The sequence below is a fragment of the Heterodontus francisci genome, chromosome 1 (genome assembly GCF_036365525.1).
Source record: "Heterodontus francisci isolate sHetFra1 chromosome 1, sHetFra1.hap1, whole genome shotgun sequence".
NCBI classification, from domain to species: domain Eukaryota; kingdom Metazoa; phylum Chordata; class Chondrichthyes; order Heterodontiformes; family Heterodontidae; genus Heterodontus; species Heterodontus francisci.
Window position 1 is genome coordinate 176,203,008 of NC_090371.1, and position 124,700 is coordinate 176,327,707.

General features: G+C 43.5%; 1 protein-coding gene across 2 annotated transcripts; it reads left to right on the top strand.

Annotated features, from left to right (window-relative positions):
* Window positions 1-14,710: 14,710 nt before the first annotated feature.
* Window positions 14,711-121,092, top strand: rasgef1ba (RasGEF domain family, member 1Ba). Of its 2 annotated transcripts, XM_068015051.1 has the most exons (14): window positions 14,711-14,907; window positions 42,960-43,142; window positions 47,259-47,381; window positions 48,537-48,674; window positions 64,272-64,484; window positions 69,038-69,112; window positions 81,231-81,326; window positions 81,479-81,581; window positions 91,128-91,207; window positions 92,886-92,981; window positions 99,204-99,299; window positions 106,185-106,308; window positions 117,940-118,012; window positions 119,726-121,092. In XM_068015051.1, exons 2-14 carry the CDS (start codon window positions 42,966-42,968, stop codon window positions 119,748-119,750), a joined length of 1,419 nt encoding a protein of 472 aa, XP_067871152.1. In that variant the 5' UTR covers window positions 14,711-14,907; window positions 42,960-42,965; the 3' UTR covers window positions 119,751-121,092. The 2 variants fall into 2 exon arrangements, with proteins under 2 accessions (XP_067871152.1, XP_067871144.1); XM_068015043.1 differs by lacking the exon at window positions 14,711-14,907 and having other exon boundaries at window positions 42,954-43,142.
* Window positions 121,093-124,700: the final 3,608 nt, after the last annotated feature.

Here is a 124,700-nt window from a genome sequence, read left to right on the forward strand (position 1 = left end):
AAAAATAAAACCCTGTTACGGTTCGACCAGGTTGAGACTGCAACGGAATCCTACACCCATTTCTCACTGGGTTGTAACAACAGTTACAGGAAGAAGGCACCCCAATGACCCACTCAGCACTTGGCACGATGTGCTGGCCTCCGCACTTGGCCATTTTTACACTGTGCTTCCCTGGCCTCTGCCTGTGGCTGAGATGCATGTGCCATTCGTCTATGCCATGGAGGTGCTCTTGTGGACATCTCCAAAGGCTGCTGCATCTTAATCATTGCTGGGGCAGCCTCCATCATTGGACCCTGCTGCACAGATGCTCCTTCTGTCAGTGGGACCAAGGAGGCTGAAAATGATGATGGCATCCTGTGAAGATCAGCACCCTTATCCACTTTGGTGACATCCTCAGTCCTTGAATGGCACTCTGGATTGCTGGAGCGCAGCACAAGCTGGGACGCAACTGGTATCCCATACACACATCCCTGCGACATCAGTGTCACTGACTGGTCCATGCTCGATAGTGTGGCATGCATCCTGTGTACATCAGTGCATAGTTGCTGCACGCACTCCAGGTGCAAGCCCGACTTCTGTTTCCTGCCCTTGTAGTGAATATCCTGCCTGGGTGGCCTTTGGGCCTCTCTCTGATAGTCAGGTAAGTCACAGGGTGGATTGTTCCAGTAGCGATATGCAGGTGGGAAGTAAGGAGTGGGGATGGGTGGGTGTGAGGAGTGAGGAGCATGCCTCTTCCTCCCAGCTGTATAAAGATAAGTTTGAACTTTATCTTTTAAGGTCTCTGCTTCCTCTCTCACAGGTTTTAATGAGTCTGATGGCTGTGGTGGGTGCACTGTACAGTTGGCATTTAAAATGCCACCAGATTCTAATGCCACCATACAACTCCGATTTGCATGTAATAATAAAGCTCCCCCTGAGTCAGAGAAGTGCCTGACTTCAATGGAATGAAAATCATGCTAGATGTATAAAGGGCAGTAAGCCAGTATCACTGGTTATACGTTATTGTCCAAAGTCAAAATTACCCCGTGATTTTGATTTAGTAAGTCATTGGCCCTGGATTTGTGCATATTAGCAGTGGTATGTAGGAATAAATGTTACTTCTTGCAGTATACAATGAATATCTTCATGTAAAATGACAAATCAATGGTATTTCCTTTTTTGGAAATATTTGTGTGGCCTAAATTTTATTTCACATAGATTTGACATATTATAGTGACATGTCTTAACATTACACTGATGCTTCTCCTTTAATATGTGGATTATTAACAGACTATTAATGCATAATCATGTAGCCTTTTATCGTGTAAAAGAATTTAATTTAATTAATTTTCATTAAGCAAATCATGCGATCAAAGGATCTCATATCTATATTGACAAGTGATTAATACAAGTACAAAAGACCCAGTACTTCATATTCTGCAGCATACAGACTTTCGGAATTAATTAATGATAATCCCCAACACTCAATTTAGTGATATGTTATATTGAAATAATCATTTTAATTACTAGTTTGAAGGGTTTAAATATGATTTTTCATCCTGGGATGATTAAAATCCAGTATTTTCATCTTTCAGCTTGTGGTCCCAAGGGTAACTTACTTTTCAAATTGATCACAAGCTTAGGCGGTATTTTACATTTTATCAGTTTGTAAGTGCTCTGCACAGCGTGCTTTGTCCTTGACCTGTCCAGCGAAGGAGACTTTTTGATTTGCAGTCCGACAGCAATTGAGGTTAGTCAGTTTCAAAAATGGATTTTAGTGAATTATTGGGCACGTGAACCATTAAACCAAACTCAACCTCATATTTGTCGCAGATCAATGTACAACTTTAGATGATAAAATCTCTTTTTATGTGTTTTGCGAGTGACTTGAACAATTCCCACTTCTACTCTCATAAAAGATATTTACAACAGAAAGTAAAATGTTTGAAAATTAAGCTGCATCTCAGAATAAAACATCCTTCACAAATTGCAATACATTTCGGGATGTTTTGTCATTAAATTGTGAAAACATCCAAAAAAAAGTGAGGTTCATTAACACTGAGTGAGAATTCCCATATCTACTGCATTCTGATGTAATTGTTATTTTACAGGAGGATATAGGGGTTCTGATTTTAGGACAATGCTTGACTGCTAGTTTATAGTAAGCAGTAGAATGTCTCCAAGAATTAAAGGTTAAAAATCTGCACACTGCTGTGAGCAACCCAGGAGAACCATCACAGGGACATTAAATTAATATTGTGTTTTAAATTTTTTTGAATACTTTTTCTTATTAATTATGAAAGTATTGGAAATGGGAAAAAACTGTTTGATTGGAGGTGAGGTGTCATGTGATGAAGCCTCCAGGAATACTTCCACCCAGAGTTGGCAGCCCTTGCTTGGGCTTGATCCATTATCCAAATTAGCTAGCACAGGGTAAGACCATTTAGCATTATAAAGTAGATTTATTTATATTAAGACAGCATGTTCTTTGGAAGTCTAAAGCATAATTCTTACTCATGCTCATTAGGTGAAACTGCCTTTAGACTTTCATGACCATGTGTCTGAGTACAGCTCCTAATGCATACAGAGGACATGTTCATGCTAATATGATTCGGCAGCTATATGTGTTGGATGGTAAAAGCAATGCAACAGAATAGTACCCAAAGCTGCCCGAAGTCTCCACTTTCTGACTACCTCCTGTAATTGCTAACAATGTAAATAGCTGATTGAAACGGCCTGAAGACCTGACTATGGCTGAAATCAGGGGAGCTTCTAAATCTGTAAATACAGAGTAGTTATTCATTGAACTGCAAGAAATAGCCAGTGTGTTTAATACATTTTAAGTGGCACCTTTCTAATTGAGTCATGTGACAATGACACATGATTAGGACCATTTTTACGATATAACATCTGCGGGATAACCATGGCTCGTGTAAAGGGTGAGGACTATGCCAGATCCTGTTAAGACAAGGAAAGTTATTTCTTGAAGTGTAAGCCCTCTCTTAATCTAGAGCCGTACAAATTTACTGCACAGAAAGAGGCCATTTGGCACATCAGGTCCATGCTGGTTCTTAGCTAATGCATTCCAAAATGAATCCCACTGCTGTGCTTTCTCCCAATAACCTTGTATCATTCTCTGCTTTAAATATTTATCGACTCTTCCCTTAAAAAAATTCAGTGTTCTCTACCTCATTTACTTGTGTGGCAAAATATTCTGGGCTTCAATAACAGTGTAGAGATACCTTTCTGAAATTCTTTCCTTATGCTCTTAATAGCTATTTTAAATTGATGTTCCTTTGTTACTAATATCCCAGTTGAAATAAATGGAGGAGGATATTTTAATTGGGAGCGTGTTTTGAGTGGGCGAGGGGTGGGGTGAGCATCAAACACCTCCTCACACCTCCCCACAACCCTGCAATGGCATCAATTTGAGCCCTGAGCTATTTTAACTCCCAGGCCACATACTCATCTCGCAGATCAACTGCCACCCGAAACAGGCTGAAAAAGGCATTGATGGCATCTGGCTAGAAAAAGTCACACCCGCCGACAGGGAGATAAGTGGTGGGGAAGGGCTTTCAGTAGGATCTCCTGTGTGGGAATGGGAATGGGACTAAGACCATCACTCTTCAGTCTTCCTAGAAATTTCCACCATGTGGGGAGGCCGCAGTGAGCACCTCGCTCAGACTGTGGTTAAAAATCCATCGGCTCCTATTGATACAATAAAACCCCAATTTACATACATGTATTCGAGTCCCACCTGATTTAGGTGGCTGCCTCATACATGGCCAAAAAGAGCGGCGCTAAAATCCCCACAGAACGGGTAATTGACCTGCTCCTTTTTAACTTCCCTGGGCTGAGCACGGAAACTAAAATTCCCCCCTTTGATTTTCTTTATTCACTGAATGAAAGCCCCTCATAATTTTAAAGCCTACTTTTAAATTTGCTCTTGAACTTCTCCGGGATGAGGTTGGCCTAAAACTGAAAATAATATTCCGAACCATTACTTTGTAAAAATGTTATAATTTCCTCTTTGCTCCTTCACTGTTTTGAATTGGCCATTTATATGGCTTTATTTGCTGCACTTGCAACGTCATGGAAGATTGTAATTCATCTACTAGGTCTCTGTGCTCCTCCATAACCCTCAGCATCTTTACACCAAACTTTAGATTAAGAGGATCTTGATTTGGGACTTCACATCTGAATTTGAATTCCAATTTCATCTGCATGCTCACCTTTTGTACTGAAAGGGTTAATCCTTTAATGAACCAGTGTGGTTATTAGATATGCTTAACTGGATAAGTGACGCTGTTTAAACTGAGTGACATATAGCCACTTAGAAGATGAAATGCTTAGTGGAACGGCAGGCAACTTCCCTTTTGCTTTTAAGTACCTTCCATGCTAAATTAGGGCACTTCATTCCAACAGATTATACATTTTGGGAACTAAGCTGTCCTGTGAAATCTTTGCTGTGCAGGATAAGTTTATGATTCAGTGGAATCCTTTCCATAGGAATCCATGGATGTCTTTCAATATTGGTCTGAAGTAAAATCATTTGACCAGAGAATTGCGGATTGAATTGAAAATAATATGAAACAAATGTTTTCTTTAATTTTGCTTCTTGCTTTGCCATTTACACTGTTTGAATAAATAAAAATAAGCTTCTCAGACAGCTCAGCAATGACTAGCTTTGATATACAGATGAGGAAAGTCCCAGGCTTGTTTCCCAGTCTGTGCTGGGTTCGCTAATCTCAGCTGGGCTGCAGTTTGGGCTGTATAATTGTCCTTAGTGCCCCTGGATTAAAAAAAGGAAATATTAATCAGTGGAGGCCTGAGAGAAGTGGTGGAGAGGGAGAGCCAGATGTCATCAGCATAAGTGCAGTGGTTGACCCCATATCTGGGAATGATGTTGTCAAATAGATGAGGAAAAGGAGAGGGCCAAGGATTGATCCTTGGAGAACTCAGAAGGTATGGGTGCAAGGGAAAGAAAAGAGGCCATTGCTGGAGATGTTTTTCTATGATTAGATAACAAAGAATAGAATCATGTGAGGGCGGCTCCATTGAGCTGGACAGTGGAGAAAGGCATTGGAGGAGAATGGGGTGGTTGAAAATGTGCCACAATCACAATGACTTTGTTTAGGGACATTATGGGGGAGAAATTCATTCGTGTAGCAGGCTGCGTCAACTCTCCAGGGGCAGGCAGCACTGTGGACTGCCACCTGCACGGCACACAGCACTGCATCTCCCCAGGAAATCGATGTAAGTCTGCATAGCGCCGCTAGTGCTACGCAAACAAATTTCTCCCCCTATGATTCTGTGGTAGGGGTGGGAATCAGACTAGAAAGATTCAGACAGGGAGCTGCAGGAGAAGTGGTCACAGATCTGGGAGACAATAAAATTTTCAAGAACTCCATTGACGAAAAGGATTTTTGAGATGGTACAGTAGTTTTTAAGGATAGAGTGGTTGAAGGTGATTTTTTTTTAGAATAGTAGTGTGGTTTTGAAAGGGAGAGGGGCAGTCCTTGAGGATGGGAACCATTTACAATGTCAACAGCGGGGAATGGAGAGCAGGAAGGGAAGTTGGATGGTCAGCAGTTAATGGACATGGGGTCAATGCAGCAGAAGGTGGCTCTTGTGGACAAGATGTGTTTGAAAAGGACATGGGGCAAATGGGAGAGAAACAAAATAGAGATAGGTGTTCAGAGCAGGTCAGAGGGGGTCTGGGTAGAAATTGGCCCTGATGTACAAGCAAAAGATGGAGGAAGTATTAGAGGCAGCTGTACAGCTGGTCTTTATCATGGTGACAAAGATGTTCTGAGCTCTTCACACTTGTTGGAGGTGAGGTTGTAGGAGGCAGCTATGTGGGGATTAAGGAGTTTTAAGGGGTTTAAGAAAAGTGTTGAGAAAAGAAGTTGTAGACTGTCTCTGCTCTCCAGGTCAATCTGACCCATCAGGGAGCTAATTCAGTTGAAAGAGTAATGCAGTATATTCAACACCCAAAGCAATGACAAAGGGCAGTCCCAACTTCTACTCATTTTTCACTTCCTGTTCTTTCCCAGATTGTCTGTTTATGATCAATGTTTAGAATTTTCGACCGCTGGTCGCACAATTGTGGCGTTATTTTGCATATGTTAAGTAGTTGATAAGTACAAATGCCAATTTATGTGCCTTTGTCCTTGTCTAACATATTCCCCACCATTTTATAATGTGGCCTAACTCAAACAGTAAAATATTTCATTTATTTTACAAAGTTTACCATGACATTGTGCCCTAATTGATTTTGCTGTCTTCATTATCACTTTGGATATTCTGTATTTCTTAATGTTTCTGATATGCTGTGCTGTTACTAGGATATAAATCTTTATGTGAATTTGCTTCGATCAGTTAATTATGTTAAACTGCCTACAGGCATGTTTCTATCAGTCTCCATCTGAAAACAGTCCAGAGTGAATTCGGACTATCGGTACTAATTTAGTTTGATTATTATTCCATTGTAAGCAGTCACAGTCAAATTAAATTAATATTCCTGGATATGACTCTACAAAGGTCTTGCTCTCCAGAATTTGTCTGATTATATACATTGGTGCATAATTTAAAACAAAAATATATTTCCTCATACATTCTTTTGTTTATAAAGCAAAATACTGCATATGCTGGAAATCGGAAATAAAAACAGAAAATGCTGGAAATACTTAGCAAGGCACACAGCATCCGTGGAAAGAGATAAAAAGTTAACATTTCAGGTCAATAACCTTTCACCAGAAGTTCTGATGAAAAGTCAGCGACCTGAAACATGAACTAAAATTCTTTTTAAACCCTGGCTAGCCTTGTGATTCATCTGCCCTCCTTGTTGAACTTCCAAAGATGAGAATAGAAATATGTTTCTATGCTCTGGCTGTGCTCTCAATACCCCTTACCCCTCCTAGTAATGTTTAACAGCTGATAGAAATTGACTAATTTAATGGTTGTGCACCCAGTCTTGCAAATGTGGCAATGATGACAGGACCACTCAGGTTTGCCTGCCACCTTGCAGCACGTTTTTAAAATGTAATTTTACTTATGCATGCATATGTGTTTAAGTTTCTTCCAAAAGACATTTCTCAATGTCAGCCTGAGCAAATGTCCAGGGCCTCTCTTCCTTGCCAGTTGCATTCAAGTCAAGGCCGTTGTCAGTAAAAGTGATATAATACAAAGATGCTCCAAGGCAACCAAGAAAATTAGTAAAAGCTAATCAACAGCTTCATAAGAGCTGACACTGAGCCCAAAACACTGACAACTCAAGAACCACCCTGATTATAACCTTTGACAGTAAAAGCAAACATTTTACATGGCTTTTGCTGTGGATATATCAAAATTCCAACACCTGAATGGAAGGAAAAATACAAAAAATACAAACCTCAAAGGCATAAAATTAGTGGTGCTTTCGGGAGGGTTGAAGGCAGATCTATCATAACTGATAGAGTTTTCATTTCACAAAAGGGAGAAAAAATGACATTGCATTTTCAACAGACCAACTAAATTATCATTTCCCAAAATTTACCTCAACAGTTACTCCCCCACATCCAGTTCACAAAAACTATCTGCAGACTATCATCTGCAGACCCAATTCAAAGATATAACTGTACCTCATCCAACTTCCCACCCTTTTACAGAGACATTTTATGCTGCTCCACCCCTCCCTGTTTATCCTACATTGCTTCGCCTTTTCCCTCTTCAATTCAAACTTTCTTTCTTCTCCCCTTCCAATCCAAGTCATAGAGTCAGTTAAGTGTGCAGCACAGGATTCCCTTCAGCCCATTGTGCCTTGCTCTTTCCCCTTAGCTCTGCAAATGTTTCCTTCTCAATGTTATATCCAATTCTCTTTTGAAAGTTGCTATTGAATCTGCTTTCACCACCCTATCACGTACTGCATTCCAGATCACAACAACTTACCACGTAAAAGTCTCATCTCCTAATTCCCTTAAGTCTGTGTCCTTTGGTTACCAACCCTCCTGCCAGTGGAAACAATTTCTCCTGATTTTCTCTGTCAAACCCTTCATAAATTTGAGCATCTCTATTCAATCTCCCCTTAACATTCTCTGCTCTAAGAACTCTCTGATTTTCCAAGGTGACACTCTTTCACCCAACCCTACATTTCCAGCTGGCATTTCCTGATTATTTCCTGTAAGTAAATGCCGGTACTCTTATTTTTCTGCATATCAAAGCGCCATTCTCAGTTTTAGCTTCCCTCATTTTCACTTTTCCCTCTTCTGTTCCATCCATTTCCCTCCCTTCTTGACCCCTTAATTTCTCCCTTCCCCTCACCTTCACTATATTCATTTGCCTCTATTCATTGCCATTCATCTTCCCCTTTCCTGCTATTTTCAGTGCTGCTCCCATCTGATTGTTGTTGCAAGTATATGTGTTTCTAGTTGCTGCACATCTTGGATGCCATTTCCTGTTCTCAAGAATTCCTGCCTACAGCATACCACAGTTAAAATAATTTCATTTAGTACAGGACTCAGCTAGGAGTGATGGTGCAGAGAGAGTGGACTGATCTGGAATAATGTTTGCCACTAAATATTGGCGCACAGACAGAACCATCAGACCATTCCCTCTGATTGTTAAATGCTGATGGTTGGCATATATGGACAATAAACTACCATTTGATTATGAACTTACATAGAATGTATTTGCGGATTCATGAAGGAAAGCAGAGTTCCATTTTTCAAAAATGAATTCAAGTGCAATATCCATAATACGAGGAGCCAGAAGGTTATGGATTCATGCTGCACTCCTGGGCTTGAACACATAATCCAGGCTGACATTGCAGGACTGAGGGAGTGCCAATTTCATGGCACTATTTGAAGAAGAGCAGGAAGTTCTTCCGGTGTCCTGATCAATATTTCTCCCTCAACCAATGCCAACAAAGAACAGATTTCTGGCCATTTATCTCAGTGTCCGATTGTGGAACCTTGCTATGTGCAAATTAACTGCTGCAGTTCCATACAAAACTACAGCAACTACATTTCAAATTCAAGCCCGTCCATTCATTTGGTCGCGGTTATTTCTTCCTTTCTTATTTTAATTGGGACGCTCTCCCATGCATCCATCAAAACTGTTTTTAATAGGAATTTCACGGTTCTTCTGCCCAAATCGCAGAGAATGAGTGGGAAAAACTCTTCAGAATCTCACTCACTATATACTTACTCCTGCATGTTTAATTTTGAGAACAAGTCTGTTTTGCAACACCGGCCAGAATTTACGTCCCCCCAATCGAGCCGGCTGGTGTTGGTGGGTTGGGGGGGGGGGGAGTGTAAAATTGGATGGGAGGTGGGGAAGGCCACTCCCAATCCTCTCCTGCCTCCACTGCAATTTTGCATGGGGCAGTGGTGGTGAGAAACAGCCCGCCAGCCCCAGACTAATCAAGGCCCTTAATTGGTCAATTAACTGGCAATTAAGGGCCTTCGCCTGTCGCCACGGGTATTTTACGCTTGGCTGGCAGGCAGCTGAGGCCTCAGAAAGCCCGCCTGGTGAAACCCTCTTGATAGGATACCCTGTGCTCCACGGAGGGTCGCCCTCGAAGCCCCAACCATCCCCAACGTATAACACTCCCCCCCCCGTCCCCCTAACTGACCCCCCATTGCCTTACTGGAGCCTGACCAATTGTCCCCAGCGAGGCCCTGAAAACTTATCTGAATTCCGGGGCTGTCTTTCATCTTCCTTCTGATGTCTGGGTGTAGTCCCAGCAGTGGCCACCACTCCCAATGGCGCTGCTGGGACTAAGAGCTACCGGCCCGCTGATTGGCTGGCAGCTCCATTAGGCGGGACTTCCTACCTCAAGGAGGTGGAAGTGCCGCCCAAGACCAATTAAGGGACTGGAGAGCAAAAAATCCTGGTCTAGCTCCCCAGGCCTGGCGGAGGCGACCTCACCTCCAACTTTTCCGCCAGTGGACGGGGCCTCCCCACCCACTCCCTCCACCCGATGAAAAAACGGCCACCATAAAAGTAATAGAAGAGATGAGTAAAGTCTGAAGTTAAGTGGCATTTGATCTTCCTGCAAGCTCTGAAATCTCTTTCAATGCTTTGCCTTTGGACTTTCGTGGAAGCTTCAAGTTACCTAGCAAAGCTTGTATTGGTGTACTAAAATGTTGACATAAATCAGTTATGAACTGATTCCTTCTGAAGTGCTAGGTATCAAACCCATGCTGAGAAGGTCAGCAAGGTACAAGGTCAACCTTCGACTTCTGCACCTGAAATATGAGGAAGAATTTCTCTCACATAGAACTCTGGACCTCTCTAGGTTGTGGGGGTGGGGAAGTAATGGGTAATGTAATACATGCAATTGAACTACTGAAACATAAGAGAAACATAAAGTAATATCTATCTTCATGCAACCATAAATTTTCTTGAAACCATGGTGAATCTAATACTCAGTAAACTGAGATCAGGGCTCCCAGGGTATTATATTGAGGTACCATGTCTTGTCTGAAAGGCCCCATAATCAGTCTTTGTTTAATGCTATTTTTTGAATGAAATGTCCAAAGACGCATTTAAAAGCCTTTTACAAGACACTTCCTCCTTTAAGATCCTTTTAGGTCTTTAATAGTCAACAGTCATTATTAACCTAGAGGTAATTTTGGAACTTTCACTAAGCAAAAAAATCACCCACTTAAACTTTTATTCACCCCAGCTTTCCTTAAAACTCTTTTGCACTTTTTCTGCTTGTCCCATCAAAATGCCAACACCCACCTGCCAGGTTAATAATGATTGGCTGGTCCCTTATGTCTTGAATAGAATCCTACAGGAATGGCCCAAAATCCTATGCAGTTGCTTTGTGAGAGAACAGTGCTTTAAAATCCCATATTTGCATATCTTTTGTTACAACCATGCTGAAACCCTGAGATCTCAGCTGTTTATTTGAAAGAAGAATTTTTAATGGCCTGAAATAGTTTTGAGCTTTGTTACAAACAATCAAATAATTTCTGGAGACTTCAGAAACAATATGTGTTGGGGGAAAAAGGGTGCATTTGCTGCCGATGCTAGTAAAACATAGTTTATGGATTGAACTTTGAAGATTTGTCAAGAAAAGTCACTGTCTAACTTTAAAGTGAGCATGTGTACGTGCAGCTTAATGTCTTAATGCTTATTCAAGTATTGAAGAGAACTGGCAGATGTCAGAGTAAATGGGGGTCTGTCAATAGTTAAATTACTGCCTTTCACAGGGTGATTTTCACGGTCTGTCAGGTGGGATTTGTACGCATGTCACGCAGATTGCCTAACAAAAAAGGGGAAACAGCAAACCCAGCACAAAAACTTTGTAGTCACTCAGAGATGCTATTGCATAAATTGAAGGTTACTTAGTTTTCTTGAAAAATTACTATTGTTGCTTTATTTTAAATTCATGTTGGCAGATGGGCTAAGTATTAATCACAAGGAATTGCTACATTGTGGTGTTTGAGAAGGCATATTACATCAGTAAAAGTAGGGCCAATGGTGAGAGGGAGAAACTGGAGATCTTTTCCACTGAACTCACAATCATAAAGTTTTTTTGTATTTGCGCTTCTACTTCATTCAGTTCAGTGCAGTGATGCTCATGAGTCCCTCTCCTGGTTTGGGACAGTCAGTCTCTATAGGGGCTCTGGTTCTCAGCTTTTGTACTCATGTTCTGGTGGGTGCATGATGCCACTTGTTCTTTGAACCTGGGCTTCTTTACACTCGGGAGGGCAGCTCATTGAGGGAGTCCTGTTTATCTGCAGTCCAACGGTGTAAAAGCACCTACAGATATTGCGCATAGTAATTAATAATTTTAATGTGTAATTCCTACAGGTTGCATTAGATGTAGTAATTAATAATTACCAGGTGTAATGTCTATAAGTTACATTACATAGGAATACATAGGATATACGGCACAGAAACAGGCCATTTGGCCCAACCAGTCCATGCCAGTGTTTATGCTCCACTCGAGCCTCTTCCCATCTTTCCTTATCTAAATCTATCCTTGTAACCATTTATTCCCTTCTCCCTCATATGCTTGTCTAGCTTCCCCTTAAATGCATCCAAACTGATCACTTCAACCACTCCCTGTGGTAGCGAGTTCCACATTCTCACCACTCTTTGGGTAAAGAATTTCTTCTGAATTCCTTATTGGATTTCTTGGTGACTATCTGATATTGATGGCCTCTGGTTATCCTCTTCCCCACAAGTGGAAACATTCTCTCTGTATCCACTCAGTCAAAACCTTTCACAATTTTAAGGGCCTCTATTAGGTCACCAAGGGAAGAGAGACCCAGCCTGTTCATCTTTTCCTGATAAGTATACCCATGCATTTCTGTATAATCCTTGTAAATCTTCTCTACACCCTCTCTAGTGCCTCTATATCCTTTTCATAATAAGGTGACCAAAACTGCATAGTATTTGAAGTGTGGTCAAACCAAGATTTGATAGAGGTTTAACCTAACTTCCCTATTTTTCAATTCTATCCCTTTAGAAATAATGCTTCGTGCTTGGTTTGCTTTTTTATGGCCTTGCTAACCTGTGGTGCAACTTTTAGTGATTGATGTAGTTGTACTCCAAGATCCTTTTGTTCCTCTACTCACCTAGACTTGCACCTTCCAAGTAATAATTGAATTTCCTATTCTTCCTACCAAAATGTACAACCTCACATTTATGTGTTGAACTTCATTTGCTAATTATTTGCCAATTCTGCAAGTTTATTAATAGCCTCCTGTAATTTGTTGCAGTCCTCCTCAATATTGACTATACCCCAATTTGGTGTCATCCGTAAATTTAGAAAGTTACTGTACACATAGCATCAGTTATTGTTTTTTTGGCCTGAAATGAAATGAAAATGTAAATTCATCCTTTCATGAAAGTTAGGCCTGATCTTTCTTGCTGGAACCCCATCCTCCTACTTCTAGGAACTGCAATTTGCTCAACACTCAGCTGAATAATACAGTCCTGCACCAAGTCCCACCCATTACACCTGTTCTCCCTGAGCTACACTGGGTCCTTAACCCCTAATGCACTTTACGCACTATGTCATGCAGACCCCCACCTGCCAAGAATTAGGCATATTAATTTTGTCATATAAACATTGATTTTAAACTGTTGCTGGAGTGAAGAATGGACTTGTTACAAAATCACCAGGCACTTGGCTGGAAAAACATTTGCATACTCACAGACAGTGCTTGGAGAGACAAATAACTATTCCCTGATCCACTTAACCCAAAATGGACTGTGATCACCAGACATTGAAAGTGAAGAAACTCACATTCCAGGATGACTACTATGATGGCAGAATCCATAAACAGAAGTGGTCAAACCAGCTAGTCACATGACTAACCTGCTGGGCAACCTGGGGTTTTTTGAATAGTGCCACAGAGAAAGGCAGAAGGCAGTTTGAAACTGAAGCTGGAACAAGGAAACCTCTCTCTCTTGCTCATTTTCTCCCAAGCCACTGGACCCACAGAAGACACGTAAAGCTCAAGAGAGAAAAGACTCTGACATCGAAACAAGTTGAAGCGTGAACTGGGCCCCAACGAACAGCAGGACTGACCAGCAACCAAACATTCCACATTGAAATTAAAGGACTGTAACTACCAGATATTGCCTGAAACTTTTCCCCTTTATTCCTTCTACTTTTTCTGTCTCTATCTGTGTGTGTGTTTATCGCGTATGCATGCTAATGCATGCTAGCGTGGTTGTGTCGCATATTCATAGTCGGTAACTGGATTAGAGTTTAAGATTAATAAACTTCTACCTTTCTTGTTTAAAAGTCTAAGAAAAGCAGTATGAATTGATTTCTTTGCCTTACAATTGGAAAGCAGTGAACAAGGATTCACTAAGGGAGAACTAAAACACAGTGATTTTTTAAAAATTAAACCCTGTTATGGTTAAACCAGGCAAAGGCTGAGAGGGAACCCCTGGACCCCTCTCACCTGGTCGTAACAACTGTTTAAAAGTTTCAACCTATTCTTCAAACCCCTCCATGCGCCTCCCCCCCACCCCCCACCACCACCCCCACACACATCCCCACCTTCCCTCTGCAAACTCCTCCAGCCTTTGGTCCTCTGTCTTTTGTACATCTCCCTTGCGTCACTCCATTATTGGTGGCAAAGCCTTCGACCACCACAGTTCTGCTCTCTGGAACTCTCTTCCTAAGCCCCCTCTACTGCGACACTTCTCTCCATCTTTAAAAACCTTGTGAAATCCTATCTGTTTGATCAAGTCTTCTATCTCTCTTTTTACGAGGTGTCCTCTCCTTTATCTATTTTACTTATATTTTGTCCTCCCTCTGTGAACTACCTTCTGGTGTTTTCTACATTAAAGGTGGTATATAAATGCCAAGTTATTCTTGTTGATTTGCGCAAAATTTGTTGCCCATATACATACATATAAAACCCATTCTGTGCAAAGTAAGACAGATGTAAAGTCACTGAACAGTAGATAACTCTCAATATTCTTTGGACTAATTTTGAAAGTGTTTTATTTTAGTGCAGACACGCTGCAGCAGCTTTCAAAATAATTACCACTGTATAAACATAATAACCCCCGGGAGCCATTGAATGCAGGAGCTCCTGATCTGCATAAATGCTGACATCCTTCAGAAGGCTGGCTTCTGCGTACTCCAGGGCCACTCACTTGATTTGAACGCTTGTGTGTCATTCAAGTAGGTGGAAGCCTGAAGCAGGCACATGTGCATTGAACAAAAACAACAGCAGTCGCAGTGTGCTGTGTTCAGTGAAGACTGGTTGTAGTTATTTGTGAAGCTGAAAGTGAAAGCTCTGCTGTAAGCGGGTACTCCGAATTACGACAAGTCAGGAGAAAATCAATGACTGTGGAAGTGGCTGTGCCTGCATTAAATGAAACAGTGGTTCCCTGCCCCCTTGGAGACTTGAAATTTGGGTTCTGTGACATTCTTCGTTGTTTCTAGCTGTACATTTCCTGAAGGTATGTTTCTTTTTCATTCTAGAGCTCAATGAAATAGCTTACATGTAATCTCCGTTAAGATAATTTTTCTGCTTTATGTGTGTACATTCAGTCTGAAGGGTGGGTTTGGTTGATGACTGAAATTATCAGTTTGCTTTTTGCAGTGTGTGAATATGGAAAGGAAAGCTAAGCAACACAGGGCAGGATGCACATAAAATTGATTACAACCTCACCGAGAGCTTCTTGTCCGATTCTTGTATTATGGCAGATCAGACATAAGGGCACTCGCCAGCCAGATTGATCAGCAACAGTTGTAGTTTCTAATCCGCATGCCAGAGAAGAGTCAACATGTTTTTTTTTCCCCCCGATGTGTAATTTTTTTTTTGTTTTAGAGTGACAGTTTTATAACTTCTTTGTTTAAATGGGTTTGCAACAAGCAATGAGAAAAAATAGTTAACAGCGTGTGCTTAAAATAAATATCCTTGTAACAGAAAATAATCAAAATCGATTCAAAAACACAGCAGATGCCAGGTCTTGGTTAATTATGGATTGTAAACACTAGTACGAAACGCATGTGTGGTTTATGGGGTTCTGCATAACATATATTTCTCTGTTCTTTTGCATCAGCTTGGTTCGGTTGGTAGCGCTGTTGCCTCTAACTCAGAAGGCTGTGGGTTCAAACCAAGAGTTAATCTAGGCTGGCACTCCAATGCAGGACGAAGGGAGTGTTGCATTGTCAGAGGTTCTGTTCTTTGGAACAGGCGTTAAACGCATACCATGCCAGTTCGGTGAACATTAAAGAACCTCTTGCACGATTTGAAGAAGCGCAAGAAGTTTTCCTTGTATTCTGGTCAACATTTCTTTCTAAACCACCACCCAGAAACAGATTAATTCATTTAATTTCTTTCTAGGATCGTGCTGTGTGTAAAAATAGTTGCCACATTAGGCTGCATAACAGCAGCAACTGCACTTTCATAGTAATTCATTGTATGTGAAGCATTTTGGAATGTGTCCGAGATATGTGATCGGATGCTAAATAAATGCAAGTATTCCTTTCCTCTGTTGAACGAACAAAATACAACAAATGGCGAAATCAGTATTTAAGAGTTAATAAACATTATGAGCAGTGAATACGGTGGTAAAGCACTGTGGCAACAATTTCCCGCCACTTTGTATTACAAACAACAGAAATTACGCCTTGTGCATTAATTTCTCAGTAATAGCCAGACTCCGCATCGTTACAAATAAGTGTGGCATAGCTCAATAATACAAGAGTATACTAACTAAAGCGGAAATTAACGAGATGTGAACTGGAACAGCAATATTTCTTACTGTTGACATAGACTATAAACCTGAATACCTGACGTTCCAAGTGAAAGTTAACGCCTGTGTATTCTTGACATAATTAAAGGAGCGTGTCATGGGTTACAAAATACTCCAGGGTTTCTGTTAATTGTATCGACTGCTTGAGGTTTGTACATGTTGTTTATTATACTCCCATGCATTCTTTTTACCAATATCATTGAGTTTAATTATATTTAAGCATTGTGTAATAGACAACTGGAAGAGTGAAATGCAATAACATAATTCAGATCGTTGGATATAATAAATTGTAAGAAGTTGTAAGTCCTCTGTATCGTTCCATGGTGTTCCTTCCTTCAACTCTCATTTCCATATTTTAAATCAATATGAATATCATTTATATTGGTGATTATGTAAATATCCCCTGATCTAACAGTATGAAGTGCCTTGGGATGTTTTCCGAGGTTAAAGGCACTAAGCAAATGTAAGTTATGTTTGATAATCTTAGAGACTAAATCAAATAATTTTTGATGTGTATGCTATAGTAAGTGACATTCGTGAATGCATGTTAAGAGGGATTTAAAAAATGCTGATAGCAGATCACAAGGCTGGTGAAGGCGTAAGGTTTTCTGATCCACTCTGCACACACTTTTCTGGCAGCAGAGCCCAGGGTAAAAAAAAACTGGTTTTATTCCAAGGAAAATTAATCCATCAGAAAGACAGGTAAAACTAGTCGATCACATAGGAAAGTACAACACTGGAAAACGTCCCGCAGTTCATCTGGCTGGACCAAAAAATTAATACTTCAAGTAAACATCCAATTCTCCCTTAAAATTTTTCACACCAGTGGCCTTTACTACCTCCCTGGCCAGTCCATTTAGCATGTTCACCAGCCTTTGTGAAAATTGGTTAGATGTAAACTGTGCTTCTGCCCTCTGCTAAGTTTGAGCCTGTGAGCCCTGGTTCTAGAGTTTGTGGCATTCCTGAATATATTATAAGGGTTCAATTCATCTATTCTGGTAAGAGCCTTGAGAACTTGAATAATATCTCCCATGAGCTTTCCTTTCTCCATGGTAAACAATCTCTGGCAGTTTAACCTCTGCTCATAGCACAGATACTTTAAGCTAGTTATCAGTGGGATTGCACTTTTCTGTAATGCCTGCAATGTATGAGTATTCTTGCTGTAGTTTAGTGACCCAAGTTGTACACAGTATTGCAGCTGTGACAATACCTGTGTTTGGAACAGGCTCGTTGTGACCGCTGGGATTTACGTTATAACTGCTGGGATTTGTGTTATATCCTTTCAGCTATACATACCAGGATCCAGTTAGCTTTCCTCACTGATGCTGCACACTGCACTGTTGATATCGATTAATTATCTTACCATTACCTCCCCAACACCCAAATCCTTGGATCCTGTAGGTTAAAACAACTTAGTTTACTTCCATACCCTCTCATTTACTAGCTTTGTACGCATTAAATGCTATTTGCCCTTCATCGACCTACCTTTCCAATCTATCCAGATCCCTTTGGTTTTTACAGAGAATACAGGTTCATACTGAGATCTGTTGCAGACGATGCTGGGAGGCAGCTATTTTTACAGTGAGTTATCAGGCATTGTTACACATACTATTTTTGTTTTCTCATTGATTTGCACCCCACTTATTAAATATTTCCTGGTGCATGAACCCTTCTCAAGATGAAATAGAAAGCTTGGACCTATGCCAGCCTTAGCTAATACCATTGCCTAATTGGCTGCCAAGAAGTGTTTTAGAATAACTGAGATGACTCAATGGATGACTCCTTGACGAGAAGCTCACTGTCTGTCAGTAACATGACCAAGATTAGTGAAGCTACTTTGTTGGGCCTCTGCCTGAAGGTAAGTTGGACAAAAGCCCATATCCTACACTTGCTTAATCAAATTGGGATTGGGCTGAATTTTACCAGCCCTTCGATGCCATGGATCGTGGTGCAAGGGCCGGTAAAATTCTGCGGGGAGAGGCCCACCTCGACCTGCAATGTTGAGAAGGGCCCGCCGCATATTACCAGCGGCGGGGGGACCTTGGTGCGGCCCCCCTGCCGCCTGGCGGCGGGCCCTTCATCTCCATATTAAAATGAACCTTAATGATATTTAAATTAACTTACCTGCAGGCGGTGGCCGTCCGACTCCGATTTTACAGCCTCCATTCGGCCTTCGCGTGCCTTCGAAACTCAGCGAGAACCTGGTGGGCTTGGGGGAGGAATAAAATTTTCAGGTGGGAGGGGTGGAGGAGCGGGGTAAACAATTTTGATTGAATGTGGGGATGGTGGGAAGGGGTTGAAGGGCAAAAGATTGAAGATTGTGGGGGAAAGTTCGGGTATTTGAAAAAGCCAATTGTTGGTCATTTCGGGCAATGAAATGACCATTGGGGGGTTGGGGAAGGTCCTCCATCACAAAAGATTTTATTTAATAAAATTTTGCCCCGATACACCTTTAAAAATTAAAATTAATTGTAAGGGCTTAAAACCCTTTAAAAATGGCGCCGGCGCCGGACGCCATTGCTGGGGACGCGGCAGCCGCCCCCTCTACGTCCTCGAGGACGGCGGCCACTCCAACCCTTCTATTTAAATGAGCCCCCATGCATAATATCGCGGGGGCTCAGGGATGCCGCATCCACGCGGGATGCACGTTGCCATCAGAATGCGCTGCTGTTTGCTGCGGCGCAGTCATAAAATTTAGCCCAGTATGTGATTCTGAACCCTTTCTTGTTCTCCCAAAGAATGCAAGGAGTTATTATTGGAGACAGGACTATCCTGGCTTCCCCAGAGCAAATTAAAGGGCCCTATCAAAATAAAACTAATTAATGATAACAAATAGTTACTAAGTAATACAATCTGCAATGCATAGTTTTCTGTTTCATTATATATTGGTTTTGCATTGTGAAATAGGACCTCAGCCCTAGTACTGTTTACATATAATTAGGTAATAATGAACAGGATAGCACTTGTATATTGAAGAGGAGTTGTTGATGAGAGGCGAGCACTCCAGTTACTATTTTGCTTCAAGACAAACTTCAGTGTTAAGCGAACCACCAGTACAGAATAAAACTCATTTTTATTCATTATTATGGCATTTGTATGTTGGGGTCAGAATCAATTACAATTACCAATTTAAAACTGAATTTAAACTGAGAATGACAGGCATCCACACCAGCTACACATAGAATTTTTATGTAGAAAGGCACAGGAGACACAATTAACATTTTCAGTGAATGTACTGGGGATTAATTATGAGATCTAACCACAAAAATTGATAGTAATCTCATAAAGATTTTAACTTTTGATATTCATCGTTTATCTCAACACAATGTTTAGCCACTCTTAGCCTGTTGTTCTTGATGTATATTTAGTTTGGCTAGCAGGAGGTGTGGACGTTACAAAACATGATTATTCTGACTAATTCAAGGCATACAACACTTGTAGAAGTTGATAATTAAAAATGGTGGTATGCCAGTAGCTGTATTCCTTTTGCTGCATTCTTGTTTATCTGAGTGAATGGATAAGCACCTGTGAGAGGTGCTTCCTTATTGCAGAGGGATTCCAACTTCAATACACAGCAGTTGGTCTAAGGTCACTTTGACTGGTGACCTGATCTATTGTTTTTCATGAGCTGCTTGCATTCAGAGACAGAACTAGGAAGCAGGGTTCTGCCTCAGCCAGTGGAGTGTGCTGATGCTGGTACTTGTCCAAGAGACAAATATAATGCTCAGTCTTAGAATGATGTCCAAGAAACCAATAAAATAGTATTACCAAGTTTGTGCATAATTGATGTGAGATTTTTTTTCATTTAACATTGTTTACAGTCAGTATAAATCCAAACAAAAATAATCCCACGAAACAGCTTCTTGGCTAGAGATATGTCATAGGATTTTGCTTACACAAAAATAATGTGTTCATGGGAACAGTGCAAATAACAAGCTGTTGGTTTACTGGGTTACACAGACATAAAATACTTTTGGCTGCATCCAAATTACTAGGTCTGGCAAGTGACTTATAGACCTAATGAGAGTAATACTTAAAAATAACATGCATGGGAAACCACATTTTCTAAAGAAAACTTTGCAGTAAAAAACATTTGTTGTATTCCCTCCCATCATACCAATAATTTAAAACATCACATGCTTCATCTTCAAGGCAGCTCCGGACAGCTCTTTTATTTGCACTTTCTAATTATATTTGTGTTTTCTGTTTCACTTTGTTACCCAGTAATGTCTGATGTAAGGGTGATAGGGATGATTGAATCCCAATTGATTGTATTTCTTGATTACAGTTGGGTGACAGATTTTTTTGGTTTTGAAATGAAGTGTTAATTAGCTTTGTGTAGTCACGTACTGCTGCAAAATAGATTAGACGTTGTTAATTAAATAAGACTTGCCTCTTGCTCTCGGATGCTGGAATACATTATGGATGTTATTATTTTGTGCCTGATATTTGTGTGCACTGTCAGATAGGTTTACAAGTTCACAATGCTGATAACAGATTGTACCTCTAGATCTTTTAGTTATTTTAAATGAGGAAAGATTTCCTTTGTGCAGTAGGTGTGGGGAAACCATAAACCCATTTATAAATAATGGATTTATGATTTCATCACATATAGTGCACAGATAAATCTTTCCCCCAGGTCAGTAAGTTTGTCGACTAGACATAAGTGACCCTGGCTTTTCTCTTCTACCAAAATCATAGAAACATAGAAAAATAGGAGCAGGAGTAGGCCATTCGGCCTTTCGAGCTTGCACCGCCATTCAATACGATCATGGCTGATCATCCAAACTCAGTACACTGTTCCCGCTTTCTCCCCGTATTGCTTGATCCCTTTAGCCCTAAGAAATATATCTAACTCTTTCTTGAATATATTTAATGATTTGGCCTCAACTGCTTTCCGTGGTAGAGAATTCCACAGGTTCACCACTCTGGGTGAAGAAATCCCTCTTCATCTCAGTCCTAAATGGCTTACCCCTTATCCTTAGACTGTGACCCCTGGTCCTGGACACCCCCGCCATTGGGAACATCCTTCCTGCATCTAATCTGTCGAGTCCTGTTAAAATTTTGTAGGTATCTACCTAGAAAAGTTTCAGGTTAAGAAGGGGTTAAACAGGATCATTGAAATAGTGTACTGTCAGAACCAGCTGGTTACATTTTTCACATTTCCCACCAATTATTGAATTAATTAGTGGAAAGTGAGTGTAAATGTAATAATTTATAAGTTGTCAAACAAATCTTTGCACTTCTTTATCTTAACTACAAACTCGTATGGGATATACTGAATGTACTCAAGCACAAAATGTTTATACTTAAATCCCTCTAAGGATGAATTCTCCTTCTACAATATCTTTTTGCCACATCCTGCAACTTTTTCAGTTTTAAAATAAACACCATTACCTTCGTCAAAATTAAACAAAGTCCTGTCTGCTCTTGCAGATGAAGGTAAAAGATCCCATTGCACTATTTAGAAGAAGGGCAGGGGAGTTATTCCTGTGTCCTGGTCAATATTTATACCTCAAACAACTTCAATAAAAACTGATTATCTGGTCACTATCACATTGCAGTTTCTGGGGCTTGCTGTATGCAAATTGGCTGCTCTATTTCCTACATTACAACAGTGACTACACTTTAAAAGAACTTCATTGGTTGTAAAATGTTTTGGGATGTCTTGAGGTGCTATATAAATGCAAGTCTATCTTTATTACTAATAAATGCTATCTGATGGATTTCTTTTCATAAATTTAATCCAATGTATTGGAAAGTTGTTATTCTTGTCTAGTATGACTGACGTTCCTTTAACAATGAAAAGTACAGGGGAGAAATTCATGCGCTTAGTGCTGCTATAGTGCCAGAGGATAGCTGTAGACTCCAGAATGATATCAATGGTATGTGTGGGCAGAAAAGTGGCAAATGGAATTCAATCCAGAAAAGTGTGAGGTAATGCATTTGGGGAGGGCAAACAAAGCGAGGGAATACACAATAAATGGGAGGATATTGAAAGGGGGAGAAGAAGTGAGAGACCTTGGAGTGCATGTCCACAGGTCCCTGAAAGTGGCAGGACAGGTAGATAGAGTGGTGAAGAAGACATATGGAATGCTTTCCTTTATCTGAGGTATAGAATACAAAAGCAGGGATGTAATGCTGGAACTGTATAAAACACTGGTTAGGCCACAGCTGGAGTATTGTGTACAGTTCTGGTCACCGCATTACAGGAAGGACATAATAGCTTTGGAGAGAGTAAAGAGGAGATTTACAAGAGTGTTGTCAGGGCTTGAAAGTTGTAGCTATGAGGAAAGATTGGATCAGTAAAGGTTGTTTTCCTTAGAACAGAGGAGGCTGAGGGGTGACTTAATTGAGGTATACAAAGTTATGAGGGGCCTAAATAAAGTAGACAGGAAGGACCTGTTTCCCCGAGCGGAGAGGTCAATTATCGGGGCATAGATTTAAGGTGATAGGTAGAAGGATTAGTGGGGGCATGAGGAGAACTTTTTTTTCACCCAGAGGGTGGTGGGTGTCTGGAATTCACTGCCAAGAATGGTGGTGGAAGCAGAAACCCTCAATTCTTTTAAAAGGTACCTGGACATGCAACCTAAAGTGCTGTAACCTGCATGGCTAAGGACCAAGTGCTGAAGGGTGCGATTAGATTGGGCGGCTAGTTTTTTTCAGCTGGCATAGACACGATGGGCTGAATGGCCTCCTTCTGTGCCATAATTTTTCTATGGTTCTATGATTCCCTGGGGGAAGATAACGGCCCGCAGCATGCCTAACGGGTGATCAGTATAATTCTGCGGAGTGCCGCTAGACGTGGTGCTACATGAAAGAATTTCTCACCCTACATCTGCTGCTTACCCTATTGTATTCAATACATAGTACCCAACTTTGGAAATTTGTTACAGTGTGATGTATTCATCATATAAACTACTGGGAGTAAACTAGCATGGGTAGAATAGTAGCGTCCAACAGACTGTATTTTAAATTTTGTGCACTCCTAATACTTTTATATATTTGCATGCAACAATCTTTTAGCTCATTTAAGATGCAAACTCATTTGTTATGAGCTTGCTGTTAGATCTGTATCATGAAACCAATATATTTCTAATATATTTTTTATTTTCTTTTGAAATCCATCTAAATTTGAATATTGTTTTGGACTACCAATTTGTTTTTATGCAACATGATATTTTAATACAAGGGTTATTATTTTTGTACTTTGAGTCTATTGCTACAAAAAGTTCAGCACAAGGTAGAACAGATGTACATGTTGGCAATGCGACTTTAGATCAACAGAGACATCCTTCATTTTGATGTAAGTTTTAATGGCATTATGAAAGGGATTAATTAGGTCTGCAGGAGATTGAAATGCACTCTCTTTTACTTCTCTATTTCTGTCTCTCAGTAGGGATGTAATTTTCTGCTATTATCATTTATTTCTGTATCCTTCTGCCTTGTACTATCCTGAATACAATTGGTGTGAGGCCAGATTGCAAGATGTATCATAACCCAGTCTCCTGAAGCATCCATTTAGAAACTTATAAACTGAATTGAGACTATAAAAGCCTCTATTAGAAGCCAGTTGCTGTTGTTGGTACTGATACTAATACACTGGTAGTCATTATTAAAGTCATGTGGCTCAAGTGCCAGTTGAAAGATTTCTTTTCAAGGAACGATTGTAAAAGCATAGCTTAGGGTAAAAGAAGTAGTATGTGCTTTGCTGCTGATACTGGGACGAAAGCTAGAAACAGTGAATAGCTGAACTCTTAGCATTATCTGTGTAGGTTTGTGTCATGTACTTTGTGCACCACAGTACCATCATTGACTGTACAATTAATAGCTAGCTACCATTTATAGCTATATAGATAAGATTTGATTATGCAGCACTATTTATAGTACTGTATTGAAACAATTCTTATCCTAGCAATCTGTAACCTGTTTTGGTCATTTTGAAGTAATATTATCCTGAAAGAGAAATAGGAAAATATCACATTTCTTTATAACTTTCTTTTTTCAATCGGTCGAGTTAATAGTTCATCTGTGGGAAGTGTCACCAACTTATTGCTAAACCTCAAAATCTCGAGGATCTGGTACATCAGGGAGGAACAGCAGTTTTCGGAGCAAGGGTTTGGGAAGGGAGTCACATCATTGAATTTTAGAAAGCAGGCAGTGGTGAAGAAAAGATGGGTCACTATCCGAGGGCTGGAAATATATGAAGGAAAGGTGGGAACAGGAGCACCGAGACTAATTTATGCTCTCAGATTTGAAGCTTTGGCTCCCTAGGGGAAAATGAGGGCTTTCAGCAGGGCAATTATAAATATTGGAGGTGGAGGGATGTGTAGTGGATATTAGAAATGCATTAGTGATGGGAAAGTTAAAGTGACTGTCACAAACTTAGCAGTGTTGGCCAACAATCCCTGCTGCTTTGTTGCTTTCCAGGCGCTGGAGAAATGAAAGTATTGCATAGACTAGAACAGATTTTCCAGGAGGAGGGAGAGCAGCCAGTCATTGTGGTCCATGTGGGAGCCAATGATATTGGTAAACATAAGAACATAAATCGGAGCAGGAGTAGATTATGGCTAAAGGTATAACGTCAGGAAGGCATATTCTACATCGTTGGACATTGGATCAGTTCTGGAACAGATGGGAGCTATTCCACAAGGATGTAGCAAAGTGAACTAGAGGCATGATGAATTATTTGAACTAGGAAATGGGGGAGGATGCTGGGAAAATAAAACCAAACAGGATTAGCTAATAGTGATGGGAGAATTAGATGAGCTTGCTATTCATGCAGAAAATGATTAATCCAGGGAGATATAATGGTCGATTTTAACTCTGAACAAAAGTTGATGGCAATCCCGTGTAATAATGTGAGTTAGAAGCCCAGGCAGGACCCCCACTCAGGAGCTAGTTAAAATTGTACATCATAGGACGAGCACTCCGATTTGCATTTAGTAATGACTCTCCCACTAGAGTGTGGCAGGAGCCTCAGCTGTTGCCAAAACCAACAGCATTAAAATCGCAGATCAGAGTAGGAAGTGGAGCTGTTCCATTGACCTGCTTTCCTGCTTGGTTCTCACTGATCCGGGAGAGTTAAAACCACCCCTATCAGGTTGAAGAATAGAATCAAATGGGCTCGTTATAAACAAAGAAAAGACAGAAGTAAAGGTAGGGAATGGCTTAGACAAGGAAATGATTGGAAAAAAGAGTAGTTTTAAAAAGAGCCAAAAGACAATGTTAAAAATGCCTGTATCACAATGGGATAGTTTGAGAAATAAACTGGGGAGATTGTAGGAAAATCCAGGCCTAATAACATTACCATGAAAAAAATCTGGCAGAAAATTTGCAAAAGAAAGGAAAGTAAACATTTTGTTTTATTTGTTCGTGGGATGTGGGTGTCGCGGCTAGGCCCGCATTTATTGCCCATCTCTAATTGCCCATGAGAAAGTGGTGAAGAGCTGCCTTCTTGAACCGCTGCAGTCCTTGGGGTGTAGGTAGACATACAGTGCCATTAGGAAGGGAGTTCCAGGATTTTGACCCAGCGACAGTGAAGGAATGGCGATATAGTTCCAGGACAGGACTGTGTGTCACTTGGAGGGGAAATTGCAGGTGATGGTGTTCCCATGCATCTGCTGCCCTTGTCCTTCTAGGTGGTAGAGGTCGCAGGTTTGGAAGGTGATGTCTAAGGAGCCTTGGTGCATTGCTGCAGTGCATCTTGTAGATAGTACACACTGCTGCCACTGTGCATCGGTGGTAAAAGGAGCGAATGTTTAAGGTGGTGGATGGGGTGCCAATCAAGTCGGCTGGTTTGTCCTGGATGGTGTTGAGCTTCTTGAGCTGCACCCATGCAGGCATGTGAAGAATATTCCATCAGATTCCTGACTTGTGTTTTGTAGATGGTGGACAGGCACTGGGGAGACAGGAGGTGAGTTACCTGCCACAGAATTCCTACTCTGACCTGCTCTTGTAGCCACAGTATTTACGTGGCTGGTTCAGTTTCTGGTCAATGGTAACCCCCAGGAAGTTGATAGTGGGGGATTCAGCGATGATAATGCCATTCAACGTCAAGGGGAGATGGTTAGATTCTCTCTCATTGGAGATGGTTATTGTCTGGCATCTGTGTGACGTGAATGTTAGTTGCCACTTATCAGCCCAAGCCTGGGTTTATTAGCAGGGGTGTATTACAGATCGCCACACTGGAAAGGAAATGGAAGAAGAAATTTGCAGTCAGATTGGAGAGATGATTAGGAATAACAAAAATATTGTTCTGGGAAATTTTAACTATCCGCTTACTGAGAAGGAAGTAAATGAAATGGAATTCCTGAAATGTGTACCGGGCTCCTTCCCCATACAGTATGCTCATCAGCCTACAATGGCAGAAACATATATTGCTAGATCCAATTAGAAGTAATGAAATAGATGAGCTGATTGTGGGTAAACACCTTTGGAGTAGTGACCACACCACAATATGATAAGGTTTCAGATCCAACTAGAAAGGGAAAAAAATCAGCACAAAAAAACAGAACATCAGATCGGTTTAGATTTAGGATGTTTTCAAAAAGTGTTTACAAGCTACCGAAGAAGTTTATTGGATTAAAAAAAAAGAGGAAACTGCGAGTAGTTCGAATGCCACAAAGAGGTTAAAAAACAATTCGAATTGAAGAGCTCTTATAAGGATTCTAAGGATCATAATATTAATGAAAAAAGCGAAAGGAGAATCTGAGAATATAAGAAAAGAGGCTAAGGACGGACTAAAGAAAGCTAAGGCGGAGTAAAAGGAAAACACTTAAAAAAAATTAAAAGAAATTGTAGCGTATTTTATAAGTGCGTCAATAAAAAGAGAATTGTTAAAAGCAAGGTGGAACCTCTGAAAGGAGAGGATTGTTAATTTGTAGATGATGATCAAAAAATTGAAGTATTTGGTAAGTACTTCATATTGATCTTTATTAAACAAAATGTTGGAGAGGAGTTGAATCCCGAAATGGTTGAAAGCAAGGTGAGCCATATTATAATGGATAACATTTTTTTTTAGATAAGTTAGTTAGGCTTAAGAAAGACAAAGCTCCAAGAACCAATGGGATACATCGTACCCTGATTGTGATGAGGGAGGAAATTGCTGTAGCCTTAAATTATATTTCAGGGCTCTATTGAATGTGGCTGTGTCCCAGAAGACAATGTAGTACCCATTTAAAAAAAAATGAGACAGAGCTAATCCAGGTAACTTTAGAGTCCAGTTAGTTTAATATCTGTGGTAGAGAAATTAGAGTTTTGCAATAAGGATGAAATTATCACTTAGCTAGATAAAAAGAAAATAGTTAGTGGGAGCCAGCACAGACTTCAAAAGGAATGCTTGACAAATCTTATATCATTGTTTGATGATATGAAAGACATGACAGATGGGGGAGGTGCAGTGGATGCAGTGAACAGGAGCTTATGGAAAGCCTTTGACAAGGTAACACATGGGAGATTACTAGAGAAGATTAAGGGATAAAGAACTGTGTATGACTAAATTACAACTTGGATGGAAGAGAAAGACAAGAGTAAAAATATAGTTTTTGGAGTGGTTGGAAGTGAGTAACTGTGTCGCACACTTCTAGCATCACGGCGACGCGCCGCCCCCCTCCAAATTACGTGGCGGGAGGTGGGAAATCCAGCACCGTGATGGATGTCGGCTCAGCTGAGGAGCAGGTGTTGGGGCCCTATCTAAAGTGCCCCAGCACCTGCTTCCTGACAGCTGCCAAATAAATACTTACCTCACTATAGAAGACTGGGGATGCTGGCAATCTGGCAGCAAAGCAGAAAGTGCTGGAGAAACTCAGCAGGTCAGGCAGCATCTGTGGAGAGAGAAGCAGAGTTAACTTTCAGATCCGTGATCAATGTTAACTCTGCTTCTCTCTCCACAGATGCTGCCTGACCTGCTGAGTTTCTCCAGCATTTTCTGCTTTGCTGCCACATACTTACCCTGCTGTGACCCAGTGTCCTGTGATGTTGAGATCCTCTTCTTCCACTCAAGTGTAACATTCCTTCTTGTAGGCTTGCTGCACCTGGGTGAATAATCTTAATTTTGCACATACCAGAATGTGAGACTGAATTGTATCATAAAAAGCAAATACATATCAGAAATAAAAGTATAATTTAAGAATATCTACATACTATGGGCTTTTAATTTCTTGAATGTGAAAAGCCGCAGACCAATATGCAGTTGGAATCTGTTATCATTTTGTTGCTAACTGTTATGTGAAAAGACATGTAACTCAATTAAAAGTACTTCTTAAAGAACCAGGAAACTATGTTTATATTCTAGCTGCATTGCAAACCAGAAATATTGCATCAATAATTATGATCAACTGCTGCAGAAGCAAAGAGTATGTGAACATGTATATCTGTGTCGCTTTGTCATAGATGAAAAATCAGGACAACAGCACAGATTTCTTCACTTGTCCTGCATTAGTTTTCAAACATGTGCAAAAAAAACCTTATGACCAGAAGTTAGAGCAGTTACACCTTTGCATTTAAAGGACCAGACCAAAAACCGAAAGTGGCAGAGGGATACTCTAGGGTGGCCCCATTGTTCGGCGATGCCTCCCTGCTCGCTGTCCTCCAGGCTGTGCGGGCAAGGTGGAAGGTCCTTCTCCCTGGCAATGGTAAGAAGAACCGCTCCCGTCTGACCAAAGCAGCCTGGCTGGAGGTGGCAGAGGAGGTCAGTAACCGTGGGGCCATCCAGCGTGAAAGGGTCCAATCCCAGAAGAGGATGAACGATCTGCTTCGCACTGCAAAAGCAAGTGGCACTTTGCATCATGGCCCCACTGAACCTGGGTGTCCCCACACAGAGTGGCACATGTGTGCCACTGCCATGTCAAAGGCAGGGAGGTTGGGCAGGGATGAATGACGTGACATGAATGGATGAAAGTATTACAGAACTCACCCTTGTCTGCAGCTCAGAACATGGCACCTACATGAGTGGCTCACTCAGTAGTTCACACGGAGCCTTCCCCACCTTTTGGGCCTAGCACCCCTCTTTTGACATGTTTCGGGTTGTTGCCTTGCCATCCTAAATCTCTGCCTCCTGCTCCTCCGGGCAAAGAGAGTCCATAATGCTCATGAGGTGCGCTGGACTGGTGGAGGAGTGCCAGATATGGGAACGCTGACAGAGGCTGAGGAGGAGGCCCTCAAACTGGCTGCGACACATGTGGACCATGCATTCGGTGTCATTGAGCTCGGGGTGCTGGGCGATCATGCATCCAGTTGATATACACAATGATCAGTGTGAAAATCATGGAGTTTCGGCACAATGCTGTCATAATCGTTACATGCTCACCATAAAGACTGACAGTATGCTCTTCTCATTGTATCTTGCAGGTCAATGCTCTGAGCCGGCAATGGCGGCCCAGAGCACCTCCTGCACCTCAGAGGAAGAAACATCCTCAGAGGAAGCAGTGTCTCATGACACTCCCACACCTTCCACCAGCACAGATACAGTCACCTCGGTGGGAATCCAGTGGGGCTTACAGTCGTGTTCACAAGCTGGTGAGAGCACTGCACATGTTGCCGAGCAGCTAAAGAGGCTGAGAAAGCCAAAGCCCCTGATAGTCGGAGGGCTAAGCCCCAGGTTGCTGATGACCCTCTGTTGGCGACAGCATAGGACATGCTGGAGCTGCAGCAGCAGTCGTGGCAACATCGGGTGGAGATGCCACAGGCCATGCGCAGCCTTGAGCAGATGATGGGGGTGTCCATCCAGGCCATGACAGCTGCCTTGTCCCAGGCATTTGAGCACATGGCATCCTACATGGAGACGGCGGTGGCCCTTCTGGTGAGCCACATTCCATTAATCCGCACTGACCTGCAATCCCTCACCAAGGCCTTCAGATCCACAAATTAGTGGCAAGGTGCGAGTTGGACCAGGAGCATGGAGACTGTCCCTATCCCTGGTCCTTCCCGGTAAAGCAGAGGGGTTCAAATGAGCCCTGAGATGAAGGAGGCGAGCCTGCGTGCTATATCTGGGGTCCACCCTCAAGGTGCATTCATTGTGGCCACCTGCCTCTTCGCCGGAGAGTCAAGCTGCAGAGCCATGAAGTCTGAGGAGAGTGGTGCAGTGATGCAGAATTTCCCCAGCCAGCTGGGGCTCTCCAGGCCTCGTGCACACAGAGGACGACCACCAAAGACATCCACAACCAAAGGGCAATCTGATCAGCAGCCTTCCTCCAGTCAGGCTGCTAGCACAGAAGTGGCACCGTGAAGGAGCATCCGCAAGCATTTCCAAAAAAACACCGTGACACAAATGGGTCTGCACGGGTGACACAACAATGTAGAAAGTTCGAAATCAAAATCTTCTTCACTAACATGTGTGTTGCTTTTACTGTGTGAATGGCGTATGCCAGCATGTACCGATCGTCTTTCCTCCCATTACATCATTGGCCTTTCAGAACTGCCAACGTATGGAATAACATCTTTGCCATGCCAGTATCACTTACGTGCATCTCCACGGATGCAGTAACATAGACAATGGCACAGTCTGCTGCTGCCTGTAATGGTGGAGACAAAGATGTTGCAGATGCGCTCTGCTGCACAACAGGTGGACGAGGGTGCTGTGTGGCTTGCAGAGCCCATGATGGTTCCTGTGGCGTGGAGAACCTTTCATCAATGAGGCATTGCCGTGCATCCCTTTCTCGCTGTTTGCCCTGCATGCGGTACTTGGATGTTCTCTGTCCTCCCATGTGCCTTTCCTGCTGTAAGTCCTCAGCGTACTCATCGTCCGATGAGGGGTCCTGCTGACATCTCTCCTCATTCTGCAAGGCCTCCCCCCTATACAGTGCATTGCTGTGCAGAGCACAACAAACAGCAATGATACGAGCTACCCTTTCCGGCTTGTACTGCAGGGCACCACTCAGGCAGCGGAAGCGCCTTTTCAGCATGCCGATCGCCTGCTCAATGGTGGCTCTTGTAACTTGGTGGCTAGTATTGTATCTCTCCTCTGCAGCAGTGGTGGGGTCTCTCACTAGTCTCAGGAGCCATGTCTGCAAGGGGTGTCCCTTGTCTCCTAGAAGCCACCCCTCAATGTGAGCCAGCTCAGTGAACAACAACGGCAGCTGAAACTGGTGCAGGATGAAGGCATCATGGCAGCTGCCTGCCTGGAAAGTGGGCACAGATTTGCATGGGCGGCACAGTGGCGCAGTGGTTAGCACCGCAGCCTCACAGCTCCAGGGACCCGGGTTCGATTCCGGGTACTGCCTGTGTGGAGTTTGCAAGTTCTCCCTGTGTCTGCGTGGGTTTTCTCCGGGTGCTCCGGTTTCCTCCCACAAGCCAAAAGACTTGCAGGTTGATAGGTAAATTGGCCATTATAAATTGTCACTAGTATAGGTCGGTGGTAGGGAAATATAGGGACAGGTGGGGATGTTTGGTAGGAATATGGGATTAGTATAGGATTAGTATAAATGGGTGGTTGATGTTCGGCACAGACTCGGTGGGCCGAAGGGCCTGTTTCAGTGCTGTATCTCTAATCTAATCTAATCTAATCTAAGCGTTTCCGGTGATCACATACCAGCTGCACGTTGATTGAGTGGAAGCCCTTATGGTTTACGTATTCATCTGGTCGCCCAGCGGGAGCCTTGATGGCCACATGGGTGCAGTCGATGACCCCTTGCACCTGTTGGAATCCCGTGAATCCCGAAACCAAAGGCCCTCTGGGCCTGGCTCTCTGGGTCCATCGTGAAGCGGACGTAGTCACTGGCCCTCCGGTACAGGGCATTGATGACCTTCCTGATGCAGCGGTGCACTGCTGACTGTGTGACCCCATAAAGGTCTCCGGTGGGCCCCTGAAATGATGCAGAGGCATAGAAGTTAAGAGCCGCTATCACTTTGAGGGCCACAGGTAAAGGATGTACCCCGAAGCCAATGGGCTGCAGGTCATCATTGAGTAGGACACAGATATGTGTCACCGCCTCTCTCAACATCCGCAGTCGCCTCTGACACTGGCACTCTGACATTTGCAGGTATGTCATGCGGGACCTATAAATGCGCGGCGATCAGTAGTGGTGAGCTCTCGTTGGGGGCTGCTCACGACCGGGGGCCTCTACGTGGGCTAATCCTGCCTGTTGGTTTTGCCTGCAGTGCATATGGATCCTCACAAGAAGTGGGGAAAATGCATATAGGGTGAAACATCTCCATCTCCAAGTTGCAATTAAACTCAGTTCCTTGACTTCTTTGAAGGTTCCTAACATGGCAGAGATTGCTGTTGACTGGTACATCAGGTGCTTTCATACATTAACTATATGGTGTGGCATGGCATTGCCTGTCTTCGCTTCCACTAAGAGTGGCACTGCATGACCACATAAAGATTGTACAAGCCGCATCAATTGGCCCACCAGCCATGCCTACTGTTTCTGGCACTCTCACCACATATAGTGTGACTGGTGTGCCATTGCTCCTTTATTGACAAAGGCATCAATGGCACAGAGTGGACAACCTTTACAGAGGGCAGAAACGCAGTGGCTCCCTACACGTCTGCAGACAGCCCCCTGTATACCATCCCCACTCCCACCTCCCTACACGTCTGCAGACAGCCCCCTGTATACCATCCCCACTCCCACCTCCCTACATGTCTGCAGACAGCCCCCTGAATACCATCCTCACTCCTACCTCCCTACACGTCTGCAGACAGCCCCCTGAATACCGTCCCCACTCCCACCTCCCTACACGTCTGCAGACAGCCCCCTGAATACCATCCCCACTCCTACCTCCCTACACGTCTGCAGACAGCCCCCTGTGTACCATCCCCACTCCCACCTCCCTACACGTCTACAGACAGACCCTGTATACCATCCCCACTCCCACCTCCCTACACGTCTGCAGACAGCCCGCTGTATACTATCCCCACTCCCACCTCCCTACACGTCTACAGACAGCCCCCTGTATACCATCCCCACTGCCACCTCCCTACACGTCTGCAGACAGACCCTGTATACCATCCCCACTCCCACCTCCCTACACGTCTGCAGACAGCCCCCTGAATACCATCCCCACTCCTACCTCCCTACACGTCTGCAGACAGCCCCCTGTATACCATCCCCACTCCCACCTCCCTATATGTCTGCAGACAGCCCCCTGTATACCATCCCCACTCCCACCTCTCTACACGTCTGCAGACAGCCCCCTGAATACCATCCCCACTCCCACCTCCCTACACGTCTGCAGACAGCCCCCTGTATACCATCCCCACTCCCACCTCCCTACACGTCTGCAGACAGCCCCCTGTATACCATCCCCACTCCCACCTCCCTACACGTCTACAGACAGACCCTCTATACCATCCCCACTCCCACCTCCCTACACGTCTGCAGACAGACCCTGTATACCATCCCCACTCCCACCTCCCTACACGTCTGCAGACAGCCCCCTGTATACCATCCCCACTCCCACCTCCCTACACGTCTACAGACAGACCCTCTATACCATCCCCACTCCCACCTCCCTACACGTCTGCAGACAGACCCTGTATACCATCCCCACTCCCACCTCCCTACACGTCTGCAGACAGACCCTGTATACCATCCCCACTCCCACCTCCCTACACATCTGCAGACAGCCCCCTGTATACCATCCCCACTCCCTACACGTCTGCAGACAGCCCCCTGAATACCATCCCCACTCCCACCTCCCTACACGTCTGCAGACAGCCCCCTGTATACCATCCCCAATCCCAACTCCTTACACGTCTGCAGACAGCCCCCTGTATACCATCCCCACTCCCTACACGTCTGCAGACAGCCCCCTGAATACCATCCCCACTCCCACCTCCCTACACGTCTGCAGACAGCCCCCTATATACCATCCCCACTCCCACCTCCCTCTATGTCTGCAGACAGCCCCCTGTATACCATCCCCACTCCCACCTCCCTACACGTCTGCAAAGTTGTGCTTCCTGTAATACCATCCCCCCCACACCTCCCTTCAAGTATGCAGAGTTGAGACCCCGAATAATCCCATCCACCGCCCCCCCCCCCACCTACCTTCATGCCTGCAAGGTTGAAAACCCGAGTAATCCCATCCCCCCTCCCACTCCACTTCCAGTATGCAGATTGAGACCCCGATGATCTCATCCCCCCTCCCACTTCCCCTCCGGTATGCAGAATTGAGACCCCGGTATATCCAGACTTAACTGCACTGTTAGCGAGTGCTCCTACTTTCGATGTCCCGTTGGCTTCTCTGATTCGTGAACGGGACAGCACGTGACAGCCGCCCGTTCAATGAATAATTTTGAACTGTGGAGCGAGAGGCAGTGGGATGCATAAGTAGCGCTTTACATATGGTAATTTGGGTGCTGCCGCCGAGCAACGGGGGTGGAGGGGGGGCACCAAGGTCACACCACCGTAGGTAAAATGGGGCGTGACATACCCGGTGCAGGTTCGTGGCGGGCCTCTCCTGGAAGAATATTTTGGGCCTCCCCGCCAGGACTCCTGACGTCAGAAGGCTGGTAAAATTCAGCCTACTAAATCAGTAATTTGGATATAAGCCTAGAGTGAGTGATGTTGAAATTTGCCACTGATACCGAAATAGGAGGTATGGTTAATTCCTTGGAAGACCAAAGCGATGTCAATAGAATCATAATAGTGCAACACAGAAGGAGACCATTCAGTCCATCAAACTTGCACTGGCTTTTTCGAAGAGCAATCAGTTTAGTTTCACTCCTCTCTTTCCCCATATCCCAGCAAATTTCTCTTCTTCATGTACTTAACCAATTTCCTTTTGAAGGCTAAGGTTGAATTTGTATCCACCACCCTATCAGGTAATGCATTCCAAATGCTAACCACTCATTGCATAAAGAAGTTTTTCCTCATGTCACCTCTGGTTCTTTTGTTAATTACCATAAATTTATGTCCCTTGGCTATCAATCCTTGAGCCATTGGAACAGTTTGTTTTTATTAACTCTATCTAAACCCTTCATAATTTTAAACACCTCAATCAAATCTCCCCTTAGCCTTCTCTACTCTAAGGAGAATGTAGTGTTTGACTGATCGGGGTTTGATTGTATCTGTCTGTCCACTATCTGTGTTCACTGTTTGATTGCTTAAGCCTCTGGGTAGAGCTGCTGAGCAGACGTGAAACTAAAAAACTGCTGGAAGCTTCCAGAAAATAGTGGCTATCGCAAGACACTACTGAAATCCTATAATAATCTTTTAACAGTTAAAGTCTTGTAAATAAACTTGTTTAACACAAGTGTGATATCTGCATTGCTCAGAGTTAAATCAGATATTACTATCTAAACCCAGTAACCCAGTGTAAACATAACAGAGGACATCCCCAGCTTCTTCAGTCTACTGATGGAACTATAATCCCTCAATCCCTGGAACTATTCCAGTAAATCACTTCTGTACCATCTCCAAAGTTATTCCTAAAGTATTGGGGGTGGGGGGGGGGGGGGGGGGGGGGGTGGGGGTGGTACCCAGAATTGAACACAGTACTCCAGTTGGGACAAAGTAGTATTTTATATAGGTTTAGCAAAACCTGTTGGTTTCTGTACTCTATGCCTCAATTAAATACAGGACCCCATATGCCTTGCTAACTGGTTTGTTAACCTGTCCTGTCACTTTCAAAGATTTGTGCATAAACACCCTCAGGTCCCTATGTTCTTGCACTCCCTTTTGTATCATTGTACCATTTAATTTGTATGAAAATAAAATGCATCTCCTCACATTTTTCTGCAATAAATTTCATCTGCCATCTGTCTGCCCATTCCACCAGCCTATGTCCTCTTGAAACTATTATTTTCCTCACTGTTTACTGTACTTCCAATTTTCGTGCCATCTGCAAGTTTCAAAATTGTGTCCTGTATCCCCAAGTCCAAGTCAGTAATTATCAAAAACAGTAGCAGTCCTAGAACTGAACCCTGAAGAGCACTACTGTATACCTGCTTCCAGTCCACAAAAGAGCGATTCACAACAGCTGTTTCCTAATCCCGAGCCAATTTTGTATACGTGCTGCTATTGCCCATTTTATTCCATGGGCTTCAGTTTTGCTAACCAGCCTAATATGTGGCACTTTATCAAACACCTTTTGAAAGTCCATATACACCACATCAACTGCATTGCCTTCCTCCACCCTCTCTATTATCTCATCAAAATACTCAACCAGGTTAATCAAACACAATTGTTCCTTAACAAATCTTTGCTGGTTTTCGATTATTAGTCCATGCTTATCCAAATGGCTGTTATTTTTCTCCTGGATTATTATTTCTAAAAGCTTCCCAGTCTCCGATGTTAAACTGACTGCCTTGTAATTGCCAGGTTTATCTTTCTCCCCTTTTTTGAACAAGGTTGTAACATTTACAATCCTCCAGTCCTCCACTTCCACTCTGTATCTAAGGAGGATTGGAAGATTGTGGTCAGCACCTCTGCAATTTCTAACTTACTTCCCTCGGCAACCTAGAATGCTTCCCATTTGGACTAGGTGACTTATCCACTTTAAGTACTGCCAGCCTTTATAGTACCTTCTCTTTATTTTTATCTTATTTAGTATCCCAGCAATCTCCTTATTTACCATAGTTTTGGCAAAGTCATCTTCCTTGGTAAACACTGACGTAAAGTACTCATTTAATATCTCAGCCATGCCTTCTGCTTCCATTAATAGATCTCCACTTTGGTCCCTAATTAGCCCCATGGTCCTTTGACAACCTTTTTACTGTTAATGTGCCTATAGAGGATCTTTGGATTCCCTTTTATGTTAGATGCCAATCTATTCTCGTACTGTCTTTTTTCCCCTCTTGCGGTAATGGGCTTAAAGTGGCAATGAAATTCAATCTCAGTGAAGTGAAGCATTTTGGTAAAAATATTAGTAATTATATTCTGAATGGAAGGGACTAGTGCTGTGGAAGAGTGGGGGGGATTACAGCAGTTAGGTTGACAGAACGTAAAAGGCAGCAGCCAAGTTGATAAAGTCTTAAATTAAGCTAATGAAAATCTAGGTTTTATCACAAGTAGAATATAGAATATAAAAGCCAAGACGTAATGATGGTCCTATATAAATCCTTAATAAAATCTCTGTTAGGGTATTATGTGCAGCATTGGACTCCGTGCCCAAGACTTTAGAGAGAATCCCGCTCCTCAACTTCCTAATACAGATTCACTAGTTCGCATGATTTTTTAAAAATTCATTCATGGGATGTGGGTGTCGCTGGCCAGGCCAGCATTTATTGCCCATCCCTAATTGCCCTTGAGAAGATGGTGGTGAGCTGCCTTCTTGAACCGCTGCAGTCCATTTGGGGTAGGTAGACCCACAGTGCAGTTAGGAAGGGAGTTCCAGGATTTTGACCCAGCGACAGTGAAGGAACGGCGATATAGTTCCAAGTCAGGATGGTGTGTGACTTGGAGGGGAACTTGCAGGTGGTGGTGTTCCCATGTATTTGCTGCCCTTGTCCTTCTAGTTGGTAGAGGTCGTGGGTTTGGAAGGTGCTGTCAAAGGAGCCTTGATGCATTGCTGCAGTGCATCTTGTAGATGGTACACACTGCTGCCACTGTGCGTCGGTGGTGGAGGGAGTGAAAATTTGTAGATGGGGTGTCAATCAAGCGGGCTGCTTTGTCCTGGATGGTGTCGAGCTTCTTGAGTGTTATTGGAGCTGCACCCATCCAGGCAAGTGGAAAGTATTCCATCACACTCCTGACTTGTGCCTTGTAGATGGTGGACAGGCTTTGGGGAGTCAGGAGGTGAGTTACTCGCCTCAGGATTCCTAGCCTCTGACCTGCTCTTGTAGCCATGGTATTTATATGGCTACTCCAGTTCAGTTTCTGGTCAATGGTAGCCCCTAGGATATTGATAGTGGGGGATTCAGCGATGGTAATGCCATTGAATGTCAAGGGGAGATGGTTAGATTCTCTCTTGTTGGAGATGGTCATTGCCTGGCACTTGTGTGGCACGAATGTTACTTGCCACTTATCCGCCCAAGCCTGGATATTGTCATGGTCTTGCTGCATTTCTACACGGACTGCTTCAGTATCTGAGGAGTCACGAATGGTGCTGAACATTGTGCAATCATCAGCGAGCATCCCCACTTCTGATCTTATGATTGAAGGAAGGTCATTGATGAAGCAGCTGAAGATGGTTGGGCCTGGGACACTACCCTGAGGAACTCCTGCAGTGATGTCCTGGAGCTCAGATGATTGACCTCCAACAACCACAACCATCTTCCTTTGCGCTAGGTATGACTCCAGCCAGCGGAGGGTTTTCCCCCTGATTCCCATTGACCTCAGTTTTGCTAGATCTCCTTGATGCCACACTCGGTCAAATGTTGCCTTGATGTCAAGGGCAGTCACTCTCACCTCACCTCTTTAGTTCAGCTCTTTTGTCCATGATTGAATCAAGGCTGTAATGAGGTCAGGAGCTGAGTGGCCCTGGCGGAACCCAAACTGAGCGTCACTGAGCAGGTTATTGCTAAGCAAGTGCCGCTTGATGGCACTGTTGATGACACCTTCCATCACTTTACTGATGATTGAGAGAAGGCTGATGGGGCGGTAATTGGCCGGGTTGGACTTGTCCTGCTTTTTGTGTACAGGACATACCTGGGCAATTTTCCACATTGCAGGGTAGATGCCAGTGTTGTAGCTGTACTGGAACAGCTTGGCTAGGGGCGCGGCAAGTTCTGGAGCACAAGTTTTCAGTACTATTGACGGAATATGTCAGGGCTCATAGCTTTTGCAGTATCCAGTGCCTTTAGTCGTTTCTTAATATCACGCGGAGTGAATCGAATTGGCTGAAGTCTGGCATCTGTGATGCTGGGGACTTCAGGAGGAGGCAGAGATGGATCATCAACTCGGCACTTCTGGCTGAAGATTGTTGCAAATGCTTCAGCCTTATCTTTCGCACTGATGTGCTGGGCTCCCCCATCATTGAGGATGGGGATATTTGTGGAGTCACTTCCTCCAGTTAGTTGTTTAATTGTCCACCACCATTCACGGCTGGATGTGGCAGGATTGCAAAGCTTAGATCTGATCCGTTGGTTATGGGATCGCTTAGCTCGGTCTATCGCATGCTGCTTACGCAGTTTGACATGCAAGTAGTCCTGGGTTGTAGCTTCACCAGGTTGACACCTCATTTTGCGGTATGCCTGGTGCTGCTCTTGGCAAGCCCTCCTGCACTCTTCATTGAACCAAGGTTGGTCTCCTGGCTTGATGGTAATGGTGGAGTGGGGGATATGCCGGGCCATGTGGTTCCAGATTGTGGATGAGTACAATTCTGCTGCTGCTGATGGCCCACAGCGCCTCATGGATGCCCAGTTTTGCATTGCTAGATCTGTTCGAAATCTATCCCATTTAGCACAGTGGTTGTGCCACACAACACGATGGACAGTATCCTCAATGTGAAGGCGGGACTTCGTCTCCACAAGTACTGTGTGGTGGTCACTCCTATCAATACTGTCATGGACAGAAGCATCTTTGGCAGGCAGATTGGTGAGGACGAGGTCAAGTATGTTTTTCCCTCGTGTTGGTTTTCCACCACCTGCCGCAGACCCAGTCTAGCAGCTATGTCCTTTCGGACTCGGCCAGCTCGGTCAGTAGTGGTGCTATCGAGCCACTCTTGGTGATGGACATTGAAGTCCCCCACCCAGAGTACATTTTGTGCCCTTGCCACCCTCAGTGCTTCCTCCAAGTGGTGCTCAACATGGAGGAGTACTGATTCATCAGCTGAGGGAGGGCGGTAGGTGGTAATCAGTAGGAGGTTACCTTGCCCATGTTTGACCTGATGCCATGAGACTTCATGGGGTCCAGAGTCAATGTTGAGGACTCCCAGGGCAACTACCTCCCTACTGTATACCACTGTGCCACCACCTGTGCTGGGTCTGTCCTGCCGGTGGGACAGGACATACCCGGGGATGGTGATGGCAGTGTCTGGGACATTGTCTGATGACGATTCCGTGAGTATGTCAGCCTGTTGCTTGACTAGTCTGTGGGACAGCTCTCCCAACTTTGGCACAAGCCCCCAGATGTTAGTAAGGAGGACTTTGCAGGGTCGACAGGGCTGGGTTTGCCGTTGTCGTTTCCTGTGCCTCGGTCGATGCCGGGTGGTCCGTCTGGTTTCATTCCTTTTTATAGACTTTGTAGCTGTTAGATCCAACTGAGTGGCTTGCTAGGCCATTTCAGAGGGCATGTAAGAGTTAACCACATTGCTGTGGATCTGGAGTCACATGTAGGCCAGACCAGGTAAGGACAGCAGATATCCTTCCCTGAAGGACATTTGTGAACCAGATGGGTTTTTACAACAATCGACAATGGTTTCATGGCCATCATTAGACTCGCTTTTTAATTCCAGATTTAATTAAATTCAAATTCCACCTTCTGCTGTGGTGGGATTCGAACCCATGTCCCCAGAGAAATACCCTGAGTCTCTGGGTTACTACTCCAGTGATAATACCACTACGCCACCGCCTACCCTACCTGATATCAGGTGGTGTTGTGGTACTGTCATCGGTCTAGTAATCCAGAGACCCAGGCTAATACCTTGGGGCACCGGGATTAAATTCCACCATGGCAGCTGATGGAATTTAAATTCAATTAATTAATAAATTCAATGAATAAAAATGTGGAATTAAAAGCTAGTCTCAGTAATGGTGCTGTTGATTGTCATAAAACCCATCTGGTTCACTTAGGTCCTTTAGGGAAGGAAATCTGCTACCTGGTCTGGCCTACATGTGACTCCAGACCCACAGTAATGTGGTGACTCTTAACTGACTTCTGAAATGGCCTAGCAAGCTACTCAGTTGTCAAGGGCAATTGGGGATGGGCAACAAATGCTGGCCTTGCCAGCGATGCCCACATCTGATGAAAGAATAAAAAAAAGGAAATACAAATGTGAAGAAAGACTTTAACACAGACCATGTCAATTCAAACAAATTCAATTTGCTACACAGAACTTTCATCACACCGCAGTTCTTCATTGTGTTTTAATGATTTAATGAATAGCAGGGATTGAAAGTTGATTGTGGCCTGATTTAATCTGCTAAATTTTCCATCTATTTTTCTGTCTTTTTGGTCTGCCTGGGCCATTTATTTCCTACAAGAGGCTAGGCAAACAATATGCTCCCAGTACTAAACCAACATTGATCTAGCTCTGCATAGTATATATGAATGGTCCAATTATGACTTTTTCATCAATATGCACTTTGCCACAAGATTAAAAGATAATTGAGGATGAGGAAGATCCTTCTTAATTTATTCATGCAGAAAAATCCTAAATTTGTCCCATTGCAATGTTCATTTGTTTCTGAGGTGATTCGGTCATCTCCAACTACTTTACCTCAGAGGCCATTCCATGTATTGATCTCCTTTGTGTGAAGCAGAACCTCCAAAATTTGCCTTTTACACCTTTGGACCTGTGTCCCATTTTTCCATTCGTGATTTAATTGAATGCAATATTCTGGATTTGCTTTTTTCATTTTATTTACTATCTTAACACGCTCTATAAGATCAGATCTTCTTTCAAGGATAAAAGTTGTACGTTTTCCCAGTCTTTCCCATAATTCCGACCCCTCCTTGTGAGGAAGCATCTGGCTTCTGCTTGTTTCTGCTCTTTAGTGACATAGCTGGGATCAGAAACCCGTCGAAGTGGAGCATTTTACCCGTACACAACTACTCTGTGGTGACACCTGTTGGTGTGACTGTGCACTGTCGGAGAAGAAATTATACTGGTAAATTCAGAGCAAAGCTAAATTTAAAACTGTAATAGGAATACTATAGGAACACAGAGTTTAAGACAATTTTCCATTGAAAGATTTCCAATAGCATGGTAAACTCACCCATTATCATTTGATTTATCAATGATTTTGCTGACGTGTTTGAAAATACATTGAAAAAGCTAACAGGGTTTACAATGCATCTTGTAAGGTATGATGTTTAATAAAACTGTATTTCCTCGAAATATGACGTATTCTAAATCTCGGATTGAAAGCTGAAAACACCTAATTCAAGGAATTTTACACTGTAAAGTCAATGGGCCTGATTTTAATTCCGTGCAAGTGGGTGAATTTTGAATGTACTAAAATCTTGCCCAATATGTAAGACTGGTGATTATCAGTGTCAGGCTCGTTACTGCCACTTCCTAAGATAAGAGCGTGAAGTAGCGGTAAAAGGGGCATACAGAGGAAAATCAGCTTGGGACCCAACTCTCCTTCCTCCCCTTCCGGCTTAGATGTGGTGGTCAGAAAAGGCACAACCAATGGTGGTCCTGATGAGAGCAGAAGAAGTAAATCCCAGTCAGAGAAATAAGGCAGCAGTACAGTAGCGCAGTGGTTAGCACCGCAGCCTCACAGCTCCAGCGACCCGGGTTCAATTCTGGGTGCTGCCTGTGTGGAGTTTGCAAGTTCTCCCTGTGTCTGCGTGGGTTTCCTCCGGGTGCTCCGGTTTCCTCCCACATGCCAAAGACTTGCAGGTTGATAGGTAAATTGGCCATTAGCAATTGCCCCTAGTATAGGTAGGTGGTAGGGAAATATAAGGACAGGTGGGGATGTGGTAGGAATATGGAAGTAGTGTAGGATTAGTATAAATGGGTGGTTGATGGTCGGCACAGACTCGGTGGGCCGAAGGGCCTGTTTCAGTGCTGTATCTCTAACTGCTGAAGAGAATGCTGGCCATGATTTTAACTGCCTGTAAATGTGAACCAGGCCTTATTTTCATAGGAAATTCAGCCTGGCTGCAACATCACGAATAAACAATATGACCTCTGCACTGATTTATAAACTCTTCATAAACATTGTCTCTCTGTGTTCTTTTGAAATGCAGGAAAGCATGCCACAAACACCAACCTTTGCAGCAATGTTTAACAGCAGTGGTTACAGCCGACACCTGTACTCAGCCAGAGAGGAGAACTGTGGAGGTCTATTTTACCATGACAACAACCTTGTGTCAGGGTCTCTGGAGGCACTGATCCAGCACCTTGTGCCTACAGTGGACTACTATCCTGATGTATGTATAATTCAACTGTCTGTATATGTTTCATAGTGGAAATATTTTGCATAAAAAGATTGTCTACAGAAAAATTGATCGTGTTAAATCTTCACCATGGCACAGTGGCACAGAAGTAATTTGGCCTCTAGCACTGATCAAAGCAGAAGATGTGAAGCAGCCAATGTGTCCAGAATATTTTGCTCCCTCTGCTAGCTGCATTAGAAAAATGGCAAACAGCACCCTTAGTGATGGAAACTTTGGTTTTCCTATCCCAAAAAAAAGCTCTGAATTCAAGGGCAGGCCTTTGGTGGAAGACGCACTTACATCTTGTAGCTTAAAGTAAAAATGGATAGAAAAATAAACTTCCTCATTGGTATCAGCTCAACAGGAATCCAACACCGTACTGCTGTACATTTTTAAATTTTTCTGCAGACAGGATTATCATAGTGGGAAAATTGTGAATTTTGCTTCAAGGCAAATATTAGACTCTTCCACCTGTTGATGTTTCTGGGCAGCCGTGTAGGCATTTCATTTGGAGACAAGAAGCAGTTTTGTTTTCTGAGCATTATTGTTCTCAATGTTTTTCATGCATTTGGGATCTTTGGAGCTATGCTGAGAAAAAAAAATGGAGAGTGTAGAAAGCAAGGTGATTAGAAAATCAAAACTTCCCTTTTTGTCCCCTTCGTATTTACAATCTGAAAAAGGTAATTAGAGAGTTACCTATTGTTTTGCTTTTGGTGTCCTGCAGAGAGCAAAGTGGTCATTAGAGCAGAGTGATGACTGTGAATCGGCATGTCTATTATTAATACATGTTAAGCATAAATGTTTAATGCCAACTTGGCAAATGCAAATTTCTGGGTTAGATTTGTGATTCTTATTTTGTTATTACTAATCTTATAGGGTAGCTTTAACTCCCTTGTTCAACAACAAATTATGCAAAATTAATTTTTTTCAGAAATCCTATCATAATGTTACACTGCAGCATTATTGTATAGTATCAGGATAGGCATAATGAGTAGAGAGGCGAGAAACAGCTACTGAGAAATTGTGAAGAAACATTACAATCCAAGAGACTTATTGGGCTGGATTTTACAGGCCCCTCGATGTCGGAGATTGTGGCGGGGGGGGGGAGGGCCCAGAAAATGGCTCTGACAGAGGCCCCATATTGCCGGCGGCGGTGAGGTCCCATGGCAGCCCCCACCCCCCAACCCTCCACCGCTGCTCGGCGACGGAAGCAACATTTCCATAATTAAAAACAGGCAAATGAATGAATTAAATACTTTTCTGCTCCCACCGTCCATTCCATATTGATGTCGGTGGCCGGCCCTCCTGTGCCTTTGGATCTCCATCCGGAGATCCAATGTGGGAGACTGGTGGGGAGGGGGGAGGGGGGAGGAGGTAAGTATTTCAGTGTGGAGGGGGACAGCGGCGTGTGCGGTCAAACCAATATGATTGTTGTAGAGGATGGTGGGAAGGGTTAAATATAAACGTTTGTGAACTTTGTTGGGGGGAAGGTCAGGTACACCGGTAAGTATTTTGGGGGGGGGAGAAGGTCTGGAAGCCCTTTAAAAATGGTGTGGAACCTGCACAATGGCGCCAGCCTCCATTGCCAGGGACAGACTGCCTGCCTCCTCCACGTCATCGGGGGGGTACGGGGGTGTCGGTCTGCCCTGGCCATGTAAATGAGCCACTGCATTTAATATCGCAGCAGCTCCGCGGAGTAAAGCCCGTGCATGCGAACCGCCGTGATTTACGGCCGCTGCTGTAAAATTCAACCCATCATTTTGGATTTTTGTTGATTTGATTCACTGCACTCTAAAGTCTTTGCTTTATGTTGTTCTTAAATCAGAGGTTCTAGAGGTGATCCGGTGGTATGCAAATAACCTTTATGCCACATGAGTATCAGGCACTGAGCATCTCCAACAAGAGAAAGTCTAACCATCACCCACTGATATTCAATGGCATTAACATTGTCAAATCCCCCACCACTGACCAGAAGCGTAACTGGAGTAAGCACATAGATACTGTGGCTACAAGTCCAGAACAGAGGCTGGGAGTTCTGTGGCCAGTAGCTCATCTCCTGACTCCCCAAAGCCTGTCCATCAGATACAAAGCACAAGTTAGGGATGTGATGGAATACTCACCTCTTGCCTGGATGAGTGCAGCTCCAACAATACTCAAGAAACCCCGACAACATGCAAGACAAAGCAGCTTGCTTGATTGGCACCCCATTCCCCACCTTAAACATTCACTTCCTGCACCACCAGTGCAATGTGGTTGCAGTATGATACACTGCAACAACTCGCCAAGCCTCGTTCAACAGCACCTTCCAAACCCATAACCTCTACCACCTAGAATGTCAAGGGGCAGAAAGCACATGTGAACACCACCACCTCCAAGTTCCCCTCCAAGTCACACAATGTTCCTTCATCATCTCTGGGTCAAAATCCTGGAACTTGCTACCTAATAGCACTGTGGGAGTACCTTCACCAAAGGGACCATAATGATTCAATAAGGTAGCTCACCACTAAGGCAGTTAGGGCTGGGCAATAAATGCTGGCCTTGCCAGCAATGCCCATATTCTGAGAATGAATTTTAAAAATGCACGTTTTGAAGCCCCAAAGCACTATGCCACTGATCGATGGACAGCAGGTTTATACCTGCAATTCTGTGTGCAGAGAGTTACCAAACTCTACTGTGCCATCATGACAGCCTAGTGCTAGATCTTTCCTAACAAAGACAAGCAGATATTTAATGAGGATAGGAATAGGGGGAAGCCCTGGGAGCAGGCACCCTTACCCTCTCAGTTGGGTATGGTTGGGAAGGAGAAAGAAAATCAAGGCAGTAAACTCTAACTCTTTCAAAATTATGTTTTTAATATTTTGGCTTAACATTTAGTTTATTTTATAAGTTGTATCATTTCTGAGAAAGAATGTTGAGTAAAACGTTCACTGAACTGACCTGCAGGGAGGGAGTTGGTCAGATAGTTGGGGGCACCCACTATTCGGGATTTCCTCCAACACTGTGGTGTTTAAACTCACGAGCGGGTCTCTGACGTCAGTGATCGGTTCCCTGTCCGGAGGCCCAGCTTGTTTGACAGCTGGGCCTTCAGTCGGGCGGGGAGCCGGTCCCTGACCATGGCAGCAGCAAGTAAGCCTGTGCTGGGACCAGGTTTCAGTCGGGTAGTGGTGGGAGGGGGGGTGGGGGGGGCAATGGGGCTGAGTCGAGTCACAATCGGTGGGCGGTTGTATAATTTCTGTGAAGGAATATTGAGTAAATCTTTCACTGAACTGACCTGCAGGGAGGGAGTTGGTCAGAAAGTTGGGGGCACCCACTATTCTGGATTTCTTCTAACACTGTGGTGTTTAAATTTGTTGGGGTGGTGGTGGGGGAGGCTGTGATAGGAGTGGGATCAGAGGCCTCGGTGGGTGGGGGGAATCGGGGCCATGGTGCTTTGGGGGGGGTGGTATTAGGGCCTGGTTGTGGAGGTGATTGGGGCCTGGTTCTGGGGGTGAGTGGAAATCAGGGCCTGGTTCCTGGGGTGGGTATCTGTCTGGTTTGGCGGAGGGGGCATGTGGGGCCTGATGGTGGAGGAATCGGGGCTCGGTTTGGGGGGGGGTGGGGTTGGAGGCCTCAAGGGGAAGACCATTATGGGGGCCCCCAATTATGGAGCCTCCTCAGGTAGTCACGTGGATCCAGGGGGTAATTGTGAAGGCACTTAACACCCAAATCCACCAAGCACTCTCCTGAGGGCACTGTCATGTTCCCCACAGTTCGGGAAACCCAGCTGACAGCCGTTAAAGTGCTAAGGCTGCTTGGCAATGAGGTTCATAGCCTCATTATATTTAAAGCTGCAACCCTCATCCTTGGGTTAGCTTGGCTGCCACCACCCCCACCCTCAGTTTCTGGCTTCAATGATAGCTAGAAATGGATGAGTTGGCAGCAGGTTTGGGTTGCGAAGCAGACTTCTGACACTTTTACCCTCCCGCAACCCAACCCAACACAAACCCTCCCATATTATTCAGTTAAAATTCCCTCTATTGTCTCCAAATGAAATCAGTTGCAGATGACAATAGTTAAACACAAACCAGACTGTAATACTTTGTGTGAGCTCTTCTTGCCTTTCTCTTACAGAGAACATACATATTTACCTTCCTGCTCAGCTCACGTCTTTTCATTCGGCCATATGAGCTCCTAGCAAAGGTTTGCCTCATGTGCATTGAGCAACAGAGACTGAATGAGACCATTTTAGATAAGGTGAGATTTTTGAAAGAGACTTTCTGTTTTCTTGAGACTGATGATTTTGTAAATATCAATAAAAAAAAGTATTGGTGTAGAGACACGTGTCGAAGCTGAGCAACCTGAGCAAATAAAATGAACAACTGAAAGAAATGGAAATTGAATCCAGATAGGTGACAGATTTGTAACTCAAATCCACATGGTTTATTGCTAATTCTGTCATTTATGCATAACCATAATTACTATCTTTGTGCAAGGAGCATCAGGCACCTCATGATTAAAACCAGCAAAGCTATTTTGGCTAGAAACTAATTTTTTTCAGAAATATATTTGTTACTTCTGAAGTAAGTCTAAATTCAGGTTTACATCATCGGTTTAGTTAGTAAGTATTTAAATACATGTTGTTCAGTTTAGTGTGTGCATGGAGCTATTGGCCCTGATATTTACAGGTGCAGATTGCAGAGGCAGGGGGAGGGGAAGAGTGTCGGATGGGAATCCTGCATGCTTTGGAGTTCTAACTCCCCAGTGTGTGACTTTTCTCCTTGACGTTTCCTGTCCAGTCAGGCAGGGAGGACTCCAGAGCAGGCCGCAGGAGCAGGTAGGAAGCCTGGAAGCTACATATACTAATACACAGGGTCCTGTTCTTTACAGACAGAAAGAACGTGTGCACACATTGCACCTGTTTCAGCTAAACAAAATAAGTGACAGCCATTCACTGGTTCATTCCTCAGGACAATGCCTTGACCAATCAGAGTCCACTTGCCAACCCATTATCACTCTCTTCTCATACAGTACAAAGTTGTTGCCTTCCCTTACGTTGGTATTCTTGCAAATTGTCCTGACGAGTGCATGATGAAAAGCTTCCACAACATGTCTCTATTTTCATCAATACTCAAGTTCTGTACTACCAAATGACTGAAAAAAACAAGTTTTGTGAGTCTTTCCTCTCAAGTATAATGCAATAAGATTTCCATTTACGCGCTGTAAGTAATTTTTTCTATAATTTATTTAATGAAGGAAGGGATGCTTATTGTCTACAAATGTGCCAATCCTCACAATTAGACTATGCCAATGTTGTCGTTTAGATTAAATAAATGTTATTACACAGCTTGCATTTAAATCTATTATCGCTGTGAGTCCGATAATTAAGTACAATTTTCTGACTGATTCTAGGCCAAAATACGAAAATTTGTGCCAAAAATAGTACAGCTGTTGGCTGAATGGACTGAAACATTTCCCAATGATTTTCGTGATGAGAGGATGATGAGAAACCTAAAGGACATGACACACAAGATAGCTACTTTGGATGAGGTTAGTTATTTGAAAACTGCAACTCATTTATGTTTGAATTATTTGGAATAGTTAATGTTGATTGTACAATGTTCCTAGTGAGGAGTTAAACAAAACATCCACACGAGTAAATAAAATGAATAACTGAAAGAAATGGGAATTGAATCCAGATAGGTGACAGATTTGTAACTCAAATCCACATGGTTTATTGCTAATTCTGTCATTTATGCATAACCATAACTACTATCTTTGTGCAAGGAGCATCAGGCACCTCATGATTAAAACCAGCAAAGCTATTTTGGCTAGAAACTAATTTTTTTCAGAAATATATTTGTTACATCTGAAGTAAGTCTAGACTCAGGTTTACATCATCTGTTATTGAAGCAAAGCTTTAGTTAGTAAGTATTTAAATACATGTTGTTCAGTTTAGTGTGTGCATGGAGCTATTGGCCCTGATATTTACAGGTGCAGATTACAGAGGCAGAGGGCAGGTAAGAGTGTCGGATGGGAATCCTGCATGCTTTGGAGTTCTAACTCCCCAATGTGTGACTTTTCTCCTTGAGGTTCCCTGTCCAGTCAGGCAGGGAGGACTCCAGAGCGGGCCACAGGAGCAGGTAGGGAGCCTGCAGCTGCTACTGGGATCCGGAGACGGTGGGGGGAAGGGAGGGTGTCCGATCCCCAACCTCAGGGGAGGGGGGTCCAATCCCTGACCTGGGCAATCTTTGTGTGGGTTGGGGGGGGCAGGGGGAAAGCACTCCTGCTCTTCCTGGCCCACAAGCAGCACTGTAAAGGCACCTTCCTTCTTCCCATAGTTGCCCTTACCTCCCTTCAGCTGCTCGATTTCCTGAGGCTTGAGAAACCCTGCCAGTCACTGTTGAATCAGAGGCTGCCAGTCCCATTAAAATATTTAAATTGCCAACCTACCTCCTGAAAGATGGTTGACTGCCTGCATCTAGTCCTGCCTCCATTAAAATCGGAAGTGGGCGTGTTGGGAGTGGGTTTGAGAATTTTATCATTTTAGCATCTGACCTGATCCCAACCCACCCATTTTTGGGATTTAAAATTCACCACATTATCTCTCAGAAAGGAAATGCCATTTAATTAAAGAAAGGAATGCATTTGAGAAGCGTGACACTTCACATATTTTGCAGCAGACGATTAAACTGATGCTTATGGATTGGTGGCGATTTCTACCAGAGATGACGACCTTTGGTTAAAATGCAATCTAGATTTGGAACCATATTTTTCTTAACTCTACAGCACAGCATTAATACACCACATCGCCTTTGCTCAAAAATATTGAGCTGCACTTACCTTTTTTTAATGCATTCCTGGAATGTGAGCCTCCCAAATCCATGCCTATTTTTCTTGGAACTCCATGTTTGAAACTTTCCAATCAGGTTTCCGCCCTGCACAGTACTGAAACAACTCTTATCAAAGTCACAAATGGCATCCTATGTGACTGTGACAAAGGCAAACAATCCCTCCTGTCTTCTCAACCTGTCTGCAGCCTTTGACAGGGTTTATCACACCATCCTCCTCCAACACCTCTCCGCTGTCATCCAGCTGGGTGGGACTGCTCTCACCTGGTTCCATTATTACCTATTGAATTGAAAACAGAGAATCACTTGCAATGGTTTCTCTTCCTGCTTCCACAGTGTTACCTCTGGTATCCCCGAGGATCTATCCTTAGCCCCCTCCTATTTCTCATCTACACGCTGCCCTATGGCAATGTCATCTGAAAGTACATCAGTTTCCACATGTACGTTGATGACACCCAGCTCTACCTCACCACCACCTCTTTCGACTCCTCCATGTCTCTAAATTGTCAGACTGCTTATCCGACATCCAGTACTAGATGAGCAGAAATTGCCTCCAGTTAAATATTGGTAAGACTGAAGCCATTTCTTTGGTCCCCGCCATAAACTCTGCTCCCTCGCCACCGATTCCATTCCTCTCCCTGGCAACTATCCAAAGCTGAACCAGGCTGTTCACAACCTGGGTGTCATACTTCACCCCAAGGTGAGCTTGAAACCTGCTATCCACACCATCAGCAAGACCGCTTATTTCCACCTCTGTAATATCACCCATCTCCGCCCCTGCCTGAGCTCTTCTGCTGCTGAATCTCTCATTCCAGCCTTTGTTAGTTACAGATTTGACTGTTCTAACACGCTCATGTTCAGCCTTCCACATTATACCCTTTGTAAACTTGAGGTCATCCAATATTCTGCTTCCTATTTCCTTATTTGCAACAAATGCCATTCACCCATCACCCCTGTGCTCGTTGACCTACTCTACCTCCCAGTTTAACAACATCTTGATCTCATCCTTGTTTTTAAATCCCTCCATGACCTGCCCCCTCCCTATCTGTAATCTCCACCAGCTGCACAACCTTCCGAGATATCTGTGCTCCTCTAATTCTGGCCTCTTGAGCATTCCCAATTTTAATGGTTCCACTGTTGATGGCCAAGCCTTCAGCTGTCAAGGTCCTAAGGTCTGGAATTCACTCCCTAAACCTCTCCATCTCTCTACCTCACTTTCCTCCTTTAAGACATTCCTTAAAACCTACCTCTTTGACCAAGCTTTTGGTCATCTGACCTAATTTTGCCTTGTGGTTTGGTGTCATTGTTTCATAATGCCACTGTGAAGCACCTTGGGACATTTTATTATGTTAAAGGTGCTATATACATACAGGTTTTTGTTGTTGGGTGTCGCCGGCAAGGCCAGCATTTATTGACCATCCATACTTGCCCTTAAGAAGGTCATGAGCCACCCTGTTGAACCACTGCAGTCCGTTTGGATTATAGTTTATTGTAGAGTTATTTTGATACAACTGAGTGGCTTGCTAGTCCATTTTAAAGGGCAGTTAAGAGTCAACCACATTGCTATGGGTCTGGAACCACATATAGGGCAGATTGGGTAAGGATGGTATACTTCCTTCCCTAGAGGATATCAGTGAACCAATTGGATTTTTGTGACAATCTGTTTCATGGTCACCATTGCTAATACTTGCTTTTTATTCCAGATTTATTTAATTAAATTATTTTAATTTCCACAGCTGCTGTGGTGGGATTTTAACTATTAGTCCAGGTTAATTCCAAAGTCCAAGTTAATTGCAACAGGGCACATGTGGATCAATTCAGATTTTAAAGTAATTTGAAGCTCGTCTCTGAAAGTCGCCACCCATAGAAATGTGCCAAAATGTTCTACGTCTCAATTATCAAGACCTATTCTGCTCAGCACAATGAAAGGAGAGAAATGATAAATTAAGGTACTTACCATGAGGCTAAATTTCCTCTCGGCCTCTGTGGCATTGCAACTTCAGTGGGGTGGGGCTCCTGCTCGCCTCTTGCCAGCCCTCCTGAACCTGGCTGATTGCCTAGGGTTGGGGTCATTATAGTGTTGGTAGATTCCTAGTGGTTTTTCTGTCACAAGGTTACTTGCCTTGGGTGGGTAGTAGCAAGTGGTTGCTGGAACTGCTGTAGCATAATGTGGCATTGGCTGAATGAGAAAAAAATGTGTTTACAATCTCCTGCCTTGCTCAGTGCAATTGATTACTCTGGGATATGTTCCCATAATATGATGTATTCTTTTCATTTGTGTCTCATTACAACCTGCTTGTTCACATTTGAGCAGATGTATGGCTCCCTTGACCTCATTTCAAGAACGAAATCATGGAAATGGGACTGGATGATGGAATGGCTCCATGAACCATTTTCCTCCCCACTCCAGCCCTTAAAAGTTTAGGAATGTTCCTCTTAACTCTCTGCCAGCTGACTACTGTGGTGCTATGTGGACTGGCGTAAAGCAGACATGATTGTGAGTCCTCAGGCTCTATAGTCTGCTGACACCATTGCACAGTTGCCAAGTCCAAACTGAACAGAAGGCCAGATAAGAACTTATTTATGTTAATTTCCTGTGCACAGCTTTAGAAGATTAGAATGATTATTACCACAGAAAGAGGTCATTTGGCCCCTCAAGCCTGTGCTCAGTACTATGGCAAGAGCAACTCAGTGAATCCCATTTCCTGCCCTTTCTTGTAACCCCGCAGTTTTTTTCCTTTATGTCCTTATCTAATTCCCTTTTGAAAGCTTTGATTGAATCTCACTTCACTACCCTTTCATTCCAGATCACTACTGCTCGTTGCTAATAAAACTTTCTCCTCATGTTGACTTTGGTTCTTTGCCAGCCACTTTAAATCTGTGTCCTCTGGTTTTCAGCCTTTCCACCAATGGGAAAAGTTTCGCCCTATCTACTCTGTCCAGACCCCTCATGATTTTGTACACGTCTATCAAATCTCCTCTAAACCTTCTCTAAGAATAACAGCCACAGCTTCTCCAGTCTATCCACGTAGCTGAAGTCCTTCATCCCTGGAACCATTCCAGTAAATCACTAATACACCTCTCTAAGGCCTTCACATCCTTCCTAAAGTGCGGCACCCAGAATTGGACACAATACTTCAGATCTGGCTGAACCAGTGTTTTATAGAGGTTCATCATAACATCCTTGCTTTTGTACTCTATGCCTCTGTTTATAAAGCCCCAGATCCCGTATGCCTTTTTAACCACTTTGTCAACCTGCCCTCCCACCTTCAACGATTTGTGGTTGTCTCCTTGTTCCTGTACTCCCTTTAGAATTGTAGCTTTTAGTTTATATTGCGTCTCCTCCATCTTCCTGCCAAAATTTATCACTTCGCACTTCTCTGCATTAAATTTCATCTGCCACGTGTCTGTCCATTCCACCAACTTGTCTATGTCTTCCTGAAGTCTATCACTTTCCTCTTCATCCAAGTTTTGTGTCATCAACAAATTTTGAAATTGTGCCCTATACGCCCAAGCCCAAGTCATTAATTTATATCATGAAACGCAGTGGTCTTCGCACTGACCGCTGGGGAACACCACTGTATAACTTCCTCCAGTCCAACAAACTACCGTTCACCACTACTCTCTGTTTCTTGTCACTTCGCCAGTTTCATATCCATGCTGCCACTGTCCCTTTCATTACATGAGCTTCAACTTTGCTGACAAGCCTGTTATGTGACACTTTACCAAACACCTTTTGGAAGTCCAGATACACCACATCAACCGCATTACCCTCTTTAAAAAACTCAATCAAGTCAGTTAAACATAATTTATTGCAACAATGTTGTTTACCTGTTTAAAATAAACAGTAAAGTCTTTGAGGTTGACTTCTACAGATGCTGATTAATTTTATTGGATAGGAAATCTTGAGGTGCAGTGTCCTCTGTGTCTGAATTTCCAATTTGCACTACCACTGAGCCATGAACACAAATTAGTAAATTCTGCCCAGTTGTTTTTCTTTTAAACAACCGCTTCCAAAACTCAGAATATTACAATATACTCAAAACAAAAAAGATTGGTCGCAAACATAAGATCAGTAAGCTTACCATTTACGGAAATTCTCTTCACACCAAGTAAATGCCCTTTCGTGGTAGTGTAATCCAGCACTGGATTAGCATTTTCTATCAAATCTTCCATCTTCCTCTTCTTAATGTGTTGACTCTTGTTGGGGAATAGTTCCATGGACACCAAACTAGCTGTTCTTCATGTGTAGGTATAGCCATGAGCGTTTGCAAGCAATTCAACAGTGTCGGGCAACATGTCTAAGCCAGATCATTTACATATTTGACACTCACACATTTTCCAGAGCCACTGGATATCTATCAGAAACAAAGGCCCCATGCTTGACAGGAATATGTTGCATAGGCTGGGGACGGGCGCAGAGTTTCAGACTGGAAACACGTAAGTGTGGTTTGCCACACACGCTATGGACTTGCAGTAGCCTGTTGCATGATGCACAACTTTGCCATCATGAAAGTGCAACCGTTGCTGAGGAGCAGGACCATGAGGAAGAGGAAGAGGAAGAAGACAAAGGGAGGAGGCAACCAGTACAGCCCCTTTCTGGGCTGTCCATGAAGAACTCATCTGTGTGCGATACCAGTAACCGCAAACCCAATTCCCCATTCACTAACAGTTCCAAACCTTCCCTTCCCTCTGTCACTGATCATCACAGCATCTGCTTAATCACAATGCAAAAATGAAAGCCACCACAAAATAAACATTTCAACCTAAATTTTAAATGAAATCGTGCCATATTACATACAAATGGGACTAATCATCCTTGTGTATTCCCTTAGCTTGGCCATGTGAGCCGCATGGAAGATGGCAGGATCCCCAAAGACACATTGTACAGCGAGCTCGCCACTGGTATCAGACCCACCGGCCGTCCATGTCTCCGTTATAAAGACGTCTGCAAACGTGACATGAAATCGTGTGACATTGATCACAAGTCGTGGGAGTCAGTTGCCAGCATTCGCCAGAGCTGGCGGGCAGCCATAAAGACGGGGCTAAATTGTGGCGAGTCGAAGAGACTTAGTAGTTGGCAGGAAAAAAGACAGAGGCGCAAGGGGAGAGCCAACTGTGCAACAGCCCCAACAAACAAATTTCTCTGCAGCACCTGTGGAAGAGCCTGTCACTCCAGAATTGGCCTTTATAGCCACTCCAGGCGCTGCTTCACAAACCACTGACCACCTCCAGGCGCGTATCCATTGTCTCTCGAGATAAGGAGGCCCAAAAGAAAGAGATTCCCTTAGCATCTGTTTTCCTTTTTCCTTTGTCTGTCTTAGTGCTCAATCCTAGTAGCTACAGCATGGCTGGTGGAAGGCTAGTGACTTTTAGTCGGGGAGACGTCAGATGGCCTTGAAGGCCTGGTTTTGGTCTGCACCATCTTGGCATGGGTGGGAGCAATCTGGGCTGGCTGGCTGACAAGCAACAGCAAGGGCACTGGCGGAATGGCAGTGGTGGCAGGACATATGCTGACTTCTGAGAAAGGTCAGCAAGTTTATGTTCCACATAGCCACTGCCTCTCCCTGGCACAGCGCCTCAGCAATCCTAGGAATCTGTAAGAGCACAGATTGCTGGACTGCTGTGACACTCAGCAAGCCCCTTTGAACACTGGTATCTGCAGCCATGATGGTAATGATTTGACATTGCATGACATCATTCTGAGCTTCCACTGCAGCACTCGAAGACGTTGGGTGACATCTACATGTGCTGCAATGGAAGCTGTAACAACAGCCATTAAATATATCATCATGGTTAGGTCCACAAGTGTGCGAACAGAGTTGGCCACCACTACCATGCTGGAAAGGATGAGCTCCAAGCTCTGCCTAAACCTCTCTGCCTAGTTGATGCTGGATTCCTCCATGTTCCTTGATATTGAACGTAGGCTGTCTGGCAGACTTCTCAATGCACCAAGCATTTTGTAGTGCATCCCCATCAGCTGATTTTCTGTCAACTGCCCCATCAAGTTGCCCATCTGAGTCCGCCTTTAGCAGAGAACATATGCAACCTTGCGCTCTGGTGAGTTGGAACCTGAGCTATCCTCGCCCCCTGCCCTGTCTGGAGCCCACTCATGCCTGGTGACCCACCACATGCATATCGTGCAGCTAATCTATCCTCTAAGATGAGTGCTGTGTCAGCATCTGAGCTGGTGACTGTGAGTGTGAAATCAAGTGATGGTGCTGTATCTTCATCATCACCATCTTAGTGTTCCTACACTGCCTATCTTGTCAGGTTGGACCTTTTGATATCTGAAAGGAAAAAGGCAGAAGGGTAAGGTTATGGTGTGGGGTGGTGGGTGCAAAGTAAGCAGTGCATGCTTACACTATCTGCAACTTGTAAATCAGAAGAGAATGGAAGATGAGGGAGAAATGGAATGCGAAAAAGATAATTAGATTTGAGGATACCGTCATCTTTGAAGGTTTCAGCCCGCCTTTGGCCATGGCCTCAGCAATGGGTGTCCCAAAAATGGCCAGCACCCTTTCCTCCATGGGGTTTAGGACATGCAGGCACACCTGTTCCCCTCTGGTTAACTCCTGCTGCCTCAGGTTTGGTACTACCTTGTCCTGCAAGAGAGGAATATGAATCAGTTGTGTAATCTGTTTGGCTGAGGTGGCTGTCAAGGTTGAATAGCTGCTGATGTGTGCAAGTGGAGAGATATGGGTATGAGGCTGTCAGCAGTGCTAGGTGTGAGATTGCGGTGTAGCCTATGAATGTCAGGTATGAGTCCTCATTGATAGAGATTGTTGGTAGGTGACTGATGGGGATGTGGTAGCTTAAATAATGGCTAAGGCTAGTGGTGCAGTTGGTAGGATATGAGATTTGAAGGTGCATTCACTGACCTTGACCACTCATGTGATGTCATTGAACTTATTGTTACACTGCATCCAGGTCCTTGGGGCTTGATTTCTGGCATTGACCTCCACAGCTATTTGCTTCCACTGCCTTTTAGTGTATGTCTGGATGACCTCCTGACTCCTGCAGGCACTGAGCATCTCTCCTACTTTCCACCTCCTCCACCAAGGCCATCTGTGCAGCATTGAAAAACCTTGGAGCCACTGTCCCCCATGTTGTGCCATTTTCCAGTCTTTCCTAGGTCAGATTCAGTTCCCCTACGGCTGCCAAAACCTGTTCCAGCCACAATGTACCTCCCCTTTAAGTGGTGCTAAGAAGCTACAATTTTGGGCCCCTTGTTTTCAGATCCCTCCATGGCCTCACCTGCCCCTTCCTAGATCTGTAACCTCATCCATCCCCACAGCCCTCCGAGATATCTGCGCTCCTCTAATTCTGGCCCCTTGAGCATTCCTAATTTTAATCGCTCCACCTTTGGTGGCCGCACCTTTAGTTGCCTAGGCCCTAAACTCTGGAATTCCCTCCCTACACCTCTCCACCTCTCCACCTCACTTTCCTCCTTTAAGACACTCATTAAAACCTACCTCTTTGACCAAGCTTTTGGTCATCTCCTTATGTCATATTGGTGTCATATTTTGTTTTATAACGCTCCTGTGAAGCACCTTGGAACGTTTTATTACTTTAAAAGCACTACATAAATATGTTGTTGTTGTTAATGTGTGCAGCCAATGAACAACACAGTTAATGCTGGCTCCAGGCAGCTATCTTTCAAATATGCAGGCAACACAATGATGATATGCTGTCGGCATTGTTTAAATGGGCATGGGTTAATCACACATCATAAGCTGTTTTTGGGCACAATCCAATTTAGCCCCAAAGGCGTGATAAAGGGTGTTAAAGATCAATCCAGTGAGACTATAATGGATAATAAGCACATGATAGACTTCCTAAATAAGCACTTGGGCTGGAATTTTATGTTGGGTGGGAGGCCCTGCCCACCAGTCAAAAAGTCGGGGGCGAGCCTGCCTTCGCTGGGCCTGGGAGCCATGCCAGGATTTTATGCCCCCCCCCCCACCCCTACAGGCTCTTAATTGGCCTTGGGCGGGTCTTCCACCCCTCGAAGGCAGAAAGTCCCACCTCCAAGAGCTGCTGGCCAATCGGCGGACTGCAGCTCTCAGTCCCAGCAGCACCACTGGGAGCAGTGGCCACTACTGGACTGCTGGGACTGCACGCAGCTTCAGCAGCAAGAGGGACACCAGCCCGGAAACATGTTACGCGTCTGGGGCCTCGCTGGGGACAATCAGCTGGGCCTCGACGAGGCAAGGGGGGGTGGGGGGGGGGGTCGGTTGGAGGGGGCAGTGTTGTGTAGTGGGAGCAGTTGGGCCATGGGTGAGGGCACAGGCAATCAGGAAGATCCCCCCCCCCCCCCCCAAAGCTCGCAAGGAGGCCGCCAGGATTTTCTTGGCCTACTGGGGGACCTCAGCCGCTCGCCGGCTGCTGGTAAAATACCAGCGGATGTGGGAGGAGGCTCTTAAATGGTAGTTAATTGGCTATTTAAGGTCCTGAAATTGGCCTGGGACAGGCAGGCCATTTCTCACCACCGCTGCCCCTAGTAAATTTACAGTGTGGGCAGGAAGGTGGCAGGAATGGCATCCCCCGTCTCCCACTCAATTTTATGATCCCCTGCCCCCAACCCACTCCTGTGGGGGGTGTAAAATTCCAGCCTTTCAATATCCATTTTTACAGTGGAGGAAGAGGACAGAATACCTGTTCAGGGGAGCAACTAACTATGTATAAGTATGATAGACAAATCTCCAGGAACTGATGTATTCTACCCTAGGGTATTAAGGGAAATAGTTGAGGAGATTGCAAGTGCATTATTCATAATTTTAGATTTGGGAATTTTGCCTTTGGATTGGAAAATTGGAAATGCCACTCCATTATTTAAGAAGGGGTACAGTGCAGAATGATAAAGGGTCAAATTATGAGAACAGGTTGTATAAACTAGGCTTGGATTCTTTTCGGTGTAGAAGGTTGAGGGGTGATCTAATCAGGTGTTTAAAATCATAAAGGATTTGCTCGGTTAGATTTTGTCTAACTATTTTGTCTAATGGGACAACCCAGAACAAAACTAAAGCCAAGCCATTTGGGTGTAAAATCAGAAGCAACCTTTCACACAAAGGGTAGTAGAAATCTGGAACTTGCGGTGGATGTTCAGTCAACTGAGATTTTCCAAGTTGAGATTGATAGATTTTTGTTGGGGATGTTTATCAGTGCGATGGGCCAAAGACATTGAATGCTGGAACAAGCCCAAAGTGCTAAATAGCCTACTCATGTTCCTATGATTTAATGTTCCCATGCTCAGCACAGCTTAGATCAGGAACTGAACCGAGTGGGGGAAACCATACTTCTAAATCCATGGCAATGAGCTGTAGTCCTCCAATGCTTAATCATACTATGCTGTTCTTTCTAATTCTTCTTTATAGTTAGCTTTTAAGTTAAAATTCTCCATTTCTACAGAAGGCAAATGATAGGATTTGTGCCTTCATTAAAGGCTATTTATGAAATGGTGGTACTTGAACCTTAGGAGTTAATGTTGATTTAATATTGGTTTTGTTCTCTTGATTAATAATTACTATCTTTCCACAGGTTCGAGTCAGTTTTGGTTGCTATCTTGTCAGGTTACCGAGTGGTTAACTAAATTATACTCCTCCAAATATTTTCTGTCACACTGCAAGCTGTGTTACTGCATGGTGACTGACTGGTTGCATTCTGATCCTTGCACTTTATTGTCAGTAAAAACAACTCTAATTAGCTATTTGATGTGCACCCTGCAGACAATAACAATGACCTTTGTTTCCCAGAGAGCTTTATCTCACTACATCTTGTGCAGCACAAGATTACGTTGACCTCTTTTCAGCTGCAAGTGGCGACTATGGAAAATAAACCAGAAATAGAAGCACACATCTGTTTACCCAGTTAGTATTACTGCACCGTTGTTTACAGTCCTGTTATTACACTGTCATTCTGATAGCAGTGCACTTAAATCTTATGCTTGCCATTAAGCAGAAGTAAACAGGGTGTGTGGATTATTTAAAGAAGCTGTTTACACTGGCTATTGCTGCATTATCTACTAGTATCCACATCAAGACTTTAGATAGCTCAAAAGTCTTGCATGAGTGAGAAAACATAAAATAATGTGGAGTTTTACATTGGCTTTAGTACATGCACGATAAGTCTGTCATACTGGGTATTTAATCTGTAGAACAAGCTCAGTGTCATGATTTCCTCAAGCATACCAGCATTATAATTTTAGATTACTTGTAGTCGGAAAGGTTTGAACTCTGGTAGATGTCAGCATTCCAACCTGTTCGTCGTAGGATATGATGAGCTTTATTGGCTCTCAGTTGCTCCACTGGTGAGATAAAACAGATGGCTGGGCATTAGACAAAGTAATGAAGGGAAAAAGAGAGGAAACAAGCCAAAATAATGCTGCAATATTTCTCCATACAAATAATGCATTTCTCTTCCCAATTGCATTGTAGCTGGTTGGGAAAATTGCTAGGGCACAAAATAGTCTGGCTACAGTGTTTAATGACATATGTGTTTGTGAAGATTTACTGTGAGTTATTTCCAATGTAAATGTGTTAGGAACATAGGAGAAGGAGTAGACCATTCAGCCCATCGAGCCTGCTCCACCATTCAATACGATCATGGCTGATCAATGCCTTTTTCCCACACTATCCTCATATCCCTTTATGTCATGGGTATTTAGAAATCTGTTCATCTCTGCTTTAAACATACTCAATGACTGAGCTTCCACAGCCCTCTGGGGTAGAGAATTCCAAAGATTCACAACCCTCTGAGTGAAGACATTTCTCCTCATCTCTGTCTGAAGTGGCTTCCCCCTTATTTTGAAATTATGTTCCCTAGTTCTAGACTCTCCAACCAGGGGAAACATCTTACCTGCATCTACCCTGTCTATCCCTTGAAGTATTTTGTAGGTTTCTAGAGAATACAGGCTCAGTTTCCCCAATCTCTCTTCATAGGACAGTCCCACCATCCTGGGAACAAGTCCGGTGAACCTTTGTTGCACTCCTTCTATGGCAATGATATCCTTCCTAAGGTAAGGGGACCAAAGCAGTAGTCCAGGTGCAGTCTAACCAAGGTTCTATAGAATTGAACCAAGACTTCCCTACTCCTGTACTCAAATCCTCTTGCAATAAAGGCTAACATACCATCAGCCTTCTTAATTGCTTGCTGCATCTGCATGTTAGCTTTCAGTGACTTATTGATGAGGACACCGAGGTCCCTTTGTACATCTACACTTTCTAATCTCTTACCATTCTTTTTGGGTGTGTCTAAAATTTCACCAGAAGCACCAAACATAGGAATGAATCACAATTGTATTTACAATGCCACTAAAAGTAACAACAGTGGGATTCTAACCCAAGATCTCACTTTGAAGAGCTGGAACCTGTCATAGCCGCTAAGCGCATTGCAATGCTGAACTACAAGAAAGCCCCCAGCGAGTTAACATCCATAGCACTTAAAGCAGCCAGAAGCGCTGCACAAAGAACAGCCAGGCGCTGCGCAAATGACTACTGGCAACACCTATGCAATGTATTCAGCTGGGCTTCCGACACCGGAAACATCAGAGTAATGTATGATGGCATTAAGAGAGCTTTTGGACCAACCATCAAGAAGATCGCCCACCTCAAATCTAAATCAGAGGACACAATCACTGACCAACGCAAGCAAATGGACCCTGGGTGGAACACTACCTAGAACTGTACTCCAGGGAAAATGTTGTCACTGAGACCACCCTCAAAGCAGCCCAGTCTCTGCCAGTCATGGATGAGCTGGACATACAGCCAACAAAATCGGAATTCAGTGATGCCATTGATTCTCTAGCCAGCGGAAAAGCTCCTGGGAAGGACAGCATTCCCCCTGAAACAATCAAGAGTGCCAAGCCTTCCATACTTTCAGCACTCTACGAGCTGCTTTGCCTGTGCTGGGACGAGGGAACAGTACCACACGACATGCATGATGCCAATATCATCACCCTCTATAAGAACAAGGGTGACCGCGGTGACTGCAACAACTACCGTGGAATCTCCCTGCTCAGCATGGTGGGGAAAGTCTTCGCTCGAGTCGCTTTAAACAGGCTCCAGAAGCTGGCTGAGCATGTCTACCCTGAGGCACAGTGTGGCTTTCGAGCAGAGAGATCCACCATTGACATGCTGTTCTCCCTTCGCCAGCTACAGGAGAAACGCCGCAAACAACAGATGTCCCTCTACATTACTTTCATTGATCTCACCAAAGCCTTTGACCTCATCAGCAGACGTGGTCTCTTCAGACTGCTAGAAAAGATCGGATGTCTATCAAAGCTATTAAGTATCATCACCTCGTTCCATGACAATATGAAAGGCACAATTCAGCATAGTGGCGCCTCATTGGACCACTTTCTTATCCTGAGTGGCGTGAAACAGGGCTGTGTTCTCGCACCTACACTGTTTGGGATTTTCTTCTCCCTGCTGCTCTCACATGCGTTTAAGTCTTCAGAAGAAGGAATTTTCCTCCACACAAGATCAGGGGACAGGTTGCTCAACCTTGCCCGTCTAAGAGCGAAGACCAAAGTACGGAAAGTCCTCATCAGGGAACTCCTCTTTGCTGACGATGCTGCATTAACATCTCACACTGAAGAGTGGCTGCAGAGACTCATTGACAGGATTGTGGCTGCCTGCAATGAATTTAGCCTAACCATCAGCCTCGAGAAAACGAACATCATGGGACAGGATGTCAGAAATGCTCCATCCATCAATATCGGCGACCACGCTCTGGAAGTGGTTCAAGAGTTCACCTACCTAGGCTCAACTATCACCAGTAACCTGTCTCTCGATGCAGAAATCAACAAGCGCATGGGAAAGGCTTCTACTGCTATGTCCAGACTTGCCAAGAGAGTGTGGGAAAATGGCGCACTGACACGGAACACAAAAGTCCGAGTGTATCAAGCCTGTGTCCTCAGTACCTTGCTCTATGGCAGCAAGGCCTGGACAACGTATGTTAGCCAAGAGCGACATCTCAATTCATTCCATCTTCGCTGCCTCCAGAGAATCCTTGGCATCAGGTGGCAGGACCGTATCTCCAACACAGAAGTCCTCGAGGCGGCCAACATCCCCAGCATATACACCCTACTGAGCCAGTGGCGCTTGAGATGGCTTGACCATGTGAGCCGCATGGAAGATGGCAGGATCCCCAAGGACACATTATACAGTGAGCTTGTCACTGGTATCAGACTCACCGGCCGTCCATGTCTCCGCTTTAAAGATGTCTGCAAATGCGACATGAAGTCCTGTGACTTTGATCACAAGTCGTGGGAGTCAGTTGCCAGTGATCGCCAGAGCTGGCGGGCAGCCATAAAGGTGGGGCCAAAGTGTGGCGAGTCGAAGAGACTTAGCAGTTGGCAGGAAAAAAGACAGAAACGCGAGGGGAGAGCCAACTGTGTGATAGCCCCGACAACCAATTTTAGCTGCAGCACCTGTGGAAGAGTCTGTCACTCTAGTATTGGCCTTTATAGCCATTCCAGGTGCTGTTTCACAAACCACTGACCACCTCCAGGTGCTTACCCACTGACTCTCGAGACAAGGAGGCCAAAGAAGAAGAAGAAATGCATGAACATTTCTTTCTAACTGGATAACTTTATGCGGATGGCAGGTAGGATTACAATATAGTATCCTCAGTACATTTTAATTATACTGCATTTTTAAGCTTGGGGGAAAAATCTGTCTTCTGACATGTATTAAAATCACATTTATGTATGACTGTCGAGTTGCCCTGTTGCAGTAGAACTGCGACAGTGTCATTCAATTTGCCATGTGGATTGAAATTAATTCTTCTTGTACGCTGGCTCTCAGTATAACCATTATAAGTTCTGCGTTTGAAATGTTTTTTGAACAGTTCTGCAGAGGATCGCTGTAACCACTTACCTGTGGTAGTAAACTCAGTTCTTCTTTCAACTGTAAAAATGTTTTGGCCGAATTTCTCCCCTTTAAACCCATCCTGTTTGGTAGGTAGTGACTCATGCTATGGTTGAGTTTCATGCTTCCTGGTAGCCTTCCAGTATCAAGAAGCCATTCTCATATGTCGTCATATATAATAACCATTGACAGGCTATTCAAACGTAGGTAGCATAATGGGGGCAGAAAACCCTTGAGCTCAAATTTGTCCGTTTTCCAGTGAGGATCAGCAAATAGCCATTAGGAGTTCTGCACATTAATTTGGTGATGTCTTTCAGTTATAAACAATGAAGGAAATATTTTGTTTACATGATTCAATGAGATCCCAAACTAGATTTATCTGGATACTGATTTTTACTTACATGTTGTCTTTTCTTTTGTGGCAGTTACATCGGAAAACTGTGCACCAGATAACTCAGAATCTGATCCGGAAGCTTACTACTCTTAATCAGTATGAAGAAGTTCTCACAAAATTAAATGCATCTGTCACAGACCGACTGACTGTGCTAAAGACCAAACCACAATCCATTCAGAGAGATATAGTGACCATCTGCAGTGACCCGTACACTTTAGCTCAGCAGCTAACTCACATAGAACTGGTTAGTGCTTTATACATTATTATTATAATAAAACTACCATTTGGTTAAATTTTATCATGCATCAAAGCCTTTCTTGTTTTATTTTGTTATGATGGTCGTATTTCTGACATTTTTCTAGCACTTAAGCCTCTATTGCCTAAGTTTTGGAGTTTTATGTTCCCTGAGGTTTTGTGGAGAAGTTTGTGGATCCATAGTAAGAGGGTAGAAGTTATTTAAGAGCGTGGTTAGAGAGTATAAATGATCCTTCTTACTGTGGTGCAATTTCCTGCTGTGTTGATGATTACTGAAATAGCAAACTCAAATTTTGCATTTTGGAGCTCCATATGCTCCTGTTTATTTACCAGCATCAAATATCATGACTGAATTATTTCATTAAAGATGGCTCAAGAAACATGAGCAGTAATTTAACAAAAGAAGTTAGTAATACAAATAGGGTGGAGTTAGCACTTTTGGAGCGGCTACATGGTTGCTGGAGACGTTACCTCAGGTAGCTTCCGAGCGAGTGCAAAATTGGATGGGAAGCTGTTCTGCTCATGACCCACCATGCAGACCCATTCTAAATCAGGTGGGTCAAGATCCATTCCATCAGATTAGCGCCCAGATGGTGGAAGCAAAATGCCACTCTGTGGAATTGGTTGAGGGATGAGTGTTGCCAGGACATCAGGAGAATGTCCCTGCTTGTCCTTGTCTAGTGCCAGGGTTTTTTCTTTTTGTCCTGTTGATTAATGACTCATATGAAAAACAGCACCTCGAACAATGTAGCACTCTTTCAGCACAGTACTGAAATCTCTGCCTAATTTATATCCTAAGGTTTTCAAACACATGCTTCTGAATCAGAAGAGAAAGTGCTTTCAGTAAGCCAAGCTGACCCTTGCATGAAGTTCTGTAATCTTATCTATTTTGATGATTTGATCTTAATAAACACAAATTAGTTTTAGTGTGAGCTATTATGGTGGTATTTGCCATTAATCAGGGAAATCAAATTGGACATGTATTGGGGAATGCATTGCTCACCTGGATACACATAATCTGAGATACTTTGTATACAGGTTTTGGTCTGTAAAAAGTGTGGGGGAGAAATTTGTGTAGCACTGCTTCTACATCAATTTCCCGGGAGGCAGGCAGTGCTGTGGGCCACTACCTGCACGGCATTCTTCAACAGTATCAGCGAAGAAAGCCGTGCAGGTAGCCGCTGGGGAATCGATGTAAGCCTGCGCGCAAACAAGTTTGTCCCTGTGAGCTTAGTCACAGAAGCTGATATTTGTGTTCAGCACAAATAAAAAAAATATGCAGAAAGAGCTCAAATGGTAAATTGGGCAACACTAGCTTTTTATCACAGGCAAAATCAGTACCAGCAGCTCCTTCCTCTTGAGTGTGGTGTTGAATACAGTAGCAGCAGTGTCCCCGCAGATGAACTTGAATTTACCAGGAACAAGCTCACAACCCTGTTGTAGGATTGAACTGGTTCATTTATCCATGTTTATATATACCTTGGCACTCTGTAGCACTCTATGAGGATGAGATGACAGTCACTGGTAGCTGACAACTTTTAGAAAGTTTAGTTTTCAGTATCTAATGGTTAGGAAATTACATTGGAAATAATATGTCAGATGGTGGCTGGATCCAAAACCTTGTTTATCATTCAGCCATTACTAGGTGTGAATTAAGAATTAATTGTTAATTTCAAAAATTAATAGACAGCCACTGTACATAACTATCAATCAAGTGAAGGCTATTGTTAATGTCCTGCTGCACAATGTTAGACATACCAACCTGATGAGAGAGTCCAACATTCCTTGGGATACTCAATCCATATGGATGTCTGAATAAATCCATTTAAAACTCCCTGTGATGTGCTACATGAACAAGACGTACATAACTTCTGACAGTACTGAGCAAGAGCTTGTCATCTAGGTTATAGTGTTCCTAGATTACAATCAGGCTTTCCTGGAGACATTCAAGGTCTTGAAATTATGCTAACCCATGAATATTTAAGACATACTTATGAAACTGCTTTGTCTGCTGTTTTCCTGGAGCCATATGCTTTAAATTATCTGGCAAAGAAATTTTATATAACATCCAGTTCTTCCTAATACTTTCTTCCAACTGAGAAGCTCATGTATCTTGTTCTTTGTCATGTTTTTCTCATCACCTTCTTGTATCAGCCTTGCCACAGTGGTAGCACTCTCACTTCCATGTCAGAAAGTTGTGGATTCAAGATCCTCTCCAGAAACCTGAGCACATAATCCAGTAACACCTCAGTGCAGTACTGAGGAAATGCTGAACTATGGGAGGCGTTGTCTTTCAATAAGACTTTAAACCATCTTCCCTCTCAGAATCACAGAATTGTTACAGTGCAGAAGGAGACCATTTGGCCCATCGTGTCCGCACTGGCTCTTCAAAAGAGCAATTCACTCAGTGCTATTCTCCTGCCTTCTCCCTGCAACCCTGCACATTCATCCTTTTCATATAACAGTCTAATTCGCTTTTGAATGCTTCAGTTGAACCTGCCTCCACCACACTCTCAGGCAGCTCATTCTAGACCCTAACCATTCTCTGCGTGTAAATGTTTTTCCTCATGTCACTTTTGCTTCTCTTAACAAATACTTTAAATCTGTGCTCTCTCATTCTTGATCCTTTCATGAGTGGGAACAGTTTCTCTCTATCTACTCTGTCCAGATCCCTCATGATTTTGAATACCTCTATCAAATCACCTCTCAGCCTTCTCTTCTTCAAGGAAAACAGTCCTAACTTCTCTAATCTATCTTCATAACTGAAGTTCTTCATCCCTGGAACCACTCTCGTGAATCTTTTCTTTACTCTCTCCAATGCCCTCACGTCTTTCCTAAAACACGGAGCCCAGAACTGGACATAATACTCCAGCTGAGGCCGAACTAGTGTCTTATACAAGTTCAATATAACCTCCTTGCTCTTGTACTCTATGTCCCTGTTAATAAAGCCCAGTATACTGCATGCTTTATTAACATAAAAGATCCCATGGTACTGTTGAAGAAGAAGGTGTCCTGACCAATACTTATCCCTCAATCAACATCACTAAAACAGGTCATTACCTCATTGCTATTTTTAAGACCTTGCTGTGTGCAATCTGGATGCCATGTTCCCCTACATTACAGCAGACACCAAGCTGTATAAAATACATCATTTGTGTGGTGGTGATGATCAACACTGCTGGCTTCAAGGACAATCAGAGACTGTAGTAACAGGAGCTATGTCTGTCATAGAGACAGAGAATCATAACGGCACAGAAGGAGGCCATTCAGCCCATCGAGTCTATGCCAGCTCTCTTTTTGCCCAAAACCATAAATCTGTATCCCCTTTCTTATCTTTATTTCTTATCATACCCCTCAACATACCCATCTCATTCATGAAACTTATCAATTTCTCCCTTGATCTCCTCTGTCCCTCTTGGCTTTATTTTTTTTCTTACTCTATCTTCCTCCTTGCTAAACTCACGATAGCTCAGAAATGGCAAAACTCCAATCCCAGCATGGAATCTTGCTTGACAGGATTGTAAATTGGAGAATTGAGCATTGAGGTTCATGCACCATTAAAGCCAATGATTTATAAATCACGAGCTCTATAAATTGAGTAAGCTTACATCTGCATCTGATTCTCCAAAATTCTCAAGGACAATTAGGAATGGGCAACAAATGCTGGCCTTGCCAGTGATGCTCACACCCCATGTAAGAATAAAAAAGAAATGCACCCTGGTCAAACGTCAGGAGCAGACTCACAACTTCAGATAAGAGTCCCACTTAAATTGTTAAAAAGATACCTTCAGCACTTATACAGAAACTGTTCTTCCAAACTTGGGTTGTGTCTGAAGAGAGTATTTTCAATTGTATAACATTAAGGTGAAGCACTGATGGTTATAGATCTATCACTGGTAGTAGTTGCATTTTAAGGTAATGGATTAAGAGTGTCGCACAGAGACACAGCATTAAACACTGTGTAATGCTAGTATATTAAATATGTTGAGTGAGGACACCATGATATAATGGGCACCATGTTTATGTGGATGATGATGGTGTATGTATAAGATTCCTGCAGTTAGGGTTAAACCTGATAACTCCTCAAGAGCTGAATTTTAAACTGGGACTTGGTAACATCAACATCTTGTAAGCCTGACATGATGTACTCCGTATAATAGAGAACATTTAATCTTCTTTCCTGTATTAAGAGCAATTTTCATTTGCATATATTCAGCTGATGAAAGTTACATGGGGAAAGAGACACTGAGGATTGAATTGAACTGCTTTTAGCATTATACTTTGTAAAGACAATGATAAATGTTCCGTATTTAAAGTATTTTAAAACTATTTACTGATTAAATTTAAAAGTCCCCTATTATGAATAGTTTTATTTTTAACTCAAAAAAGCACTAATTTGCTCACTGGTGACTTCACCTTTGACCCAAATTCAAGGAAAAAAAAGCTGAAAATGAGAAAGCCTTTGAATTCATGGTGCAGAAAATATGAACATTTTAATAAATTAAGTTTGGCTTGTCATTGATATTTTGTTTATCTCTGTAGGAACGACTCAGTCATGTCGGACCTGAGGAATTTGTTCAAGCCTTTGCACACAAAGACACTTTAGACAACAACAAGGTACAGTTTGATCCTGCAGTTACAAATTAATACTGTCCTCACTGTGTTTCAACACAAATGCTTGCAATCTGTGTTTAATGTTTCTTTTTCATTTCCACATTTCTGCAATTTTTGATCCACTTGTATTAACATTTCAAATAGTCAGTCCTAGCCAGGCAACTTTGATCTTTATTAATTTCTGAACAAAACAAAGCAAATCTTCCCAGGCCAGTTACTATTAGCTGATGGTACAAGGACTAGGAATACAGATTTAATGTTTTTGGGCAAAAGATACAGAGGGGTTGTGAGGAAGAACTTTTTTACACAGCAAGTGGTAACAACCAGGAACCCACTGTATTAGAGGGTGGTAGAAGCGGAGACAATTAATGATTTCTAAAGGAAATTGGATAGTCACTTGAGGGAAATAAACTTTCAAGGCCACAGGGGTAGTGCAAGGGAATGGCACTAACTGGATTGCTCTACAGAAAGATGGCATGGACTCAATGGGCCGAATGGCCTCCTTCTGTGCCATTATGACTCTGTGACTCTATGACACACATCTCCTGTTACTACGGTCTCTGATTGTCATTTAGGTCAGGAGTGTTGATCATCACTGCCACACGAATGATGAGCTTTGCTCAGAGATCCAGCTGCCGAAAGGCAATTTTTAAATCCTATTTACCCTGTCCGTCCTAAGTTATATAAACTACCATACTGAGAATGCCCCCATTTTGTCACAATGCCGTAGAGCCTTCTAGGATATCGTACGTTTTTTTTTCCCATTGTAAGCAAGAAAGGATAATAAAGAGAAATTAAGAGTTTGCTTTTATTTCTGAATAAGGAAGAGGCAAAGAGATTATAACTGCATTTAAAAGGGAATTGAATAAGTATTTGAAAAGAAAGAATAGAAAAGGATTTGGAAAAGAGCAGGGAAATAGGATTAGGGTAAATAGCTCCTGGCACAGACACAATGGACTGAATGGCCTCCTTCTGTGCCATAAATGTTCTACATTTCCTGTTAAGATCTAACATCAGGACAGGCCCAGTTTGCCAAATGATCTTTTTTTGCTATATTTTCATCATTCTGAAAGATCACACCTATGTGGATTAAAAAAGCTCCCACAAATGCTTTGGTAAAAGCAAAGTCCAATGTGACACTCAGTCAAAGACACCAGTAAAGGCCCAGTCACTGTTGTTACTTGATCTTGACCAGGGCAGTGGTAACAAGGGATACAATTTGTCTCCGTATCCTTGAGCTATGGAGCGAAAGAAATAACCCATGATTTCTACTTCGGCTTGTTATCCAGTGACTGTTGCTGAAGGTGTCTGGTGGGTGAAATGCAGGTTGTGGAAAGATCTAGCCTGGCTGTAGGTCTCCAGTGGATTAACAGCCTAAGAAACTTACTACTGAGTCTTGAACCACAACAATGGCCACTTTCGTGAGCTGCCCACCCGTGGAATCATACCGCAACACAAATCAGGGTTTCAGGACACAGAAAGCAAAACTGAAGGGAAAATTGCATGCCAGTTGTCTTCTCTGTTTATTTCCTTAACCACTTTATTGGGTGACTTTTAATAGGTGCACCTGAATTTGTAAAATTGTCATCACCACATGCTACATTATAATAAACAGCCGTATTTATTTCTAATTGTGGTTAGCAGCAGAAAATTACAGATTATACAGCCTCAGCCTGTAGATAGCGCACATCATGTGCTGTGCCAAACCCAGACTGTTCACTGCGCTGCTATTTTTGGCTCTGATTAAAGAGAATGAGAATGCATTGGCGAGCAGTTGTACATTTAAAAACAGCATTAGCCTGTCCACTGTATACAAAATGTGCAGAACTAAACAATCATAAGATGTGCAATTTATACAATGTGTTAAATCCAGGGCAGTACATGGGCTCCACCACTGTGGTACGTTTATGCTATATCTGACAAAATAAAACTACTGAAGCAGTCAGCCTCATTTACAGAGGGAATGTGATATGTAATGAACTTCACTGTTGAACTTTACACAGCAACTAATTTAATTGTCTTTTGTGAAGCCCAAAACGAGACAGAGTGGGATAATTGCTCCAGTTGATGAGATTTGTATTGCACGATATTGATTCATTTTACAAAATATTTGGAAATGCCATTTAAAATCCATTCACTGGTGGTTGCATTGACATTACAGGACTTTTGGAGGAAACTTATGTGCTGATGGCACAGACCATATTTTATGCCTCATTTATGACAGCAAGAAGGGAATCAGCGGGTGGACCAACTTCCACTGTAAAGAAAACTGTGCCTAATCAAGATCCGTTGAATGGTTTCCTGGTCAAACGCATTCTTTTCCAGGACCTCAAAATTATGGGCTGCATTTTAAGAGACCGTTGCCAAAGTAGGCGGCAGACGTAAAAAAATGCACCCCGCCTGCACGAGCACTGTATCACGGAGCCACCACGATTTCAAACGCAGCAGCTCATTTGCATAGCTGCAGCCACCACAGGCAATGGCATTCGGGGCCAATGGGCGAGCGCGGTGCCATTTTTAAAGGGCTTTCAGCTCTTAATGGAGATTTTAAAATTAAAGGTCCAGGTAAATTCAATGACCAAAATAAAGAATTAAATTACCATTAAATTCATTTTCCCGCCCCCACAATGGCATTTCAAAACATTCCTGCCCTTTCCCCCCCACCTCGGAATTTGTTTATTAAGAATTTGACCTACCACCCCCCCACTCCCCGCCCAAGTCTTTGCCTTTTAACCCTTCCCATCACCCCTCCACCACAAATCCACAGCGATGTCACCCACCCCATTCCCCCCACTCCTGCACAGAGAAAGATCCTCCTCCCCCCTCCCCACAGGTATCGTGCCCTGTTTCCCCGAACAGGGATTCGAAGACGCGGCATTGTCGGCCGCCCAAATGAAGATCGGTACGGCGATCAAGGAGGCGACGGGACCCTCATTAAATCAGGTATGTAAATTAGTTTACATATTTAAATGGGGGTCCTGTCGCCGAGTGGTGGGGGCAGCCTGTCGCCATCAGGGTCGGTGACGCGCCTCCTCCGCACCGATCTTCATTGCCGCCCTGCCAACATTCCCGATGCCGGTGGGGCTTTAAAATCCAGCCCTACGTAAACTTCTTACTTGCCGCAATCTTCCGTTCCTTCTATAGTCTTCAGACTTTTAAAACCCACCTTTAGCACCAGCTAATCCTTTTAATTTGGATTTATTTTGTCTCTGTCTTACTCTTCTTGAACTTATTGGTTTTCTGCAGGTCTTATACCTATGCAAATATCCTTAATGGAAAAAAGGCCACGTCTTTGAAACTGGAGTTAAGAGGTATTATTAGGGTAGAGCTGAAAAAGCTTTGCTTACCATTTCAGCCAGGTTTCTGAGCACTTGCACAATACCATTTTAAAAATCCTCTCAAAATATTCCTGTATTTCACGACACTAAAGGCAATAAAGCTACACTGCATTTAATAGCTTAATATCTTTAAAGAAATACTTCATTTTTCTGCCAGCATGTTTCCCCTCATGAGGGCATTGACTCATTCATTGCTGCAGTATAGTTTCAAGAGTACCAGTGAGGCTCCACCACCTGATCCATGTGATAGTGTAAGCCTGGACAGAACATTTGTAGGCCATTTAACTACAGTAGCCAAACTCAGTCCTGTTCTCATCTGATGCCCACATGCCTGCTTCCAGTAAGGGTCACTGGATAATGATCATGGGCAGGAACCCTGGCTAACTTTCTACCCATAGGATCTGAGGCCAATTTTAGTACTACCACTGCTGCCCTGCCTAAGACCAGCCAACCACGTGATCTTGGAATCAAACCTGGGACCTCGCTGGTCTAAAATAAAAACAAAATGCTGGAAACATTTAGCAGATCTGGTAGCATCTGTGGAGTTAACAGCCGGGATTTTCTTGGAAGGGGGTAAGTCCTAACATCAGGACGTATGTGGGTCCTGAGCCTGGTCAGGCGGGCAGCGGGACCACAGCAGCAATCTTCCCAGCGGTGGCCTCTTCATTGGCTGCTGCCAAGCCCACCGTCCAATTAAGGATGGCGGGTTGGCTTTCCAAGCTGCTGGCCCAATCAGAGGGCTGGCAGCTCTGCAGCCTTGGCAACACCACCAAGAGAGGTAGCCACTGTTGAGGCTGCAAGGAGAACAAGAGGACACCTCGATTTTGAGGGGCCCTCGCAGAGAAGTTAACAAAAAAATTTTCTCGGCCCAGGCCAGGCAGGCAGACCCTGGCAATTGGTGGGGAAACCCCTCCAGCAGCGATGTTGGCTCAAAGGGGTAACCTTTACCACTTGGGGGCCCCTCCTTGGGCCATAGAGCCTCCGAATGCAATGGTCCTCCTACCCCGGGAAGCTGCTAGGAGGCCGCTTCCATGCAACTGATGTCCTCTCTATGCGATGGGGGGAGGGGCGTTCTACCACCAGCAAAAACCAGTAGCCTGGGATGATGGCCCTCAATTGGAGCTGCCGTTCCTGCCACTGGTAAAGTAGCCCGGCGTTAGGACTGTGTCGGGAAGACCTCCTGAAGCAGCTCCCTGGCATTTTATCGGCCCTCTCCACCTCCTAGCCCACCACCCGGGAGCCATTAAAATCTCACCCAATGTTTCAGGTTGAAGACACTTCATCAGAACCTACCTGGTCTGTAATGCTTAGCTGCTCATTGCCTCAACCAACTTAGCCATCGGGACCAGGTTTTTATCATGCCAGTGTATTAACAGTTGGCAGTGTTTGCTTGAAGCTTCCTCCAATAGGAGGTCTTGCATTGATTTGTTTACACATAGGCTACAGCATAACTGCAAGTGACACAAAACTCCTGTTTTATTTAAAACTTGAGCATCCTTACTTACCACCATTTTATTTCTTCTGACTGCTTTGTTTCAATAAGCATATACAGGGACTTTCGCCCCAGTCAGTAGAGTTCTCAGCCGTGCATTCCCTGCTGATGCGGCTGCACAAATAATGTCAGCCAAATGCCAGGATGTATGGTATAAAGATAGATTTAAATAAGACTGCATTAGTTACTTTGTTTCATTGTGCTCTTTTGAAGATAGATATCCTAGGAATTGTGGGGAGAGGAGGAAAGGGTAGAGAAGGGGAAGAGGAGAATAGAGAGTGAAGGAAAAAATAACAGGGAGAAAAGAGAGAAGGGGAGGGGAGGAAAGGGGAGATGGAAGAAGATGAAAATAGGAAGAGAAGTTGGGAGGACAGAAAGGAGGGGAGAGTGTGAGGGGAGGAGGGGAATGAGCAAGAATAGAGGTGAGAAAGGATGAGGGTGAGAATTGGAGAGTCAGACTGACGTTGGGGTGATGGGGAGAGAAGAGATAGGAGAGGTAAGGAGAGGGGGAGGATTAGGGAGGAGAGTGAGAGAGAGGAGAGCTAGTGGTTTTGGTTTTGTCCCAGAGGGTGAGGGGAGGAGTTGAGCTAATAATTTTGACTGAGTGAGGGGGTGGAGGAGGGGGGGGGGAATGGCATCAGAGGGCAGAAATTGCATGAATTGGCAGGGGGAAATACTGCTCACTACGCTGCTTGGGTGTTGAAATGTTGCTTAGTTAGAGGTCGCATGAACATGGGCAAAATGCAGCTCATTGGGGCCGAAATGCGACTCAGTTGGGGTTGAATGAGGATAGCCTTAGTCGGGGAGGATGGGAATGGGTGAAATCCTACCTAGTGAGGGAAGGAGGGTGTGGAGGCGGTTGGGCCTCAATAGAAACATCGAAACGTTACAGTGCAGAGGGAGGCCATTTGGTCCATTGTGTTTGTACTGACTGAAAAACAGATGTCCAGCCTAATCCCACTTTCTAGCTCTTGTGCTATAACCTAGAGAGGTATGGACCATCAAGTACATATCAAAGTATTTTTTAAATGCAATGAGGGTTTCTGCCTGTACACCCTATCAGACAGTGAGTTCCAAACCCCCACTACCGTCTGGGTGAAAAATTTTCTCCTCAAATCCGCTCTGATTCTTCTACCCATTACTTTAAATCTATGTCACCGGTTATTGACCTCTCTGCTACTGGAAATAGATCCTTCCTACCCACTCTATCTAGGCCCCTCATAATTTTATACACCTCAATTAAATCGCAGTGTTCCTCAGCCTCCTTTGTTCCAAAGCAAACAACCCCAGCCTGTTCAATCTTTCCTCATAGCTAAACTTCTCCATTCCTGGCAACATCCTCGTGAATCTCCTCTGTACCCTCTCCAGTGCGATCACATCCTTCCTGTAATGCGGTGACCAGAACTGTATGAAGTACTCTAGCTGCAGTCCAACTAGTGGTTGATACAGTTCGAGCATAACCTCCCTGCTATGATATTCTACGCATCAGTCAATAAAGGAAAGTATCCCCTAGGCGTCCTTTACCACCTTATCCACCTGTCATGCTATTCTCAGGGATCTAGAATCATAGAAAGTTTACAGCACAGAAAGTGGCCACTTGGCCCATCGTATCTGTGCTGGAGGGAGGGAGCGATGGACCATCACTCCAAAGTCCTACTTTTCCTTTACATTTTTCAGAATCCTACCATTTATTGTATCCCCTTACCTTGTTCGCCTTCCCCAAATGCATTACCTGACACATCTCCACACTGTTTGCCACTCTACTGCTCCACCTGACAAGTTCATTGATATCTTCCTGCAGGTTACAGTTTTCTTCCGTAATATCATCCACACAACCAAATATTGTATCATATACAAATTTCTTAATCGTGCCCCTTATATATATATCTCTAAAACATTGATATATACCATGAACAGCAAGGGACCCACTACTGAGCCCTGCGGACCTGACTGGAAACAGCCTTCTATGTTTCCATGTGCATTTTGGGATAGGGATGACAACATTACTTATTCGTGAGACAGTAAATTGGGCTCGGAATCCTGCTTAGTTGGTGGGGTGAGGTGGAGGGGGGAGAGTCATGGCTGAAATTTTGCTCAGTGCGGGAGGGGCTCGACTGAAATTCTGCTCAGTGCGGGAGGGGCCCTGCAGAAATCCAGGTCAGTGGGGGAGGGGCTCGGCTAAAATCCTGCTCAGTGGGGGAGGGGCTTCGCTGAAATCATGCTCAGCGGGAGAGGGGCTCGGCTGAAATCCTTTTAAATGGGGGAGGAGCTCAGCTGAAATCCTTCTCAGTGGGGGAGGGGCTCGGCTAAAATCCTGCTCAGCAGGGGAGGGGCTTGGCTAAAATCCTTTTCAGTGAGGGAGGGGCTCGGCTGAAATCCTCCTCAGTGGGGGAGGAGCTCAGCTGGAAACACTCAGTGGGAGAGGGGCTTGGCTGAAATTGTTCTGAGTGGGCGAGGGGCTTGGCTAAATTCAGTGGGGAAGGGGCTTGGCTGAAATCCTCCTCAGTGAGGGAAAGGCTCGGCTGAAATCCTACTGAGTGGGGGAGGGGCTCAGCTGAAATCCTTTTCGGGGGGGAGAGGCTCGACTAAAGTCTTTCTCAGTGGGGGAGGGTCTCAGCTGAAATCCTGCGCAGTGGGGGACAGGATCAGCTGAAATCCTGCTCCGTGGGGGAGGGGCTCAGCCGAAATCCTGCTCCATGGGGGTGGGGCTCGGCTGAAATCCTGCTGAATGGGGGAGGGGCTTGGATGTATTCCTGCTCTGGAAGAGGGGCTCAGCTGAAAGCCTGCTCAATGTGGGGGGAGGGGCTCGGCTGAAATCCTTCTCAGTACGTTGTGGTAGAGGTAGCTAAAATCTTAATAATTTATGCAGGTTTTACAATTGTCTTTGCTTAGTGTGTGTTTTGGATTCTGTGGCAATATTTCATTTAGCAACTGAAGCAGCCCGTGTTCATATGCAACAAGACCTGGATAATAACCAGGCTTGGGCTGATAAGTGGCAGGTAACATTCGCGCCACACAAGTGGCAGGCAATGACCCTCTCAAACAAGAGAGAATCTAATCATCTCCCCTGACATTCAATAGCATTGTGATCACTGAATCCCCCACTATCAACATCCTGGGGGTTACCATTGACCAGAAACTGAACTGGAGTAGCCATATAAATACCATGGCTACAAGAGCAGGTCAGAGGCTAGGAATCCTGCAGCAAGTAACTCACCTCTTGACACCCCAAAGCCTGTCCACCATCTACAAGGCACAAGTCAGGAGTGTGATGGAATATTCTCCACTTGCCTGGATGGGTGCAGTTCCAACAGCACTCAAGAAGCTCGACACCATCCAGGACAAAAGAGCCCGTTTGATCGGCATCCCATCCACCACCTTAAATATTCACTCCCTTCACCACCGACGGACAGTGGCAGCAGTGTGTACCATCTACAAGATCCACTTTTTAATTCATCGATTGGAAACCTACATTAAACGTTTAAAAAGGAAAACCGGAATCTTACATGCAACTTTTGAAGAACTGTCAGCGAAGATGGCCACCACAATTTTCATTGGAATATCTCACATTCCCAAGGCATTGAAGTGGAGACACATGACAAAAAAAGCTCCCATCCAGGACAATGGCTTGAACATTGAGTAAATTATCCAGTATGAACCCTCGTTAGCAAGACATTCAAAGCCATCTTGGAACATTCACCAGTGGATGGGTGGGGGGGTGGTGGGGAGCAGTGGTAAACATTGAAACAAAAGATCTGAGAGAGATTTGGGATTCTTAGACTTTGGACCTCATTAAAGTAAAACAAAACGGAGAGAACCACGTGACAGTCTTCCCAGTTTGAGTGAACTTTTCTCTTAGAAGTTTCTCTTCGACACAGCAGACAAGCTTTGAGAGCTAACCAGTGCAGTAGCCCAGTGTGTGTGTCTGTCTCTCTCCAGGTAACATTGCAGGTTTCGAAGCCTGTCTGGGACTGCTGAACGTCCAAGTCTCTCATCGCTACAGACGGAACCCTGGAGAGAAAGCCACCTACATCACTGGCTTCAAGAAAACCCTGAATCAGGTGGATCAGCTGCAAGTGCACCAGCCAGAGACTTCAGAACCACAAGTTCGTCTGGAAGACAACTGAATTACCAGACTCCATGGACTGCATAATAAGTTTATTTGTTCTAGACTCTAATTCAGCCAAACTATTCTTCCTCACTCTGTAATCTATTTGTGTGTGTGTGTTTCTCATGTGTGTGTATGTGTGTGTGTGTGTGCGCCAAAGTTGAAGTGTAGTTTATTATTTTCAATTAGATTGGGTTTTGATTTTAAGTACAATAAACTAACCTCTTTCTTGTTTAAACTCAAGAAAGCCTGTCCAATTGGTTCTTTTATGATTATAGCTCATAAAGGGTTAAACACTCAATGAATTGCTAAACACATCCACTACTTTAAAAAGAATAAACCCTGTTGCAGTCAAACAAGGAGAGGGACAATTCCTTTTGACCCCTCCTCACCTGATCGTAACAACCATGTTAATTGATTTCTTCTGAATATTGCAGGCCTGTCATATAACATTAGGTTCACGTTATGTTATGCTAACAGACCACCTACAGGTGCCCTTCCAACAGAATGTTCAGACCACTGTTTATTTTTAATATATAAAATATATTGTGCATTCTGAGGATCAAAGTTTTAAAAAAAAGCAAATCAACAGATCATAAGCAAATATATTTTGAAGCTGCCCAATTTGCAGTTGTGCATCTCAGCAAATTTCAACTGTTTTTTGAAAATGTTTCAGTTTAGTGAAGAAATGCCAGAGCAAATATGTCATTTTTTTTTACAGGCAAAGGGTTGAATTTTACAGACCCCCCCCCCCTGACATCGGGGGACATGGTGGGGTTTGCGGGGGGGGGTGCAGGCCTTGACGCCGCTAAGGCCCGGCCTGATATTGCCGGCAGCGGCGAGGCCTCATGGTGGTTCGCCCACTGCTCGGCAAGGGGAGCCAAATGTAAATATTTAAATAATTTTAAATTAACTAATAAATGACTTACCCGCTCCCAACGTCCGTTCTGTAGCAATATTGGTGCAGGTGGCCGGCACTCCCGTACCTTCGGGTCCCCGTTTGGGAACACTGATGGGGAGGAAGAGCGCATGTAAGTTTTTCAGTGTGGGGGGAGGGGGAGCGGGGTCTGAGTGACCTCTTTAGTGTAGGGGATAGTGGGAAGGGGTAAGGATTAAAGTTTATGAACTTTGGGGGGTGAAGGTCAGGTGCACAAAATAGGTATTTTGGCGGGGGAGAGGACAAGGAATTAAATCTGTGGTTGTTACGGGGGGAGAGAAGGGACAGATCAATTTATTTAATTTTGTAACATCCATTCTCCTTCAAAAATTTAAATGCAACAATCGGGCTAGAAGCCCTTTAAAAATGGCATCAGCACCTGTGTAAAGGCAGCTAACACCATTGCCGGGAACGGACCACCCGTCCCCTCCACATCATCTTGGTGGGGGGGGGGGGGGGGGTGCAGTCTGACGCAGCCATTTAAATGAGCCGTTACGTTTAATATCGCGGCGGCTTTGCAACGTGCAGTCCGCGTGGGCAGACCGCCATTGTTTACATCAGTGGCGGAAATGTAAAATGCAGCCGATAATGTCACAATGGCAAAGCACGATCAGAAAGCACCGCTAACTGATTTTTTGGTGCTATTAAAACAAACATTATATATTTTATATACATTTGAATGTCTTTACCTTCAGTGGAAAAGATTAGACTGTAGGAATGATTTTTTTTATTCTTTCACGGGACGTAGGCATTCTTAGCTAGGCAAGCATTAAATTTCCCATTCCTACTTGCCCTTGAGAAGGTGGTGGTGATCTGCCTTCTTGAACTGCTGCTGTCCATGTGGTGCAGGTATACTCACAGTGCTGTTAGAAAGGGAGTTCCAGGATTTTGACCCAGAGACAGCAAAGGAACGGGATTTAGTTCCAAGTCAGGATGGTGTGTAGCTTGGAGGGGAACAGGTGGTAGAAGTCGCGGGTTTGGAAAGTGCTGTCGAAGGACTCTTGGTGAGTTGCTGCAGTGCATCTTGTAGATGGTACACACTGCTTTTACTGTGCGTCGGTGGTGGAGGGAGTGAATGTTGAAGGTAGTAGATGAGGTGCCAATCAAGCAGGCTGCTTTGTCCTGTTTCATCCAGGCAAGTGGAGAGTATTCCATCACACTCCTGACTTGTGCATTATAGATGGTAGACAGGCTTTGGAGATACAGGAGTTGAGTTACTCGCTTCAGAAATCCCAGCCTCTGACCTGCTTTTGTAGCCATAGATTTTATATGGCTGGTCCAGTTGGGTTTATGGTCAATGGTCATATGCCATGACCAATCGTGTAATATAAACATCTTCCTTTAAGAAAAGACAATGGGGGGAGTCTTATGCTCTCCACGTGGTGGGTTTGGAGGTAGGGAGAGCATAAAATCGGGTAGAATGGTGGTGGGGTGGGTGGGGGTGCCCACTACCATCCTGCCTCCACCAAAATCTGGTCCGGGGTGGGAAGGCCTCGGAACGGCCTTCCCACTCTGCTGCCAATTGAGGCCCTTAACTGGGCAATTAATCCCCAATTAAGGGCCTCATCCCTTCGCAGCTGCAATTAGCCATGCGGTGGGCGGCCCTATAGCCGCAGGGGATTGACGGCACAAAAAACTGTGCAGACTGCTTCCCGGCTTTGAGGGGGGTAGGGCTGTCCCTCGTTAAGAGGCACTGAGTTCCTGAATGAGGGACCTAGCGTCAAGGGGGGGTGCCCGCTGAGAGCTACCCTTGCTAGTGACGGCCCCCACGCTCGCGTCCCCCGCGACCTCCACTGCACGAGACCCTTCCCACCCTGTGGCCTGGGTCCAGCACCGCTCCTGGGCTTCCAGTGGGTATTCTTCCAGCAGCATCCACATTCTCTGCGGTGGCGCTGCTCAAGAGCGAGACTTCCAGTGACAGGGTCCTTGACTCTGTGGAAGGCCCGCTGCTGTCCACTCAAGTGCTTGATTGGCACTAGCTTCAGCAGGCCTACCGGAGAAGAGGCAGTGTGGGGTTCTCGCCGTTGCTTCTTCCAGACGTTGAGACCTCCATTGCAAGCATAAAATCCCAGCCCGTGACGCACTTGCATCATCAATCTATATGAAATGTCCTTAATCTCGCAACACTATTTGCCAATATGTTTTTGTAAGGAATGCTTATGATTTTATTCGAAAACTGAGATGAAGTATTCTGAATCTACATTTTCCATGTGAAAATTAATTCACTTTTATTTTTTACATTTCAGACCTGTTTTAATGATCTGAAGAAAACAAGCAATCTGGAAGCATATGTAGAATGGTTTAACAGACTGAGCTATCTAGTAGCAACAGAGATTTGCGTGGTGAGTCAGCTCTTAGCACGTTCTAAGATTGGAGTCCTTTCTTTGTGCCTGTCATAATAATTGTCTCATTATTATGCATTTCAACTGTCAGTTCCCTTTAGTAAAAGGTACTGTTTTATCTGAAGTCCAATTTTCTCATCTGTCATTCACAGGCGGTGAAGAAGAAGCACAGGGCACGAGTAATAGAATATTTCATAGATGTAGCTCGGGAATGCTTTAATATTGGCAACTTCAATTCCTTGATGGCAATTATTTGTGAGTATTGCTCATAAACTGAGATTTAATGCGTACAGGACTGATCAATCAAGTTGGTAGATTCTCATTAAATTCTGACAGTATTATCTGTAAAATGTGTCTGTGCTACACTTTCTAAATTTTAATCAGTCAGCAGCATTGCTATCTAGACACATGCCAAACAATTAGAACACCCAGATATAGATAAGCTATTGATTGAGTTTAATGTTAAGAAAATAAAAGAGAAAAACAACAACCTATTAAATCTAGAAAGATTATGTCAGCTTATTAGATTTAAATTGTCAGTAACTTTGACACAGGGGACTTCTAACAAAGTGCTGCTATACAATTTATGTCTTTTGAACAAAGTTAATGCAATGTTATCAACAAAGCTAATCATGTACTGGGTTCTATCTCAAGGGCGTTTGAACATCAGTCAAAACAAATTATACTAACATTTTATAGATCATTGGTTGGGTCACATATGAAACAACATTTGGAAATTGTGAGCACCTTACCTTCAAGGTGACATTGATGCATTGGAAACAGTCCAAGAGATGAATGACAGGGATGATTTGAAGCCTGAGAGCTCTCTGTTATAAAGGCAGACTCAATGAATTGATAATTTTCATTCAAAAAGAAATTGTGCACTCAATTCGAGTTCCAAAACACTGAAAATAAAAGGTTATGCAGGTGAATTATTCAGTTTGAATTGTGGATGCAAAGTTGTAGAAAATAAATATAAAATGAGGAAGCTTCAAGCAAAACGTGAAATTAGAAGAAATTTCTTCCCCCAACCAAATAAAACATGAATGGATTAGATCACCAGCTGAAGCAAATAGCTATATTTTTGATAACTTTAAAAAGACTGGATAAAGACATAACTGGTTAGAAGTACAATTGATGGTTTGGTAAAGAACATAATAGTTCTTCAACTTCTGGGACTGGTGCAATTGCTATAGCAAGGAAGGTCAGGGTGAATAAGTATTTTGGGGTTCGTACGCTTTACCCGTGATTAAAGAAAAATTCCAAAACTTGTCTGCAGGACAATGAATGGATTGGATTGATATGCCATGTATTATATATGTATGATCTGGGAAAAGAAAGACTTTAATTAAGAATATGGTTTTTCTTGTTTTGTGATATCTTGTTTGAAGTGTTTCTGTAGTCCCACCCAATAATAAAGTGGGAATTTGTGTGATACTTCCTTGATTCTGTTGACCTGTTGCTATGCCAACTTAAATATTATCAAGAAAACAGGCATTTCATGACATGTTCTTCCAACCTGAAGCCAGTACATTTATATACAGTTGCCCTGTCACTGACCCCATGAGCTTCTTTATTTCCCAACAGGGACTACCTAAGCAGTTGTCTTAAGGGACAATCAAGGTTAGTAGCTAAAATCACAGATCCTAGAGTTCTTATGGGTAACACCATGGATGATCCAGTAGAATATGTGTAAACATAGCATTTCTGGTTTCATACTTCAAAACAAAAAGAGAAAGATAGACAGTCATCTTACAAACACCTAAAAACATCTGTCACTGATAAAACTTAATCTCTAATTAAGTTCAGGATAATCATATTTACAGCAATTAGAATTTGTGACCGTAAAGACACAGGCTTGAATAAAGATGTTCTTTAGTTGCATTATACTACATTGTATATTGCACGGTGTAACCATTCATGGTTATAAAAATGTCATATCTTCCATTTGCCATGAGCAATGCCACAAGAGATATGCTCATATACAAGAAAAGATAGATTTGGAGTAGGATCACCTGCACTCAGTAGGAGGCTTGGTACAACATCAATTGATATAGCTCAACAATCCCAGTAACATTTTGGAGGACAGATTACTGGACTGCTGTGACACCCTGCAAGTCCCTTTGAACACTGTAATCTACAGCAATGATAGCAGCTGTCTGCGCAGCAAGCTGATCTTGCTGGATTTAAGTCTGAGCTTCCACTGCAGCACTCAGACCTCTGGTGACTTTTTCTTGTGCTGCAATGGAAGCTGAAATATCGGTCATCAGGCGCTGATCATCATTGAGTCCGTAGGTGTGCTGATGGTGTTGGCCACCACTTCCATGCTAGAAAGGATGCTGTCCAAGCTCTGCACAATACCCTGGGTACTGAACCCCTCCAAGATTCTAGAAAGTGACAGCAGGCCTTTTGGCAGGGCTTTCAATGCACCAAGCATTTCATTGTGCATATCCATCAGCCTCCTTCTGTATGCTGCTCCATTGAATTGCTCATCTGAGTCCTCTGCAGCAGAACTCGTTCAACCTCACCCTCCGGCGAGCTGGCCCCCGTGCTGTCCTTGCTCCCTGCCCTACCTACAGGTCACTAATGGCTGCTGTCTCACCATGTGCAGATCCCATCTCTGTGCTGGCCTCTAAAATATGTGCAGTGTCATTATCTGAGTTATTGGCTGCAAGTGTGAAATTAAGTGACAGCACTTTGTCACCATAATCACTCTCTTCTTGGTGTTCTTCCAATGCCTGGCAAGGTTGCACTTCTTGGGGATCTGAAGAGACAAAGGCACACAGGGGAGTCTGGGGTAGGTGGGGGGGGGGGGTGGTGGTGGTGGGGGAGAAGTAGGGAATGCGTGCTTACACCATCTGCCGCTTGTAAATCAGAAGAGTGTAGGATGAGGTGGGATGGGGACCTGAGGGTAGACTCAGTTGGGACAAAAGCAAAAATGAAAATGGAAGGCAGAAAGTTAATGGATGAGTCTGGAAGACAGAGGAAACAAAGGTTAGAAAATAAAAAAGAGTTTGGCAGTGCTCAAGGGTATCTATTTCAATGCAAGGAGTATAGCAAATAAAGCAAATGAGCTGAGCGCACAGATAGACACGTGGCAGTACAGCATCATAGCTATTGCAGAAACATGACTTAAGGAGGAACATAAATGGCAGCTCAACATTCCTGGTTACAGGGTTTTTTGATGTTATAGGGAGGGGGATGAGAAAGGAGGGGGAGTGGCAATTTTGGTCAAGGAAACTATTACAGCTGTGAGGAGGGATGATAAGTTGGAAGATTCATCAAATGAGGCCATATGGATTGAGCTAAGGAACAAAAAAAGGGCAATCACACTGCTGGGAGTGTACTATAGACCCCAAACAGTCAGAGAGAGATAGAAGAGCAGATATGTAGGCAAATCTCTGAGAAGTGAAAGAACAATAGGGCAGTAATAGTAGGGTATTTTAATTACCCCAATATTAACTGGGATAGTTTTAGTGCGAAAGGAATTGAGGGAGCAGAATTCTTGAGATGCATTCAGGAGAACCTTTTTGCCTAGTATGTAGCAAGTCCAACTGGAGAGGGTGCAGTTTTAGACTTAGTTTTAGGAAATTAAGATGGGCAGGTGGAAGGAGTAGCAATGGGAGAGAATATTGGTGGTAGTGATCATAATTCCGTCAGTTTTAACATAATTATGGAAAAGGACAGAGATAGAACAGGAGTTAGAGTTCTCAATTGAGGCAAGGCCAATTTTACTAAACTGACGAGTGATTTAGCGAAAGTGGACTGGAAACATCAACTTGAAGGTAAATCAGTGTCAGAACAGTGGGAGAGGAGATTCAAGGGGTTCAGAGTAAACATGTTCCCACAAAGAAAAAGGGTGAGACTGCCAAATCTAGAGCCCATGGATGTCAAGGAGCCTACAGGGTAAGATAAGGCAGAAAAGGAAAGCTTATGTCCGACACCGAGAACACAATACTAGAGAAAGCCGAGAGGAGTATAGAAAGTGGAGGGATGAAATCAAAAAGGAAATTCGGAAAGCAAAGAGAGGGCATGAAAGAATATTGGCAAGCAAAATCAAGGTGAACCCAAAAACGCATTATCAATGCATTAAGAGTAAGGGACAATGCAGATATTGTAGTTTAGGAGGAGGAGTGTGATGTATTAGGTGTGATAAACATAGGGAGAGAGGAAGTATTAATGAGATTAGCATCCTTTAAAGTTGATAAATCACCAGGGCCAGATGAAATGTACCCTAGACTGTTAAAAGAAGCAAGAGAGGAAATAGCAGAAGGTCTGACCATCATTTTCCAGTCTTCGCTGGATACAGGTGTGGTGCCAGAGGATTGAAGAACTGCTAACGTTGTACCTCTGTTTAAAAAGGGAGCGAGGGATAGAGTGAATAATTACAGGCCGGCCAGTCTAATATTGGTAGTGTGCAAATTATTGGAATCTATTCTGAGAGAGACAGGATAAACTGTCACTTAGAACAGCACAAGTTAATCAAGGATAGTCAGCATGGATTTGTTAAGGGAAGATCTTGTTTGTCCAACTTGATCGAATTTTTTGAAGAAGTAACAAGGAAGATAGATGAGGGTAGTGTAGTTGATGTGGTCTCCATGGATTTTAGCAAGGCTTTTGACAAGGTCCCACCTGGCAGACTGATTAAAAAAATAAAACCCCATGGGATCCAAGGAAATGCAGCAAGGTGGATACAAAATTGGTTCAGTGGCAGGAAACAAAGGGTAATTGTTGACGGGTGTTTTAGCGACTGGAGGGCTGTTTCCAGTGGCGTTCTGCAGGGCTCAGTACTGGATTCCCTGCTTTTTGTGGTATATTTTATTTTATTATTCATTTTATTTAGAGATACAGCACTGAAACAGGCCCTTTGGCCCACCGAGTCTGTGCCGACCAACAACCACTCATTTATACTAACCCTACATTAACCCCATATTCCCTACCACATCCCCACCATTCTCCTACCACCTACCTACACTAGGGACAATTTACAATGACCAATTTACCTATCAACCTGCAAGTCTTTGGCTGTGGGAGGAAGCCGGAGCACCCGGCGGAAACCCACACGGTCACAGGGAGAACTTGCAAACTCCGCACAGGCAGTACCCAGAACTGAACCCAGGTCGCTGGAGCTGTGAGGCTGCAGTGCTAACCACTGCGCCACTGTGCCGCCCATATATATTATATATTAACGATTTGGACGTAAATGTAGGGGGCATGATCAAGAAGTTTGCAGATGACACAAAGATTGGCTGTGTGGTAGTTAGCGAGGAGGATAGCTGCAGCCTGCAGGAAGATATTGATGGTCTGATCAGATGGGCAGAAAAGTGGCAAATGGAATTCAACCTGGAGAAGTGTGAGGTGATGCATTTGGGGAGGTCAAACAAGGCAAAGGAATACACGATTAATGGGAAAATACTGAGAAATGTAGAGGAAGTGAGGGACTTGAGTGTGAATGTCCATAGATCCCTGAAGGTAGCAGGACAGGTCAATAAGGTGGTTAAGAAGGCATATGGAATCCTTTCCTTTATTAGCCGAGGTCTAGAGTATAAGAGCAGTGAGGTTATGCTGGAACTGTATAACTCATTGGTTAGGCCACAAGTTGAGTACTGTGTGCCGTTCTGGTCACCTCATTACAGCAAGGAGGTAATTGCACTAGAGAGGGTACAGAGGAGATTTACGAGGATGTTACCAGGACTGGAAAAATGCAGCTATGAGGAAAGATTGGATAGGCTGGGGTTGTTCTGCTTGGAACAGAGAAGGCTGAGGGGAGATCTGATTGAAATGTACAAATTTTTGAGGGGCCTGGATAGAGTGTAGGGTCTATTCACCTTAGCAGAGAGGTCAGTGATGAGGGGCCATAGATTTAAAGTGATTGGTAGAAAAATTAGAGGGGAGATGAGAAAAACTTTTTCACCCAGAGGGTGGTGGGGGTCTGGAACTCACTGCCTGAAAGGGTAGTTGAGGCAGAGATCCTCAACTCATTTCAAAAGGAGTCTGGATATGCACCTCAAGTGCCGTAATCTGCGAGACTATGGACCAAATGCTGGAAGGTGGGATTAGAATAGGTGGATCGTTTTCGGCCAGCACAGACACGATGGGCCAAGTGGCCTCTTTCTGTGTCTTAAACGTTCTATGATTCTATGATGCTATGATTTAAGAAGGTATGTTGGGTATGAGGACACTATGATGTTCAGTAGTTTCAGCATTTCTTCTGACCTCAACAATGGGTATCCCAATAATGGCCAGCACCTTCTCCTCTATGGAGGTTAAAACATGCAGGCATGCCTGTCCCGTCTGATTAGCTCCTGCTACCTCCGGTTGTGTGTCAATATGACCAAGGTGGGAGAAATGCTAATCAGTCCCACTACTCCACAGGTCACAGCATATCAATAAAGTTTCCCAGCCAACTAAGAATAGCTAAATTAGACACTCTATTTATTCCCCAGAATAAAGCACACCAAACCAGGTTTCTTTAAACAACCACATTAACTATTTATAAGAAAAAAAGTCTTAACTACTAATGAGATAAATCTATATATATGAAAAGCTCCTTAGTTCCTTATCCCTCATGCACACACACATATATTCAAAAAAAAGCGGTTAACCGGGAAAAAAGGATTTTCATTTACAGCTGTTCCTTAGGAATAGAAGGAATAATAAAAATAAATCAGTTCCTCACATTCTGGTAGGATATTTTCAGTACAGCGAGGTGTCCCAGAGTCGAATCGTCAGATACCACTCAAAATCTCTCTAGGCAAGGTTGATGAACAGTCTTTGATGGGTAGGTGTTCAAGGCAATTCGACTACAGTAGGCGTCCCACAGGTGTTTGAGCAGGGGTGCAGCAACCGGTCTGCTCAGGACACAGCAGCAACACAGCATTAGAAGCTTTATTCAGGTTCCAGGATTTCTCAAAACACAAGAGGCAACAGGAACCACACTGGATACAGGAATTCTTCAGAGACAAGAGGCAATAAGAATCTGCCACCTTTCAAATACAGGATTTCATTTCAAGAGATGCAAGTCTCCTTTAAATAGAGCGGTCTTCTTCTCTAGTCTCCAGGCAGGTCAGGTCTAAGTTTCAAAATGCCTGCTGTTTGTTCAACTCACTGTTTTTTTAAAAGTCCAAAGTAAAAGCAAAAAGCCTTCCTCAGTTGATCATGTGACCAGACAGAGCATCTCCCCGTCAGTCAAGTGCTGCTCTGAGAAGGTCAAAACCCCTTGCTGTTTCCTTGAAACTGCTTGCTTTTCCTATTCTTATATACACAGTCAAGATCCAAAATTTCCAGCTATTTGCAGGTGTCCAAGTCCACTGAAAATCCTTTTTACAGTTTTTAACGCACACATAATTCTAAGATTTTTCAGTACAAAAAAAACCTCTGTAACACCTTGTCCTGCAAGAGAAAGGGAAATGTGTCAACTGACAGTCTGTTCGGCTGATGCGGCTGTCATAAGAACATGAGAACTAGGAGCAGGAGTAGGCAATTCAGCCCCTCGAGCCTGCTCCGCTAGTCAATACAATCATGGCTGATCTCATCTCGGCCTCAACTACACTTTCCTGCCCATTCTCCATAACCCTTCAACCCATTACTAATTAAAAATCTGTCCATCTCCTCCTTAAATTTACTCTGTCTCGGTATCCACCGCAATCTGGGGTAGTGAATTCCACAGACTCACGACCCTTTCAGAGAAGTAATTTCTCCTCATCTCTGCTTTAAATCTGCTACCCCTTATCCTAAAACTCTCACCTCTCATTCTAGATTGCCCCACAAGAGGAAACATCCTCTCTACGTCTACTTTGTCAATCTCCTTAATCATCTAATACACCTCAGTTAGATCTCCTCTCATTCTTCTAAACTGCAGAGAGTAAAGGCCTAAACTGCTCAATCTCTCTTCATAAGACAAACCCCTCATCTCCGGAATCAGTCTAGTGAACCTCCTCTGAACTGCCTCCAATGCAACTACATCCCTCCTCAAGTAAGGGGACCAAAACTGTACGCAATACTCCAGGTGCGGTCTCACTAATGCTTTGTACAGTTGCAGCAACACTTCCCTACTTTTATATTCTATTCCTTCAGCAATAAATGCCAAAATTCCATTTGCCTTCCTTATTACCTGCTGTACCTGCAAACTAGTTTTCAGCGATTCATGCACGAGGACACCCAGATCCCTCTGCACTAAAGCATTCTGAAGTTTCTCTCCATTTAGATAATAATTTGCCTTTCTATTCTTCCGACCAAAATGGATAACCTCACACTTATCTACGTTAAACTCCATCTGCCAAATTTTGGTCCATTCACCTAACCTATCCATATCCATTTGTAAATTTCTTATTTCTTTATTGCAACTTACTATCCCACTTATTTTAGTGTCATCTGCAAATGTGGCTATAGTACCTTCTATCTCTGCATCCAAGTCAATAGTTGGGGCCCGAGGACCGAACCCTGTGGCACCCCACTAGTTACATCTTGCCAGCCAGAAAAAGACCCATTTATCCCGACTCTCTGTTTTCTGTTGGTTAGCCAATCCTCGATCCAAGCGAATAAATTGCCCCAACCCCATGTGATCTTACCATGTGTATTAACCTTTTGTGCGGCACCTTATCAAATGCTTCTGGAAGTCCAGATATACTACATCTACAGGATCCCCATTATCCACTTTGCTTGTAACAGCTTTGAAGAACTCTAGCAAATTAGTCAAACACGATTTACCCTTCATAAAACCATGCTGATTCTGATGGATTGCATTTTGACTTTCTAAGTGTCCTGTTATTACTTCCTTAATAATGGATTCTAACAATTTCCCGACGACAGATGCTAAACTAATTGGTCTATAGTTTCCTACTTTCTGCTTCCCTCCCTTTTTGAATAAGGGTGTTATATTAGCTTTTTTCCAATCCAATGGATCCACTATCTCCGTTGCCACTTCCTTTAAGACCCTAGGATGTAGGCAGGCCCTGGGGACTTGTCTGCTTTCAATCCCAATAGTTTGCTCAGTACTTTTTCCCTAGTGATGATAATTGTTCTAAGTTCCTCCCTTTCTATAACCTCTGCATTTCCTGTTACTATTGGGATGGTATTAGTGTCCTCCACTGTGAAAACTGAGGCAAAATACTGATTTAGTGTCTCCACCATTTCTGTGTTCCCCTCTATTAACTCCCCAGTCTCATCCTCCAAAGGACCAACATTCACTTGAGCTACTCTTCCCTTTTATATACTTATAGAAGCTTTTGCTATCCGTTTTAATATTTTGCACTATTTTTCTTCCATAATTTACCTTTGCTCTTTTTATTACTTTCTTAGGAACCCTTTGTTGATCTTTAAAAGTTTCCCAATCTTCCAGCCTGCCACTGGCCTTTGCAATATGGTATGCCGTAGACTAGCTTTAAGCAATGCAGGTTAGCTTTACCTGGTTCTAGCCACTCACGATATTGGTCTCCTGCTCAAATGTCCAGCCAAGCAACAGCGCCATTAGCACACAAAGTTCATGTGCTGCCCGCATTGCAGTGAACGGGCGCATGTTAATTGGGCATCGCGATCCCCATGCCCGTTTTCAGGGGCTATCAAATTTAGCATCCAACATGAGAATAGAGACATGCTCCTTATCATCTTTTTATTAGACATTACAATATTCCAATTCATGCCACTGAATTAGACATTATCAGCGAAGTACACCTCAATTATTCCTAGAATCATGTTGTTAATCTCTTCACAAGAATGTTGGGTATGTATTGCTGACTGAGGAAACTTGTCCTTTTGCAGTGCTTTAACCAAACAGGGTGATCTCAATTTGTCTCTTTTCAGCTGGAATGAACATGAGCCCTGTTTCTAGGCTAAAGAAAACCTGGGCAAAAATCAAAACGGCCAAATTTGACATCCTTGAGGTAAGTACCACTGGTACAATATGTAGCGCAAGGCAAACTTAACCACATGCATTTATCATTTGTATGTTGTATGGGACAACAAAGATAATTATGAGAGTCTAATCTAAGTAATGATACTAAGCAACACTTAGTAAATTACAATTTCTGTTCATCACCATGGTGCATTTCCAATCATTGAGCCCGTTTACAACCCTTCAAGGAAGCTCTTAAAATTAAGCTTTTTTAGGTGCAAGGGCACTAATTGGACACCTTCTAAAAGTTATTAAATGTTAAATATTTAATTCACTAAGAAACTGACTACAGTACACCAATTAAAGTAATAAATGGTTCTGCATAGCTTTTTAAAGCTCATTTTCAGTTATTTATGATCAGGTTACTCATTCGTGGTGAAGTAGGCAGTCTTATTAAAGTGTTCATTTTTGTGATAAACCCATTTTCATCTGTGTTAATAAAGCTGCACTAGGTTACCACTCAAATATATCCAGGAATATTTTTAATGCAAGAAAAGAAAAAAAGCAATAACATTCTAAAACACAGCCCGATTGCATTGATTCAAGCAATATGTTACCTTTGTGATAATGTGAATGAGTTTAAGTGGAAACTTGAACACAGCTTCACTTCAGAAAATTAGCACAATTTGGACCCAGACTGCCAATAGCACCTAAAGTGGAAACTTTACCCTATATTGTTAATTGATATAGCTGATTTGTTTCATGTTGTGGTTTTCTATAACCTTTTTAAAATAATGGTGCAAAGAATATCAATTTTACGGGTGCAGCAATAAGAGGTATGTGCAGTATTACCTGGGTATCGTGAATAATAAGTTACAATAAAAACACATCTATATAGGCAAAAGTGCTGGAGGTGCATGTCCATAGGGACTGGGAGGCAGAACAAAGCACCCTGATTGGCTTAAAGGTCAATAAACATCTTGATTGGCTCATATTTCCTAGGGACCAATCATAAAACACGTTAACATTTACTTGTCCGTGTCTCATCACATTTCCGATACAAATCTACCATGGCTTCTTACAACACCATGAGAGATTCATTGTTCAAAATAGAAATAATATGCATAATAATATTAATATTCATAAATGACACCAGCAGAATAAACTTCTGGGACCACTGCTTAGTGCATACAATACTCAAATATTTTTTGTAAACTTTGCATGCTCACACTACTTTCAATGAACAAGCTAAAACATCACATAAATGTTAGTTTTTTTTTAAACAAAAACAATTATTATTTTCTTATCTTATTATGTTTTAAACATATTCTCTGCTTGAGAATGGGACAGCCTTTGCCAAAATTGCTCTTTAAGTTGGTTGGCAGGTGGTACTCTTTCATTTGCCAATTTTTATCTCCTGCTCTGTGGGGATGCACCTTTAATTCACCAAATGATCCAACTGAAATCAGGAAGTCATGTCAAATCACAATTAGAAATTTGTGGAAAGCAACTCTGCTATTGCTGTGTTCCTACACTAATGATTGACCCAACAGAAAATAACTATTCTTCAGTTGCCCATAGGATCCTTATAAGAGGTTTATTATTTCGAACAATTATCATTTTATTTTCAGATTGATCAATTACAATACACTTTATAAATGTTAATTCTGATGTACAATATTTCCAAGCTTTAAAAGTATCACTGAATGCACTTTTTTAATCCTCAGCATCAAATGGATCCTTCTAGTAATTTCTACAACTACAGGACGGCTTTGCGAGGAGCAGCCCAAAGATCAATGACAGCCCATAGTACTAGGGAAAAGGTGAGAGACAGATGTACATAATAAAAAGGTTAGAACATGTAATCCTAGTATGAGATGTTGTGACTTTTGATAAAACTCAGCACTAAAACTGTTGGGAAAAAAAGTTTAAACAGAGGGCTCTTGAATTTATAATTTGAATTTATAAGCCCGACCATCTTCAGCTGCTTCATCAATGACCTTCCTTCAATCATAAGTTCAGAAGTGGGGTTGTTTGCTGATGATTGCACAATGTTCAGCACCATTCGCGACTCCTCAGATACTGAAGCAGTCTGTGTTGAAATGCAACAAGACATGGACAATATCCAGGCTTGGGCTGATAAGTGGCAAGTAACATTCGCGCCACACAAGTGCCAGGCAATGACCATCTCCAATAAGAGAGAATCTAACCATCTCCCCATGACATTCAATGGCATTATCATCGCTGAATCCCCCACTATCAACATCATAGAGGCCACCACTGACCAGAAACTGAACTGAAGTAGTCATATAAATATTGTGGCTACAAGAGCAGGTCAGAGGCTAGGAATCCTGCGGTGAGTAACTCTACTACTGATTCCCCAAAGCCTGTCCACCATCTACAAGGCACAAGTCAGGAGTGTGATGGAATACTCTCCACTTGCCTGGATGAGTGCAGCTCCAACAGCACTCAAGATGTTTGACACCATCCAGGACAAAGCAACCTGCTTGATTGGCACCCCATACACAAACATTCACTCCCTCCACCACCAAGGGTCTAAACCAGGAAATATAAAGCAGGAAATATAAATTAGAATTAAATGATGTACAGAAAGTGAACTAAATATTGTGAAATACAGATGGGATTAAGGGTGAGTGATAAAAGAAACAGAAAGAGAAACTAAAAATTATTTTTTTAAAATATCTCCAACACTACTAATCTCCTTCTGAGGCAATGAGACTGCACAATTGTAAAAATAATTTTTCAGGCCGGAGGGGTTATTCAGCAGTAACTCTACCTATTAGGTGATTAAAATCTCACTTACCCCTAAATGCACTAGCTCTAATTTTTTTCAGCTGTTATTAGTGCAGAACTAGTTCGCAAGTACATGAAGTTTATGCCGTTACAGTCATTGCATTTCCGGGTCTATCGACAGTGACCGCAACCGTGCATGCTGTGGAGAAACAAGGCATCTCCACGTTTAACTGTGCAAGTGCATACTCCAGAAGTTGCTGTCAGATTTCCTCCATCATAACATGAGCACTGATAGCCTCACTGTTATTCTCATCACAATTCTCATCATAAATTTCATGCCATTATTTATCAGGGACCTCTAAAATTGGACGTTAATGCTGGATGAAGGACAAAACTGTCCAGAGTAATCATATTCAGTTCAAAATGTTTAGTTTCTGAAGTCATTTATTTATTAAGAGTATATAGCAGCAGATACCAGGTATTTATTTATTCCCTTTGACCTGTTCTATTTCTTTATCTGAATGTCTGATTGTATACTCATTCTTCCTGCAGCTCAGCATTATTGTAAACTTTTGTTTAAATTGATGCATTATTAACTCTGCAAAAAAAGTCTTATTTGTTCTATGGGCAGAATTTTGTTCTGCCCTTGGAGGTGGACATGGAATCGGGGGAGCAATCAAAATGGCAGGAGGTGTAGTTACCGATGTTCCCTGGGCCCCTGCCATTTTGTTCAGGATGGGGAAGGCCGAGGACAGCCATCCCTCCCCAGGCCAATTGAGTCCCTCTGTAGAGCAATCCGGTTAGTCCCACTCCCCCACACTATCCCCCTTGGCCTGCAAGTTTATTTCTCTCAAATGCTGATTCAATTTCCTTTAGAAATTATTAATTGTCTCTGCTTCCACCACCCTCGTAGGCAACGCGTTCCAGGCCATTACCATGCGCTGTGTAAAAAAGTTCTTCCTCACATCCCCCCTGTATTTCTTGCCCAAAATCTAAATGTGTGTCCACTAGTCCTTGTACCATCAGCTAATGGAAAATGTCCTGTTTTGTCAACACCTGTGTTCAGAATTGATAGAGACCAAAAGTTGCCTGGCTAGGTCTGGTTATTTGAAAAATTAATCTAAGTGGTTCAAAAATTGCAAAAATGTTGAGATGAAAAAGAAACATTAAAAAGAGTGTAAGTACAGCTGGCAAGGAAGCACGTGAGCTGAAGAACAGTGAGGGCAGTATTAATAATTTGTAACTGCAGACACAAACTGTACTTTGTTGTTGTCTGAAGTATCTATGTGTGCAAATATATAGGAAGCTGTCCAGGAGACCATTAGAATAGTCAAGCCACGAGATAACAAAAATATGGGTGAGGGTTTCAGCAGCAGATGAGCTGAGGCAGGGGCGGAGACAGGTGATATTAACAGAGGTTGAAGTAGGCAGTCTTGATGATGGTGTGGAGATGTGGTCAGAATCTCATCCTGGTGTCAAATAGGACAATGAGGATGCATATGGTCTGGTTCAGCCTCAGTGACCCAGCGAGAGGGATAACGTCAGTGGCTACAGAAGAGTTTTTGGTGGGGACTAAAGACAACGGTTTCAGTCTTCCCAATATTTAGTTGGAGGAAATTTCTGCTTATCCAGGACTGGATGTCAGATAAGCAATGTGACAAATTAGAGACAGTGGCGGAGTCAAGTCAATGTTCCTTTTAAAATTTAATTGTGCGTGGTCAGTCTTTTCAGTGCATGATCCTGTTAATTTTTTTTGCGTGGCTGCTGTTTTATCATGGAACAGGCTTGCATGATACCTTCCATGCTGCTGTGCGGCCACACACCCAAGCAGCTTAGCACGGACATTAGTCGAGAAAGATATTAGCGAGGTAGAACTGGGTGTCGTCAGCTTACATTGTTGTGTGATTGCCTTTAAGAGTGATGTCCCTTTAAGATCTTAGTATGCTAATGACCTGAATAATAGGATGCAGTCTTGTGATTACATGCCAGTTTCATTCTTTAATTGTAACACCAAGAGGCAAGTCCTATAAATAGATATTTCTGCACTGTATATACTTGATAGCTGTTAATAAACCTGTTTGAGATCTTCAATCAACTGAACTCCATGCATTTCATTTATGTTGCATCAGACAACATAAAAGCTTCTCATTACCTACATGTGGAACCTTATGTTTTGTTTTAGAATGATGCCACCGAGGGTAGCATGTAAATGAGAAATAGGAGGGACCAAGGCTAGATCCTTGGGGTCACCAGAAATAATGGGGCAGGAGCAGGAACAAGAAGCCAATGCAACTGATAGTCTGGGTACAATAGGATAGATAAGTACCTGGAGAGGGCAGTCCCACCCACCTGGACACAGGTGGAGAGGTATTGGAGGAAGATGTTGTTCTCAACTGTGTTAAAGGCTTCAGGCACTTTATAAATACATGTTACCGTTATAGAACTGACAAAGCCAGCAATTCACAAAGCTTTTGTTCGTATGTGGAGAAAATCACCACATTTTAGCAGATCAGCAAAAGCTCTGTCATTTGCTGTCAATGGAAAAGAAAATCAGAGAGAGTGTAAAACAGGTAGCTGAGGCATTGTCGTCCCTTTTGCACTACTGCTCAATACAAATTTCACCCCATACAAATTTAATAAGATGTAAATCAAGTCTTTTTCCTTTTTTGCTCTCCTGAATATGCAGACACATTACTGGATTATGGTTTCACTGATTTTGGTCACTCTCCACTACTTTGACCAAGTGGCTATTTTTCAAATGTGAGCCATGACAATAAGGGCTGAATTTTCAACTTTGGGGAGAGGAAACAGGAGTCAACACTGTTTCCAGATCCCAAACCTGCCCTCGGGGTTGGGGGGTGGGGTAGTGGGGAACAGTCATTGACCTGGAATTTTGACTGGGGCATCCCCTTAATTGGCATGGAGTCAGGCTTCCTGTCCAATTAAGGGCAGCAGGCAGGCTCCCGAAACTATAGGGTCAATCAGAGGCCTCCCAGCTTCAGAGGAGCACCCGGCCTCAGTAAAAGGTGAGTAACTGGGAGGGCGCTTCTGGAAGGTGTCCTTTCAGTCACTTTTTTAAAAAATTAATTAAAAAATAGAGAAAGCAGTCAGTCCACCACTGCAGAGGGAGATCCCCTTTACAAGGCGGCAATTTGGCTGTATCCCACCCAGGTAGGCCTACCTGAAGCGCTGACACCTCAGCCTGCCACTGGGTGCCTGCGTCCAGGCAGTTAAACTGCCCCCCATCATGTCGGGAAACTAAAGGCCAACTGGAAAATCCCAGTTGGCATCCTTAATCCCTGGTTAACAAGGCTCTTAATGAGCATAATTGTTTGCCTGCCTTGTTGGGGCAGCAGCCACGCCAGACCCCGAACCTGCATCAGCCAAAATGACTTTGAAGATCAGGACAGTCAGGACACCAGCACACTGGCCGGCCTCATAATTTTCAGAGCACATCCACCTCTGTTCCCAACCTCAGTGGGGCCCGAAAATTCAGCTCTAAGTTTGGAAGTTTATTTGAACATAGAAGGCACCACATTGGAGTCCAGTCTTGTTGTTACCTGTTGTTTATGCACACTTCCAATAGGGCTGCCAAATAGCAATCAGAAGTGAATAGAATAGCTGATTTTCCCCTCTATAACCGAGGGGTGTTGAAGCGAATTGTAGTACCCATGACAGAGATCAGATAACTCAGCACAGACAGTGGGTGGAACCTTGCCTTTCTGCGCCCCCACATCTTAGTTGTTTGCCAAGTAAATTGCTGAGCCATCAGGGAGTCAGTTAACTGTTTTTAGAAATGCAGTGATGGTGGTAGGATCCCACAGTTGCCATCAATTGCATTTATGGGGCTGGATTTTAAGAGCCCGCTGCCAATCTCAGCAGCGAGCTGAAAAAAAGCGGGCAGGTCGCACGCCAAAGCGCCACCACAATCTCAAGTGCAGTGGCTCGTTTAAATAGCTGGGGCAGCCTGCCCCCACCCCCCCCCCGCCCGCCCCGCACCGCACCTTGTGGAGGGGGTGGACTGTCCACTCCCAGCAATGGCGTCGGCTGCCTGTGCACAGGCGCTGATGCCATTTTTAAAGGGTAGACAGCTCTGCTGCCCAATTAAAATTTTTAAAGTCCTACCCCCCAACATTAAATAAATAAATTTCTAACACCCCTTTCCCACCCCCCCAATAATATAATAACTAATTGCTCTTCCCCCCAAAACAAAACATCTGACCTTCCCCTCCCCAAAGTGCACAATGCTTAAGGTTCAACTCTTCCCACCATCCCCTACACCCATTACATATATTTGAACTCCCCCACACACCGACAAATTTCTCTCCTGCCTGCTCCCTACCTGTGTGGCACCATGTTTCCCCGGATGGGGATCTGAAGGCACACGAGTGCCGGCCGCCACGCTGAAGATCGCTGCGGGCCCTCAAGATCACAGGTAATTCTATTTAAATTGAATAATTTTATTCATTTGAATATTTAAATTGTGGTCCCGTCGCACAGCGGCATTGGGGCCGCCACAGAGCCTCGCCGCTGCTGGGAGGATCGGGCCTGGTCTTCCCTGGATCCATCTTCAGGCACCCGCCACCCCCCCTCGCTACAGAACCCGATGCCTGGGGAGAACAAAATCCAGCTCTTGGAATGTAAAAGCAGTTTAGGAATCTACTGAAGTAGCTTAGGTTTTGATATTTGTATTCCAACATAGGCCAGTAAGATATGTTACATTTTTATTTATAACTTTTGTTAATTTACCTCTTAAAATCAGAACCCCTGGTCAACACTTATTTGCTAAGCTGCATATTTTGCATGGCAATTACTAAACAACTTTGTTTGAGCTTGATTACTGGTCAGACTTCTAAACAAATCTTGCGGAGTATAAAGATATTAAGGGAGTGTAATACAACAGTGTAGAATCCTTAAAAATCAACAATCTTGAAATTACACTACGTGAATATCAAGGTACAGTCACGTAACTCATGAAATTCCTTTTCTAATATTTTAGTGAAAGTGTTAATCCATTTTACTTTAAGAAGCATAATGCTTCCATGAACATGACAGGCAAAGAAATTTTATACAAGCGTATTAAGTGCTTTCCAGCTAACATTTGCATAGGGTTGGAGCAGCCCAATATTAGCCATGTACTTTGTGATCTGCTGCATCTTCAGTCAAAAAAATCACTCCTGTAAATTTCACCAATATGTGTAATTGATAGCTTAACCTATGGGGTGTACTCTTTCACCAAAGCTTATAACCAGTTTTAATTTAATGATACCCTTATTTGTATTTTTTGACAGATAGTAATTCCTTTCTGCAGTCTACTCATCAAGGATATTTACTTTTTAAACGAGGGTTGTGCCAATCGTTTACTGAATGGACATGTCAATTTTGAGGTGAGCAAGTCTGATGTTATTTTCTCCATTTTAAAAAAATTGCTGAAAAGTAGTAAGAGGCAAAACATTGTAAAATGGAGTAAAATTCAAACCTTTTGAAGGAAGACATGGTTTAATATTAGGAAATCATGTCATTTAGTTGCTATCTTAACTCCTGTACAGTATACCAGTTAAGATTATGAAGACTATTTTTCAGTCTCTTTCATTGATCACTTTATCTATTTATCAAAATTACTCTGTCATGTAAGTCTCTCTGAGATGTCTTGTCTCCATTCGTCGCCCACCTGATTGATGTCTTACCTTAATCTTTGGTCCACTGCTCCTGTCTGCTAAATTGCTGAAATAAAAACAGAAGGTGCTGTAAATACTCAGCAGGTCTGGCAGCATCTGTGGAGAGAGAAACAGAGTTAACAGGCTGAATTTTGCTCAGCTCCCAACATCGGGCTCCGTGACCAGGGGGCGGGGAGGCGGAAGATCGCACTGGCAGCAGCCCGCCATGGAGCCCAACGCCAGGATTGCCAGGCTCAATCTTCTTAGCGGCAGTGAGATTCGTGGCGGCCCCCCACCCCCAGCCGCTTGCCGACGGGACCTGACCCAATTCCTCACCATCTTACCTTCAGTTCTGGATCTTCAGTGTGACGGGCGGCACTCAAAAGCCCACACTTTCCCGTCCAGGGGAAGCTGGTGCCACTGAGGTGGGGAAGGGGAAATCAGAGCATGTTTAGTATAGTCTTGGGGGGAATGGGGTCAATGCTGCATTTTTAGTGTGGGGGAGGAAGGGGTGACCTTTGCACTTTGTGCATTTGCAGGGAGAAGGGGTCAACTCTGCAATTTCATTGTATTGGGGGGGAACAGGCCAAACATTTATTTCTCATGTAGTTGAGGCGAGGAGGATTTGGTTGGACGGGACCAACTGTCATTTGTTAACACAGCCCTTTAAAAATGGTGCCAGCACCTACACAAAAACAGGCAACACTGTCACCACGTGATTGGGATGGGGGCGGCATATTATAATGAGCCACGGTGGCATGGTGGCACCTGGCCCACGTGTGGGCCGCCATTTTTTCGCCTGCTGCCACTCTCGGTGGCGGGAAAATAAAATCCGGCCCAACATTTCATGTCTGTGATGTAAGGTCACAGATCTGATGCATTAACTCTCTTTCTCTCTCTACTGATGCTTCCAGACCTGCTGAGTATTTCTAGTACTTTCTGTTTTTATTTCAGATTTCCAGCATCCGCAGTATTTTGCTTTTATGCTTAATTGCTGATATTGGTGTGTGTGTGCATGTGTACATGTCCTCATTCCTGCAATTAGAGTCATAGAGTTACACAGCACAGAAACAGGCCCTTCGGCCCATCTTGTCCCTGCCGGCCATCAAGCACCTATCTATTCCAATCCCATTTTCCAGCACTTGGCCCGTAGTCTTGTATGCTATTGCGTTTCAAGTGCTTATCTAAATACTTCTTACATGTTGTGAGTGTTCCTGCCTCTATCACCTCTTCAGGCAGTGTGTTCCAGATTCCAACCACCCTCTGGGTGAAAAAACTTTTCCTCAAATCCCCTCTAAACCTCCTGCCCTTTACCTTAAATCTATGCCCCCTGGTTACTGACACCTCCGCTAAGGGAAAAAGTTTCTTCCTATCTATCCTATCAATGCCCCTCATAATTTTGTATACCTCAATCATGTCCCCCCTCAGCCTTCTCTGCTCTAAGGAAAACAACTCTGGTCTATCCAGTCTCTCTTCATAGCTGAAATGCTGCAGCCGAGGCAACATCCTGGTGAATCTCTTCTGCATCCTCTCCAGTGAAATCACATCCTTCCTATAGTGTGGTGCCCAGAACTGCACGCAGTACTCCAGCTGTGGTCTAACTAGCGTTTTATACAGCTCCATCATAACCTCCCTGCTCTTATATTCCATGCCTCAGCTAATAAAAGCAAGTATCCCATATGCTTTCCTGACCACCTTATCTACCTATGCTGCTACCTTCAGTGATCTGTGGACAAGTACACCAAGATCCCTCTGACCCTTTGTACTTCCTAGGGTCCTACCACAATTGATTGTATTGAGTTATTTCTGTCTTTATGAAATCTTTTGCTGATCTAGTTCTTTCTTTAAAGTGACTTTCTCCTGATGTTTTAGCAGCATGTGTGGCTTTCTCATTTTTTTAATATGTTCTTTTAAATCTATCTTGTCTTCCCTATTCCTGAAGAAGGGTCACTGACCCGAAACGTTAAGTCTGCTTCTCTTTCCACAGATGCTGCCAGACCTGCTGAGTGGTTCCAGCATTTCTTGTTTTTATTCCCTATTCTTCCCTCTGTTTGCCCTTAGTGAACCTTGTCACTTCTATCTCTGGTCATCCAGTCCCTACCTCTGTCTCTATGATCACACCTTTCTCCTTGTCCCTGATTTTTCTTTGTCAGGTTTGCTGATGAAGATCCTTTCTCTTCAGTTGAACTGAAATGTTGGCCTAGTGCCTCTGCTTTTGATAATGGCAGCAAAAGAATCAGTTAAATGCCTGCCTATCGCATCCCCATTGTCTGCTAATCCCTCACATCTTGAGCATCACTTGAAATGTTGCTCGTCATTAGAAATGTAAGTGCCAGAATGAGTGTTGTAGGTTGGCACCTCTTGCAGAAAGGACAGTGAAGGTAAGTATCAGGCATGGTGATGAACCGTGGGAGATATCAGGCCAGAATGGGGGTTAGCAGGTGTAACAGAAGGGAAAGCATCAGGCCGGGAGAGTCATCAGAGGCTAAGTGGAATGGCGAGAGGTCTTTAAAAATAAATTAATATTTTAAAGGAAAAAATGAGAAATGACTAATCCTCATGTTGGGAGCAGGAATGCCAAAGGCAGGAAGAAAATAGCCTCAGAGGCTGAGATGAACACCCTAAGGAACAACAAAAATTAAAATTTTGGAGGTAGAATTTCAAAATATGTAGCAAAAGGGAATGCAGAGGAAGCCGGATAACTGATGAATGAAAAGTTAAAAGTTGGAAGACGTTTTAAAACAAAGGAGACCTGAAAATGCAATGTAGGGAGGAGGAAAAATGGGAGAGCTTGAGGCCTAACTGATGAAATAAGGGTGTTGGGGTTGTGAGTAACATATAAGGGGAAAAAGTCTGGGAAAAATTGAACAGAAGAAAACAGTAAGCGTAAGGTGATGCATGTTGGTAAACAAAAAGCAGCAGAAATTAAACTCTGAATGGAAGTAGATTTGGTGTTATGAAACAACAGAGGGATTTGGGGATACAGGTTCATAGAACATTAAAAGACAGCAACTCGAGTTGATAAAACAATAAAAATGCAAACAACAACTAGACTGAAAACTAAAAGTTAAATTTATTAAATATTTTAAAGATTAGAGAGGAGGTACAAAAGTGTTTCAATGAATATTTTAAAAGTAAAAAGCAGTCAATATATAGTATTTGTGACACTGGGTGTTGGTGAATCTGTGGCATATGTGACACACTGGGCTGAATTTTATCAGCCCCTCACACCGTGGGTTGTGGCGGGGTGGCCCGTAAAATGCTAGCAGGAGCAGCCCGCCATGACCCACAATGCAGAGAAGGCCCCGCCGGATATTACTGGGCGGAGGCGAGGCCTCGGTGCGGTTGGCGGAGGGACTTCATTAAAATATTGAAATTTGATACATTAACATTCAAATGAACTTACCTGCCGACGGCGGCCACCCCACGCTGAATTTACGGCCAACCGGCTGCAAGTCGCACATCTTCAGAACTCCATTGGAGTTCCGAGGCGAGACACTGGTGGGGAAGGGGGAGGAATAAAATTATCAAGGCGGGAAGTGGGGGGGGGTGGCGAGCAGGGAAAACTATTCCTCTTGGTTGTGGGGATGGTGGGAAGGGGTTGAGGGTCAAAGATACTGATGTTTGTGGGGGGGGGGGAACGTTCAGAGTTTCAAAAAGTATATTTTTGGGGGGATAGGTTAATTTATGTGCTGAGAACTCAGTGGGGGTGGGAGAGGAGATTTACTGGTAAATTAAACGTTTATGAAATTTTTAAATCACACTGGCACCTTTAAATATGTTAACATATCCTGAAGGGCTTGAAGCCCTTTAAAAATGGCGCTGGCGCTGCTCTGACCCGTCATTTAAATGAGCCCCCGTGCATGCTATCGTGGGGTCTCTGCAGCAGCATTTCAGTGTCAGAAGGCTGATAAAATTCAGCCCACATCATATTGAGAACTCCACCTATTGGTAGTACAAATGGGTCTTCCCATAGGAGCAATGTCATGACAGGATATTTTCAATGAAATAAGTGCGTCATCTAGCACATTCAATATATACAGATGAGGGAGTATGATAAGATAAATAATGATACATCGTTTCCACTGGCTATTGAGACAACACCAGACGGGCAAAAAATTTAAGATAATGATTAAAAGAATTAAAGGAGAGATTTTAAGACACAAATTGCTAGCTCACAACTCCTCATTTGTATGAGTTTAGGGTTGAACCACTTTTTTACTTGTAAATTTCACAAAACTCGCAACAGGTACAAGTTGGAAGGAATTACTGTGTGTCAACTTTGTTTTTGTGGGTGAGGCTCATTCCTTCTAATATATTCTCTTTGTGTTCCTGCTTAATGCATCAATGGGTGAGGAATGTTGCCAATGCTATTCCTGAACTAGCTGTTCAAAAGTATGCAAGAGCCTCCAAGAAGACATTTTTTGTGCTTTGTTCCTTTCTTTCTTGCAGTCCACACTCAGTGGTTGCTTAGAGTATTGGTGGCAGCTCAGCATATTCCACTCCTCTGCAGGATAGCCTGTTGGAGTTCCAAGGAGCTATCCTCTAATTGCATTTTCTTATAAAAGGGTACAAACAGTATTTCAGGAGTGGGAATTAACTTCTTAAAGAACAAACGTAAGGGTAAAGAATACTATCATATAAATGCTTCATGTGATTGTACCAAATTTATGTCTTCAGCATTTTATTGCTTCCATGAAAATTGGGGAAAGAAGCATTCTAGTATGAGCACATTAAGAATTTGCACAATAACATTGATGACTAATTTCTACCAGGTAATGTTTTGTTGAATGTTATCCTGAACAAAATTCTGTTCAGCCTGAGCTCATTAACAACTCTGCAGGAAGTGCGCATTGTCTTGATACACTACACAACAGGAATGCCAAGAAAATGGTGAGAGACTGGGTAATGTAATGGGTTAAAACACTGCCCTTTAAGCTTTCAAACCTACATTCAAATGCAAGTTGAAGTTCTATTTTTGCTGATTTCACTCCTGCCCCCTGCCCAATTATTTGCAGGAATGTGGGGCAAAATGATCTGCCCCAAGGCACTGACAGTGCCAGGTTTGAATGACAGATGTGGGGTGTATGAGACCAGCCTGAGCAATGACTCCAGCTAATCAGGCCTTCAATTGGCATCTCATTGTCACAGTGTTGCTGGGATTGGGAAACACAGAACAGAGGATTAAATCTGAATTCCACCATGTTATGACATCATGCATTGGTACTCCAATGCCCCAACCCACATTACCTACAGGAAATTCTTTTTTGCCTCACAGATGTATGTGCTAGTAACCAATTGTCTTTTCCTTGCAACCTGACATTTTTAAAATATTGCTGAAAAAGGGACATGCTATCAAAGCTTTTCGTCTTGCACTCATCTGGACATACGCCAGAATGCCAATTTCAGAGGGAGCAACAATTTATACTGCATGAGAAAATGGTGCTGATTGGTCGACAAATCAACTCTGATTGGTCCAGGCATTGCCATGGAAAATGCATCAGGGAATTATTGTCTCCCATGCTTTTGTTTAATTCAACAAAGGCACAACACCTGGACATGTTCCTATTGCCTGAAGAGGACAGGTCCCTGCGTATGAATATATGTAGCTTCTAGCAAGTGTAAGTGAGCCACATTGCGAGCCCGACTGATAATCTTATATAGCTTGTTAGTATAATTCTTAGCACACTCGGGATTGTTCAGTAAATGCCATCCAATCACGCAATATACCATATTACTCATTTGTGTGGTAGACAGAACGTCTTTTTGGCTTGATGGCAGCATCCTTTTAGTGGAAAATACCACTTGTGCTTGTATATGAGTTCCACTGTGGGCGCGATGCCTGGTACTGAGGCCATACGTCCCAACAATTGACGGATCATATCAAACAGCATGTTCCTTTGGCTGTTCACAATAGGCAAGAGTACTGATCGTACTCAACCAGCCTGTACTTGCAAAACTCGGAACACAATGTCTAGATGTGATTCCTCGATTGGACAGCACTTACTGAACAATCCCGAATGTGCTAAGAATTACACTGACAACCAATTTAAGATCATTAGTCGGGCTCACAATGTGGCTCACTTACACTTGCTAGAAGCTACATATATTCATACACAGGGACCTGTCCTCTTCAGGCAAAAGGAACATATCCAGATGTTGTGCCTTTGTTGAATTAAACAAAACCGTGGTGTATTCTCCATGGCAACGCCCTGAACAATCAGAGTTGACTTGCCAACCAATCAGCACCCTTTTCTCATGCAGTATATATTGTTGCTCCCTTTGAAATTTGGGATTCTTGTTTCTGTCCTGATGAGTGCAAGACGAAAAGGTTCAACAGCATGTCTTTTTTTCAGCAATACTCAAGTTCTGTACTATCAAGCGACTATTTTTAAATACTTAATTTGAATGTCCATTTGTATGTTACCCTTTCACATTCTCCTTTCAGTTACTGTTCAGACTACTGGGATCTTCTTGGTCCAAGGGCATGAAGTCTGTAAAGTATTTCACATTTAATATCACCAAGAAATATTGACATGCACTTTAATATCCTCTCAGATTATACTCTGAACCATTACCTAAAATTATTTAATTTATTACTTCTGCTTCTTTTAGAAATTCTGGGAGCTGGCAAAGCAAGTCAGTGAGTTCATGACCTGGAAACAAATGGAGTGCCCCTTCGAGCGTGATCGCAAAATCCTTCAGTATCTTCTTACAGCTCCTGTCTTCTCTGAAGATAGTAAGTCAGTAGATACATTCAAAAATGAATTGTGCTAACAAGATGATACAGTGCATCCATTTTAATGAATGTAGTGAAGATAAAGGAACCAGTGGTAAACAGTGATTCTTCAAGACAACAATTATAATTAATTTTCTGTAGTGTCTACTCTATTATAACTTGTCCTTTTGAATAAATATAAATTGGATCTGTGCATAAATTCAGACAAAATCTTTTTATAGTAACAGCTTTTCAATAACTGAAAGCTATAATTGTGGCATTGCTCTCCTATTTACCATGGGCTGGATTTTACCAGCCCCCCGACGTTGGGGGTCGTGGCAGGAGGGTCCGGAAAATACCTCCAGGAGAGGCCCGCCACGGATCCGCTCCATTTTACAAGCGGCGGTGAGGCCTCGTGGCAGCCCCCACGCTGCACGGTGACGGAGACTTAATTTAAATATTAAAATAAATGGCAATTAATGAATAATGACTTAACTTGTAGCGACGGCTGTTCCACTCCAACATTCCGGCCGATTGCCGGAACTCCTGCACCTTTGGATCTCCGTTCGGAGATCCAAGATAGAACACTGGTGGGGAGGGGGGGAGGAGTGAAATTTTCAGGGCTGGGATGGGGGGAACAGAGAAGACCTTTCCGATTGGTGGAGGGGATGGTGGGAAGGGTTTGAGGGTTAAAGTTAATAAAGTTCAGGGGGGGAAGGTCGGGATCAGAATAAAAGTTTATTTTGGAGGAAAGGGAAATTAATGAATTGATTGGTCACTAAGGGTGTGGGAGAAGGGATTAAAAATGTCAATAAATGTCTAATTTTATTTTTCAACATTCTGTGACTTTAAAAATTTTAATGAGTCCGAAAGGCATAAAGCCCTTTAAAAGTATGCCACACCTGTGCAGTGGCGCCGGACGCAGTTGCCGGAGCGCCCGCCACTGATGACGTCATCAGGGGTGGGTGTTCTGCCTCCTCCATGTAAATGAGCCGGTGCGCTAAATATCGTGGCGGCTCAGCGGCACACATCTCAGGCATGCACCGCACCATTTTTAAAGCTCACCGCCGATAAAAATTCAGCCCTATATGTCAGAATGTTAACTTCAATAACTTAAGATAGATTTTGAACAAATATCCCCTGGCCGACAATTTTAAAGGAAGCGGTTTTGGGGCCTGGCACAGCTGCCACCCCCACAAGGTGGGAAGCCTCTTGTTAAGAACCTCCAGGGTGGGTAATAGAGACCTGGGATTTTCCAGTTGGCCTGCAGTTTCCTGATTTGACTGGGGTGGGGAGGGGGCAGTTCAACTAACTGGAGGCGGGCACCCAGAGACAAGCCAGGTTGCCAGTGCACCAGGCAGGCTGACAGGCCCTCTCTGCCTGCCTGGGAGCGGGTGCAGCCAAAAGCTGCCCTGTAGTTGGATTTTCCACCCACACTGGTGGCCTTGATGCTTTTTTCTATTTTTTAACTGACTTTTAAAAAAAGTTGCTGAGAGGGCATCTGCATGTTGAAGCGCCCTCTCAGTTACTTACCATTCATTACAGCCGGCTGCTTCACTGAAGCTGGAAGGCCTCTGATTCAAGACCCAGAAACAGTTCCACCTCCTGTTTCCTGTCCCCAAAGCGAAATTTCAGCCCACTGTTGATGGCTATGATGTAAGGTTGATTGACACATAAGTGTATTTTATGTGCACAGGAACAATGATTGAAACAAATTATTGATAGTGTTTAGATTTCAGAGGAACATCTGTTCTGTATTTTTCCTTTCGGAAACATTTGATCATGTTTTCACCATACTTGGCAAGTAGTTCGTTTAGCTCAGTGGCAGCATTCTCTCCTTTGAGTCAGAAGGTTATAGGTTAAAGCTACACTCCTGGGAATGAGCACAAACTCTCGGCAAACACTTCAGGCAAGCTTTTGGTTCTTTGCCCTAATATCTCTTTATGTGGCTCGATGACAAATTTTATCTCATAATGCTCCTGTGAAGCACGTTGGGACATTTTATTACGTTAAAGGCTCTATGTAAATACAAGTTGTTGCTGGGGAAGATAAAACTGATTACCTAGGATTGATGAAATACACCTTGTACTTATCATAACATTAAAGTTTGCTTTCAGAAGTCCAGAATACATTAGAACAGCTGAAGCAGAAATATGTATCACTACTAACATTGGTTATCTGCTGACAATACTAGCAGAACGTTTAACCCTTTGAAATGGGATAACTTGAATGTTAAAATAGCAAGCAAAGAAATGCCATCTGAATTCATCAAGCATTTGTCCACTAATATTGCCAGCAGTAATCTGAGGTAAAGGGAGAATATTTTATGTGATTGCCTAATAGCTAAAGAAAGTAACTTGATTTACAACTGTAACCACACGGATGTCTATTCATTTTCAAAATCATATAGAGGTTAGGCTACTTTTGATTTTTAAGCAAAAGGGCCTTGAGAAACTTAAGACAATGTCAATTTCAGGGAAAAAAGTGAACTTTTCTTTTGATTCACTACTCTTGGTTGCTGAGGATCAGCAGAAACTTGCTAAAAAGCATTTTTAAAATGAACAAAAACTGAACTTGAGGCATGTTTTATAACCATATTTACATTTCCCTAGTAATTTCTATTACTCTGAAATAATGGCCGGGATTTTATCTGGGCGATGGGGGTCTCAACCTCTGACAAAAACGCCGCCGAGAACCCCGCATCGCCCTTTCTGTGGGAGGCTTACCAAATCAAGTGCCAATTAGGCACTTAACTGGACAGCGGCAGGTCATCCACAGGATCAAGGATCCCGGTGACAGAAGTTCTGCCCTCTGAGAACTGTCAGTCAATCAGATGCCGGCAGTTCTTTAACTCAGCAGCGCCACTGTGGAGATGGTATCTGCTGCCAGAGGAGCATCCACCCGAGGCCTAGGAACCGCGCTGGAGCCAGGCCACAGGTAGGTCAGGGCGAGCGGGGTCTCGCAGAGTGGGAATCGTGGGGCGGGGTGTCGGCAGCTAGTACAGGGGTGTGGCTCTCAGCAGGCCCTTCCTTCTCTCGTTCAGGCACTGTGTCTTTTAATGAGGGACTCCGCACCCACTGTCCCCCCAGAGCCGGCAAGCAACTTGCAAGATTTTCCTTGCCGTGCTTCTGGGCAGCAACAGGCCCACTCCCCACTGAGCTAACTGTGGTGGTGGTGGGGATGAGGGCCTTAATTGAGCATTAGGGGGAGGTGGTGGCGTTGTGGTAATGTCACTGGATTGGTAATCCGGAGCCCAGGCTAATGCTCTGGGGACATGGGTTCCGAATCCCACCAGGGCAGATAGTGAAATTTGAATTCAATTAATAAATCTGGAATTAAAAAGAAAGCTAGTCTAATGATGACCATGAAAGCATTGATGATTGCTATAAAAACCCATCTGGTTCACTAATGTCTTTTAGGGAAGGAAATCTGCTGTCCTTACCTGGCCTGGTCTACATATGACTCCAGACCCATAGCAATGTGGTTGACTCTTAAAATGATCTCTGAAATGGCCTATCAAACCACTCAGTTCAAGGGCAATTAGGGATGGGCAATAAATGCTGGCCTAGCCAGTGACGCCCACATCCCGCAAATGAATATATAAAAAAAAATTCCCATTTAGGGGCCTCAATTGGCAGGACTTAATATTGACGGAGGCAGGAAGGTGGCGGGGTCCCCACCCACCACCATCCCACCCGATTATATGCTCTCCCGCCCTCCAAACCTGCCGCAGGGAAGCATAAATTCTCCCCAACATTTGTTTGACTTTAATTTATAAATGACAACTGTTACGACCAAGTGAGGAAGGGGTCTAGGGCCCCCATCTCAGCCTTTTCCTGGTTTGGCTGCAACTGGATTTAACTTTTAAAACACGCAGTTTTAGCTTCCCCTCAGTGAGTCCTTGGTCACTGCTCTCTAATTGTAATTGCAAAGAAATCAACCTGACAGGTTTTCTCAGATTTAAGCAAGAAGGGTGTAAGTTTATTAACCTTAAAACTCTAACTCATTTAAAACGACTAAAAATACAAGACGCGACCACGGTAGCCTGCATACACGATAAACACACACGCAAATAGAGACAGGGGAGGAGAAAGAGTTAAAGGGGAAAGGTTTAGGGTAGTAGATGGAGTTCATTTACTGGTTTTGGGTTGGATGTAAAGTCTTTGATTGAAGTTAAGTCTTGTACTTCTTGTTGGGGCCCAGTGCACACTTTCAAACTTGTTTCACCCGTCTTCTGTCTTGAGGCTTAAGTTACTTCCGTGGGTCCCTGGAACTTTGCGTGAAAGAGAGAAACAGAGAGAGGGAGTGCTCTCTTCTTGAAGTTCAATTGCAGTTTCTTCCTTTATGTGTGGCACAATTCAAAAAACTCCAGGTTGGCCAGCAGGTTAGTCACTTGACTAGCTCCTTGTTTGGAACAGCCTTGCCTGCGAGGTTTGTGGATTCCTCCAAGCTTACCAGACACTCTTAGTGGAAGTGGGGGGGGGGGGGGGGGAGGGAGGGGGTGGTGATGAAGGGTGGAATGCTGACTCTTACACATTCAATGACTCTCAGTGTCTCTTGATCATCACTACTAGCTAATTGAATCAGGGAGCACTCCCATTGTCTCTCCATGAAACTGTCTTTAAGAATGCAAATCTGCAGCCATGTTTTCACCCACTGTTCTGTGGTCTTTTTAAACAAGTTATTTCAATTTTCAGTAAATGTTCAAATAATAGTGTTCCATATGACAAAAATAATATATTTCCATCTGGCAGGTGTGGTTTCCGTCACATCGCCACATCTGGCTGAATGAAATGTTAGTGGGAGCATTTCATTATAAAATAGAAAGAAGAGAAAGTACAGGAAAACAGATATGCATTTCTCTCATTCATTCTCATTCATTCAGAAATCTTAAAATTGTTACAGTCTGTCTTTCCTTTGTAGCGGTGCTGCTTTGAACTGCCCCTTGAGGTGGGTCTGAGATAGATATGTGTTGCCCAAGGGGTTTAAAATTTCTTCACCATCAGCCTGCAATGCGTTCATGTAATTTTTGAAAAGGTTTGCAGTTTGCACATTTCCATGATTGTGTAGAGTGCCTTTGTTCCTGTTGAAGTCTGCAGGGGGGATGGTTAGATTTAATTAGCCCTGGTTTGGAGTTCAGATCATGGGAGTTGGCAGTGGGTGGATCCACTCTGATCTCTCTTTCAGTGCTTTGACGAGTCATGCAAGTGCTTTTCACTTTAGGGTATGATGGTTTCCCTTTTCTCCCGACTGTGGGGGACGACTCTTTGCTAATCTTTCCTTTGTCCTCTGGGACATTCCTGCTGCAAGGTATTTGTCCAGATTCTGTTGCAATTCCCTGCAGCACTTCGGCTAGATGAGGCATCACCTTCACAGTTTCTCTGCCCTCTTGAGGAATTTCTTTGTCCCTGCAGGTTTCTGTAAATGCTGTTAGCAACTCTGGTGGGATGCTTCTGGTGTCTGCAGTTACAGAGGAGGATGTGGGGTCTAATTTTCCAAACATTTTGGGGTAGGTTGACGGGACAAGAGGGGTTTTCATTTGGGAATCCTCTAAGATCTCCTTTAACCTGTCCTCTTTGTCTCTTTTTCCTCTTTCCTCTCAAAATTATTGCCAGCACTGTGCCTGTCTGTCTCCTTTTGTTCTCGACAGTGGCCCCTTATAAGTCACCAGCCCTCTGCTAGAGGGTCCTCCAAATACTGATACAGAACTAAGGGTTGCAGATTTCACTGTAGGCTGGGGTTTCCCCTCAACCTGACACATGTGGCAACTCCTACAGTACTTCACCACATCTTTGTGGAGTTTTGGCCAGTCAAACTGCTGTCTTATGCGGGCAATGTACAGCCATTGTAATCTCATGAGGCATTCTTAATATTTGTCTCCGACACCTCTGCGGCACCACGAACTGGTGAACTTCTATCCACTCCTTGCTCTCAGGTCTGTGAGGAGAACTCCCACTTCCTCATCAGTACCTCATTCTTTAAATAATAGCAATTAGGGCCTCCCTCTGCTTCTATTTCAGTCTGGGCAGCCTGTGCTAATTCTCTCAGTACTGGGTCAGCTTGCTGAGCCTCTGCTCAGGAAGATCCGTTTAATTCATTCCCTGGGTCTTCTAACTTTCCAAAGAAAGTTTCAGACAGACAGACCTCTTGGTCATCTATCTGCAGTGCCAATTCAGTCTCCCCTGGGGGAGCTGGTTTGTTTAGTTTAGAGATACAGCACTGAAACAGGCCCTTCGGCCCACCAAGTCTGTGCCGACCATCAACCACCCATTTATACTAATCCTACACTAATTCCATATTCCTAGCACATCCCCACCTGTCCCTATATTTCCCTACCACCTACCTATACTAGGGGCAATTTATAATGGCCAATTAACCTATCAATCTGCAAGTTTTTTGGCATGTGGGAGGAAACCGGAGCACCCGGAGGAAACCCACGCAGACACAGGGAGAACTTGCAAACTCCACACAGGCAGTACCCAGAATTGAACCCGGGTCGCTGGAGCTGTGAGGCTGCGGTGCTAACCACTGCGCCACTGTGCCGCCCGTTTGGTCATGGCCCGATTCACTACACATTCAGGGGAACTGCAGGGGACCGTCTCCTGCTACTACCCTGTCTCTCTGACCTCCTTCAGTCTCTCTATCACCACTGGGAAGCTACCACCTTCATCCCTGCCAGGTCATTACCTAGGAACAGGTCAACCCCGTCCAAAGGTAAACTAGGGACAATCCCTACGGTCACTGATATCAAAACTAGGTCGCACTCCAAGTGCACCCGGTGTAAAGGTACAGGCATATACTTTCCTCCAATACCATTCACCACCATTCTGGTATTTACCGCACTCTCTGGGGGAAAGGTCAGGCGTTTTCCCAATAAAAGGGAGCTAGTGGCCCCTGTGTCCCTGAGAATTACTATGGGCTTGCTTGCCCCACTCGAGGGATATGGGGTTACTCTCCCTTCAAACACAAAATCCTGATAACCTGCACCTACAGCAGTATGTTTTCTGGGCCTTACTACTGCTGCAGTTAAAGCCACAGCTTGTTCAGCTGTGCTTTCCATCAGGGTCCCTTCTCCTGCACTGAGCGGGCGTGCCCTGATTAATCCTATAGGCTTTTCCCATAGTTTCCAACAGTCAGCTCTCAGATGACCTGCCTTTTTACAATGGAAGTACACAGGCTTCTGGGTCTCACTCCTGCTTACAGCATCTTCGTTTTTGGCTAGAGGAGGGCCCCCTGTGTCTCCTGCTTTTCTTTCTCTCCCAGGACTGCTTGGACTCCTATCACCTTCCCACCCTTTGTCCTTTTCAGATTTGTGGGGGTGACTAGGAAAGCTTTTCCCCTGAGGAACCGACTTGTATATTAGAGCAAACTCATCAGCCAGAACTGCGTCTTGCCTCACTCTAAGCACTTTTTGTTCCTCTGCATGGGTCTTTATAGAGAGGGGAAGAGAGTTTTTAAATTCCTCTAGCAAAATCACCTCTCTGAGGTTTTCATAGCTGGGCTGCACTTTAAGAACCCTTAACTACTGATCAAAAGCCACTTGCTTACTTCTCTCAAACTCCAGGTAAGTTTGATCAGCTTGTTTCCTGAGGGTTCGTAACTTTTGGCAATAGGCTTCCGGTACTAGCTCATATGTCCCAAGGAAAGAAAAGGGGGGCAATCACTTGGCTGGGCATATACGTCAGGCCTCCAAACAGTCAGGGAGAGATAGAGGAACAGATATGTAAGCAAATCTCAGAGAGGTGTAAAAATAATAGAGTAATAATAGTAGGGGATTTCAACTTACCTAATATCAACTGGGATAGTCTTAGTGCAAAAGGCTTAAAGGGGGAGGAATTCTTAAAATGCATACAGGAGAGCTTTTTGAGCCAGTATGTAGAAAGTCCTACAAGAGAAGGGGCAGTACTGGACCTAATCGTAGGGAATGAAGCTGGACAAGTGGTAGAAGTATCAGTGGGGGTGCATTTCGTGGATAGTGACCATAACTCTGTAAGATTTAAGGTAGTTATGGAAAAGGGCAAAGACGGGCCAGAAATAAAGGTACTGAATTGGGGGAAGGCCGATAAAAGAGGATCTGGCCAAAGTGGACTGGGAGCACCTACTTGTAGGAAAGTCTACATCAGGCCATTGGGAGTCATTCAAAGAGGAAATAGTGAGGGTTCAGCGCCAACATGTACCCATTAAGGTGAAGGGTAGGACCATCAAGCCCAGGGAACCCTGGATGTCAAGGGATATAGAGTATTGGATCAGGAAGAAAAAGGAGGCTTATGGCAGATTCGGAGCACTGAAAACAGAGGAAGCATTAGAGGAGTATAGAGAGTGTAGGGGGGTACTTAAAAAAGTAATTAGGAGAGCGAAGAGGGGATATGAAAAAACATTGGCGGTCAATATAAAGGAAAATTCTAAGGCGTTTTATAAGTTTATTAAGGGCAAGAGGATAACCAGGGAAAGAGTAGGGCTCATTAGGGACCAAAGTGGCAATTTGTGTGTGGAGCCGGAGGACATAGGTGAGGTTTTAAATTATTACTTTTCATCTGTTTTCACTGTGGAGAACGACGATGTAGGTGTAGCAATCAGGGATGGGGATTGCGATATACTTGAACATATTAACATTGAATAGGAGGAAGTATTAGATGTTTTGGCAGGATTAAAAGTAGATAAATCCCCAGGCCCAGATGAAATGTATCCCAGGCTGTTATGTGAGGCAAGGGAGGTGATAGCAGGGGCTCTGACACAAATTTTCAAATCCTCTCTGGCCACGGGAGAGGTGCCAGAGGCCTGGAGGACAGCGAATGTGGTACCATTATTCAAGAAGGGTAGCAGGGATAGACCAGGTAATTACAGGCTGGTGAATCTAACAGCAGTCGTTGGGAAACTATTGGAAAAAATTCTGAGGGACAGGATTAATCTCCACTTGGAGAGGCAGGGAATAATCAGGGGTAGTCAGCACGGCTTTGTCAGGGGGAGATCGTGTCTAACTAACTTGATTGAATTTTTCGAGGAGGTGACTAGATGTATAGATGAGGGTAAAGTAGTTGATGTAGTCTACATGGACTTCAGTAAGACTTTTGATAAGGTCCCACATTGGAGATTGGTTAAGAAGGTACGAGCTCATGGGATCCAGGGCAATTTGGCAAATTGGATCCAAAATTGGCTTAGTGTCAGGAAACAGAGGGTAATGGTCGAGGGTTGTTTTTGCGAGTGGAAGCCTGTGACCAGTGAGTGGTGTACCACAGGGATCGGTGCTGAGACCTTTGCTGTTTGCAATGTACATTAATGATTTAGACGTGAATATAGGAGGTATGATAAGTAAGTTTGCAGATGACACAAAAATTGGTGGTGTCTTAAATAGTGAGGAGGAAAGCCTTAGATTACAGGACGATATAGATGGGCTGGTAAGATGGGCGGAGCTGTGGCAAATGGAATTTAATCCTGAGAAGTATGAAGTGATGCATTTTGGGAGGACTAACAAGGCAAGGGAATATACAATGGATGGTAGGAACCTAGGAAGTACAGAAGGTCAGAGAGACCTTGGTGTACTTGTCCATACGTCACTGAAGGCAGCAGCACAGGCAGATAAGGTGGTTAGGAAGGCAGATGGGATACTTGCCTGTATTAGCCGAGGCATAGAATATAAGAGCAAGGAGGTTATGATGGAGCTGTATAAAACGCTAGTTAGGCCACAGCTGGAGTACTGTGTACAGTTCTGGGCACCACACTATAGGAAAGATGTGATTGCACTGGAGAGAGTGCAGAGCAGATTCACCAGGATGTTGCCTGGGCTGGAGCACTTCAGCTATGAAGAGAGACTGAAAAGGCAAGGGTTGTTTTCCTTGGAGCAGAGAAGGATGAGGGGGGGACCTGATTGAGGGAGACAAAATTATGAGGGGCATTGATAGATTAGATAGGAAGAAACTTTTTCCCTTAGTGGAGGGGTCAATAACCAGGGGGCATAGATTTAAGGTAAGGGGCAGGAGGTTTTGAGGGGATTTGAGTAAAAACAATTTCACCCAGAGGGTGGTTGGAATCTGGAATGCACTGCCTGAAGGGGTGGTATAGGCAGAAACCCTCACAACATTTAAGAAATATTTAGATGAGCAGTTGAAATGCCATAGCAAACAAGGCTACGGGCCAAGTGCTGGAAAATGGGACTAGAATAGTTAGGTGCTTGATGGCCGGCAGAGACACGATGGGCCAAAGGGCCTGTTTCTGTGCAGTATAACTCTATGACAGCATTTTTTGTCAGTTCACAATTTGATGAACTCTCATCTGGCAACAGGGAATACAGCTCATGGGCTTTTCCTGTTAGCTTACTTTGCACCAGAAGATTCCAGCTCTTAGCTGGCCATTTTAACTGCCTTGCCAGTTTCTCAAAAGACACAAAAAATGCTTCCACGTCTCCCCCATTGAATTTTAGAATCAATTGGGAAAATTTTAAAAATTCTATACACAGCCCCGCACTTGTATTTTCCATGCTTTCACTGAGGTTACCCCCAGTTAACTCAAGCCGCCTCAGCTCTCTTTCCTCCCATTCCTTCTGCAAATTTCTTTCTCCCTCATTTTCTTTCTCCTGTCTCTTCCTTTCTCTCACTCTTTCCCTATCTTCTAATTCAAGTTTCCTCTGTTCCAATTGTATCTTTGCTAGCAATACCCTGTCGGAGACTATTTCTAATCCTGTCTCTGCTTCCTCAGATTAGAGGCAAAAATGGTTAGCCACTAATTTTAGGAGTTCTGATTTCCTAGCCTTGGCACGGAGAGTGATCTGCTGAGCACTGCTCAGCCATATTCCTCAACTCTTCCATAGGCAGTGCCTTTCACTTATCCCAAGTTACTTCACCCTGGCGTGGGGGGGTGGGGGAATGCTGGCTCTTACACATTCATGACTCTCAATGTCTCTTGATCATCACTATTGGCAAAACCCATCCGGCTAATTGAATCAGGGAGTACTCCCATTGTCTCTCCATTAAACTGTCTTTCAGAATGCAAATGTGCCACCATGTTTTCACCCACTGTTCTGTGGTCTTTTTAAACAAGTTATTTCAACGTCCAGTAAACATTCAAATAATAATTGGGACAAAGGAAACCAAACAGGTATCTGTCCCAATTATATAAAACTATTAATCATCCATAGTATTTAAAGCACAGGTTTCTGCTGATCCTCAGAAACCAGGACCAGTGAATCAAAGCAAAAGTTCACCTCTTCATTAAAATGTTGGTTGCCATGGACACAAATCCTTAGTTTGTCACCTGCTTTGCCTCCTATCCATAATCAAGTTTAACTTGTTTCTAAAACCTGGATGGTCAATAACATTTTTTCCCCTTTATTGTCTGTGGTCATTACTTGAATTGACTAATTCTTGAACAAAACAAGCAGCCTGTTTCCATCCAACTTGTAGGAGGGTTGCATTCCAGAACACGTTAAATGTGAATTCATCCATATGGTTCTGTGAGAAAACGATGTAAGGGAAGGGGCAGGAAAACGGAATTGGAGAGCTGAAGTTGAAGAGTTGCACTGGCACAGGCACAAGAGCCAAATGACCTCCTTCTACACTGTTATTTCTGTGTCTATGAACTTTATAAAACAGGTTTTGCTGTAGATTGAAATTATACCATTAGTAATTATGTATTATTATTTGTACTGTTTCTCCTCAGCACTTTATTTGGCATCCTATGAGAGTGAAAGCCCTGAGAACCACGTTGAGAAGGAGAGATGGAAAACTCTAAGGTAGACACCAAAGCTCATTAAACCAGCTGTTTTAGTATCTGGGTAATTATAAGGAAAAGCATATACTTAAACCCCTGCATAAATTCCAGATAATTACATATTTCTCTTTACTTATTTTTGTTTGAGGATCAATGGGATCAATGTGTTTTTGATCTGTTTACTTAGTGATTTTGTGCTTTTATTTTAAATCTCCACTGAAAGTTTGCCAAACCATAGCAAAGACCTGAGATTGAAAAATTGAAAACAAAAGGAAATCTTGCAATTGGTCTGTAAATGGATTGTAATCACACTAATCCCTTCGTCAGCAGTAGTATGATGCAGACATTCCGCAAAGGGTTCTGCCCATCCCATATAATTTCAGTGCGTGTCTCCTGCATAATGGGTAAGTGCAGAGCTTCATCAGGAACACTGTAACTTCATTATTCATCACATTAATCACAAAGAAATGATTGGAAGAAAAATCTATGGATTAAACAGGAGTATGTAAACTTCGTATCTTATACTTATCCCTACTCCCAAGCTCACCTGAGCATTGTTTTTTATATCAAAAGAGTCCGTCAACACATAGGTTTAAGACTTAGCGGCCGGGATTTTATTCTGGCGACAGGGAGTCACGACATCCAGAAAAAGCGACCCTGAGGCCCCTGCTTCGCCTCTTCTCTGGAAGGCCTGCTGAGTCTAGTGCCAATCAGGCAGTTAAATGGACAGCAGCGGGCCTTCCACAGGATCAAGGACCCTGTCACTGGAAGTCCTGCCCTTGGAGAGTTGCCAGTCAATCAGAGGCTGGCAGCTACAGTGCTACTGTGGAGGGGGTGGCTGCTGCTGGGGAGGCCGAGGAGCATCGCTGCACCCAGGCCTCAGGTGAGTCAGGGGGAGAGGGTTCTCGCAGGGTGGGGGTCACGGTGAATGGGGGTGTAAGGGGGTCAGCAGCAAGGGAAGGGAGTGGCTCCCAGCGAGCCCTCCCCTTCCTGATGTCAAGTCTCATGTTCAGGCAGTAAGTGCCTTTTAACGAACAACCCCACCCCTGGAGCTGGGAAGCAGCCTGCACGGTTTTTCATGCTGTGCTTCCCATGCAGTGACAGGGCCGCCCACCGCCCAGCTAATTGCAGCGACGGCGGGAAAAGGCTCTTAATTGGGGATTAATTGCCCAGTTAAGGGCCTCAATTGATGGCAGGGAGGGATGACCCTTCCCACCCCCGACTAAATTTTGGCAGAGGCAGGATGGTGGTGGTGATGGTGGTGGTGGTGGTGGGAACCCCCACCACCACCCCCCCCCACCCCCACCACCACCATCCCACCCCATTTTATGCTCTCCCTGCCTCCAAACCCGCCATGAGGAGAGCATAAAATTACCCCATCATATCTTCAAGATGTAAAGCGATTACAATATTGATCTACTCTCTAACAGCACACATTTATATTTATATAATGCCTATAAAGTAATAAAATCATCCCAAACAAAAACATTACCAAACAAAATTTAACACCGAGCCACATCAGGCAATGTTAGGGCAGATGACCAAAAGCTTGGTCAAAAATATTCAGTACTTACAGCTGTGGAAGTACCTGAAATAGTAATCTACCTAAAACAGACTTTGAATACCGTCTGGTGACATGATTACTGAGCAATTATTTTTCATCACAAAATTTAAAATGGGCATCATTCCTTCAAGTTTCTATTTGACAAAAACAATGTATTTCTTTTTCTTTCAGATCAACACTTCTAACTAGGGTTTAGCATGTGGGACATAAACCAGTCTATAATTGGCCCCAAATGTAAGATGTTTTGCAATAACTGGTCTCTGAGAACAACAGACTTCAACATGCAGTCGTGTCAAACTCTCAAGTCAGCACTAAGGAGGATTAATCTCAGCGAGAGCAAAACAGACATTGGATATCCTTATTTCATCGGTCGCAGATTAGATTAGAATGTGTGATTATTTTTTTGTTTATCTTGATATTAGCTAATTTATTATGAACTGAACTTTGAGAGTGTGCTCATGGTTGCGCATCTCAGTATTAGCTCTCAAGTTGTGGACTGAATCCCAGAGTTTGCAGCTGGTTATTTTCTGCTGTTTTAGACAGAAGCTCAGAACTCGGTGCTGGTCTCCACCTGGTCTACTGATTATTGGAATTAAAACTGAAACCTGTGTTGACTGCTGGTTAGCCAACTAAGTATAATGGAAAAAAGATTGCTAATATAACGATGTTCATGACAATGGTTATACGAATATAGTACTGGAATGCAATAGATTTGTGTGATATGGGAAGCTAGTTATATCCATGACCAAACTGTTTACATAGAACACTTTGTAAATATTCCACATTGCCATGTGAGTCACATCTGTATAGGTTTTAGCACACTGATATTTAAAATAACACTAAAGAATGGAAATGGTAGAATGCATTATTTTGGCATATGAAAGAATTAAAGAGCTTTTTCATTGCTTTTAGAATTTATTTGGTACTTTTCATTTACTTAGACTAAACCACTGACACAAAATCAATGTACCTTATCAGCAGCAGTAATGCAGACTTGTTCTGCAGGAACACTTGCAGCAGATTCATTGATGAAATTGTAAGTGGTCAATCACCCTACAAAATGCACTCTTCTGAGAGTCACATCAGCATTAGGATTGTACAATACCTATTTTGTTAGATGTCTTTGACTTGCTTTCAGTAGCTGAAAGCACTTAAAAAAATTAATTCCAGATGTGTCCTGAAAGACATCACAGGACTGTTTAAAAAAAATTGAATGCGGTTCAGAAAAGTTTAAATGCCAGTGATTCACTAATGGAACTGAGAAGATAATGTACATGTTTTTGTAAGGCATTTGAATGAAGACTGAAATTTTGCAGGCGTTTTGTCCTGCCATTATCTTTTTGTGCTTTTTTTAAAATTATAAGAAGTCACAATATTGTGGTTAACTTATCTGTGTATATAGTTTATACTTTTATGTGTACATCATAATGTATTTTAAGTGCCAAGATTGCTTAGAAATGGATTTTTTTTTTAATTTATGTAGTTCAAATGGAGATTTTGTAAATAGTGAAGGTTTTCTTCTTTCACCTAGTGTACAAATGAAGTTGTTTTGTTCTGAATTTTTGGCATAGCTCAATCTGCAGATTACTGAAGCAATAGTGAAAGATTATTCTAGTCATGCATTGCCAGCTTTGACAATTTTATGCAGCAACACACAGCATTTCTGCCAGCAAATGACTATTAGAAAGTCTATTTGTATGTAGAGGACAGCAGGCACCATTAGTCCTATATGGCAGGAGTCTTCCGGGCACCCACAATTCATACAACACAAGTTACCTCCTGGATATCAACCTAGTCTCCACTCCCCAGTGTTGCCCAGAATGGGGTTCAAACCCTGCACCTTCTGACTCAGAAGTGGGAATGTTATGACTAAACCAAAGGCTCAACTTGCCAATTCATGCTAGTTACATATTATCATTCTTTTGTGGACAGAACACAGAGTTAGATTTTGCTGCCAAAGTTACACTAAATAAATGTAGTAAATATCTATACACGTGGAAAATTGCAATCTGGATTTCTGCTGAATTGACCGAACACATTACATATACTAGTGCAGAGAACAGATAGGTATTGACCCAAAATTCAAAACTGAGGTAACTTAAATTGGGTAATTTTGGGTTTATCTGGGAATCCCCAATTGAATTATCCCATTGATTAGCGCATTGAATTAACTTCATCTGAACCACTTTGTGCTGAGATGAAGTTGCCCTTTTTTATAAGCACGCATTCTTGGAGTGACAAGATCATATATTACAGAACTGTTTCAGTATCTATCCACAGTGGTCCTTTTAGTCATGGTAGCTCACAGGTTTCTATCAGACCTATAATAAAGAAATGGGACTTATTTGATTTTACAACTGATGGTTTATTAGGGCATTGATCCTAGCTTATCTATCAGATAGTGGAGTAGACAGTAGTGGGTATTCATCCATTTTGTAGCTATTTGCTGGAGTGGGAAATATGCCTTTGTTCTCGAGTAATCCAAGGAATAAACAACCTGCACCCATGTACAAATGTTCATGGAAAAAATGTTTGTATTATGTTTTTATTCTGACAGAGATCTTACTAAACTGATTTTTGGACTCCCAGATTTTGGATTAAAAAAGGTAAAATATTCGGTTGATGTTCTATTTGACAACATAACTTATACACAATGCAGCCTGTGTCGCAACCTGGAATGAATGAAAATTCCTTTGGATTTCAAGGAAGCTTTTGGGCATGCCAAACTTTCAGCAACCAGCACGAGTGAAAAAAAGTGACTGGTTTGTTTCTATGAAATAAATGTTGTTAACAATTTCATCTTGGCTGTGAACCAAGTATTAGCTCATCTCAAGATTTTTTTCTATTACTTCATTATCTGTTGCCTTTTTGCTTTTAAAGTTCTTTAATGAATGCGGGGCATTTATGTCAAAGTGAACCATATGAACCCATAAATTGTTAACTGTTCTGACTATGCAGAGGTTTCGAATATTAAAAATACCCATGCTTTGATCACAGAAAATGTTGAATATGGAGGGATCAGTTGCTATGTCTAAAGGGTATATTGTAGAAACAAATTAAATAAATTGTTCATAGAATTTTACTCAATCCTCCAGCTCTTACGTGTCTTTTTTAAAAACGTACTGAACACAATGGGCCAGATTTGGCTGTAAAGTAACAGTGAGGCTAACTTGTAAATCGGAAGCCAACTTCCAGCAATACTTTGCTTCTTCAAAAGCTACACGATAATGGCAGCTCACTGAGAGACTTGCCATTGAAATACATGGAACGGTGTGATGTCGTCTGATACGTACCCATTAAACTCACCAGAAAAAGTTAGAGCTTGTCCACTCCAATGTAGATAAAGATGTTAATGGCGTGCTGAGCCTTAATTACTGTCAAACAACCTCTCTGGCACAGAAAATTAACATGCGGCGTCTCATTCCTTCAGATTTTAATTATTATTGAATTTTTTTTTTTAATTAATAAATGTTTCTTTTACTTTTTCTATCTCATTTCTCTCTCTCATAATCCATCTTGCTTTCCCTCTCTTTATTCACTTTCTATGCCTGATTTGACATTCACTATTCTAATTGCACTTCCTGGTTCTGATTAACTATTTTTCAGTTTGATTCGTTGAGGCACGCAGTTGCTTGCCCTATTCACACAGATACCAAATGTTGTACAGAGAATGCAGCGCTTCCTCGATAACAGTTTATTTAATTTTCACACATATGCTGATGCCACTCAGCTTTACCTCACCATGACTTCTCTTGACTCCTCCACTGTTGCTAAATTATCAGACTGCTGATCTGACATTCAATACTCAACGCGCAGAAATTTCTTCCAAATAAATATTAGGAAGACTGAAGCTATTTTATTTGGTCCCTGCTCCAAACTCTGTTCCCCAGCTATTGACTCCATCCCTGTCTGAGATTAAGCCAGTCTGTTCACAACCTTGGTGTCACATTTAACCCTGCGATGAGCTTCTGGCCTCTTTCGTGCCATGACTAAGACCACATGCTTCAACCTTCGTAACATTGCCCGGCTTCACCCCTGTCTCAACTCATCAGCTGCTGAACTCCTCGTTCATGCCTTTTGTTACCTTTAGACTTGATTATTTCAATGCACTATTGCCTGATCTCCGACATTCTATTCTCCCTAAACTTAAGATCATCCAAAACTCTGCTGCCTGTGTTTTAATTCGCACCAGGTCTTGTTCCCCTATCACCCCTGTGCTCACTGACTTACATTGGCTCATAGTCAAGCAATGTCTTGATTTTATAATTCTCATGCTTGTTTTCAAATCCGTCCATGGCCTCGCCCTTCCCTATCTCTGTAATCTCCTCCAGCCCCACAACCCTCCAAGATATTTTCACTCCTCTAATTCTGGCCTGTTATGCATCCCTGATTTTAATCGCTCCACTATTGGTGGTCATGCCTTCAGTTGCCTAGGCCCCAAGTTCCACAATACCCTCCCTCTGCCTATCCACCTCACTTTCCTCTAAGACACTCCTTAAAATCTACCTCTTTGACCAACCTTTTGGTCATCTGACCTAATATCTCCATTTGTCGCTCTATGTCATACTTTGGCCAGAATTTTACGCTGGGCGGACGGGAGCCAGACTTCGACGTAAATGTTGGTGCCAAGCCCGCTTCCGCCCAGCCTGGGGATCCGTCCTGTATTTTACGGATCCCCAGGCTTTAATTGGCCCGAGACGGGACTTCCACCCACTTGAGGGAGGAGGTTCCGCCTCAGTGAGCTGCCGGCCAATCAGCGGACCAGCAGCTTTTAGTCTCAGCAGCTCCACTGGGAGCGGTGGCCACTGCTGGGATTGCAGCCCATCCGACCGAGGAGGATACCATGGAGCCGGGACTGAAGGTAAGTTTGAGTTGCCTCACCAGGGGAATCGGTCGTGCACTGGTGAGGCTAGGGTGGTTGTTTGGGGGGAGGGCGGCGTCTTGGATCCCAGGGTTGGGTTGGGAGGCGGGGGCGGCCACAATCGAGCACCCTGTGCCCGATTGCCAGGCCCCCCCCCCGGGGTGCGGAAAGGCCGGCAACTATAGCTGAGCAGCCTTTCACGTCCCCGGCACACCCACTTGCCACAGGTAAAATACCGTGGAGGCGGGTAAGGGCCCTTAAGTGGCCGCTTAAGGGTCTTGATTG

Coding starts and splice junctions, on each gene's coding strand:
- rasgef1ba (XM_068015043.1), top strand. CDS start 42,954: ATGCAGGAAAGCATGCCACAAACACCAACCTTTGCAGCAATGTTTAAC. Junction 47,382..48,536: donor ATGAGACCATTTTAGATAAG/GTGAGATTTTTG, acceptor GACTGATTCTAG/GCCAAAATACGAAAATTTGT. Junction 81,582..91,127: donor TTCCTTGATGGCAATTATTT/GTGAGTATTGCT, acceptor GTCTCTTTTCAG/CTGGAATGAACATGAGCCCT.